Here is a 144,179-nt window from a genome sequence, read left to right as displayed (position 1 = left end):
ATGAACAAATGAATTCAAATGAATGAATCCAAATAAATGAACAAATGAATTGAACAAATGAATTGAAAGGAACAAATCAATTCAAAGGAACCAGAGAATTCAAAGGAATGAATGAATTAATTCAAAGGAATGAAAAAATTCAAAGGAATGAATCAATGATTTCATATGAGTGAATTTGAATGAATGAATTCAAATGAATGAACAAATGAATTCAAAGGAACAAATGAATTCAAAGGTATGAATGAATTCAAAGGACTGAATGAATAAATGCAAAGGAATGAATGAATTCAAATGAGCGAATGAATTCAAATGAATGAACAAATGAATTCAGAGGAACAAATGAATTCAAAGGTATGAATGAATTCAAATGACAGAATGAATACATTCAAAGGAATGAATGAATTCCAATGAGTGAATGAATTCAAATGAATGAACAAATGAATTCAAAGGAACGAATGAATGCAAAGGAATGAATTCAAAGGAATGAATGAATGAATTCAAAGGAATGAATGAATTCAAATGATGCAAGTGAGTGAATGAATGAAATCGAATGAATGAAATCGAGTGAATGAAATCGAATGAATGAATGAATTCCAATGAGTTCATTGAAATGAGCAAATGGGCACAGGGCACCTAGAAGACCCATGAGAGGTAAGGAAGATTCATTCGGGGGGGCCCAGGTGTGCAGTTTTGTATCAACAGCAGACTGAGGTGCAATGGAGGCGGCCCTCACTGAGGACCCACTTTCTGGTGGGCAGACACCTGAGCAGCCATCTCCTGTCTTTGTGGGCACCTGGCATTTTCTGTGTGAATTGGGCTCCGCAGTCGTCTGGTCTCCCTCCTGGGAAGACGGAAAGTGTCGCCTCACGGCTCATGCAATCGTCAGCGGATCCTGGAGTCTGCATAGGTGTAGACCAGTTGTTCTGCGTGCCTTCCGTTTGCTTCTCTTCCAGAGCTGCTCTCTGTGGATGGATGGAGTAGCTTTCTGTTCTGTAGTGGCTTCCTCTGCCTCTCCCGGTGGCGCCTCCTGTGAGCACGTGGCATTTGGATGTTATTCTAGTGTTGGTGTTGGCGGCAGCATGGGATGTGGTCTGCTGTGACTCGGTGGCAGGCTGTTGGAGGCTGTTCCCTGCCAGAGAAGGCTGCATGTCCAGGGCGTCCGTCCCATCGCCTCCCTGGACTGGCTCCATCCTTCCCACGGCGCTCCCGAGATTCTAGGAAGTGGGTTGAGAAGCAGTGGTTTTTCAGTTACTCAAATGCTTTTCTCCTCTCTCTCTGTCTCTCTCTCTCTCTCTGTCTGTCTCTCTCTCTCTGTCTCTCTGTAACTCTCTGTCTCTCTGTAACTCTCTGTCTCTCTCTCCTCCTTCTCCCCCTGTCTCTCTGTCATTCTCTCTTTCTACCTCTTCACTGTCTGGGTTTTCCTCTCCCTTTTGCTTTTTCTCTCTGTCTCTCTCCTCAACCCACCCCTGTACCCTCTTCTATTTTGCTCTTGATCTCTCTTCTCCCTCCCTCTCTCTCTCCCCTTCTCTCTCCTCTCTCTCCCTTTATCCCTCTCTCTCTCCCTCCCTCTCTCACTTCTTCTCTCTCCTCTTTCTTCTCTCTCTCCCTCCCTTTCTCCCTCTTTCTCCCCTCTCCTTTTCTCCCTCTCTCTCCCTCCCTCTCTCTCCCTCTCTCTGTCCCTCCCTCTCTCCCTCTCTCTCTCCCTCTCTCTGTCCCTCTCCCTCTCTCTCCCTCTCTCTCCCTCTCTCTCTCCCTCCCTCTCTCCCTCTCTCTCTCCCTCTCTCTGTCCCTCCCTCTCTCCCTCTTTCTCCCCTCTTCTGTCTCTCTGCCTTTCTTCCTCTCTCCCTCCCTCCTTCTCCCTTCTTCTCTCCCTCCCCTCTTTCTTCTCTCTCTCTCCCTTTCTGTTTCCCTCTCTCACACCCTCCCTCTTCTCCTTCTCTATCTCCTTTCTCTTCCTCTCTCTCCCCCTACTCTCTTTCTCCTTCTTCCCCCATCTCTCCTCTCTCCCTTGCCTTCCTTCTCTCCCTGTCTTTCTCTCTTTCTCTGTCTCTCTCTGTCTCCCCCTCTAGTCCTCCCTCTCCTCCTCTCTCCCTCTCGTTTGCCCTCCCTCTCTCTCCCTGTTCCCTCTCCATCTCTCTTTCTCTGTCTCTCTTCCCTCTCTCCTTCTCACTTCCTCTCTTCTTTGCCCTCCCTCTCTCTCTCCTCTTCTCTCTCTCTCTCTCTCTGACTGCCCTTTCATCCCCACCACTCTCCTTTCTTCTCCAAGCAGAGAACTCTCCCTTCTCCTCCCCTGTTCAGGACACACCTCACCTGCGTTCACTGCTTGAGGCACAACGTGTGATTGTGACCCTGAGCGTCCACTCCTCAGTAAAATGACATTGGGGGCACGGACCAATGAATGATGGTTTCATTGTTCATTTTCCACCTTTCAATTGGCAGATCAATGAACGATAATTGTACAGTTTATTTTCCACCTTTCAATTGGCAGATCAGTGAAAATAATTTTATTGTGTATTTTCCACCTTTGAATTGGCAGATCAATGAGCGATAATTTTATTGTGTATTTTCCACCTTTGAACTGGCAGATCAATCAACGATAATTTTATTGTGTATTTTCCACCTTTGAATTGGCAGATCAATGAACGATAATTTTATTGTGTATTTTCCACCTTTGAATTGGCAGATCAATGAGCGATAATTTTATTGTGTATTTTCCACCTTTGAATTGGCAGATCAATGAGCGATAATTTTATTGTGTATTTTCCACCTTTGAATTGGCAGATCAATGAGCGATAATTTTATTGTGTATTTTCCACCTTTGAATTGGCAGATTAATGAGCGATAATTTTATTGTGTATTTTCCACCTTTGAATTGGCAGATTAATGATCGATAATTTTATTGTGTATTTTCCACTTTTCAATTGGCCGATCAATGAATGATAGTTTTATTGTGTATTCTCCAGCTTTGAATTGGCAGATTAATGAGCGATAATTTTATTGTGTATTTTCCACCTTTCAATTGGCCGATCAATGAATGATAGTTTTATTGTGTATTTTCCACCTTTCAATTGGCCGATCAATGAATGATAGTTTTATTGTGTATTCTCCAGCTTTGAATTGGCAGATCAATGAGCGATAATTTTATTGTGTATTTTCCACTTTTGAATTGGCAGATCAATTAATGATAATTTTATTGTGTATTTGCCACCTTTCAATTGGCCGATCAATGAATGATAGTTTTATTGTGTATTTTCCACCTTTGAATTGGCAGATTAATGAGCGATAATTTTATTGTGTATTTTCCACTTTTGAATTGGCAGATCAATTAATGATAATTTTATTGTGTATTTTCCACCTTTCAATTGGCCGATCAATGAATGATAGTTTTATTGTGTATTTTCCACCTTTCAATTGGCCGATCAATGAATGATAGTTTTATTGTGTATTCTCCAGCTTTGAATTGGCCGATCAATGAATGATAGTTTTATTGTGTATTCTCCAGCTTTCAATTGGCCGATCAATGAATGATAGTTTTATTGTGTATTCTCCACCTTTCAATTGGTGAAGAGACAGATTCTGTGGATGCTCATAATGTGGATGGCACCCGATACACTGATGTGGCCACGGGGTTTTTTTATTCCTAGAAAAATCACAGTGAAACCTCAGTATATTCACTGATGATTAAAGCTTGTGCACCAGAATCTCAGAAGTCACCACAAAAGAATGTATCCATGTAGCCAAAAACCACTGGTTTCAAAAAAAACTGTTGAAATTTTAAGAAACAGGCCAGGCACGGTGGCTCACGCCTGTCATCCCAGCACTTTGGGAGGCCGATGTGGATGGATCACGAGGTCAGGAGTTCGAGACCATCCTGGCCAACGCAGTGAAATCCCATCTCTACTAAAAATACAAAAATTAGCTGGGTGTGGTGGCGGGCACCTGTAATCCCAGCTACTCAGGAGGTTGAGGCAGGAGAATCGCTGGAACCCAGGAGGCGGAGGCTGCAGTGAGCTGAGATGGTGCCACTGCACTCCAGCCTAGCGGCAGAGCGAGACTCTGTATTCAAAAAATAAAATAAAATAATAAAAATTTTAAAAAACAGGCAAATTATTATTTTATTTATTTTATTATTATTTTTTTATTTTTTTGAGACAGAGCCTTGCTCTGTCGTCCAGGCTGGAGTGCAGTGGCACAACCTCTTCTCACTGCAACCTCCGCCTCCCGGAAAAAACAGGCAAATTAAATCTATGGTAATAGAAATTGGAATCATAGTTACCTTAGGGGAATGGGGAATGTGATAATTAATTTTGGGTCAAAAGAAGGTTTATGGGTGCAGATGCGGGAGGCAGTTCCGTGACACGGGAGAGTGCCCACTTTGTATGGTTCCATTGCGATTTCCCTCATGGTCTCTGCACCTTTATGGTTTTTGAGACGGAGTTTCGCTGTTGTCAGCTGGGGTTGGAGTGCAGTGGCATGATCTCGGCTCGCTGCAACCTCTACCTCCCAGGTTCCAGCAATTCTCCTGTCTCAGCCTCCCAAGTAGCTGAGATTACAGGTGCCTGCCACCACGCCCAGCAATTTTTTTTATTTTGTATTTTTAGTAGAGACGGGATTTCACCAAGTTGGCCAGGCTGGTCTGAAACTCTTGACCTCAGGTGATCCGCCTGCCTCGGCCTCCCAGAGTGCTGGGATTACAGGTGTGAGTCACCGTGCCCAGCCCTGTGCACCTTTTTTCTACATTTCTTTGATTTAAAAGAAAAAAATTACTTGACAAAAATAAATAAATAGAATTTTATTGATGCCAAAAAAATATGATGATGGAAAATTTAAAACACATACAAAAGCCTACACGCATTTGAATTTGCCATCGATTGTCTAACAGATACTCAATTCTGCATTTCTGACTTCCGTCTATCCCTCCTCTGCGGCACCATTGTCTCTTCCTGGGCCACGATAATGGCCTCTCCTAACAGGCATCTCAGGCACCCATCCAATCTCTCTACCTGGCACCACTCTGCTTACATAGGAAGAGGAAAATTAATACCTAAAGCCGTTGGCAAAGAACTCAACAACAAAACAATGTGTCCTTCAGCATCTGTCAGGCTTGTGTTCCGTAAATATCAGTGTTTGAGGTGGGTGTGCTGCCTAGAAACGTCTCCAGGACACTGTGGTTTAAAATATGGGTGCGGGGCTGGGCGCGGTGGCTCACACCTGCAATTCCAGCACTTTGGGAGGCCGAGGCAGGCGGATCACTAGGGATCAGGAGTTCGAGACCAGACTGGTCAGCATGACAAAACCCCTTCTCTACTAAAAAAAAAAAAAATTAGCTGGGCTTTGTGGTGCACACCTGTAATCCCAGCTACTTGGGAGGCTGAGGCAGGAGAATCACTTGAACCCAGGAGGCAGAGGTTGCAGTGAGCCAAGATCAACCCATTGCACTCCAGCCTGGGTGACAGATTGAGACTCTGTCTCAAAAAAATGACATAAAAAATAAAATACGGATGCACTGCACTCCAGCCTGGTTGACAGAGCGAGACTCTGTCTCCAAAATAATAATAATAGTCGGGCTGGGTGCAGTGGCTCACACCCGTAGTTCCAGCACTTTGGGAGGCCGAGGCGGGAGGATCACTTGAGGTTAGAAGTTCAAGAGCAGCCTGGCCAACATGGTGAAACCCTGTCTCTACTAAAACTACAAAAGGTAGCTGCACATCAGGGCAGGCACCTGTAATCACAAGTACTTGGCTGTGGCAGGAGAATGACTTGAACCCAGGAGGCGGAGGTTGCAGTGAGCCGAGATCACACCATTGCACTCCAGTCTGGGCGACAGAGCAAGAGTCTACCTCAAAAAAAAAAAAGTAATAGTAATAATAAAATAGAAATAAATGTAATATTACTCTCAGCAGCTCACTAATGATGAATTACCAGCATCCAGGGCCCCTGCGCGTGCCTGGTGCGTTCCCCACGGTGCAGGAATGCGCGCACACAGCTTACCCGCCAGGCGAGCCCCTCGCACGGCTCGGATCCCTCTGGGGCACAGGTCATCACCTGCCTGCACAGCAGCACTGTCCCCTCTGCTCTTGGGAAGGATCCCTTCCCCAGCAATGCTGTTGTCACCAAGAATTTGCTCAGAGCTGCAAGCCATGATCCTCAGAGAACGAGCACAGAAACAGAAAAGCAAACGCTGCATGTTCTGACTTATACCTGGAACGTACACAGCGGGTTCTCATGGACACAAAGATGGGAAGAGCAGAAACTTTTGGCTGCTAGAAAGTAGGGGGAGGGAGGCAGGCAGGGGATGAAAAACCACCTGTTGGGTACCATGGCCGTTTGCTGGGTGACAGGTCCACTCACCGCCTCACCCTCAGGCTCTAATGTGTATTCCTCTATTCCGTATGCCCCTTCCATGCCGGAAGCATACCCAGAGCTTAGCGCCCACTTATCAGGGAGAACGTGTGGTATTTGCTTTTCTGTTCTGGAGCGACTCCACGTAGGATAAGAACCTCCAGTTCTATCCAAGTCACTGTCAAAGACACGATTCCGTTCTTTTTGACGGCTCAGCAGTATTCCATTCCATTTTCTTTATCCAGTACTCCATGGTACTTAGGTTGATTCCGTTTGTTTGCAATTGTGAGTTGTGCCGCAAGAAAGAGACAGGTGCAGGCATGGTTTTTTGTTTTGTTTTGTTTTGTTTGATTGTTTAATTAATTTATTTATTTTTGAGATAGAGTCTCACTCTGTCACCCAGGCTGGAGTGCAGTGGTGCGATCTCGGCTCACTGCAACCTCCGCCTCCCAGGTTCAAGCAATTCTCCTACCTCAACCTTCCAAGCAGCTGGGATTACAGGTACGTGCCACCACACCTGGCTAATTTTTGTATTTTTAGTAGAGATGAGCTTTGCCATGTTGCCCAGACTGGTCTGGAACTCCTGACCTCAGGCGATCCGCCCGCCTCAGCCTCCCAAAGTGCTGGGATAACAGGCGTGAGCCATCATGCCTGGCCTGCAGGCGTCTTTTTGATATAAGGACTTCTTTTCCTTTGGGTAGATGCTCTGGAGTGGGATTGCTGGATCGAGCGAATGATCTGCTTTTAGTTCTTTGAGGAACCTCCATGCTGTTTTCTATACAGCTTGTACTAATTCACTTTTTTGGGGGGCACCGGAATGTGGGCAGCTCTGCCTGGGGGTGTCCTGTGAGGCTGCAGCTGGGGCTGACTTTATCTGAAGGCTTGACCAGGTTGGATGTCCAGGATGGCTTTCTCTGGTGGTAGGAAGCTGGTACAGCCTGTCACCTGGGCTCAGCTGGGAGGGCCAACAAGAACAGGTACCTGTGACCTCTCCAGCGTGTCAGACTGAAGGTGCTCAGGCTTCTTAAACCAAAGCTGGCTCCTCCCAGACTCAGCATTCCCAAGAACCAAGCAGGGGGCACGTGACCTTATTGACCCAACTTTGGAAGTCATACAGTGTTTACACCACTGTGGCAGTCTACGAAAGAATTAACAAGAAAGTTAATGAGCATGACCGAGATTCAAGGGAGGGGGCATACACTCCAGCTCCCAAAGAGACGACTGTCAAAAGAATTTTCAGGCCTGCTTTATAGCCCCCCGAAGCTGCCTTTCAAAATGAGGCATGCATAAGCCAGGTGTTCACGACGAGCTCGTCTCTCCTAAGCTGGGAATTTATGACACTTCAGGCACAGATTGAGCTGTGTGTCTCCAGATCCTTCACATCAAATAAAATATGAGGAAAATGGCATCGTCAAAGATGTTTATAGTTCATCAAAATGCAAAGCTTCCCGTCCACCCACAGCAACCTATTCTGGTGTTTTTGTTTTTTTTGTTGTTGGTTTTTGTTTGTTTGTTTTTGAGACAGAGTCTCATTCGGTCGCCCAGGCTGGAGTGCATTGGTGTGATCTCGGCTCACTGCAACCTCTGCCTCCCAGGTTCAAGTGATTCTCCTGCCTCAGCCTCCCGAGTAGCTGGGATTACAGGCGCCCGCCATCGTGCCCGGCTAGTTTTTTTTTTTTTTTTTTTTTGTATTTTTAGTAGAGACAGGGTTTCACCATGTTGGCCAAGCTGGTCTCGAACTCCTGACCTCAAGTGATCTGCCTGCTTTGCCCTCCGAAAGTGCTGGGAGGATCACAGGCATGACCCACCGGGCCGGGCTTTTTTTCTGGATATCTCCTAAGGTGAGCTCTGACATGCTTCTCAGAGGTGTTTTGTTAGATGGGCTTTGAGGACTCTAGGAGTGTCGAATGTTTAATACCACATGTGTCTTGTGATTGATTGATACCGGACCCCTCCCGGTTGGTTTATACACCTGATGTTTTACAGGCAGAAGCTCAGGGAATAAGTTCTCCACATGCTGGAAGTTGTTTTTTTTTTTTTTTTTTTTTTTTTGAGAGCTAGATATTCACATAGGAGGGGAGAAGCCCTGCGTCTGGCTGGCTGGAAGGTGTGTGCAGGTGAGAAGCAAGGACGGCACCTGAACTGTCTGCTCATTTCTCCGAGAATTTCGGCAGGCCACAGGCCCGGAATGCACGGCGCTCCCCCTCCCCTGCCACCGTGCTCTGTGAAAGCAGGTCCAGAATTTATTCGTCCTCGTGGGCTCTCGGTCTGGCTGACTTCAGGAGTGAGGCCGCAGACCTTCACCGTGAGTGCTGCAGCTCATAAAGGTAGTGCGGACCCAAAGACGGAGCAGCAGCAGGATTTATTGTGAAGAGGGAAAGAACAAAGCTTCCAGGCCGTGGCAGGCGACCTGGGTTGCCGCTGCCGGTTGGGGTGGTCGTCTTGTATTCCCTTATTTGACGCCGCCCGCATCCCGCTGATTGGTCCATTTTACAGAGCGCTGATTGGTCCGTTTTACAGAGCGCTGATTGGTCCATTTTACAGAGCGCTGATTGGTGCATTTACAATCCTTTAGCTGGACAGAAAAGTTCTCCAAGTCCCCACTGGACCCAGGAAGTCCAGCTGGCTTCACCTTCCCAAAGCAGCAATCCACTTCCATCCACGTTTATTTTGTATTTTCCCCTCGCTGTACCCAAAGCGCTATACTTGCACTGTGGAGGCTACAGCCAGAATCAGACGTTGGTTTTTCCTCAAGGACCTCACAGTTGTCCAGCCTCCACTGGGGCCAGGGACGTGTAAAGCCGTGGGACCCCCTCCTGCGTCTGTCGTGGGCCCTCCGTGCCATGGAGCATCCAGTGCGGACCGTGCATCCAAAGTTCTGAAAGGCGGGTTCCAGAGGCTGTAAAACAGGCCTGCAAATTCTTTTCACACTCGTCTCTCTGGGAGCTGGAGTCCCTGCTCCCTCTCTTGAATCTCGGCTGTCCTCATTAACTGTCTTGTAATTCCTAGAATGGGGCAGCGGTGGCAGCTCGGTAGGTCTTCCAAAGTTGGGTGGATAAGGCCACGTGGCTCCTGCTTGGTTCTTGGGAATGCTGAGTCTGGGAGGAGCCAGCTTTGGTTTTAAGTGTTCGTAAAATACAACTGGAAAGATTGTGTGCACAAACACAGGCATGTACACAAATGCACACACATCAGAGAGTTCATAGGGAAATGGGTCCATGTACAGAGGCACAAATTCGTACGGATATTACAATACACACAAAAGCAAGCACATACACAAATGCATATACCTCAAAAAATGCATACACCTGGAGATACACCTCTACATATACAAACACATAGAGAAATACTAGACCTGCATATATGTATAGATAGCTCCATATGAAATACACAAACACAAGCACATATACAAATGTATATGCATAGAAGATGTACACTATGCAGATGTACATATACAAATACTTAGAGAAATACTAGACCTACATATATGTAAAGATAGCACCATGTAAAATACAAACACAAGCACATATACAAATGCCTATGCATAGAAAAATATGTACACATGCAGATGCAAACACATAGATATACAAATAGAGAAACAGATCTACAAATATCAATATAGCTCCATATTGAAATACATCTTTGAACACAAACACGTGTCCGTATGCAAATGGATTTGTGTGTGTGTATATTAATCATACACCTCAAATGCATTTGCAAATGCAAATGTGTTCACAAATGCAAAAACTGGGATTCCACAGATCAATCAACGTGCATGTTTGCAACGTTGCATGTTTGCATCCACGCAATACATGTAGACGTTCCAATGTACAAATAATGACAAACGTGTGTATGTAGGTATATGAGCATATGCAAATATTTGCGATCATACAATTCCAAATAGAAGCATGTAATATATACATACACTATATGCAGATACACATGCAAAGATGTAAATGTGTATGTACCTGTATACACATGGGAATAAATGTGGACACATGCAAGCTCATATGCACATGTGCATACAACGTATGTAAAATAAAATGTGCACAAATTTATAGGCATTTGAAAATTCACATCTGCATGTAAAGACGTGAACACATATATGTATATGCTAACAACTCTATATGTATATATCTTTGAATTGTGCATATATGCAGTTATATACCCAAGTGTATACCTATATAAACACATACACAAATACATATGCATATATATGTATATGAATATATGTGCCTGTATTTGCATGTACAGTTTACGTGTAGATACACACAGAATTCCAGGTACATATATAACATGCCTGTGTATACACATCTACATTATCCATGTACGTATAAATACATATACACATTGGCATTAATACCCAAGCAAGCTGGTCTGCTCTAAGTACAAGATGATATAGTTCGTGTGTGTTTCTGGGACAAGTGACGTTTGAGGTCAGGCCCCCACAGCAAGGACTTGGGAGCAGGCACTCAGCTGGGCTTGGCCTGACAGGGTGGGGGTGTTCTGTGCCTGGGAGATAGAACGTGTCAAGCACAGAACCTGCAGTGATGATGATGTTTATAGAATCGTGACCGACAGGGCTGCCCTGTGGTCTAGGGGTGAGGACAGGCCATGTTTATACTGAGGTCAGCATTTCTCAAAGGACATCTGAGCAATTTGTTTGTGGGACACTCAGTGAAGAGGGGGTGCCATAGCAGCTATTCTTGTCCAGAATTCTTTTGTGGGGGGCCCAGGAAGGGAGACAGGATCTCTGTTGCCCAGGCTGGGGTGCAATGGCACTATCTCAGCTCACTGCAACCTCCGCCTTTTGGCCTCAAGCAGTCCTCCCGCCTCAGCCTCCCCAAGTAGCTGGGACTCCAGGCACGCACCACCACACCCAGCTAATTTTTTTTATTTTTGGTAAAGATAGGGTTTCACTGCGGTGCCCAGGCTGATCTCAAACTCCTGACCTCAAGCGATCTGCCCTACTCACCTACCCAAAGACTGGGATTACATGTACGAGCCACCGCATCCGGTCACCCAGAATAATTAATTGTCCAGGGGACCCCCTTTGGTGACTTGGAAGATTCTCACTCTCTTGTGTATGTTGCTGTGTTATCATTATGGTTATTATTTTTCTTTCTTTTTTTTTTTTTTGAGACAGAGTCTCGCTCTGTCGCCAGGCTAGAGTGCAGTGGCGTGATCTCTGCTCACTGTAACCTCCACCTCCCGGGTTCAAGCCATTCTCCTGCCTCGGCCTCTCAAGTAGCTGGGATTACAGGCACTTGCCACGATGCTTGGCTAATTTTGTATTTTTTTTGGTAGAGACGGGGTTTCACCATGTTGGCCAGGATGGTCTTGAACTCCTGACCTCAGGTGATCCACCCGCCTCGGCCTCCCGAAGTGCTGGGATGACAGGCATGAGCCACCGCACCCCGCTTGTGGTTATTTTTAAAGTCAAGGCACAGAGGTGCAGAGACAGAAGGCAGGAAGGGACGTCAGTGATCTTCTAGAATCTTCCCCACCACACCTAAAGCAGGAGACAGAGACCCAGGAGGAAGACATGGCCGCCAGCTCTACACCCCACCCTCCAATGTCCTGGGCCATTTGCACATCCCAGGAGTCCGTTTGTGAGATTTCTCCACTGTCTTCCCCAATCTAACTCCTTCTGATATTCTCTTTTGTCCAGCTGGGGTGATGATGGTCCCTCAGAGGAAAACCAGAGATGGATTCGAGGAACATTTCGGCCTGAACTACCTGGGGCACTTCCTGCTGACCAACCTTCTCCTGGATACGCTGAGAGAGTCCGGGTCCCCTGGCCACAGTGCGAGGGTGGTCACCGTCTCCTCCGCCACCCATTACGTCGCTGAGCTGAACATGGACGACCTTCAGAGCAGGTGGGTGCACCCTGTGAATAATCATAACAGCATCCCAGGTGGGTTAAAGGTTACTCATCTCCCTCTGTCTGTGGGGCATGGTGCGCCCTGCGCCTGCTGGACACTGGTGCTCTGGGGACAGTGCTCCCTGCGTCTGCTGTGCACTGGTGCTCTGGGAGCGTGGACAGTGCTCCCTGCGTCTGCTGGACACTGGTGCTCTGGGGACAGTGCTCCCTGCGTCTGCTGGACACTGGTGCTCTGGGGACAGTGCGCCCTGCGCCTGCTGGACACTGGTGCTCTGGGGACAGTGCTCCCTGCGTCTGCTGCACACTGGTGCTCTGGGAGCGTGGACAGTGCTCCCTGCGTCTGCTGGACACTGGTGCTCTGGGGACAGTGCTCCCTGCGTCTGCTGGACACTGGTGCTCTGGGGACAGTGCTCCCTGCGTCTGCTGAGCACTGGTGCTCTGGGGACAGTGCTCCCTGCGTCTGCTGGACACTGGTGCTCTGGGGACAGTGCTCCCTGCGTCTGCTGGACACTGGTGCTCTGGGGACAGTGCTCCCTGCGTCTGCTGGACACTGGTGCTCTGGGGACAGTGCTCCCTGCGTCTGCTGAGCACTGGTGCTCTGGGGACAGTGCTCCCTGCGTCTGCTGGACACTGGTGCTCTGGGGACAGTGCTCCCTGCGTCTGCTGGACACTGGTGCTCTGGGGACAGTGCTCCCTGCGTCTGCTGCACACTGGTGCTCTGGGAGCGTGGACAGTGCTCCCTGCGTCTGCTGGACACTGGTGCTCTGGGGACAGTGCTCCCTGCGTCTGCTGGACACTGGTGCTCTGGGGACAGTGCTCCCTGCGTCTGCTGGACACTGGTGCTCTGGGGACAGTGCGCCCTGCGCCTGCTGGACACTGGTGCTCTGGGGACAGTGCTCCCTGCGTCTGCTGCACACTGGTGCTCTGGGAGCGTGGACAGTGCTCCCTGCGTCTGCTGGACACTGGTGCTCTGGGGACAGTGCTCCCTGCGTCTGCTGGACACTGGTGCTCTGGGGACAGTGCTCCCTGCGTCTGCTGAGCACTGGTGCTCTGGGAGCGTGGACAGTGCTCCCTGCGTCTGCTGGACACTGGTGCTCTAGGGACAGTGCTCCCTGCGTCTGCTGCACACTGGTGCTCTGGGGACAGTGCTCCCTGCGTCTGCTGCACACTGGTGCTCTGGGGACAGTGCTCCCTGCGTCTGCTGGACACTGGTGCTCTGGGGACAGTGCTCCCTGCGTCTGCTGAGCACTGGTGCTCTGGGAGCGTGGACAGTGCTCCCTGCGTCTGCTGGACACTGGTGCTCTGGGAGCGTGGACAGTGCTCCCTGCGTCTGCTGTGCACTGGTGCTCTGGGGACAGTGCTCCCTGCGTCTGCTGAGCACTGGTGCTCTGGGGACAGTGCTCCCAGTGCTCAGGGGACAGTGCTCCCTGCGTCCGCTGTGCACTGGGGCTCTGTGCGCAGTGCTCTGGGATACGTACATCCCCAGCCATTTGCTGTCCTTGGTAGACTTAGCAATGTGCCATTGTATTGTTATTTTAGTTTTTAGAAGGGACAAGAAACACAGAGGTCAGACATAGAAAAGGATAACAGATATATTTAAACCTTCCGTTGTGCCCCCCATGGGAATGTCAGGCACTACATCTGCAGGCGGCATTGGTGTGGACTCCTGTTGAGACACGCAGTGTACTGTCTGTCCATCAACAGGTCTCTCTTGTGATTTTCTCCTAACCCCGCCCGAGCGCGGTGGCTCACACCTGTAATCCCAGCAGTTTGGGAGGCCGAGGCGGGTGGATCACCTGAGGTCAGGAGACCAGCCTGGCCGACATGGTAAAACCCTGTTTCTGCTAAAAATACAAAATTAGCCAGGCGTGGTGGCAGGCGCCTGTAATCCCAGCTACTTGGGAGGCTGAGGAAGGAGAATCGCTTGAACTCGGGAGGCGGAGGTTGTGGTGAGCCAAGATTGCGGCACTGCACTCCAGCCTGAGCCACAACAGCAAAACTCCATCTCAAAAAAGAAAAAAAAATTCCATAGTCTGGGTGGCTTATAAACAACACACATTTATGTTTCACGGTTCTGGAGGCTGAAGTCCAAGATCAAAGTGTGCCAGGGTCTGGCGAGAACCCACTTCCTGGTTCACAGGTGGCCCCTTCTCACTGTGTCGTCAGGCAGCGGAAGGGGCGAGGAGCTCTCTGGAGTCCCTTTTATAAGGGCACTGATTCCTTTCTTGAGTCTCCACCATCGTGACCTCATCACCTCCCAAGGGCCTCACCTCCTAACACCATCTCACTGGGGATGAGGATTTCCATGTAGGAATTTGGAGACGGAGACAGTCAGAGCACACAGTAGGACTTGCCTTTGAATTTCTCTGCAGCCCGAAGGTCACAAAGTGTTAATGCCACAGTCGGAAAGACCTGGTTGCTTGGCCATGCCAGCATCAGATTTTGGGGCCAGCCTCTGGAATGTACAGCAGGGTGGGCGCCCTCCCCATCTCCCGGCCCTGGAGTGCCCTCAGGACTGCGAGGAGGTGAGCCCAGGGGCACAGGCCGTGCCGGCTCCTAACGGTTTTCATTTCCCTGCACAGTGAGGGGCAGGATGGAAGGAAGGGAGGGCCGTGGGAGCCTCCTAGGATACCTTGGCCCATCTGTTTTGTCAGATTGAGCTCTTGCGCCTGTGAGCCTCTCTGCTGAAGGGTGTCGGATGAGGGAGACGGCCTCGATGGGATCCTGCATAAAGTGTGAACCCTGCCGGTCGTGGGAGGGAAGAAGCGTGGCTGGCCAGAACTTCGTCCTCTCTGGGCAGCTGAGGAAGGCCCGGGCTCTGCAGGGAAGGGCAGGTGAGAGGGTGGCATGGAGAGCAGGGCCTGTGGCCAGGAGGGGCTGCTTCTCCTTCCTACTGCTCTGAAGAAGCAAGGGCATGTGCGTGTGTCCGTGTGCACAGGTGAGGTGTGCGTGCCAGTGTGCACAGGTGAGGTGTGCATGCCTGTGTGTACAGGTCAGGTGTGTGTACCCCTGTGTACAGGTGAGGTGTGCATGCCAGTGTGCACAGGTGAAGTGTGTGTGCCCGTGTGTACAGGTGAGGTGTGTGTGCCCGTGTGTACAGGTCAGGGTTGTGTACCCCGTGTGTACAGGTGAGGTGTGCATGCCCGTGTGTACAGGTCAGGTGTGTGTACTCCTGTGTACAGGTGAGGAGTGCATGCCTGTGTGTACAGGTGAGGTGTGTGTGCCCGTGTGTACAGATGAGGTGTGTGTGCCCGTGTGTACAGGTGAGGAGTGCATGCCCGTGTGTACAGGTCAGGTGTGTGTACCCCTGTGTACAGGTGAGGTGTGCAAGCCCGTGTGTACAGGTGAGGTGCGCGTGCCCATGTGCACAGATGAGGTGTGTGTACCCCTGTGCACAGGTGAGGTGTGTGTACCAATATGCACAGGTGAGGTGTGTACCAATATGCACAGGTGAGGTGCGTTCATGCCCGTGTGCACAGGTGAGGTGTGTGTGCCCATGTACACAGGTGAGGTGAGTGTGTGCCGGTGTGCACAAGTAAGGTGTGTGTGTGCCCGTGTACACAGGTAAGGTCTGTGTGCACAAGTGAGCTGTGTGCCGGTGTGCACAGGTGAGGTGCATGCCAGTGTGCACAGATAAGGTGCATGAGTGCCCGTGTGCACAGGTGAGTTGTGTGCGTGCCCGTGTGCACAGGTGAGGTGTGTGTGCTGGCTGGGGCGTTTCCTGTGTTCACACCTATGCGTGACAGCACCCAGAGGAAGACATGCGTGTTTCTCAGGCTTCTTCTCAGCTCAGGACTCTCTGTAGGACGGTGTAGCCCTCCCGCCTCGGGCTCCATGCTGAAGGATTGGCCTGGAACCCACTGGCAAGAACAGCCCTGCCGTGACCGGCTGCCCTAACCCCAGGCCTCAGGCTGGGCTGGGCACGTTGGGGGCCAGGCTTCTGTGACGCCCACTCGGGGCTCCACTTGTGTGTGTGGTGCCTGCCGTACAGGAGGGCCTGGCAGCAGGGAGGAGGGAACGAGGAGTCTTGGCACAGCCAGCAGCACTTGCTGCAGACGTGACTCACTGAGCAAGGCAAGGCATGGGATGGAGAACCTGGGAAATGTGACCTCCTTGGCAGGTGTTGCTGCTCACCGAAGACACGCAGGAGCACCCCTTCCTCGCACAGCACTGGCGGAGCCGCCCGTCTGTTACTCTGAGAGCGCGCTTTGGGGTTCATACTGTTTATCAAAGCAATCTCTGTTTTATTTATCCATGTTTTCTTGAGATGGAGCCTCACTCTGTCCCCCAGGCTGGAGTGCAGTGGTGCGATCTCGGCTCACTGCAACCTCCGCCTCCCGGGTTCAAGTGATTGTCCTGCCTCAGCCTCCAAAGTAGTTGGGACTACAGGCGCGCACCACCACGTCCGGTTAATTTTTGTATTTTTAGTAGAGACAGGATTTCACTACGTTGGCCAGGCTGGTCTCGAACTCCTGACCTCAGGAGCCTCCCGTGTCGGCCTCCCAAAGTGCGTGGATTACAGGCGTGAGCCACCATGCCCGGCCGTGATCTCTATTTTAAATAATGAAGATAAGCAGATCACATCCACAACAACCCCACCCAACAGAAATGACAGCTACTTCCTAAACAATTTAGATGCTACAAAGCAGATTCATGCAGAGTTAATAAGAATTGAGCCTCATTATCACCTAAGAAAGCTGAGGAAGCATATATCACCAAGTGCAATTACCAAGAGAGTTTTCATTCCTATAAAAACACCTAGATATTAAAGAAAAACTGTGATGGTATTGCTCCTAGGCCATTCACTCTTATTTTATTTTATTTTTGGAAAGAGACAAGTCTCTCTCTGTTGCCCAGGCTGGAGTGCAGTGGTGCCATCTCGGCTCCCCGCAACCTCTGCCTCCCGGGTTCCAATGATTCTCCCACCTCAGCCTCCCGAGTAGCTGGGATCACAGGCACGCACCACCACACCCAGCTGATTTTTGTGTTTTTAGTAGAAACGGGGCTTCACCATGTTGGCCAGGCTGGAATCAAACTCCTGACCTCAAGTGATCTGCCTGCCTTGGCCTCTCAAATGCTGGGATTATAGGCATGAGCCACTGCACCTGACTGCCATTAACTCTTATCTGAACAGTTATGTCCACATCCTAACTCCACATACTATAACTGGGACCTAATTTAGAAATAGGGTCTTTGTAGATGGAATTAAGTGAACATGAGATCATTAGGATGGACCTTAATCCAAGATGATGGGTGGCCTTACAAGAAGTAGAAAATGGCCGGCCGCGGTGGCTCACGCCTGTCATCCCAGCACTTTGGGAGGCCAAGGTGGGCGCATCACCTGAGGTCAGGAGTTCGAGACCAGCCTGACCAATTTTATGAAACCCCGTCTCTACTAAAAAATACAAAAAATTAGCTGCGCGTGGTGGTGCGCGCCTGTAATCCCAGCTACTCGGGAGGCTGAGGCAGGAGAATTGCTTGAATCCAGAAGGTTGAGGTTGTGGTGACCTGAGACCACACCACTGCACTCCAGGCTGGGCAACAAGAGTGAAACTCTGTCTCAAAAAAAAAAAAAAAAAAGTAAAATTTGGAGGCAGAGATACAGAGAAGGCCACATGGAGATGGAGGCAGAGACTGGAGTGATGCAGTCACAAACCCAGGGATGTCTGGAGCCCCCAGGGGCTGGGAGAGGCAGGAAGGACCGTCCCCTCCACCCTCACAGATACCCTAGAGTAACATTCAATCAAAGATCTAGGCGCCCCATGATCCAGTCAAGTTAACACGTAATGTTAACTATTCCGACCCCATTCTACATATAAGAAGGGCCGTAAATGCAATGGCAGGTGCCCTTGTAAGACATAGAAGAGGAGACACAGACACAGAGGAGAAGGCCCCGTGGAGACAGAGGCAGAGACTGGAGTGATGCGGCCACAAGCCCAGGGACACCTGGAGCCCCCGGGAGCTGGGAGAGGCAGGAAGGATCCCCCCCAGAAGACCAACCAGAGAGAGCACGGCCGTGTCCCCTCCTGAATTTCAGACTTCTGGTCTCCAGAAGCCATCCATTCACTGGAGGAATTTCTGTGACTTTGAACCATCCAGTCTGTGCTCCTGGGCTTGCAGATGTCATCATCGCCCTGTGTCCTCCCTTGGTTGTCCCTCTGTATGTGTCTTGTTTAGACAATGTGCCAGGAAAGTAATACAGATTGCAAAGCAGATCAAGGAACTTCAGAGGCAAAGGCCTTGAGACCCAAGCCAGCTCAGAGCCGGCTCTACCATTTTTTATTTGTTTATTTTCGTTTACTTTAGTTTAGTTTAGTTTTTTGAGACGGAGTCTTGCTCTGTTGCCCAGGCTGGAGTGCAGTGGTGTGATCTCGGCTCACTGCAACCTCCGCCTCCTGGGTTCAAGCGATTCTCCTGCCTCAGCCTCCTGAGTAGCTGGGACTACAGGGACGCGTCGCCACGCCCGGCTAATTTTTGTATTTTTAGTAGAGACGGGGGTTCACCATGTTGGCCAGGATGGTCTCCATCTCCTGAACTCGTGATCCACCCGCCTCGGCCTCCCAAAGTGCTGGGATGACAGGCGTGAGCCACCGCGCCCAGCCAGTTCCCCCTAGTTTTTTTGAGACGTACAATTCAACCCCCACTGCTTTTCTTTTCCTGTTCTCCTCCTTTGCTTCAGCGGTTTGATTATGGAAAATGAATATTGATGACAGGCGTTCACCTGAGCCACGTTTCATTTCTGCTTGATTACTCTGCAGAGGACAGTGACAGTGCTAACAGATGCCGTCTCTGAGCTTTCTGGAAACTTCCTTGTTGATGGCACTGACTCTTTCCAAATATGCCCCTTTTTCATAATTCGTACCTTCGACTGACCTCTTAAAGGAGAGAACATTGCTTTGCCGGGACTGCCGTAATAAAATACCATGGACCCAGTGGCGTAAACAGCAGACATTGATTCTTCCACAGTTCTGGAGGCTGGAGGCCCCAGATCAAGATGTGGGTGGGGCTGACTCCTCCTGAGGCCTCTCTCCTTGGGTCGTGGACACCGTCTTCTCCCTGTGTCCTCACAGGGTCATCCCTCTGTGTGTGTCTGTGTCCTCATCTCCTCTTCTTATGAGGTGTCTTAGTCCATTTCAGGCTGCTGTCACAGAATAGCATAAACTGGGTGACTTATAAACAACAGACTTTGATTCTTCCACAGTCCTGGAGGCTGGACGTCTGAGATGAGTGTATGGGCAGGGCTGGTTCCTCCTGAGGCCTCTCTCCTGGGCTTGTAGATGCCGTCTTCTCCCTGTGTCCTCACAGGCTCAACCCTCTGTGTGTGTCTATGTCCTCATCCCCTCTTCTTATGAGATGTCTCAGTCCATTTCAGGCTGCTGTCACAGAATACCGTAGATTGGGTGGCTTATAAACAACAGACTTGATTCTCCCACAGTCCTGGAGGCCGGAGGTCTGAGATGAAGGTGTGGGCAGGGCTGGTTCCTCCTGAGGCCTCTCTCCTGGGCTTGGAGACGCCGTCTTCTCCCTGTGTCCTCACAGGCTCATCCCTCTGTGTGTGTCTGTGTCCTCATCTCCTCCTCTTATGAGATGTCTTAGTCTATTTCAGGCTGCTATCACAGAATACCAGAGACTGGGTGGCTTAGAAACAACAGACATCGATTCTCCCACAGTCCTGGAGGTTGGAAGTCTGAGATCCAGGTGTGGGCAGGGCTGGTTCCTCCTGAGGCCTCTCTCCTGGGCTTGCAGATGTCATCATCGCCCTGTGTCCTCCATTGGTTGTCCCTCTGTATGTGTCTGTGTCCTCATCTCCTCTTCTTATAAGGACCTCAGTCCTATTGGATCAGGACCCACCCTCTGACCTCATTTTACCTGAGTCACCTCTTTAAAGACTCCATCTCCGGCCAGGTGCAGTGGCTCACGCCTGTAATCCCAGCACTTTGGGAGGCCGAGGTGGGAGGATTACCTGAGGTCAGGAGGTCAAGACCAGCCTGGATAACATGGTGAAACCCTGCCTTCACTTAAGAAAATACAAAATTAGCCAAGTGTCGTAGCAGGCGCCTGTCATCCCAGCTACTCGGGAGGCTGAGGCAGGAGAATCGCATGAACCTGGGAGGCAGAGGTTGCAGTGAGCCAAGATCACGCCACTGCACTCCAGCCTGGTGACAGAGCGAGACTCCGTCTCAAATAAAATAAAGTAAAATACATGGTGGGTGAGGCCACAGTAGAAAGAACAATGATTCTTTCGCGGAAAGATCCATGAGGACGCCCCTGTGATAGAAACCCCGCTACGTGCTGTGAATTTCAAACACTGAAGTCAGTCGTTGCTGGCCATTCAGCGAGACCACGTGACCGAAGCACACTTTATGTTTTGACATGCTTATCAATTGTGCGTAGTGACAAGCTGTCAATAGCTTTGGATAGGTGCATTGAACCGGTCACCTCGCTCATGTCGTAGAAGTTGGTGGCTTCATGTTCAAGAAGTAACACGCCCCAAGTTGAGTTGACGTTTGCCAGGGTACGGGCTGGAGTTACGGAATACAATCAGGTGCCCAGTGCTCAAGAGCCAGTGTGTTTGTGATTGATCCCAGATGTTTGTGATTGATACCAGACATTCAATCTGAACTGTAACTCGTGTCACCCGAAGACCATAGTGGCTGCCACCAGGGTACCACAGGGAACGGCCTGGGTGAGCAAACCCAGACATGATGTTCCGAAGAGTGGCCGTGACTCCTTTGGTGGAATGTGTCCTTCTGGATCTTTCTTCTCAATAGCTTGTGTGTGGGAGGAAATATAGACAGACACTCAGCAAACTAACACAAGAACAGAAAACCAAGCACCGCACATTCTCACTCGTAAGTGGGAGTTGAACAATGAGAACCTGTAGGACACAGGGAGGGGAACGTCACACACCGGGGCCTGTCGGGGGTGGGGAGTAGGGCCCGGAGAGCATTAGGAGAAATGCCTAATGTAGATCATGGGTTGATGGATGCAGCAAACCACCATGGCACGTGTATACCTATAGAATAAACCTGCACATTCTGCACATGTGCCCCAGAACTTAAAGTGTAATAAAAATAAAAAGTGGAAACAACACCACCACACACACACACACAAAACCATAGGAAGCTAACAAAAGTGATCAAGTCAGGAACCAGCAGGTGTGGTCAGATGAATCATAGACTAGAGGCTTGGAAACCATGAGTATGAGATGCCATTTCCTAGCTCTCTCCTAGCTGCATTCTCGGGGCAGAGCTGGGCTCGGTGCCTGAGCAGAGATTGGGTGATGCAGCCATAAGCCAAGGGATGCCTAGAAACACCAGAATCTGCAAGAGGCAGCAAGGATCCTTCCCTGTAGCCTGCAGAGGCAGTGCGACCCTGCAGATGCTTTGGTTTCACCGAGTTCTGTCCGGAACATCGGTGTGGATTCTCTGAGCCACACTAGGACCAGCCACTGTGGATTCTCTGAGTTGTACTAAGGGCAGACACGTGGATTCTCTGAGCCACACTAGGGTCAGCCACATGGGTTCTCTGAGCCACACTGGAACCAGCCACCATGGATTCCCTGAGCCACACTAGAACCAGCCACGTGGATTCTCTGAATCACACTAAGGGCAGCCAGATGGATTCTCTCAGCCACACTAGGGTCAGCCACATGGGTTCTCTGAGCCACACTGGAACCAGCCACGTGGATTCTGAGCCACACTAGAACCAGCCACCATGGATTCCCTGAGCCACACTAGAACCAGCCATGTGGATTCTGAGCCACACTAGAACCAGCCACGTGGATTCTGAGCCACACTAGGGCCAGCCATGTGGATTCTCTGAATCACACTAAGGGCAGCCAGATGGATTCTCTCAGCCACACTAGGGTCAGCCACATGGATTCTCTTAGCCACATGGATTCCCTGAGCCACACTAGAACCAGCCACGTGGATTCTGAGCCACACTAGGACCAGCCACAAGGGTTCTCTGAGTCACACTAGGACCAGGCATATGATTTCTGTGAGTCACACTAGGACTAGCCACGAGAGTTCTCTGAGCCACATTAGGACCAGCCACGTGGTTTCTCTCAGCCACAGTAGGACCAGCGACGAGGGTTCTCTGAGCCACACCAGGACCAGCCACATGCGTTCTCTGAGCCATGCTAGGGCCAGCCATACAGAAGCTTTGGGATTTTGGGACCTCTGCCATGAGTAATGGCGTAAGATCTCTAGGGAGCGAGGGGGTTACTTCACTTCCTTACTTTCATGGGTTTTCTCCCTTTACATCTTAGCACGTAAAATGTGTGCAGGACCGGGCACGCCAAGTCTTTACTACTGTGAATAGTGCCACAGTAAACGTATGTGTACATGTGTCTTTATAGTAGAATGTACAAGCCCATCAAAAAGTGGGCAAATGATATGAACAGAGACTTCTCCAAAGAAGGCATTTATGCAGCCAACAAGCGTATGAAAAAGCCCATCATCACTGGTCATTAGAGAAATGCAAATCAAAACCACAGTGAGATACCATCTCACGCCAGTTAGAATGGCCATCATTAAAAAGTCAGGAAACAGGCTGGGCGCGGCGGCTCACGCCTGGAATCCCAGCACTTTGGGAGGCTGAGGCGGGTGGATCATGAGGTCAGGAGATCAAGACCATCCTGGCTAGCATGGTGAAACCCCGTCTTTACTAAAAATACAAAAAATTAGCCGGGCGAGGTGGTGGGCGCCTGTAGTCTCAGCTACTCGGGAGGCTGAGGCAGGAGAATGGCGTGAACCCAGGAGGCAGAGCTTGCAGTGAGCTGAGATCCCGCCGCTGCACTCCAGCCTGGGCGACACAGCGAGACTCCGTCTCAAAAAAAAAAAAAAGGTCAGGAAACAACAGGTGCTGGAGAGGATGTGGAGAAATAGGAACACTTTTACACTGTTGGTGGGAGTGTAATCTAGTTCGACCATTGTGGAAGACAGTGTAGCACTTCCTCAAGGATCTGGAACTATTCATTGATACTTTGCTATTTTTTTCTTTTAGATAGGAATATGTTGAAAGATAGATAAATATAACCAAGTGTAAAAGTATGCAAAAGAGGATGTATAATGTGTGCATACATACTTCCATATATATTTTTTGAGACGGGGTGTCTGTGATACAATTAAAGGGTTGCTGGCCAGGTGTGGTGGCTCACACCTGTAATCCCAGCACTTTGGGAGGCTGAGGCAGGCTGATCACCTGAGGTGCACAATCCACCCAGTCTGTGGTATTCTGTGACAGCAGCCTGACATGGACTAAGACACCTCATAAGAAGAGGGGACGAGGACAGACACCCATCGCCCAGACTGGAGTTCAGTGGCACCATCTCAGCTCACTGCAACCTCCGCCTCCCGGGTTTAAGTGATTCTCTTGCCTCAGCCACCTGAGTAGCTGGGATAACAGGCGTCCGCTACCACACCTGGCTAATTTTTGTATTTTTAGCAAAGAGATGGAGTTTTGCTGTGTTGCCTAGACTGGTCTTGAACTCCTGACCTCAAATGCTCCACCTACCTCAGCCTCCCAAAGTGCTGGGATTACCAGGTATGAGCCACCGCGCCCAGCCAGAGGCTTTTATTTCCTATAACAAAAATGTTTACAATATCACACAACATCTTGATGGTTACAGAGACAGATAATTGTCATGAAACTAGGAATGATTGTCAGGAAACAATCTCACGCCAAAAGTAGGGATAACTACTTTCTTTCTTTGAGTCTTCTTCTAGGACACCAAATAACAAGCCTTTAACTGTTTTTTGTTTGGTTTTGTTCTTGTTTTTTGTTTTTGTTTTTTTTTTTTTTTTTTTTTTGAGATGGAGTCTTGCTCTGTCACCCAGGCTGGACTGGAGTGCAGTGGCATGATCTTGGCCCACTGCAACGTCCTCCTCCCGGGTTCAAGCAATTCTCCTGCTTCAGCCTCCCAAGTAGCTGAGATGTTAGGCACGTGCCACCATGCCTGGCTAATTTTAGTATTTTGTTGCACAGACTGGAGTGCAGTAGCAGGATCTCAGCTGACTGCAACCTCCACCTCCCGGTTTCAAGCAATTCTCCTGCCTCAGCCTCCCCAGTAGTTGGGATTATAGGTATGCGCCACCACGCCAGGCTAACTTGTTGTTTTGTATTTTCAGTAGAGACGGAGTTTCACCATGTTGGCCAGGCTGGTCTTGAACTCCTGACCTCAAGTGATCCACCTGCCTCAGCCTCCCAAAGTGCTGGGATTACAGCTGTGAGCCACTGTGCCTGGCCAACAAGGCTTCCTTTAATTCTTTTTGTTTAATGTTTACCAAAAGGGATGACACAGTTGAAAAGCGGCTTTTACACAACTCTTTCCTAGACCAGAAAAATCAGTATCAATAGGGATCTTGTTTGAAATGCAGATGCTTGGGCCGGGCACGGTGGCTCACACCTGTCATCCCAGCACTTTGGGAGGCCGAGGCGGGTGAATCACTTGCGGTCGGGAGTTTGAGACCAGCCTGGCCAACACGGTGAAACCCCGTCTCTACTAAAAATACAAAAATTAGCCAGGCGTGGTGGCACACACGTGTAATCCCAGCTACTCAGGAAGCTGAGGCAGGAGAATTGCTTCAACTGGGACTCAAAAGGCAGAGGTTGCAGTGAGCCAAGATCCTGCCACTGCCCTCCAGCCTGGGCTACAAAGCAAGATTCTATCTCAAAGAAAGAAAGAAGAAAAGAAATGCAGATGCTCACATTCTCAGATCATCCTCCAGATCTGCTAAGCCCAAATTTTGGAGAGCAGGGGTTGGCGAGCAGACGGTCTTTGGGGAATTCTGATGTGTGCTAAAATGTGAGAACCACTTGAATTTAAAATACACCGCCTTTTTTTTTTTTTTTTGGTATGAAAGATGTGATTCTTGGCTTTCGCCTGATATAATTATTGCCAGTAATTAGTGTTAATTGCCAAGATTGATTTACTGGCTTGGAAAATTAGTGTTCTTATAAAGGAATAAATCACAGCGTTGTAATGTATTCCAAAAATCCAAGAGAGTTTTTACACATGAGAGAGCCCGTCTGCTCAACTTGGCTGTACCGAATCATCCCCGTGGTGAAATAAATTTCAGTGGAAAGCACTTTGGGACGCCGAGGCGGGTGGATCACCTGAGGTCAGGAGTTCGAGACCAGCCTGGTCAACATGGCAAAACCCCATCTCTACTAAAATTACAAAAATTAGCCAGGCATGGTGGCACATGCCTGTAATCTCAGCTACTTGGGAGGCTGAAGCAGGAGAATTGCTTGAACCAGGGAGGCGGAAGTTGCAGTGAACCAAGATCATGCTATTGCACTCCAGCCTGGGCGACAGAGCAAGACTCCATCGCAAAAAAAAAAAAAAAAAAAGGCAGGCACAATGGTTCACACCTGTAATCCCAGCACTTTGGGAGGCCGAGGGGGGCAGATCACGAAGTCAGGAGATCAAGACAAACCTGGCCAACATGGTGAAACCCCGTCTCTACTAAAAATACAAAAATTAGCTGAGCGTGGTTGTGCACACCTGTAGTCCCAGCCACTCAGGAGACTGAGGCAGGAGAATCACTTGAACCCAGGAGACGGAGCTTGCAGTGAGCTGAGATTGCACCACTGCACTCCAGCCTGGTGACAGAGCGAGGCTCCGTCTGAAAAAGAAAAAAAACTTCTCTTTGTTCACAGTGTTTTCTGAGTTCCTGGTGGGCGGCTTGTTATCAAGGATATTAAATGTAGGTGATAGTTATGAAGACTATTAAATGTAGATATCCTACAAAGAGTGTAATGGAGTTGTTTGTACTGTCAAAGGGAAAATTCAATTTAGACATGAAGGATTGTTATAATACTTACAAGTGTGTTGGATGCCACCCGTTCTTGCTCATTAAAACAGTGATTATCATCAGGTTTAATGAGCAGTGGAAAAATAGCTCCAGTCGACTAGGTTATGAGCAGTTGATTGAGTTTCTGTAATTGCATTGGCCATTTCATTACGCATGGATGTCCTGCAACTGAAATATGTTGCAATACATAGGCAGTCAACATTAAAAAAAAAAACAGAAAACCTCCATCATCTTTGCTTCTGCACAAGTACCTGTGAAAGTGGATAAATAATCAATGCAAAAACTGCCTGTTGATCCGTATAAAAGGACACCGCCTACCGAGACTGGCTGTTGGGGCACCGAGATACGACACGTATGCATCCTACTTATCCATCACAATAACTTACAAAGGTTCCTTTTTTTTTTTTTTTTTTTTTTTTGAGACAGAGTCTTACTCTGTCGCCCAGGCTGGGGTGCAGTGGCACGATCTCGACCCATTGCAATCTTCACCTCCCAGGTTCACGCCTGCCACCACGCCCAGCTAATTTTTTGTATTCTTGATAGAGACAGGGTTTCACCTTGTTACGATCTCCCGACCTTGTGATCCACCCACCTCAGCCTCCCAAAGTGCTGGGATTACAGGCGTGAGCCACCGCGCCCGGTCTTATAAACACTCAAAGTATGTTCAGCCTTCACGATTTTTAATAACAAGAAGAGAGTAATGTTTTATATAATCAGCGAGAAATGGAGAACTCAAATACCCTTTTTTAAGATCCAGATTTAGCAGCAAGTGGTTGTTCTTCAGTTTGTTCTTCAACAAGAAAGCTCATCGAATGATTTTTGTTTTGTTTTGTTGTTTTGGACAGCGTCTCCCTGTCTCGCCCAGGCTGGAGTGCAGTGGCGCCATCTTGGCTGACTGCCGTGTCTGCCTCCCAGGCTCAAATGGTTTTCTCCCACCTCAGCCTTGCAACTAGCTGGGACCACAGGTGTGCTTTACCACACCCAGCTACTGTTTTGTAGTTTTTGTAGAGGTAAGGTCTTACTATACTGCCCAGGCTGGTCTCGAACTCCTGTACTCAAGGGACCTGCCTGCTTCAGTCTCCCTAAGTGCTCAGATTACGTGAGTGAGCCACCACACCCGGCCTAATACCAACGACTTTTGTCCTTAGGGTTTCGTTTACAAGCCTTAATGGGTGTGTTCTGTGTATCTGCTTTCATGATTTTCCATTTCTGGTGTGGATATTTCTTCATCCCTAACCCCCACCCCGGGACTCTCTCCTGAACCTACGTGCCCCTCTTGGATTGATTTCTTCACCTCCCGTAGAGAAATGTATTGACTTTCCCCCGCCCCCACACCGTATTTTTAAACAATCTTCGTTGTCTCTTCTCCACGCACGCTGCTGTGTAAAACCGTAATTACAGAGCCAACCCCTCCATTTACTCTGGAAAAATCTGCCTTTGGATGATGCATTGTCTGCTTTTTCAAGTAACCATGCCTCTGACCCGTCAATCAGATCCCGGAGATCCAGAACCAAATGCTTGTAGGTGATATTTGAAAGACGCTCATGTCAGCAGGAAAGCAAGTCCTTGCTTCTCTGCACTTAATAACTCCCTGTTTCCTGGACCCTCCTCTTCCCCCCGGGGTGAGGAGATTGGAGAACTTTGCCTTAAAAAGGTGTCTGGACAGTAATTGGGGGTTTGCAGTTTATCTTGGATCAAAGAGGGGACTTGAGCTGTGCACTGCGCAATTTCCTTGTCTTAATTCTTCCAGTCTCTTAAATTTCTTTCTATTTATTTTTTATTATTTTTAAAATTTTTTTATTTTTTTGAGACAGAGTTTTCCTCTTGTCACCCAGGCTGGAGTGCAATGGCACGATCTCAGTCAGCTCACTGCAACCTCCACTTCCCGGGTTCAAGTGATTCTCCTGCCTCAGCCTCCAGAGTAGCTGGGACTACAGGCACCCACCCCCACGCCCGGCTAATTTTTGTATTTTCAGTAGAGACGCGGTTTCACCATGTTGGTCATTCTGGTCTCTGTTTGAAATGCTTGTTCCCCGGTGCCATAAATAAATAGCACTTGAACATAAATTTAATTTCCTCAGCAAGGCCATTTTTATACTTTCTGCAGGAAGGGTACACTCGATAGCAGTTTGACCACGAGGGTACAGCGAACAAAGGAGACAGAGAGTACAGCGAACAAAGGCGACAGGGTCATTTATAACCGGACACGTCCACCCTACGCTGTGTCTGGTTTCCATGGGCTGGAACGGGCCCTCACATTCCGTATTTGTCCCGATCAGCCAGCAACTTAGAACTTGTTAAAAGAGGCAAAGGCAGAGGGGAACAAAGGAAGGAGGAAGTCACTTGTGGAATGGTGGGAAAAGTAAAGACAGACCCAAATAAGGAAGGAGGAACACGCTCTGACCTCATGCTTGCTTGGACCAGCATAAGCATGCCAGGGCAGATATTTAGGCTACGTTGTGGGAGCCCGGAACATAAAGTACATGGATTTCTTTATCACGGCTAGCGGATACTTACGAACGTTCGCGCAGGTCTTGGAATACGTTTTGCTTCTCGGAGAAGTTCCTATGTGTTCCTAATTAGATGGGGAGGAAAGCCTTTGAAGAGGAACCTTTATTTTTTCCAGGCCCAATGTCAGATTCTGGCGTGCGGCTTTCTGCTCCCCATGGCTGCGTGACGAGACAGCGGCTGGAGGCGGAACTGGGTCCCTGGAGGGCATAAATGAGGGCGTCACTTCTCCTCATGAAGCAATTCAAATATGCCTTTTGGACAACGGCAAAGGGACATCTCAGAAAATCTCAGCTCAGGTTGCGATTCCCCCCGGGGCGAGCTTCCCGAGCCGTGTGATCCCCTCTGTCTCCGGTTACACGAAGGTGGGAGCATTGCTTGGTTGCCAAGAGCACAGTGTTGGGGCTCAGAAAACGATCCCCTAAATGTTTCAGAGGCATTGGAACCAGAGCAACTCTGCCATGTTGAATCGGGTCTGGGTAAGATGCGGCTGAGACCGGCTGGGCTGCCTTCTCTGGAGGTGGGTGAGGCAATTCCAGGTCACAGGATGACAGAGGACGTCAGCACAAGGCACAGGTCACAGAGACCCTGCTGATAAAGCAGGTTGCGGGAAAGCCGGCAAATTCCGCCAAAACCGAGATGGCGATGAGAGTGACCGCTGGGCATGCTCTCTGGTCATGATACGCTAATTCTAATGCATTAGCTGCTAGGAAACAGTGTGCAGATGCCACGACATGGTCTGAAAGTGGGGATGGACCTTCAGCTGCGGGAATTGGTGACCCCTTTCCTAGAAGACTCATGAGTAATCCACCCCTTGGTTAGCGGATCATCAAGAAATAACCGTAAAAATGGGCAACCAGCAGCTCTCGGGGCTGCTCTGGCTATGGAGTACACATTCTTTATTCCTCTACTCTCCTAATAAACTTGCTTTCACTTTACTCTGTGGACCCCCCCGGAGTTCTTTCCACAAGATCCAAGAACCCTTTCCAACTGCTGAAGGGATGGGGTGATGTGCCCACCTCCGCCTCCCAAGGTGCTGCTGGGATTATAGATGGGACCCACTGCACCCAGCCGGAATAGACTTTTTCACTCAATTTTTAATTTTTTTTTTTTTGAGATGGAGTCTCACTCTGTTGCCCAGGCTAGAGTGCACTGGCGCAATCTCGACTCACTGCAACCTCCACCTCCTGGGTTCCAGCGATTCTCCTGCCTCAGCCTCCCGAGTAGCTGCGGCTACAGGCATGCGCCACCACTCTTGGCTAATTTTTTGTATTTTTAGTAGAGACGCGGTTTCACCGTGTTTGTTAGGATGGTCTCGATCTCCTGACCTCATGATCCGCCCGCCTCGAGCTCCCAAAGCCCTGGGATTACAGATGTGAGCCATCATGCCCAGCCCAAGGTTTAAATTCTTAATATCAGTTTCAAGCAGTGGTTTTAGTAAAAGATATTCATAGGCCAGGTGTGGTGGCTCACGCCTGTGATCCCAGCACTTTGGGAGGTCAAGATGGGCGGTTCACTTGAAGTCGGGAGTTCGAGACTGGCCTGGCCAACACAGTGAAACCCCAGCTGTACTGGAAATACAAAAATTAGCCGGGCGTGGTGTCGGGCACCTGTATTCCCAGCTACTCGGGAGGCTGAGGCAGGAGAATCACTTGAACCCGGGAGGCGGAGGTTGCAGTGAGCCAAGATCGTGCCACCGCACTCCAGCGTGGGCTACAGAGCAAGACTCTTTCTCAAAAAAAAAAAAAAAAAAGACCACACAAAAAGGGCCAGGCATGGTGGCTCACGCCTGTAATCCCAGCACTTTGGGAGGCTGAGGTGGGGGGATCACGAGGTCAGGAGATCGAGACCATCCCGGCTAACACGGTGAAACCCCGTCTCTACTAAAAATAAAAATAAAAACATTAGCCGGGCGTGGTGGCGGGCGCCTGCAGTCCCAGCAACTCAGGAGGCTGAGGCAGGAGAATGGCGTGAACCCGGGAGGTGGAGGTTGCAGTGAGCCAAGATTATGCCACTGCACTCCAGACTGGGCGACAGAACGAGACTCCGTCGCAACAAAAAAACCAAAAAAAAGAGATTTATGATTTTAAAGATTGAGTTACATGTTGTGAAGTTGCCCTCCCAAAAGGTATGTACAAGTGTATGTGCACGCCCTTCTTTTGGGTGTCCGGCCAATTCTCCCCGTGTTCTTCACAGTGGAAATGATGGTTTCTCGGAATGTTGCCAGTGTTACAGGAAAACAGATGGAGGGTCATTCCCTCTGAAGATCTGCTGAAAAATCAACTTGCAAAAGCAGATGAATGGGAGAAAAGGCATACAATGTTTACTCAGTGTATACGTACATGCTTTCATCTTCTTGGTTTTCTTTTATGTGCTTGCCTTGGGAAAAGCATTCTCATTTTTCTTCTCCAGATCTTCTCCAGAGTCTCGCTCCGTCGCCCAGGCTGGAGTGCAGTGGCGTGATCTCAGCTCACTGCAAGCTCCGCCTCCTGGGTTCACGCCATTCTCTTGCCTCAGCCTCCCGAGTAGCTGGGACTACAGGCGCCCGCCACCACGCCCGGCTCACTTTTTGTATTTTTAGTAGAGATGGGGGTTCACCGTATCAGCCAGGATGGTCTCAAACTCATGACCTGGGGATCCGCCCACTTCAGCCTCTCAAAGTGCTAGGATGACAGGTGTGAGCCACCGCACCTGACCCTCAATATTGTATTCTTATTCAGGAACAGCCTTTGTTGGTAAGAGGTATTGGATTTTCACTGATGCGTTTTCTGAAACACATATGATGACAGATGTCTTTCTTTTAATCTTTGGAATGTGTTAAACATTCTTTTAGGCTTTTTGATCTTATTTATTTAACATAATTATCATGCTGATATTCAAAATATATCTGAGATGGCTTTGCGAACCCCGAAAACTTGAGACAGGTGTCAGTTAATTTAGAAAGTCTGTTTTGCCACATTTGAGGACGCGTGCCTGTGACACAGCCTTAGGAAATCCTGACGACATGGGTGCAAGGTCGTTGGGGCACAGCTTTTGTGGTTGTTGTTGTTGTTGTTGTTTTTGAGACAGTGTCACTCTGTTGCCTAGGCTGGAGTGCAAATGGTGCAATCTCAGCTCACTGCAATCTGCGCCTCCCAGGTTCAAGCAATTCTCCTGCCTCAGCCTCCTGAGTAGCTGGGACTACAGGCACATGCTACGTTGCCTGGCTAATTTTTTAATTTTTTTTTTAGTAGAGATGGGGTTTTGCCATGTTGGCCAGCCTGGTCTCGAACTCCTGACCTTGTGATCTGCCCACCTTGGCCTCCCAAAGTGCTGGGATTACAGGCGTGAGCCACTGCGTCTGGCCACAGCTTGGTTTTATACGTTTTAGGGAGACATGAGACATCAATCAATATATGTAAGAACTACGTTGGGGTGGGTGCTGTGGCTCACACCTGTAAACCCAGCACTTTGGGAGGCTGAGGCAGGTGGATCACCTGAGGTCAGGAGATCGAGACCAACCTGGCCAACATGGTGAAACCCCATCTCCACTAAAAATACAAAAAGTTAACTGGACGCGGTGGCAGGCTCCGGTAATCCCAGCTACTCGAGAGGCTGAGGCAGGAGGATGGCTTGAACCCAGGAGGGGGAGGTTGCAGTGAGCCAAGATTGTGCCATTGCACTCCAGCCTGGGTAACAAGAGCAAACTCCATCTCAAATATAAAGAAGTAGGGTCCTTGACAGGTGGGGACAACTGGAAACAGGGAGGGGGCTTCCAGGTCACAGGTGAGACCCAGATGGTTGCGTTCGTTTGGATTTCTGATGAGCCTTCCCAAAGGAGGGGATCAGATATGCGTCTGTCTCAGTGAGCACAGGCATGACTTTGAATAGAATGAAAGGCAGGTTTGCCTTCAGCAGGTTCCAGCTGGACTTTTCCTTTGAGCTTCCTGATTTTGGAGGGCCAAGATATTTTCCTTTCACAGCTTCCATCAGGATACATATACCATGTAGTTAATTCAGAAAATTAGGCCGGGTGCGGTGGCTCACGCCTGTCATCCCAGCACTTTGGGAGACCAAGGCGGGCGGATCACGAGGTCGGGAGATCGAGACCATCCTGGCTAACACGGTGAAACCCCGCCTCTACTAAAAATACAGAAAATTAGCCAGGCGTGGTAGTGGGTGCCTGTAGTCCCAGCTACTCGGGAGGCTGAGGCAGGAGAATGACTTGAACTCGGGAGGCGGAGCTTGCAGTGAGCTGAGATTGTGCCACCGCACTCCAGCCTGGGCGACACAGCAAGTCTATGTCTCAAAAAATAATAATAAAAATAAAAAATAGAATATATATCTAAAAGAAGCAATGAACCTTCATCCACCTTGAAATATTGTTACAATAATTGTGTAGCAAATTGATCGCCTCTGGGCATCTTCGGAGCCCAGAGGAAAGGACATTATTGCTCAAATACTTCTCTTTGTCTTATTTAAAAGAACTATGAGGCCAATTCTAAGGCCAATGATGTATTCCTAACATTAAATTCTAAAAGGAGTCTATAATGGTTGTGTGCCTTCAAGGGACATTATGTAACAACACAAATAACATCTCTTTAAAAAGTGTTTCTAAGGCATCAAGAGAAAAAGTGGAACATATTTACAGGAGCAAAGCTGGAAACATCCAGTTTTCTCTGTGTCTGATGATTGGGGTTACCGGAGAGGGGAGAGGCACGTTTCTCACTTTACCACAGTTATCTGATCGATTTTTATCACTATGTCCTTGATACTAAAACATTTCTCTAAACTGCTTGAACCAAGGTGCAAAGAGTTTAACGCGTGCTTAGTACACTGCAGAGCTTGCAATAGATGTGAGGGAAATTCTTGATAGCTTGGTAAGTTTGCCAAATTGCTCTTATGGATGTCTTTTATGATTTGAGACTCAAGAAGACCACGTGTGGCCAGGCGCGGTGGCTCACGCTTGTCGTCCCAGCACTTTGGGAGGCCAAGGCGGGTGGATCACCCGAGGTCAGGAGTTCAAGACCAGCCTGGCCAACATGGTGAAACCCCATCTCTAGTAAAAATACAAAAAATTAGCCGGGTTTGGTGACGGGAGCCTGTCATCCCAGCTACTCTGGAGGCTGAGGCACGCGATTCGCTTGAACCCGGAAGGCGGAGGTTGTGCCACTGTACTCCAGCCTGGGTGACAGAATGAGAATCTGTCTCAAAAAAACAAAAAAAAAAACAAGACCGCATGGAAAGCCAGGTGCAGTGGCTCCTGCCTGTAATCCCAGCACTTTGGGAGGCTGAAGCAGGTGAATAACTTGAGGTCAGGAGTTTGAGACCAGCGTGGTCAATATGGTAAAACTCCAGTCTTTACTGAAAATCCAGAACATTAGCAGAGTGTGGTGGCAGGTGCCTGTAGTCCCAGCTACTGGAGAGGCTGAGGCAGGAGAAGTGCTTGAACCGGACAGGTGTAGGTTGCAGTGAGCCAAGATTGCACCACTGCACTCCAGCCTGGGCGACAGAGTGAGACTCTGTCTCAAAAAAAGTTAAATAAAAATAAAAAATTAGTAACGTAATTTAACGTGTCTGACCCCAATACAATTAAGGGATGAGTCTGTAATACGAAGGTGAACTAGAACAATCCGCACGCATTGGAAAACTGGCCAAGAGATGGCATGATCACACGTGGGTCCAGGGGAGGTGGCTGCCTATCGATGTGGCCACTGGCACAGATGCTGCGCGGATGAGGCCCTTAGGCAGGAATATACCGTCAGCCTCTGACACCTTCTCCTGCTTGCCCCGCAGTGCCTGCTACTCAGCCCACGCAGCGTACGCCCAGAGCAAGCTGGCCCTCGTCCTGTTCACCTACCACCTCCAGCGGCTGCTGGCGGCTGAGGGAAGCCACGTGACCGCCAACGTGGTGGACCCTGGGGTGGTCCACACGGACCTCTACCAGCACGTGTTCTGGGGCACCCGTCTGGTAATGAAGCTTTTCAGCTGGTTGCTTTTCAAGGTAAGCCCCTTCTGCTTCTCTGATTCATGGCTACACGTGAAGATGCTGCGGGAAAGGGGGTCCCAATCCAGACCCCAAGGGAAGGTTCTTGGATCTCGTGCAAGAAAGAATTCAGGAGGAGTCTGCGGTGCACAGCGAAAGCAAGTTTATTGAGAAAGTAGAGGAATAAAGAATGGCTGCTCCGTAGACAGACCAGCCCTGAGGGTTGCTGGTGGCCCATTTTTATGGTTATTTCTTGATGATACGCTAAACAAGGGATGGATTATTCATGCCTCCCCTTTTTAGACCATACAGGGTAGCTTTCTGATGTTGCCGTGGCATTTGTAAGTGTCATGGTGCTGGTGGGAGTGTAGCAGTGAGGACAACCAGAGGTCACTCTCGTCTCCATTTTGCTTTTTGTGGGTTCTGGCCGACTTCTTTACTGCAACCTGTTGTATCAGCAAGGTCTTTCTGACCTGTACCTTGTACCGACCTCTTATCTCATCCTGCGACTTGGAATGCCTTAACCGTCTGGGAATGCAGCCCAGTAGGTCTCCGCCTCATTTCACCCAGCCCCCATTCAAGATGGAGTCACTGTGGTTCACACACCTCTGACACAGCCACTTCCAGGCCGCGTGTGCGGTGTTGGGGGCTCGCATTTGGTGATGTGTTTGTACATTCTCACCCCAAAGCCTTGGTTGCCTGCGAGCTCGGTGGGTGACGCTGTGTAGCTGTGTAGCGTAGGGAAGGGAAAGGCCAAGGGAAAAACATCCCCCTTTGCATTTTGAAGGTTGGCTGAAAAATCAACGCCCAAAATACAGTTTCCCTTATTGAAAGATGAATAAAGGAAATGACAGGCAAGTGTATTCTCATACATGGAGGAGAATGTCAGAGGAACTGCCCCGTTGCAGAAGGGGGTACACATGCTTTTGTCCTCTTCTCCTTAGGGGAAAGGGAGTGGGGGATTGGGGGGGAATTTAGGGAACAGCAAATGATTTTTAAGGGAAGTCAATGGGTTTGAGCATGTACAGTGGCCCAAAAACAGATCATGTGTTTTGTTGTTGTTGTTTGTTTGCTTGTTTTTTTTTTTTTGAGATGGAGTTTCGTGCTTTGTTGCCCAGACTGGAGTGCGGTGGCACGACCTCTGCCCAGTGCAGCCTCCGCCTCCCGGGTTCAAGCGATTCTCCTGCCTCAGCCTCCGGAGTAGCTGGGATTACAGGCGTGAACCCCCACAGCCGGCTAATTTTGTATTTTTAGTAGAGATGGGGTTTCGCCATGTTGGCCAGGCTGGTCTTGAACTCCTGACCTCATGATCCGCCCGCCTCGGCCTCCCAAAGTGCTGGGATGACAGGCCTGAGCCACCGCGCCCGGCCTCAGATAATGGTTTATGACGAGTCTGTCCAGGGACAGAGGCTGTTGAGCCCGCAGAACAGACAGTGGTTTATGAGAAATCTCTGCAGGGCTGTTGGCAGACGTCAGTCTTTCCTCCCGCGATGTGGGTTCAGAAACTCAGGGAAGGGGCCAGTGGTCATTTTTCTTCTTTGGCGGGTCCGGACTTCAGGGAATTTCAGAGAACAATTTCATCCTGTGCATCGGGAGACACAGAGGACCCAGGACGGGGAGGTCAGAGAGATCTTGAGGCGTCTTCAGTTCCGCAGGATAAAGCCCCGTACTTTGGGGTATTGGTTTTTAAGATCCAGCCACTGAATGGTCCCACGTTTCTGCAATGATCTGTGTTGTTGTGATGCGTTATCTTCTTAAGCACTGCAGGATTTCATGCCCCAGCCATTCCCTTGAGTTTTTTTCTCTGTCTGTTTGTTTGAGATGGAATCTCTCTGTCGCCCAGGCTGGAGTGCCGTGGTATGATCTCGGCTCACAGCAACCTCCGCCTCCTGGGTTCAAGCAATTCTCCTACCTCAGCCTCCTGAGTAGCTGGGACTACAGGTGTGCACCACCACGCCTGGCTAGTTTTTGTATTTTTAGTAAAGACAGGGTTTCACCATGTTGGCCAGGCAGGTCTCGAACTCCTGACCTGCCTCAAGTAATCTGCCCGCCTTGGTCTCCCGAAGTGCTGGGATGACAGAAGTGAGCGACCGTGCCTGTCCCCCTTGAGGTCTTTTGCAGTGATATGTGTCTGGGAGCTATAGATTTACTTTCTTTCCTGTCTATCTCAAGTTGGGATTCTAAAGTTTTAATGATTTGTTTACAAAACAAAGAAAGAACCTCGAGAAGCTTTTCTGTTTTTCCTATTACCTTGCAGAATCGTCTAATTAGCATTTTTTAAAAGCACCTGCTTTTGAAACACTGCCACGATTCGCCTTCAAAACCGCGTGGGTTGAGGAATTTTCAGAAGAGCGATTCTAACTCAGCTTTCAAAATTCCTGGGGCGTCTATTGCTTTGTTGAAGTTTTCCACCTCTTTCTGAGTCAGTTTAGACAGCTTTTCCCTTAGATAATTGTCTGTTTCGTCAAGTTTTGGAATTAATGCTTGGTTACAAATTTCCTTTTCTCCCTCTTGGACTCCTGGCATTGCTCTTCGTTTCATCTGAAAGTCTCTCATGAAATGAGCTGCGCTCCTCCATCGCACACGTTTTCGGGGGATTAATTCCTTCCCTTATTTTGCAGTTTGCTTTCTTATCAATTCTTCTTCGAATCTCTAATTCCTCAAGCAATGGAATTTCTTTTTTTCTTTTTCCTTTTTTTTGTTTTTTGAGACAGAGTCTCGCTGTGTCACCCAGGCTGGCGTGCAGTGGCGTGATCTCGGCTCACTGCAACCTCCGCCTCCCGGGTTCAAGTGATTCTCCTGCCTCAGCCTCCCCAGTAGCTGGGATTACAGGTGCCCGCCACCATGCCTGGCTAAGTGTTGTATTTTTAGTAGGGATGGGGTTGCACCATGTTGCCCAGGCTGGTCTCGAACTCCTGACCTCAGGTGATCCACCCGCCTCGGCCTCCCTACGTGCTGGGATGACAGTCGTGAGCCACTGCGCCCAACTGTACTGCCCTTATTTTGCAGTTTGCTTTCTTATCCATTGTTCTTTGCATCTCTAGTTCCTCAAGCAAAGGAATTTCAAAATATTAGTTACTGTATTAAGCACTAAGTTTTTGCTAGCGAGACACCACAATTTGGATACATTCCATGCTTATAAAACCCCCATGAATCCCTCAGAGTGACTTTGGTATCCAAGGAGAACATTTGCTGTTTTTCTCTTTTTAAATTTTTTTTTTTTTTTTTTTTTTTTTTGAGACGGAGTCTGCCTCTGTGGCCCAGGCTGGAGTGCAGTGGCACGATCTTGGCTCACTGCAAGCTCTGCCTCCCGGGTTCACGCCATTCTCCTGCCTCAGCTTCCCGAGTACCTGGGACCACAGGTGCCCACCACCACGCCTGGCTAATTTTGTGTGTGTGTGTGTGTGTGTGTATTTTTAGTAGAGACAGGGTTTCACCGTGTTAGCCAGGATGGTCTCGATCTGCTGACCTCGTGATCCGCCCTCCTCGGCCTCCCAGAGTGCTGGGATTACAGGCATGCGCCACCGCGCCCGGCCTCTTTTAAATTTTTTAGTGACCAGGTCTTGCTCTGTTACCCTGGCTGCAGTGCATTTTTTTTTTTTTGTAGAGACGGAATGTTGCTATTCACCCAGGGTGGTCTTGTGCACTGGGATTATGATACAATGCCTGGCGGCAGCCTTGAAATCCTGGCCTCAGGTGATTCTCCTACCTCTGCCTCCCAGAGTGCTGGGATGACAGGATGAGCCACCGTGGCTGGCCTTTTTTTTTTTTCCGTAAATATTTAACAAGCAAAGTGGAACTTTAGCCACATGAATCATTCTTTAATCCTTTGATCATCATCTGCACATTTCGATTAAAAATAACCACGGGGCGTTGCTTGAGTCACACTCTGCCTTTGTATAAGAGACAACATGATGGAAACTTTAAAATTCTAGAGTAGAAGAAATATGCATTAGCCTGACAATGAAATTAAAATAATCTAAGAATTTTGAAGAAAAGGCTATCCAGCAGCAGTAGCTTGATGCTGCCTTTATAATGCTAATTCTGTATTGCTGTATATGTATTATTTACTAGTGCGTATGCATGCACGCATTGTATATTTAGACTTGGAAGATCAGCTGGGTGCCGTGTCTCATGCCTGTAATCCCAGCACTTTGGGAGGTCAAGCTGGGCAGATTACTTGAGGTCAAAAGTTCAAGACCAGCCTGGCAAACATAGTGAAACACCATCTCTATTAAAAAATACAAAAAAATGAGCCAAGCGTCGTGGTGCGTGCCTGTCATCCAAGCTACTTGGGAGGCTGAGGCAGGAGAATTGCCTGAACCCAGGAGGCGGAGGTTGCAGTGAGCTGAGATTGCACCACTGCACTCCAGCCTGAAACTCCATCTCAAAAAAAAAAAACAAACCAAGAAAGACAAACGTTGCAGGACCTGCCCAGTGGTCCCTGGAGAGAATCTGTGTGACGTACATATCTCTGTGATGTTTCATATCATCTGAGGGCATAGTTGTGTGTCACTCTGAAGCCGCTGTCCTCTGTGTCATCAGAACACATGGACTCGATTCCAGTTTCACAGCCACTCACCTGGGCGACCAGTTACTACCTGGAGAAAAACCAGGAGGTTGGTTGGTTGGTTTTTGAGACAGGATCTCACCTTGTCCCCCAGGCTGGAGTGCAGTGGCACAATGACAGCTCATGGCAGCCTCGACCTGCTGGACTCAAACAATCATGCCACCTCCACCTCCTGAGTAGCTGGGACTACAGGAATGCACCACCACACCTGGCTAATTTTTTAAACATTTTTCGGTAGAGCCAGGGTCTTGCTACGTTGCTCAGCCTGGTCTCCAGTTCCTGGCCCCCAGCGATCCTTCTGCTGTGGCCTCCCCAAGCACTGGGATTATGGTTTGTGCGTTTATAAAGACGAGGGGTTTGATTTGTCCGGTATACAGATGCACCAGGCCATTCCTCATGCTGAGACATGCGGATGGTCTCAGCCTCGGTAGGAGAGTAGCTTATTAATCTTTCAGAGGGCATGTGTGCTCTTCAGACCTCTAGGAAGCTCCTCACAGCTTCATCAGTGAAACTCAGTAACCCCCTACAATGTAGGCCCCTCCGAGGGAGTCAGTGAACGTGACTGTTACCTCTCTTCCCACCCTCATTGTCTTAAGATCAATGGGTGTTACAAAAAAGAGCTATCGGCCACCGGGTTCCTGTGGTGACTCATGCCTGTAGTCCCAACACTTGGGGAGGCCAAAGCAGGTGGATCGCCTGAGGGCAGGAGTTTGAGACCAGCCTAACCAACATGGAGAAACCCCGTCTCTACTAGAAATACAAAAATTAGCCAGGTGCAGTGGCAGACACCTGTAATCCCAGCTACTTGGGAGGCTGAGACAGGAGAATCGCTTGAACCCAGGGGCGGAGATTGTGGTGAGCCGAGATCATGCCACTGCACTCCAGCCTGGGCAACAAGAGCGAAACTCCACCTCAAAAAAAAAAAAAAAAAAAAAAGCTATTGTAAATGCTGAGTGTATCAGCTCCACCGTACAGGACATCCTGACCACTTTGAAATCGTGTGATCAGGCCTGCCATCAACATGCACAAATTTGCAGTGTAGACTGTGCCCACTTCACCATGAAGCAGACCACTTGTATCATTGCTTGTCTTAAGCATGTGTTTGCATCCACCGTGCAGTCTAATGAAAATGTGTCTTGGGGTTGATTGGAACTTGGATTGACGTGCCGAGAGGGTGACGGGTTAATGAATCAAGTCAAGGATGCAGGTACTGGGAATTGTTTTTTATTTTTTTATTTTTTAAGATGGAGCTTTGCTCTGTTGCCCAGGCTGGAGTGCAGCGGTGCGATCTTGGCTCACTGCAAACTCCGCCTGCTGGGTTCAAGCAATTCTGCCTCAGCCTTCTGAGTAGCTGGGACCTCAGGTGCGTCCCACCATGCCTGGCAATTTTTATATTTTTAGTAGAGACAGGGTTTCAGTAGGTTTCAATGTGACCTCGAACTCACAGTCTCAAGTGAGCCACCTGCCTCAGCCTGCCAAAGTGCTGAGATTACAGGCATGAGACACCATACCCAGCCCCCCAATTTCTTTTTTTTTTTTAAATAAACAAATCTAACCACCCTAGCTGGACCTTCTGTTTCACCTGGGGACTGTCCCTGACTACAGTCTCCACTGCGGCAAATCCCCATATAGTAATCACTCATACAATTCACTTCCAGTCCCCCGTGCTCCACTGAAAATGCCCCAGGTGGCCGGGCGTGGTGGCTCACGCCTGTAATCCCAGTGCTTTGGGAGGCCGAGGCGGGTGGATCACCTGAGATCAGAAGTTGAAGACCAGCCTGGCCAACGTGGTAAAACCCCATCTCTACTAAAAATACAAAAATTAGCCGGGTGTGGTGGCGGGCGTCTGTCATCCCAGCTACTCGGGAGGCTGAGGCAGGAGAATCACTTGAACCCGGGAGCAGGAGGTTGCAGTGAGCCGAGATTGTACCACTGCGCTCCAGCCTGGGTGACAAGAGCGAAACTCCACCTCAGAAAAAAAAAGAAAAAAAAGAGAGGAAAAAAAGAAATTGCTCCAGGTGGAACCACCAGGGACTTCACCCCTTCCCTCCAACGTGCAAGCCTCGGCCCTGGTTGTTTCCTCCTCCACGCGTGCCCTTCCCCCAGGTATCCAGTCCCTCTCCTTCACTTCCTTCAGGCCTGTGCCAAAACCTCCGAACACAGGGCTTCGCCTGGGTGCTTGCTTTTCCCTTCACAAGGCTTTGTTTATCTTCATGGCTCCTCTCACCAACTGGCTGGTGTATTTATTGATTCCCTTATTTATTGTAAACTGAAGGAGTACGGGTACAGGTTTCTTTCTTTCTTTTTTTGAGATGCTCTGTTGCCTAGGCTGGAGTGCAGTGGCACGGTTTTGGCTCACTGCAACCCCTGCCCCCCGGGTTCAAGCGATTCTACTGCCTCAGCCCCCCGAGTAGCTGGGATTACAGGCATGTCCCACTATGCCCAGCTAATTTTCATATTTTTAATAGAGATGGGATTTCACCATGTTGGCCAGGATGGTCTTGATCTCTTGACGTCGTGATCCGCCTGCCTTGGCCTCCCAAAGTGCTGGGATGACAGGCATGAGCCACTGTGCCCTGCCTGGCCTGGCTTGTGTATTTATTGATTTGCTTATTTATTATAAATTCAAGGAATACAGGTGCAGATTTCTTGCATGGAGACATTGCACAGCGGAAGTCCGGGTTTCTGGTGAACCCATCACCCCAGCAGTGAATACTATACCCGCAGGTGATTTTTTTCATGCTCCACCTCCTGCCAGCCTCCCGCCTTTCCAGGTCCTCATTGTCAGTCCATTCTCTGTGTCCGTGTAGACCCCACTGGTGAAGTCTCACTTGAAAGTCAGACAAGTGAGAACATGGCAGGATGGGCATTTGGCTTTCGGTGTCTGAGTAGTTGGTTAGGACAACGGCCTGCTTCTCACACGGAAGCTCTGTTTCCACTAAAATACAGCTTCCAATTTCCCTGCTGTTCCTCACTCCGAGCAGCACCATTCTGCTTTCTGTCCTGATGAGTCTGAGTACTGAAGGGACCTGAGAAAGTGGAAACAGGCCGGGTGTGGTGGCTCACGCCTGTCATCCAGCACTTTGGGAGACGGAGGCAGGTGTATCACCTGAGGTCACGAGTGCAAGACCAGCCTGACCAATATGGTAGAACCCCGTCTCTACTAAAAAATACAAAAATGAGCTCAGCGTGATGGCATACGCCTGTAGTCCTAGCTACTCGAGAGGCTGAGGCAGGAGAATGGCTTGAAGCCAGGAGGTGAAGGCTGCAGTGAGCCGAGATTGTACCACTGCACTCCAGCCTGGGCGACAGAGCGAGACTCTGTCTCAAAAAATAAAAATAAAAAGTAAAATAATAAAATGAAAAGTGGAAACACGCAGTATTTGTCCATGTCACTGCAAAAGACATGATTTCCTTCTTTGATATGACTGCATCATATTCCACGGTGTGAATATACTATACTGTACTGTTTTTTATCTTAGCCCGTCCTCTGCTGGCAGACACTTAGGGGGATTGCATATCTTTGCTGTTCTCAATACTGCTGCAGAAAACCTACAACAGCTGTGTGTGTGGATCAGGGCTCTGTGCCCGGATCAGGGCTGTGTGCGTGGATCAGGGCTCTGTGCCTGGATCAGGGCTGTGTGCGTGGATCAGGGCTCTGTGCGTGGATCAGGGCTCTGTGCCTGGATCAGGACTGTGTGTGTGGATCAGGGTTCTGTGCCTGGATCAGGGCTCTGTGCCTGGATCAGGGCTGTGTGCGTGGATCAGGGCTCTGTGCCTGGATCAGGGCTCTGTGCCTGGATCAGGGCTGTGTGCGTGGATCAGGGCTCTGTGCCTGGATCAGGGCTCTGTGCCTGGATCAGGACTATGTGCCTGGATCAGGACTGTGTGCGTGGATCAGGGCTCTGTGCCTGGATCAGGACTGTGTGCGTGGATCAGGGCTCTGTGCCTGGATCAGGACTGTGTGCGTGGATCAGGGCTCTGTGCCTGGATCAGGACTATGTATGGGGATCAGGGCTCTGTGCCTGGATCAGGACTGTGCGTGGATCAGGACTGTGTGCGTGGATCAGGGCTCTGTGCCTGGATCAGGACTGTGTGCGTGGATCAGGGCTCTGTGCCTGGATCAGGACTATGTATGTGGATCAGGGCTCTGTGCCTGGATCAGGACTGTGCGTGGATCAGGACTGTGTGCGTGGATCAGGGCTCTGTGCCTGGATCAGGACTGTGTGCGTGGATCAGGGCTCTGTGCCTGGATCTGGGCTGTGTACGTGGATCAGGGCTCTGTGCCTGGATCAGGGCTGTGTGCGTGGATCAGGGCTCTGTGCCTGGATCAGGACTGTGTGCGTGGATCAGGGCTCTGTGCCTGGATCAGGACTGTGTGCGTGGATCAGGGCTCTGTGCCTGGATCAGGACTATGTGCGTGGATCAGGGCTCTGTGCCTGGATCAGGACTATGTATGTGGATCAGGGCTCTGTGCCTGGATCAGGACTATGTGCGTGGATCAGGGCTCTGTGCCTGGATCAGGACTATGTGCGTGGATCAGGGCTCTGTGCGTGGATCAGGACTATGTTCATGGATCAGGGCTGTGTGTGTGGATCCCGGCTGTGTGCATGAATGAAGGCAGGGAGGGAGATATTGAATGCATGTGCATGGATCAGGGCTGTGTGCATGGATCATGGTTGTGTGCATGAATCAGGGCTGTGTGTATGGACTAGGGCTCTGTGCCTGGAAGGCAGGGAGGCATTTGTGTGGGTCTAGCTGTGTTCATGGATCAGGGCTGTGTGTGCATGGATCAGGGCTGTGTGCATGGATGAAGGCAGGGAGGGAGGTGCTGAATGCATATGTGTGGGTCCAGCTGTGTGCATGGATCAGGGCTGTGTGCATGCATCATGGTTGTGTGCATGGATCAGGGCTGTGTGCATGGATCAGGGCTGTGTGCATGGATCTGGGCTGTGTGCATGGATCAAGGCTGTGTGCATGGATGAAGGTAGGGAGGCAGATGCTGAATGCATGTGTATGGAGCCAGCTGTGTGCATGGATCAGGGCTGTGTGCATGGGTGAAGGTAGGGACAGAGATGCTGACTGCATGTATGTGGGCCTAGCTGTGTGCATGGATCAGGGCTGTGTGCATGGATCAAGGCTGTGTGCATGGATGAAGGTAGGGCGGCAGATGCTGAATGCATGTGTATGGAGCCAGCTGTGTGCCTGGGTGAAGGCAGGGAGGGACATATTGAATGCACGTGCATGGATCCAGCTGTGTGCATGGATCAGGGCTGTGTGCATGGATCAGGGCTGTGTGCATGGGTGAAGGCAGGGACGGAGATGCTGAATGCACGTGCATGGAGCCAGCTGTGTGCATGGATCAGGGCTCATCATACCAAAGCAGAGAAAGAAGGGAGATGATGAGGGAGGGGTCTCTGGAAGAATCAGCCTGTGGCTATTTCCTGCAACAGCTCCCTTCTCCTCTCCTTCCCTGCTATGCCTCTCATTTTTCTAATTTGTTAATTCTGGATAATAATATCACGTAATATTGTTGTGAACATTGCTGACAGAATATGTGGGAAACCATTTTCTCAACTGTAAAGCGCTGTGTAATTATGTAATTATAAGCCATTCATTCCTCTCTCTGACTATATTGCTTGTGGCTCTATTTAGTACCCTTGAAACTCTATCTTCTCTTCTATTTTGTGTGTGTTTCATCTTTTTTTTTTTTTTTTTTCCTGCACTTGTGCCTCACCCTCCACCCACTGCCCATGCCTATTGGAAGCTCCCAGGCGGCAGGGGTTATTTCTAAAGCTGTCTTCCTTTGCCCCAAGAGCGGGCAAAATATGGGTGAGCATTTACTAAGCATTCATTGGACTGAATGAAGTTGGAGTGGCTTCTGTAGCTTGGAGCTCCAGCAGTCCCCAGGACTGAAGAGGGGCTTTATGCAGATTTTACTATAAATGTTGCTGTGCACCATCTCCCCGGCACCCCCGGCGGACGTCTGGGACTTCAAAGATTCCCTTGTATGTGTTAAAAGGGAACACACTGCGTTCTTGGGTTTGGGTTCACATTTATACATCTTCTGTCCTCTTGCCAGTCTCTAAAGATTGTCATTTTTAAAAAAAAGCTGTAGATAAAACGGGATGTGTTGTTTAAGCCACAGGGAGCATGATTTACAGGACCGTGTTGTGTATTCAGAAGGCAACTTTCATTTCCCTGCACAAGGCGCCACCAAGGAAGGCCACTTCATCATTCTGAGAGTGTGTGGAAGACAGCGCCGGTCAGCCACAGCTGCCCAGGGGCAGATAATTAAATTCTGCCACCAAGCCGCAGTTCCTTGCTCTATACGGGAGGGCGGCCAGATAGGACGTGTTTTAGTCTTTGTCGGCCACCTCTAGTCTCTTTGGCATCTTCCTTCCTTCCCTCCCTCCCTTCCTCCCTCCCTTCCTCCCTCCCTTCCTCCCTCCCTCCCTCCCTTCCTCCCTTCCTCCCTCCCTTCCTCCCTTCCTCCCTCCCTCCCTCCATTCCTCCCTCCCTTCCTCCCTCCCTTCCTCCCTCCCTTCCTCCCTCCCTCCCTCCCTTCCTCCCTTCCTCCCTTCCTCCCTCCCTTCCTCCCTCCCTCCCTCCCTTCCTCCCTTCCTTCCTCCCTTCCTCCCTTCCTCCCTCCCTCCCTCCATTCCTCCCTCCCTTCCTCCCTCCCTTCCTCCCTCCCTTCCTTCCTCCCTCCCTCCCTCCCTCCCTCCCTCCCTCCCTCCCTTCCTCCCTTCCTCCTTTCCTCCCTCCCTCCCTTCCTTCCTCCCTCCCTCCCTCCCTTCCTCCTTTCCTCCCTCCCTCCCTCCCTCCCTCCCTCCCTCCCTTCCTCCCTTCCTCCCTCCCTCCCTTCCTCCCTCCCTCCCTCCCTCCCTTCCTTCCTTCCTTCCTCCCTCCCTCCCTCCCTTCCTCCCTTCCTTCCTCCCCTCCTTCTTTCCCTCCTTCCCTCCCTCCCTCCTTCCCTCCCTCCCTCCCTTCCTCCCTCCCTCCCTTCCTTTCTCCCTCCCTCCCTTCCTCCCTCCCTTCCTCCCTCCCTTCCTCCCTCCCTCCCTTCCTTCCTCCCTTCCTCCCTTCCTCCCTCCCTCCCTCCATTCCTCCCTCCCTTCCTCCCTCCCTTCCTCCCTCCCTCCCTTCCTCCCTCCCTCCCTTCCTTCCTCCCTTCCTCCCTTCCTCCCTTCCTCCCTCCCTTCCTCCCTCCCTTCCTCCCTCCCTTCCTCCCTCCCTTCCTTTCTCCCTTTCTCCCTTCCTCCCTCCCTCCCTTCCTTCCTCCCTCCCTTCCTCCCTCCCTTCCTCCCTTCCTCCCTCCCTTCCTCCCTCCCTTCCTCCCTTCCTTCCTCCCTTCCTCCCTCCCTTCCTCCCTCCCTCCCTCCCTTCCTCCCTCCCTTCCTCCCTTCCTTCCTCCCTCCCTCCCTCCCTCCCTTCCTCCCTCCCTCCCTCCCTCCCTCCCTTCCTCCCTCCCTCCCTCCCTCCCTTTCTTCCTTCCTCCCTGCCTCCCTTCCTCCCTTCCTCCCTGCCTCCCTCCCTCTCTCCCTCTCTCCCTCCCTCCCTCTCTCCCTCTCTCCCTCCCTCCTTCCTCCCTCCCTCCCTTCCTCCCTTCCTCCCTCCCTCCCTCCCTCTCTCCCTCCCTCCTTCCTTCCTCCCTTCCTCCCTCCCTCCCTCCCTCCCTCCCTCCCTCCCTCCCTTCCTTCCTTCCTTCCTTCCTTCCTTCCTTCCTTCCTCTATTCCTTCCCTCCTTCCTTCCCTCCTTCCCTCCCTCCCTCCCTCCTTCCTTCCTTCCTCCCTTCCTTCCTCCCCTTCTTCTTTCCCTCCTTCTTTCCCTCCTTCCTTCCTTCCTTCCTTCCTTCCTTCCTTCCTTCCTCCCTCCCTTCCTCCCTCCCTCCCTTCCTTCCTCCCTTCCTCCCTCCCTTCCTCCCTCCCTCCCTCCCTTCCTCCCTTCCTTCCTTCCTCCCTCCCTCCCTCCCTCCCTCCCTTCCTTTCTCCCTTCCTCCCTTCCTCCCTCCCTTCCTCCCTCCCTCCCTCCTTCCTTCCTTCCTCCCTCCCTCCCTCCCTCCCTCCCTCCCTCCCTCCCTCCCTCCTTCCTTCCTTCCTCCCTCCCTCCCTCCCTCCCTCCTTCCTTCCTTCCTCCCTCCCTCCCTCCTTCCTTCCTTCCTCCCTCCCTCCCTCCTTCCCTCCTTTCCTCCTTTCCTCCTTCCCTCCTTTCCTCCTTCCTTCCTTCCTTCCTTCCCACTTTAGGAATCTAAAACCATTCTTAGGTAGTAGCCTGTACAGAAACAGGTCCAGGCTGAATTTCACCCGTGGTGTAGAGTTTGCAGAGTTGCATAAGCAGCCGGAATGAGTGGGGTTCCCCGCGTGGTCTCTGAGCTCAGCAGCGTCTGGGAGCTGGTTAGAAATGCAGAGTCTTGGGTCAGGCACGGTGGCTCATGCCTGTCATCCCAGCACTTTTGGAGGCAGACGCGGGTGAATCATGAGGTCAGGAGTTCAAAACCAGCCTGGCCGACTTGGTGAAATCCCATCTGTACTAAAAATACAAAAAATTAGCTGGGCGTAGTGGCGGGCGCCTGTAATCCCAGCCACTCGGGAGGTTGAGGCAGGAGAATTGCTTGAACTCGGGAGGCGGAGGTTGCAACGAGCCAAGATCATGCCATTACTCCAGCCCTGGCGACAGAGTGAGACTCCATCTAAAAAAGAAAAAAAAAAATGCAGATTCTTGGGCCTCCTAAGACCCGCCGAGTCAGAAATATCAGGGGTGCACTTGTTTTTACAAGCTCTCGGGCTGATTCTCTTGAGTGCTAAGCGTGAGGACCCCTGACCCCAGGACTGCAGGAGATTGAGCCCCAGCTTTGGGGCTGTGGACAATAGAAGATAGTGCTTGGTAATTCCATCTGAATCCTGAAGGAAGTTCTGTTGCTTTCGTTGTTGTTGTTATTAAAACAAGTGGATAAAAATTCACTCAGGAATCCCCCAGCCTCACACAAGTGAACAAGAGTGAGTTCGATTCAGAGGAAGACTTTGAGAAACAGAAGAGTAGAGTGTGAAAATTATCTAGTTTTTTTTTAGGAAAGCCTGGATTATACTGTAAATGGATAATAGAGGGGGCAGAGAGGGGGAAGAGGAGGAAGGGAAGGGAGAGAGAGAAAAAGGAGGAAGAGGAGGAGGAAAAGGAGAAAAAATAAAAGGAGGAAAATAAGGAGGAGAGGAAGAGAGAGAGGGATAGAAAGAGAAAAAGGAGGAGGAGAAGGAAGAAGTGAAGGAGGAGAAGATGGAGGAGGAAAAAGGAGTAAAGAGAGAAAAGGGAAGAAGGGGAGAAAGAAAAGGAGGAAGAAGAGAAGGAGGAGAGAGAAGAGGAAGGAAGAGAGAGAGAAAGAGGAAAAGAAGATGATACGGGGAAGAAAGAAGAGGAGGAAGAGGAAGTGGAAGAGAAGGAGAAGATGGAGGAGGAAGAAGAGGGAGAAAATGATGAGAAAGAGGAGGAAGAAAGGAAGAGGAAGGGAGAGGGATAGAGAGAAAAGCAGGAGGAGGATAAGGGAGAAAGGAGGAAGAGGTGAGGGGAGGAAGAGAAGATGAAGGAGGAGAAAAAAGAGAAAGAGGAATAGAGAAAAGGCAAGAAGAGGAGAAAAGAGAAAAAAGGAAGAAGAGAAGGCAGAGAAGAGAAAGGGAGAGAGAGAGAGGGGAAAAGGAGGATAAGGGGGAAAAGGAAAAAGTAGAAGATGAAGGAGGAGGAAGAAGAGAGAGAAAAGGAGAAATAAAGGAGGAAGAGGAAGGGAGAGAGAGGGGGATAGAGAGAAAAACAGGAGGAGGATAAGGGGGAAAAGAGGAGGAGGAAGAAGTGAAAGAGGAGGAGGAGAAGATGGAGGAGGAAGAAGAGAGGAATAGAGAGAGAAAAAGAGAGAGAGAAAAAGGAAGAGGAAGCGAAGGAGGAAGAAGAAGGGCATAAGAGAGAGGGAGGGAAAGAGGGAGGTTGAGGTTCTCTGGGGCTCAGAGGTTATGCCACCTGGATCAATTCGACGCACACATGGAACGCCATGGAGGTAACGGAACTGGGAAGGGTCGTTGTGTCCGAGGAGGTGCCATCTCCTTTCCGCAGTATCTGTCTGTGATGGACTCTTCACCCCCCACGCCCTGCTAGCCTCATCCCTAGGAGACATCCTGGGTGATGCCATTCCTACTGCCCTCTGCTCCTGGCAGTGGAGAGTTAGAAAGTTTCCTTGCACACAGCACACGGGACCCACCCCAAGGACAAAGGGAAGCCCTGTGTGTTTCTCTTCTGCAAAGCCCAGCACGTCTAATACAAGTTAAGTGTGGAGTTCAGAGGGAGCAGCTTTCTGAAGCTCTTTGAACAGTCTCAGGCAAATAGCTCTGCGTGCCCTGGATGCTATCTGGAGAACAGGAGCTCTAATAAAAAGCAAATCGTGGCTTGAATGACACGAAAGGGATTTGCTATTTCAAATTCACAATGTCTGCCTTATCTTAGAAATCAGAATTCTCAGAGTCACCCCAGATATTTGGTCAAATGGGGGCAGAACCAGAATTGGTAAATGCAGCAAAGGCTCTGAGGAATAAATTCCTCCCTCCCTTCCTTCCTCTTATCTTTTTTCTTCCAGTCCTTCCTTTTGCCTCCCTTTTTTCCTTCCTTTCTTCCCTCCTTCCTTCCCTCCTTCCTTCCCTCCCTCCCTCTCTCCCTGCCTCCCTCCCTCCCTGCCTCCCTCCCTCCCTCCCTCCCTCCTTCCCTCCTTCCCTGCCTCCCTTCCTCCCTCCCATCCTTCCCTCCCATCCTTCCTTCTTTCTCTTTGGTTCTTTGTTTCTCTTCTTTCTTTTTTTTGCTTTCTCTCTCCTTCCTTCCTTCCTTCTTTCCTTCTTTGCTTCCTTCCTTCCTTCCTGTTTTTTCTTCTTTTCATCCTTCCATTCCTCCCTTCTTCCCTACTTTCTCCCTTTTTTCTTCCTCCCTCCTTTCTTCTCTGCTGCCTTTCTCTCTCCTTCCTTCCTTCCCTCTTTTCTTTCTTGTTCTCTGCTTCCTTCCTTTCTTACTGCCTCCCTCCCTCTCTCTCTCTCTGTGTCCCTCCTTCCTTCCCTCCTTTTTTGCTTCCTTCTTTCCTTCCTTTATTCCTTTCTCATTTCTTCCTTTCTTCTTCCTCTTTTTCTTTCTTTCTCCTTCTCTTTCTTCCTTCCTTTGATATTTTTTTTTCTTTCTCTGTCTTTCTCCTTCCCTTTCACTCAACCCTTCACTGACCTTTGAATACCCAAAACAAAGGTGCTTTGACCCAGGCCATAGCTGATGACACTGAGTTGTTCCCAGCAGGTGCAGGACTCTGTGCAGACAGGTCCGTCCCCTCCCTCCCTGCCTGGTTCTTAGCACTGCCTGGCATGTACAGATGTGGGTGAGTCACAGTTCCACATGGCTGGGGAGTCCTCATAATCATGGCGGAAGGTGAAGGAGGAGCAAAGGCATGTCTTACATGGCGGCAGGCAACAGAGTGTGTGCAGGGGAACTGCCTTTTATGAAACTATCAGATCTCGTGAGACTTATTCACTATCATGAGAACAGCACGAGAAGACCCACTCCCATGATTCAAGTACCTCCCACTGACTCCCTCCCATGGTACGTGGGAATTATGGGAACTACAGTTTAAGATGAAATCTGGGTGGGGACGCAGCCGGACCATATCAGCCTCCAAATCTCCCGGGACACTTTGGGTTTGCAAAACCTCCGGGCACCCCTAGGTGATTTCCAGACTTGGGAAGTTCTCTAGCTCCATCCATTTCTTTTTAGGCAGCAGAAGAGCAGAGACAAGTCAGTGGGAAACAACGTCAGGAGTCTGGCAGCTCTGTCCCCGCACTGGGGTCCGGCCTTCCTCTTCCCCTTGCTGGGCACCCAGAGGATGGGCTGGTGGGCACACTGGATTCTCTACCATGCCTTTCCCCATCACATTGGCTGCTGAAGTCAAGACCGTGAGGCAGTGAACTGGGAGCAGGAGAATTTCTGAAGTGACTGGGTGTCACAGGCCACCCCACAGAGTCTGTCCTTTTCCTTTTGGGAGGGCGTGTGCCTGAACTCTCACCAGTGCTAGGGTTTGCCATGTGGCCCACGCTTGTCTCGAACTCCTGGACTCAAGCAATCCTCCTTCCTTGGTCTCCCAAGGCACTGGGATTACAGGCATGAGCCACCGCAGTGCTAGGGGCACTGGTGAGAGGTGAGATCAGTTTGGGCGAATGGATCATCACTCCCAGAAAACTAGAGGGGACATGACAAAGGCAGTATCTGGTCTTTATTCCTGGTTCTGTAACAAGGAGGAACTTGTAAAACTCTTGCAATTTCACAAATGCTAGCAACGCCCTGGTTGTACAATGAGGTGACTGTTGGTGCTTCCTAAATGGCTTCAAGATGGGGCTAGCCACCAGAAACACCAACCGTGTCATTAGGGGGTTGGAATTTGGGGCCAGCCTGACCTCTGGGGAAGAAAGAGGGACTGGCGGTTGAATTTGATCATGTGACCAATGACTGAATCAATCATACCTATGCAATGAAACCCCAGTAAAAACTCTGGACATCAAATGTCTCAGTCTGTTTGTGTTGCTGTCACAAAACACCATAGCCCGGGCAGCCTGTAAACAACAGACACTTGTTGCTCACAGTTCTGGAGGCTGGAAGTTCAAGATCAATGCATGGCAGATTCTGTGTCTGGCAGGGACCTACTTCCTGGTTCATAGACCGTGCCCCCACATGGTGGATACGTTCACCAGATTCCCAGAAGCTTCTTATGAGAGATGACCTCCTGAAACATCTTCATTGTGACAGTCAGATGTTAAGAAGGACTGTGTTGGTTCCTGGATTATTGCATCCTAGCTCTGAAGGTTCTCAGGTCCCACAACTTCTAATTCCTCTGAGAATCCTCCGTTTCTTCCATCCCGCTGACCATGACCAAAGGCCAACTCCCACTGTAGAAAACCAGGGTGTGCTGTGTTTCAAGACTATCACCTTCCACTAGGGTAAAATCCCCAGTCTTTGAAAAACCTTTTTCTGCATCTCACGTTCCTTTTTGAACTGTCTTGTTTCCATGAAGCATATGATCACAGCCCATAAATGCCCCAAATCTCCGATGTAGCATGCCTTGCTGAATTGAAACCAACAATCTTTTTGATGTTCTGATGTTTCATCTAATTGCTTAATATTGTTTGTTAAATACAGAGGCCAAGCACTCACTCATCTGCTTCTAGTCAGTGAATAAGCATTTCGGTCCCATAAAGAGTGTGTGAATTAAATACGTACATCAGGGATTTTAATATGCATCTGCCTAGTGAGATGGATTAACCTACCATTGAAATGCAACCCACTTGGGTGCATTATTGTCAGTGCCTGTTATAAAGAAACCCAGCGGCAGAGAAGCTGTGGTTCCGACTGATCACCCAACCTCGCTTTCCGCATACATTTCTCAGTGCAGCTGATGAATATATTCCACCTTTCCCTGCAGCATCCACGTGAGTGCGGAGAATGCTGCTTCCTGCTCAGAAATTTGTCTCATCGTAGCCTTCTTTTCTTCTTCCACCAGACCCCTGATGAAGGAGCGTGGACTTCCATCTACGCAGCGGTCACCCCAGAGCTGGAAGGAGTTGGTGGCCGTTACCTGTACAACGAGAAAGAGGCCAAGTCCCTCCACGTCACCTACAACCAGAAACTGCAGCAGCAGCTCTGGTCTAAGAGTTGTGACATGACTGGGGTCCTTGATGTGACCCTGTGATATCCTGTCTCAGCATAGCCGCTGTCCCTAGAAACACATCGCACCTGTCCGTGGCTTGTGGGTCTGTGAAGACTGCAGTGTTTGAGTTTCTCACACCCACCTGCCCACAGGGCTCTGTCCTCTAGTTTTCAGACAGCTGCCTCAACCTCTGCAGAACTTCAAGAAGCCAAAGAAACATTTTGGGGGATAATCACCCCAGGTGGTCCTCAACCATAAACCTTGTGATTCCAAAGTGCCCAATTATCACAGGTGCCATAAATAATTACATTTTCCAACACAAATGTGCCGTTTTCCTTGCCGCGTTAAGTACAACTGAGTACAAAAGTTCCAAGAGAGATGACCTCCTTTCAGGGGCCGCAATATCCTCTCTGAGACGTAGTGGTGGATGAGGTCTCCTGTTTGATTTTGTTCCTGCACTCACTCATTTTTCCAGAGACCCAGCTGTGATTCATGGATGTCAGACATGGGGAGGTGTGAGCCTTTGCTTGCCACAGCCTGTAGGATCAGTTTCACGTGGGATCAGTTTCGCGTGGCCAGCAGCAGCATCTGGTCAACCTCATTCCAGAGCGGCACGGTCACAAGTGAGGGATGCCACTGTCAAATCCGAGAATGTCAACCACTGAACAGCTATGGATCAAATGGTAGCCCTCAAAAGATATGTTCACGCTCTAACCCTCAGAACGTATACATATTACTTTATTTGGAAAAGAATCTTTGCAGAAAGAATTAAGAGTTTTGAGATGGGTCATTATGGATCATCCCAGTGAACTGAATGCCATCACGAGGGTTCTTATCAGAGACGGGTGGAGGGAGATTTGAGTACAGAAGACAAGTGGTTCATGTGATGATGCAGGCAGAGGCTGGAGTGATGCGGCCACAAGCCAAGCAATGCCTGGAGCCACCAGGAGCTGGGAGAGGCAGGAAGTATTCTCCCTTACACCCCTCAGAGCAATCTTGGCCCTTCTGACACCTTGACTTTAGACTTCTCGTCCCCAGAACAGAGAGAGAATAAATCCTTCTTGTTTTAAGGCTCCAACAAATTGGTAGTTACTTGTTACCACAACCACAGGAAATGTGTACAGCTTCTGATACTTCTGAAAGCCTCACACAGCCAAAGGGTACATCCTTGGTATAGAGGATACACCACCTGGATAATCCAGATGATCTCATTTCAAGACCCTTTACTCAATGACACCTGCCAAGACCCTTTCTGTGAATCAGATCCCATTCACGGATCTTGGTATAGAGGCTCACTCTTACTCACCAGACAGGCAAGGAAGGTTCAATCCTTTGGTGTTAGAGAGATAGGGGTTGGGTTCTCAAATTTCAACATGGAGAAAGGAGTCATTTGCAATGCTTTTGAGAAAGTACTGTGTAGACCCTATGAGCCTGCACTCATTATGTGTGAGACTGATGACCACTGGTTGGCTTATTATCCATTCCCCTAAGTGACAAAATCCCACTGACTATTGAAACCCAACATCAGCTCCTGGCACGCTGGTACCTCTGAATCACAACCAGCTGCAATTCCAGGATGGAGTTCAAACTAATTGCGGGGACATGTGCTTCTGACATGACTGCTAGATCATTCCCAGATGGGTAAGGTTGTCCTGATAAGCAACTTAAATGAAAATAACAAATGTATTGTTTGGCCTCTTTAAAAAAAATCAGTCATCCTCCGGGAATGGGTTTGTCACCACAGATGGTGATTTTCCTTGGTAGATAACCAGGATGCCTGGATTTCTGTTGTTCCTTTACAGAAAACCATGAATTCTATGTCATGGACCCACTAGACAAGGGACCTTCCTTGGTACCAAAGGATAAGAAATGTGGATTTGTTCCCTGGGATATTCATGTTAGATGCTCACTACATCATCGGTGTAAGGTCAGCCGAGAGAAAGGATGAGGAGACCTACAAATCAGGCAAGCAAACTTTACTGAGCTGCTTGGTTGGTCCACCACGGTTAGAGGAGGCAGCCCCCCTTACAGACTACAGCAGGGTTTTATAGGGCCGGAACCAGGTCGGGGTGGGGGAGCTGAGCCGAGGCTGCAGGAGGACTGGGCTGGGGTCGGGAAGCTGAGTAGGGGTTGCAGGTGTCTTGACTGCATCCTGGAGATGTTTTTTGCCAGCTAACTTACGTGACGTTAACAGACATGTTAACCACATCCTGTAACTGTCTGGACAAACAGTTACTGGAAGGGTCAGTGAAGGGGGGCGTTTGTCTTTAGCCCTGGGGGAGGTGTGCGGAGAGTGCAAGGGACTGGATTGTAAGGCCTGTGGGAGGGGAAGGGAACGTCCGGTCTGGGTGACCCTAACAGTTGGTATGTTTCTGTTTCGGGCAGAGCTCAGACCTCAACACACAGGACTCTCGATGCGGAGAGAATGAGCTCAAGCCCCTTCTGCAGACAGACGTGGTCTCTGTGCAGGATGTCCACTTAGATCTTAAGACCCTTCATAGGAAAACCGTGAATGATACAACCAGACTAACAGGCCAGGAAACAGCCTCCAGGAAGGACAGCCTGCCAGAGGTTACAAGGACAATGAAACTTGCAGGATACATGCATGATGTTGACCTCCCTAGCGTAGCTGGACTCATGGTGCTGCAGGGAGACCTGAAGCCCACACGGTGAGAACTGCAACAAGATTTATGGTGCGGGGGTGTGTCCCGCAGACCCTGAGCCAGCCACGGATGAATGAAGTACACTGACACACAGCTATTCTGCTTTGCCAGTTTGGCTGAGTGTCCGAGCCACTTAGTAGCAGCCTTGGCCTGGATCAGTCTGCGAGACTTGCATTTATTCAGTCAAGATTGATTGACAAAGGTCGTAAGTTAACACCGCTAGAGGGAAATTGACATTGCGGACTTCCCTAAGTAGAAAGCAGTTAAGCTCCTGCAATAGATCAAAGGTTAGTCTTAGGACCACATGAGTAAACAAGTTAAACTCCCCACATTCCTTTGTTTCTACTCTAATTTATTAAACTAAAGGTAAGGGGACTAGGCTGCCTTCAGCCAGGTTTGTTACCGAAGTTATGCAAACTCGCAGGCCTTCCCAGAGGGTCTGTGGCTATTATAACTAAAATTTTTCCCACCAGCCTGACTGAACCCCCACATCTGGATCTGTGAGGCCCCGGCATCATATCTGCCAAGCTCCCCGTGGGGCTCAGGTCTCTGTGTGAAGATGATGTAGATGGTCCCATGAGATGACTGTGTGTTCAAACATCTCATTGCAGGTTATGCCACTGATCAGTTTTCCAGGCCTGCTGTAACAAGTGACCATAGCTGGGGGCCTGAAGATAAACGGAACTATTTCTTCTCTTCCAGCTCTGGGACCAGAAGATTAAGATCAAGGTGTCTCAGGGCTCTGCTTCATCTGGAGGCTCTAGGCAAGGATCAATTCCTGCCTCTCTTAGCTGCTGGGGGCTCCAGGCATCCCTTTGGCATGTGGTTGCCTCACTTCAGTGTCACAAGCCTATAATTCCAGCTACTCAGGAGGCTGACACAGGAGAATTGCTTGAATCCAGGAGGTGGAGATTGCGGTGAGCCGAGATCACGCCATTGCAACCCAGCCTGGGTAACGAGCAAAACTCCATCTCAAAAAAAAAAAAAAAAAAAATCCTCATTTCCAAATAAAGTCTCATTCCCAGGCTCTGGGTATTATGATATAGACAGATCTTTTTGGGAGACCACAGTTCAGTCCACTACAATTGTGTCCAGTTCCATCCAAAGGCTCTAGGAGAGGATCCTTCCTGCCTCTCCCAGCTCCTGGGGGCTCTAGGCGTCCCTGGGCTTGTGGCCGCATCACTGCAGTCTCTGCCTCTGTCTCCAGGTGGCCTTCTCCTCTGTGTCTGTGTGTCTTCTTCTGTCTCTTAGAAGGACACCTGTCATTGGATTTAGGGCCTACCTTATTCCAGTATGATCTCATCTCAAGATCTTTAATTCATTGCATCTTCAAAGATTCTTATTTCCAAGTAAGTTCTCATTCCTAGCCTCTGGATATTAGGATATAGACAGATCTTTTTGGGAGACCACAGTTCAGTCCACTACAGTTGTGTCCGGTTCCATCAGAGGATCCTTCCTGCCTCTCCCAGCTCCTGGGGGCTCCAGGCATCCCTTGGGCTTGTGGCCGCATCACGGCAGTCTCTGCCTCCATCTCCACGTGGCCTCCCTGTATCTGTGTCTCTACCTGTTTCTAATAAGGACACTTGATACTGGATTTCCGGCCCACCTGGATAATCCAGATGATCTCATTTCAAGACCCTTTACTCAATGACACCTGCCAAGACCCTTTCTGTGAATCAGATCCCATTCACGGATACCAGGGATTAGGCTTTGCTCCTATCTTTCCGGGAGACACTATTCAATCTACTATTGGCCACAGGAACCAGATGCTATGAGAGTGCGGAAAATATTCTTTCCATTTCTAGAGACCCGGAAAACCACGGAGGTGGATAGCTTCTGTTATCTACACGCCAAGTTTCATGAGTCTGCACTCTGTGGAACTCACACGGGGTGGCCACGCACAGAAGGGCGCCATACTGGTTTAACTCTTTGCTGCCGCCACCTGGAAATTGTTCATTACGTTGGAACAAGGAGTGCGTCTTCTCGTTTTGCACTGGGCTTGCAATTGGTATAGCCATCTCGGTTCATGCCTCTTCCCCTCTTCAAGGACAGGGAGCGGCTCTGAAACGGGACATCCCCAATCCCCAGTGAGCCTTGTGAGCTCATTGACCATCGGTGAGCTCAGGCCTCTCACTCTCTGTGACGGTCTCCCCAAATATCCAGGAAAGCTAGTGGGCATTTGATGCTCACTGGACCAACCTCTGAAAATGACTCATGGTCGGCCCCATCCCCAAGAAACTTCTGCAGTTAATTCTTCTGGGCATCAGCATTTATTTCGAATTCCTCAAGTTTTTTGCTTTCTTTTCTTTCTCTCTCTCTCTTTCTCCTTCTTTCTTTCTCTTTCCCTCTTTCTTCTTTCTCTTTTTCTTTTGCTTTCTTCCTTTCTCTTCTTCCTTATTTCATTCTCTCTCTTTTCCTTCCTCGTCATTTCTTCTCTTTCTCCCTTTCCCTTCCTTCCTTCTTTCCTTCTTCCCTTCCTTCCTTCTTTCCTTCTTCCCTTCCTTCCTGTCCTTCCCTTCCTTCTTTCCTTCCTTTATCTCTCCCTCCCTCCCTTCCTTCTCTCCTGCCTTTATCCCTCCCTCCCTCTCTTTCTCTCTCTTTTCTTTTTTCTCCTTCCTTCCTTCCTTCTTTCTTTCTTTTTTTCTCTTTCTTTCTTTCTTTCTTTCTTTCTTTCTTTCTTTCTTTCTTTCTTTCTTTCTCTCTCTCTCTCTCTCTTTCTTTCCTTCCTTCTTTCTTTTTTTTTCTTTTTCTTTCTTTCCTTTTTTTCTTTCTTTTTTTTCTCTTTCGACAGTGAGACCCTTTTTTTTTTTTTGAGACGGAGTCTTGCTCTGTCGCCCAGGCTGGAGTGCAGTGGCCGGATCTCCGCTCACTGCAAGATCCGCCTCCCGGGTTCACGCCATTCTCCTGCCTCGGCCTCCCGAGTAGCTGGGACTACAGGCGCCCACCACCTCGCCTGGCTAATATTTTGTATTTTTTAGTAGAGACGGGGTTTCACCGTGTTAGCCAGGATGGTCTCCATCTCCTGACCTGTGATCCGCCTGTCTTGGCCTCCCAAAGTGCTGGGATTACAGGCTTGAGCCACCGCGCCCAGCCAAGACCCTTTCAACAGGGTCTCACTCTGTTACCCAGGATGGAGTGCAGTGATGCAATTTCTGCTCACTGCAGCGTTGACCGCCTAGGCTCAAGCAGCTCTCCCGCCTCAGCCTCCCAAGTAGCTGGCACCAGAGGTGTGCACCACCACGGCTGACTATCTGTATTTTTTTTATAGAGACACAATTTCACCATGTTGCCCAGGCTGGTCTTGAACTCCTGAGCTCAAAGCAATCCACCTGCCTTGGCTTCCCAAAGTGCTGGGATGACAGGCATGAGCCACTGCACCCGGCCCCAAGTCATGTTTTGTTGTTGTTGTTCAGCCAAGTTTGAGATTCCCTGAGCCAGGCAAATGTCAGCTGCCGTTTCCAGCCCTCAGCACCAGCGCCTCTGGCATCTTCCGTACAGGAGCATTGCAGACACCTTGCACTCCCCAGAGGTTCTGCTAAGCCGTGGAGCCCAGACGGATGTGTTGCTGAATGGGAATGACTTCCCCGTGAAACCAGGATCCCGCCATGTCGTCGTCTGAAAAGTGTTTCCAAACAGCCAGGACGATGCAGCGAATCTTCAGTTCTAACAATATGTCTACCTCTGTACATGTGCACATCACCCAAGAGCCTTTGGCAGCTTGAAGCCCTTGCAAGAAGTGCCAGCTGCTCTTTTTTTTTTCTTTTTTTTAGACGGATTCTCACTGTTTCACCCAGGCTGGAGTGCAGTGGCACGATCTCGGCTCACTGCAACCTTCGCCTCCCGGGTTCAAGTGATTATGTCGCCTGAGCCTCCCCAGTAGCTGGGATTACAGGAGCCCACCCCCACGCCCAGATAATTTTTTTTTCTTTTTTCATATTTTTAGTAGAGACCGAGTTTCACCATGTTAGCCAGGCTGGTCTCGAACTCCTGGCCTCAAGTGATCACCCGTCTCTGCCTCTCAAAGTGCTGGGATTACAGGCGTGAGCCACTACGCCCAGCCACAGCTGCTATTAATTATCCTCATAAAGGTAGTTCCAAATACAGGCTCTGGATGGAGTGATAGGATGTCTCCTATCTCCTAAAGCTGACAATTTTTGTGTGGCTGATTGAACAAGCACTCTGGAAAACGACAGACACCGCTGTCCCCAGGCTGAGCAGATGAGCTCTGAGATCAATTTGAATCTTGTACAACTCCGGCCTCACCCTTCCTCTGTTTCATGGTAACCCTTATGTGACCATTCCTCCGAGGGAAACCAAGAGCGTGATTCTGAAGTTCGCCTGTGCTCCTTGATACCTGATTGTGCAATTTCCTGCAGCCTGGAGACACCTCCCAGCAGGCGGAGAAACTGCGTGGATTGCTGGGTGAGTAGAGCTGAGTCCACCGTGTGGCCAGAGCTCTTGGGATCCTGGGTTTGAGCTTGAAGCAGATGTCATGTGTGCCATTAGGGCTCTGTACGAACCAGGAGGAATGAGTTTCTTTTCTTTGGCAAACCTTGATTCAATAGTTGGACGTAGGGTGCGTGGATTTCCCAGTGAAGCTGCTCTTTTATGCCCTTCCAGTAGCATGAATAGGTTTCATTCAGGTCCAGCGATGGATGGGGCCATCTCATCCATCCATCCATCCATCCATCCATCCATCCATCCATCCATCCATCCAGTCATGTTTTCAGTAAGTAAGTATTAAGTGTTTTGCCTAAATACTGGGACTCAAAGTCGCATAAAGCAGAGCTTGTGTCCTAAAGGAGCTGGAGGCTGTGGTCAGCAGAGGACGTCCCCAAAGATAGCAGGTCCTAACGGCCTGGAAACTGGCAGTGCTGTCTCATGTAGTCACAGGAACTTTTAGTAGGAACGTGTGCGGTCAGCAAAGGCTGGTGTGGGACTTTTAGCAGGAACGCGTGCAGTCAGCAAAGGCTGGTGTGGGACTTTTAGCAGGAACGTGTGCGGTCAGCAAAGGCTGGTGTGGGACTTTTAGCAGGAACGTGTGCGGTCAGCAAAGGTTGGTGTGGGACTTTTAGCAGGAACGTGTGCGGTCAGCAAAGGCTGGTGTGGGACTTTTAGCAGGAATGTGTGCGGTCAGCAAAGGTTGGTGTGTGTCTGGACGCCACCGTGATTTAAAAAATGTCTTTATCATGACCATGTGGTATCTTTCATGTTGGCTGTTAGGACAAACTGTCATTGAAGGGACACCCCACGTTTTCAAAGGCAGGACAGGTTGCAGGGCTGGACCGCAGATGTCTGCACTGATCCCCAGATCATAGAAGGTGCATCTTACCCATTTCTCCATTTGGGCTGGAACTGGGGAGGTATCAAGTCTTGCATCTGGTGCCATAGTTAAGCCATTGCGTCTCTATCTTTCCGACTCCTCATCTCTGCAACGACCAGGCGAACAGCCCTCCCTCTGCACCCAGTTTTGCTGAGAGCAAAGCAAGACTGATGCATTCTGTCACACAATGCTCAGAACTGAACAAATGCCAGCCATGGCTTGGTGGTGGCTCTGGTGTCATTTGTCACTGAAGCAGCAAACTCAGTTGAGGGGTTATGTTTTCTGCAGTTTGGGGGCCCTTAATCCAGGCATGGGGAGAAGATCTGTACGTAGAAGAAAGCTTTGGAATTCTGGCCTCTGAAGCGGTCTTTGGGAAGCACTGTCTGGGGTTCAGGAATAGACATTTTACTAATCATTGTGTTCATCGCTTACTTACCATTTTTAGTGATTTCTCTTTTACCCCCTTATAATTATTTGCCTTCATTCTGGAATATGTTGTCTGATGTCTTTTGCCTTGACACATGCCATCTTTTGTTTATTTGTTTGTTTTCTTCCTTCTAATCATAACAGATTTATTGTGAACTCATTTTTGTCCTGACCCCTTAGGCTGCATTTCATAGACTTAGAATAAAGTCGTTGTTTTCATTTTCCTGATCTGACCAATGGATGAAGAGGGTATTTTAATATTTTTCCAAAGGTGTAGAATTCAAATGAGTGATTTTTTTTTTTTGCTTTTTTTTTTTTTTTTTTTTTTTGAGGCAGAGTCTTGCTCTGTCCCTAAGGCTAGAGTGCAGTGGCACGATCTCAGCTCACTGCAACCTCCATCTCCTGGGTTCAAACGATTCCCCTGCCTCAGCCTCCTGAGTAGCTGGATTACAGGCATGCGCCATCATGCCCGGCTAATTTTTGTATTTTTAGTAGAGATGGGGTTTCACATATTGGTCAGACTGGTCTCGAACTCCTGACCTCGTGATGTTTCTGATTTCGTCATATGGTAACTTCAGAAGAGGGCTTTCACTGTGACTTTGCACACAGTTGATTTAAGAAAATGCATCCTCTAGTCCTAGCATACCAGGTTTTATAGACTTATGTTTCTATAAATTGAAATTTTAATCACATTCTGAAATATTATGTATTTATCCTGTCTTTTTTCGAGAGGGTTTTGGACATCTCTGTCACTGTCTGCTTTAGATATTTCAGGGCTGGAATACTAGATACCTACAGGTTCATGATTATACTGTCTTCTTGGTGTAAGGCTTCTTTTATTAGTTTGTAATATTATTATTATTATTGTAAAAGATTTAGCATTCCAGCTACTTGGGAGGCTGAGGCAGGAGAATCACTTGAACCTGGGAGGCAGAGGTTGCGGTGGGCCGAGATCGCACCGCTGCACTCCAGCCTGGGTGGCAAGAGCAAAACTCTGTCTCAAAAAAAAAAAAAAAAAAAAAAGATTTAGCTTTGGTTCTTTAATATTCTATCCTTAACAATCTTTTATCTGATATTTACCATCACATAGTTCACAGATCCACTGACAATTAAATATTCATCATCTCTTATTTTTAATTGACTACTGCTATCAATTGAACATTGCTTCCAAATTCCTTTGTAGAAATTGTCACCCCCAAGGGGATGGTGTTAGGAGGCGGGGTCTTTGGGAGGTGATGATGTCATGGGATGGAGCCTCGTGAGGGGTGGAGCCTCAAGCATGGGATTCCTGCCCTTATGAAAGGATGATGAACTCAGAGCGAGCTCACTCTCCCACTGCCATATGAGCACACAAGAAAAAGGTGGCCAATTGTTCACAATAGCAAAGACTTGGAACCAACCCAAATGCCCATCAGTGACAGACTGGATAAAGAAAATGTGGCACATAGACACATGGAATACTACGCAACAATAAAAAAGGACGAGTTCGTGTCCTTTACAGGGACATGGGTGAAGTTGGAAATGATCATTCTCAGCCAACTAACACAAGACAGAAAACCAAACACCGCATGTTCTCACTCATAAGTGGGAGTTGAACAATGAGAACACATGGACACAGGGAGGGGAACATCACACACCAGGGCCTGTTTGGGGGGGGGGGGCCTAGGGGAGGGAGAGCATTAGGACAAATACCTAATGTAGATGACGGGTTGATGGGTGCAGCAAACCACCATGGCACGTGTATACCTGTGTAACAAACCTGCACGTTCTGCACATGTATCCCAGAACTTACAGTATAATTTTTAAAAAGTGAAAAAAAAAAGAAAAAGGTGGCCAAGAAGAGAGCTCTCACCAGCCTCCGTAATTGGGCAACAGGAATGTTTAATGGCTTAAGCTACCAAGTCTATGGTATTTTATCCCAGCAGTCCGAACTAACACAGAAATTGTATGCAAAGAGTTCTAAACGTACATGCACTTGTAGGAGGTAGCACAGAGAAATCCCATGTACCCTTTACCAAGCTTCCTCCAATTAGAACATCTTGCAGAACTGCAGTAAATCGCTCAACCAGATATGGACATTGATACAATCTGACCTGCTTTTTCAGATTTTTTTTTTTTTTTTGAGATAGAGTCTCGCTCTGTTGCCAGGCTGGAGTGTGGTGGCGAGATCTCGGCTCACTGCAACCTCCACCTCCTGGGTTCAAGGGATTCTTCTGCTTCAGCCTCCTGAGTAGCTGGGATTACAGGTGCGTGAGCCACCATGCCCGGCTATTTTTTGTATTTTTAGTAGAGACGGGGTTTTATCATGTTGGTTAGGCTGGTCTTGATCTCCCAACCTCAGGTGATCCACCCACCTCGGCCTCCCAAACTGCTGGGATTATGTTTTTGTTCCATTGGTTCAGTTTCTCTTCCTGATTGTTCTTTCGTCTACTTCCCTTTCCACTGGTTCCCTTTAATTTACTGCCAAACAAACTTCCCCCATCACGATAACCAACGTCAACACCCTCCTTCCCCACAAGAAAGGACCTGGCTTCTGCCACTCCCACACCCCATCATTTTGTTGTCTGCACTTTCAGCTCTGGAGTATTTGGGAGGAGGTGGCTGACAGAGTGCAGCAACAATCTTAATGGGGTCTGTATTCTCTTCTTTTTTTTTTTTTTTTAGGAGTCTCACCGTGTCTCCCAGGCTAGAGTGCAGTGGCGTGATCTGGGCTCACTACAAGCTCCACCTCCCGGGTTCAAGCGATTCTTCTGCCTCAGTCTCCCGAGTAGCTGAGATGACAGGCACCCACCACCACGCCTGGCTAATTTTTGCATTTTTAGTAGAGAGGTGGTTTCCCCATGTTGGCCAGGCTGGTCTCAAACTCCTGACCTCAGGTGATCCACCCACCTTTGGCCTCCGAAAGTCCTGGGATGACAGGCGTGAGCCACCGCGCCCAGCCCTTGGGGTCTGTATTCCGTTTTGCTGTTTCCTTACTGTGATGGTTACTATTGAGTGTCAACTTCACAGAATTGAAGCATGCCAAGTATTGATCGTAGGTGTTTCTGTGAGGTTGTTGACAAAGGAGATGAACACTTGAGTCACTGGACTGGGACAGGCAGACCTACCCTCAATCTGGACAGGCACCATTTGATCAGCTGCCAGCACAGCTAGGATAGAAGCAGGCAGAGGGCCGAGCGCGGTGGCTCACGCCTGTCATCCCAGCACTTTAGGAGGCCGAGGCAGGTGGATCACCTGAGGTCGGGAGTTTGAGACCAGCCTGAGCAACATGGTGAAACCCCGTCTCTAGTAAAAATACAAAAGGTAGCCAGGTGTGATGGTGCGCGCCTGTCATCCCAGCTACTCGGGAGGCTGAGAAATCAGAAGAGGGCGGCATAGTCTCCTTTGAGGCATCGAATTTTCTCTCAGCGAATCTGTCTCCACCCTCACTGCTACCGTGGCCAAGTGGAGAATTGCTTTAACCCGGGAGGCAGAGGTTGCAGTAAACCCAGATCGCACCACTGCACTGCAGCCTGGGCAACAGAGCGAGACTCCGTCTCAAAACAAAACAAAACAAAACACAAAAGCAGGCAGAGGAACGTGGAAGGACTACACTGGCCGAGTCTTCTGGCCTCTGTCTTTCTCCCACGCTGGGTCCTCCCTGCCCTCAAACACTAGACCCCAATTCTTCAGCCGTTAGACTCGTGGACTGACATTATATCAACATTTCTTACCACAGTTAAGGTCTATGTTGATGTGGATGCAGCTCGCCTTTTCCTGAATTCCACAGAGGATGAGGGTATTAGGAGACGGCTGTGACCCACACTTCCATCATGGCCTGAACTAGTTGTTTCTTTTTTTGTTGGTTGGTTGGTTGGTTGGTTTGAGACAGAGTCTCGCTCTGTCACCCAGGCTGGAGTGCAGTGACACCATCTCGGCTCACTGCAACTTCTGCTCCTGGGTTCAGGTGATTCTCCTGCCTCAGCCTCCCGAGTAGCTGAGATTACAGGTGCACACCACCACACCCAGTAATTTTTTTGTATTTTTAGTAGACACGAGGTTTCACCCTGTTGGCCAGGTTGGTCTTGAACTCCTGACCTCAGGATCCACCTGCCTCGGCCTCCCAAAGTGCTGGGATTACAGGTGTGCGCTACCACCCCCGGCCCCTGAACTAGTGTTTCAGCTTAACTTTGGAATGCCATTGACCAAGAGGAGGGGCCCATTCAGATGGCTGGGGGCTTAGAATTTTGTTTCTGGTTTACACTGGAATTCGGTTTGTAGTCTAAGGGCAACAGGCAGTACCATATAGCCTAGGTGTGTGGTAGGCTGTACCACCTAGGTTTGTGTGAGTGTGCACTACAATTTTTGCACAGCGATGAAATCCCCTGATCACACATTTCCCAGAATGTATCCCCATCATTAAGCAACACATGGCCAGGCGTGGTGGCTCACACCTGTAATCCCAGCACTTTGGGAGGCCAAGGCAGGCAGATCAACTGAGTTCAGGTGTTCGAGACCAGCCTGGCCAACAGAGCAAAACCCTGTCTCTACTTAAAATACAAAAAATTAGCTGGGCGTGGTAGTGGATGCCTGTAATGCCAGGTACTCAGGAGGCTGAGGCAGGAGAATTGCTTGAACCTGGGAGCTGGAGGTTGCAGTGAGCCAAGATTGTGCCGTTGCACTGCAGGCTGGGCGACAAGAGCAAAACTGTCAAAAGATGAAAGAAAGAGAGAGAGAGAGAGAAGAGGAGGGGAGGGGAGGGGAGGGAAGGGAAAGAAAGGAAGGAAAGGAAGGAAGAAAAAAAAGAAAAAAGAGAAAAGCAAAGAAAACCAAGACACATGATTGTATTTTCATCCGGAATGTTCCAATACTGGGTACCTCAGATAGGGCTTTTGCGACATGCTCCACAGAATCACATCTTGACCTTCAGAGATTAAGCTGTGGGAGACTCCTGTCAAATAGTTAATTTTCATGTCGAGTCAATGCCCCAGACAGAAAAACATAGCCAGAGGCCAGGTGCGGGGGCTCATGCATCTTATCCCAACCCTTTGGGAGGTTGAGGTAGGTGGATCACGAGGTCGGGAGTTCAAGACCAGCCTGGCAAGAGGGTGAAACCCTGTCTCTACTGAAAATACAGAAATTAGCCGGGCATGGTGGTGGGTGCCTGTAATCCCAGCTACTCGGGAGGTTGAGGCAGGAGAATCACTTGAACCCGGGAGGTGGAGGTTGTGGTGAGCCAAGATTGCACCACTGCGCTCCAGCCTGGGTGACAGAGCAAGACTCTGTATCAAAAAGAGAGAGAGAGAGAGAGAAGGAGAGAAGGAGGGAAGGGAGGAAGGAAAACAGCTACCTCTTCAAGGTCTTAGCCTGTCTTCCTACGATGCTGGTGTTTACCCTTCTTAGTGTATAAACATGTAACATCTAGGCAATGTAATTGCACAATTTTGCCTGGCTGAGAGCCAAGCCTCCTTCCCCCATCTCCTGGGTTGTCCTTAAAGTAACCCAGGCCATATATTGGAATATAAATGACTTCCATGTGGCTTCACTTTCTTCTTTGACCTTCAGGTATCCTGACCCAGGCAAGCAGATTTTAAAGCTCATTTCTAGCCAAAAGTCCTGCCTCACTGAAAGCTCCAGCACCCTCTTTGTAAAGGATGAGGGAGAAGGAGTTGGCGACGTGTACCCAGCAACCTTCAAAATGGAAATGAATTGATCCAATTCAGTGTGTTCATTTTCTGCAAGTCTTTGAAATTCTAGCCATGGAAATTTTTATAAGTACCAAAGCAGAGTAAAACTCCAGCGATCGATGTTTGAGAATTCAGGGCCTCCAAGGAGGCGGCATAAATTGTGCTGTGCCCTTCCTGTGGCTGGAGGAAGTCGTAAAAGTGTCCTGGATGATTCACAGAACTCAGGCAGCTGCCAAAGGTACCAGGATTGCTTACAGAATATGCCTGAGGTATTAGGACAGACGGCTCACAGTTAAGTTATATACGCAGAATAATTCCCCTGCAAAAGTGACAGCGTGTCACCAGGCAGGACTAACGGCAGCTTTCCGCTTGGAAAATGGTGAATGAAGCATTAATATACCAAACAAAGGAATGGATGCATATCAGAGAGCGTATAAACGACCCGCTGGAGGCCAGGACGGAGCAGTAAACAGCAGCAAGTGGCCAGGCACCTAGACCTCGGCTTTTTCACAAATGTTTCATGAATATGTACAAATGCATAACGTTTATGGGATGACATGATTGGCTACTCAAAGTATCTGCCATCTGGGGAGTGTTGGTGTTTGGGACCAGATGGTTATCTGTGGTGGGGCCGTCCTGTGCACTAGAGGGCACTGAGCAGCAACCTGGGGGCCTCTACCCAGGAGATGCCACAAGCACACCCTCCACCCCAGAGTCAGGATGACCAAAACTGTCTCCAGACATCAGCAAGTGTCCTCTGGGAAGTAACATTGTGCCTGGTTGCAAACCACTGCCATAGATGATGGATTAGAGAGAGAGAGAGAGATGATTGATTGATTGATTGATTGATAGATAGATAGATAGATAGAAGGATGGGTAGATAGGTAGATAGATGGTAGATGGATTACAGATACATAGATGGTAGATAGACAGATAGATAGATAGATAGATAGATAGATAGATAGATAGATAGATGGATAATAGAGAAATGGATGGGTAGATAGGTAGACAATAGATGGATGGATAGGTAGATACATAGATGATAGAGAAATGGATGGATGGATGGGTACATAGCTGGATAAATAGATATAGATAGGGAGATAGATAGATAGATGACAGCTAGCTAGATAAATAAATACAGAGTAGATAGACGGATAGACAGATTACATGGATGGATGGATGGAGGGATGGATGGATATGTGAATGGATGAATGGATAGATACACAGATACCTAGGTAATAGATAGAAGACAGAGGTTTCCCAGCCTGTCTTCTCTACTGTTGAGTGCCAAGGGGCAGGAAGCTGGGCATCTCTCTTGGTCTGGGATGCAGAGGCACAGATGGGGACATGATAGATAGATGGATAGATAGATGATGGATAGATAGACTAGATACATAGATGGTAGAAAGATGGAGAGATGAATGGATTGATAGATAATAGATGATGGATGGATAGATACATGATGGATGCATGGATGGATGGACTAGACAGATGGTAGATGGATGGGTAGAGAGATTGATGAGAGAGAGAGGTTAAGGGAGAGAGAGCTATAGATTGATACACAGAGAGATGGGTGAAGGAAGGAAGGAGGAGAAAAGGGAGAAGAGAGAAGGAGCAATGTGAGAGTCACTCATGCTAAGCGACTTTTTCGGCCTCAGCGCTGCGGATATTTGGGGGTGCATGACTCTGTGGCGGGGCCGTCCGTCCTGTGCACTGTCCGGTGTTGACCAGCGCCCCTGGGCTCCACCCACCAGGGGCCAGGAGCACCTACCTCCTCCACCTCCCTGGTGACAACGGAAAATGTCTGCAGACATTTCCAAATATGCCGTGGGAGGTCCGAAGCACTCCCTTTGAAGAACCAACCTTGACAAACATTTAAAACTATATGCGCAAGATTTTAGAATTGCATAACTGGAGAACACATTAAAATTCCGAGTGAATTATCACTGTCTTCCAGACCAAAACAAGACAAGAAAGAGAAAATGCCCCGAGATCCACAGCAGCCCCAGAGCGCCACTGCTTAATCTTCAGAGGAGAGGCTTCTCCGTTTCCAAGTGCGGAGGGGCAGGAATCTGGGCGTCTCCCAGGGTCTGGGATGCAGAGGCGTGTAGGAGAAGCTGCTGGCTATAAACATCGCACCGGCCTCCACCTGCTAGCACCCATGCTGGCCGGGACCCGCCAGCCCTCTCTAAGAAGCACTTCTCACATCTGCAGACAGCCGATTCCATACCTACTCCGGGGACAGTGATGTGGGGAGGGAAGACGTCAGGGCTGGCCTTTGTCAAGCACCTGGTGACAATTACAGGCTTGGCCTTTCTCCAGCCAAAACTTCTCAGCAGCAGTTTCAGCTCAGTTCTGGAGCTAGATTCTGCTGGATGCAGCTAGATTCTCGGCTAGATTCTGGGCCAGTCGGTGAGAGTTAGGTGGGGGGTGCTGCTGCACCTGCGGGCTCCCGGGTTAGGTACACACCTTTGTCAGCAAAGCATTCTAGCCTGTACCCCAGCGCACGTCTTCAGGTGTACACACATTCTACGTACCCATTATGGATGCCCCTGATGCTGCACCACACAGACATAAACCTCTTAAAGCGATGACATATAAAGCAATGCAGACAGCACTTCCAATATTGAGTTCCTAACCCTAAGGGTGATTGTATGCTCTCTCTGAAGTTTTGCACTTAGGTGTCTTTTTTAATTAAAAAATGAATTATGATAAAATATGCATAACATGAAATTTACCATTTTAACTTTTTTTTTTTTTTTTTTTTTGACAGAGTCTTGCTCTGTCACCCAGGCTCGAGTGCAGTGGCACGATCTCAGCTCATTACAACCTCTGCCTCCCAGGTTCAAGCAATTCTCCTGCCTCCGCCTCCACAGTAGCTGGGATTACAGGTACCATTTTTAGTACAGACAAGGTTTCACCACGTTGGCCAGGGTGGTCTCGAACTCCTGACCTCAGGCAGTCGACCCGCCTCAGCCTCCCAAAGTGCTGGGATTCCAGGCGTGAGCCACCGCACCTGACCCATTCTACTTCCTCTCTGTTGATCCCAATGTGATGACTCTGAGAACCTCGTTCAAGTGGTGTCAGAGTATTTTTCCTTTTTATGACTGGTTTCCTGTACTCAGCGTAATGTCCTCACGGTTTGTCAACGCTTGACCAGAGTGTCTGTCCTTTTTAAAGGCTGAATAGTATTCCACCATATAGACAGACCACATTTTGCTGACGTATTCATCTGCCAGTGACCACCTGGTCCCCACTTGGGGGGCCTTCCACACTGGGGCTATTGTGAGTAACACTCCTGTGACCACGTGCGCAAATGTTGCTTCAGGTCCCAATTTGAGGGCGGGGGTGTGTAGACCCAGCAGGGCAATGGCTGGCTCCTGTGGGAATCCCATCTTCAACCTTGTAAGACGGATGTGGTTACTCTGTGGAAACGCCAAGGACACCCTTCCCGGGCATGGCAGAGGGTAGGTCGTTGCAAACCCTTGTCTTGTAGTACACAACAAGCCTGCGCTCTTTCTCGGTTGCCATTCTTTCTTGGTCGGTGCGCCGTGATAAGTTTTAATCCATGGATGCATTCCGGTACCCAAGACCCTATCAGGATTCAGAACAAGTCCGTGACCTCAGTGAATTCCCTCACCTTGCCCATCCGCCGTCAGCCCCAATCCTCTGCCCTAACCTCTGGCAACCACGGGTCTGTTTTTCGCCTCAATATTGGCCGAGTCCACAAAGTCATATACGTGCCTTCATGCAGTAAGTACCTCTTGGAAACTGCTTTCTTTCACTTGGTAATATGCATTCGAGGTGCAGTTAAGTTTTGGGGTTGTTTTCTTTTTTTACGTCAAGTTCTGGGATGCATGTGCAGAACGTGGAAGTTTGTTCCATAGGTGTACATGCGCCGCGCTGGTTTGCTGCACCTGTCAACCCGTCATCTAGGTTTTAAACCCTGCATGAATTAGGCATTTGTCCTAATGCTCTCCCTCCCCTTGCCCCCCAACCCCCTGACAGCCCTGGTGTGTGATGTTCCCCTCCCTGTGTCCGTGTGTTCTCATTGTTCAACTCCCACTTATGAGTGAGAACATGCGGTGTTTGGTTTTCTGTTTCTGTGTGAGTTTGCTGAGAATGATGGCTTCCAGCTTCATCCATGTCCCTGCAGAGGACATGAACTCGTTCTTTTTTATGGCTGCATAGTATTCCATGGTGTCTATGTGCCACATGTTCTTTATCCAGTCTATCACTAATGGGCATTTGGGTTGGTTCCAAGTCTTTGCTATTGTGAATAGTTCTGCAGTAAACATATGTGTGCATGCGTTTTTATAGTAAAATGATTTATAATCCTTTGGGTACATACACAGTAATAGCATTGCTGTGTCAAATACTATTTCTGGTTCTAGATACTTGAGGAATCGCCACACTGTCTTCTACAATGGTTGAACTAATTGTCACTCCCACCAACAGTGTCAAAGCGTTCCTATTTCTCCACATCCTCTCCAGCATCTGTTGTTTCCTGACTTTTTAATACCTGCCATTCTAACGGGCCTGAGATGGCATCTCATTGTGGTTTTGATTTGCATTTCTCTAATAACCAGTGATGATGAGCTTTTTTTCATATGTTTGTGGGCCGCACAGGCAACCTACAGAATGTGAGAAAATTTTTACAATCTATCCATCTGACAAAGGTCTAATATCCAGAATCTACAAGGAATTTAAACAAATTTACAACAACAACACAAAAACAACCCCACCAAAGTGTGGGCAAAGGATATGAACAGACATTTCTCCAAAGGTGCAGCCAAGTTTTTACATGAAACAATGGTCCACCCCTTTTTCTGGCCTTCCCGTGGATTGGAAGATACTCCTTTTGGAAAGAAGGAGATGGTGTCTGGACCCAAGGGCGCTTATAAAAATTGCACACTGCTTTTACGGTGGGACATGGACTCCAACTCCAGGGAAGTCACTCTCCTTTCCTTACCCCTGCCTCGGGTCACTGGCTGCTTTTTCATTGTTTTCCCATCTAAGATTCTTGCCTAGTGTTTTATGTGGACTTGCTTGGAAAGACAGAGAAGAAAATGTATCTAGGGTGTGTCCACAGACATAGCACCTAGAAGACAGAAGGGAGTTGCAATTACCTACCCTCTGCAATTCCCAGAAAGGTTGTTCTTAGCGTTTCAACAGAGTAACCACATCAACCTATTCATACTCTGCCATTCCTCTGTCTATAACCAAATGGGACACTGGATGCTCAAAACCATTATTAATAAAAATTACTTCGCATGCGGTGCCTTATGCCCGTAATCCCAGACTTTGGGAGGCCAAGGCAGGCGTATCACAAGGTCAGGAGTTCGAGAGCAGCCTGGCCAAGATGGTGAAACCCCATCTCTACTAAAAATACAAAAATTAGCCGGGTGTGGTGGCGCGTGCTTGTAGTCCCAGCTATTTGGGAGGCTGAGGCAGGAGAATCGCTTGAACCCCGGAGACGGAGGTTGCAGTGAGCCGAGATTGCACCACTGCACTCCAGCCTGGGGGACGGAGCGAGACTCCATCTCAAAAAGAAAAAGAAGAATGCATTCCATAGAAGACAGAAATGGTCAGAAAATGGGTTCTCCCTTAGAGTTACCAGAAGGAACCAGCCATGCCAACACCTGGATTTTACCCTGGGGAGACCCATTTCGGAGTTCTGACCTCTAGGACTGCGAGACCATCTATTGGTTTTGCTTGAAGTCACCTAAAGCAGCTTAATGCTGTGGGCACTGGACATGCACCTCCCCCCCAAATCTCACCCTGTCCACGTGGCCGTGATGCACGTTTAAGAGGCTCTGTATTGTAGAGATGGGGTCTCGCTACATTGCCCAGGCTGGTCTCAAACGCCTGGGCTCAGGCAGTCCTCCAAATGGGCTCATCCAGTTTAGAAGAAATTGCCCCACACGCTGGACATTTCTTACTATGGCCTGAGTTTCTCCTTGGCCTTAATATGGTCCAGCACTGAAATCTATCAGGACACAAACATGCAAGGTCTCCTTGCACGGAAGGAGAGCTCGCAAAACTGTGTGTTGGTGAAAATCAACTGCGCCCCCCACCCCTGCATTTTCCTGCTCCTCTCTTTCCCTCGCTTGCTGTGAGGATTCCTCTCTTCTCCTCCTTCCCCGCTCCCTTCCTCCTTCCCCGCTCCCCTCCTCCTTCCCCGCACCCCTCCTCCTTCCCCGCACCCCTCCTCCTTCCCCGCACCCCTCCTCCTTCCCCGCACCCCTCCTCCTTCCCCGCACCCCTCCTCCTTCCCCGTGGCTCTCCTTCTTGGATTTCCATTTCAAATTTCTACCAATTTCCTATCAGCTGCCCCGCAGTGTTTGCTGGTCCCTCGGAAATTAATTTAGCGACTTTCACACGGACACATCATTTCTAACTTCAAAGTCCCGGACGCGGGGGTTGAGCCTCTGTCCAAGGGCACAGACACAGAGCCTGCAGTCAGAGCCCTGCCCCTCCGGGTGTTTGCTGCAAACCACATTAGTCACTGACGCCCTGACCTGCCGGTTTTAGCGCTGTCCTCTGAAAATTCCACAGGTCACTGTGGATCTCAGGATCTGTCAGTATGAATGATAAGCTAGAGAGAAAAACAAAATAAACAAAAAACAAAAGCAAAGGAAAAAGAAGGGCCTTCAAATTAAATAAAACCTTACAATTTAGATGCAATAGCTCGAAGCAAAGGCGTGCACCTGTGGATCTATAATACCTTATCCAAACTCAGCATAGGATCTCCTTTATAAGGGAAAGCTGGGTGGGGTAGAGGGGGCTTCAGCGGTCACTTTCAGCCCTTCCTCCCCCAAAGCTTGGGAGAGGAGACTCCTTCCATCCCGAAGCCCTCCACACAATACATTTTGAAGTGGTGGATTTTTGAAAAAGATCAGGGTTCTGCAGGAAGTACTGCTGGATAAGCGTCACGCGCGTCCGTGTGAAAAGACCACCAAACGGCTTTGTGTGAGCAATAAAGCTGTTTATTCGCTTGGGTGCCAGTGGGCTGAGCCGGAAAAGAGAGTCAGCAAAGGGAGATGGGGAAGGGGTGGCTTTACAGGAGTTGGGTAGGTAGTGGAAAATTACAACCAAAGGTAGTTATCTCTTGTTAGCAGAGGAGGGGGTTGTAAGGTGCACGGTGGACAGATCATAAGACTCGTTGTCCAGAAAAAGAACATGACAGAGCTGATTGATCAGCTAAGGTAGGGCAGGGACAAGTCCCAATAGTAAAATATTGTAATTTTAGTTAAGGCAGGGACTGGCTGTTTTACTTCTTTGTAGGTTTTTTTTCTTTGCTGCAGACTTCCTGGCTCCTGCAGGCCAACTGGATGTATTTGTGCAGGTCACAGGGGGTTATAAGGGCTGAGCTTTGACTCAGAGGCCTGACAGATACGATCCCACAGTGGGGTCCCATTTGCTGGGAATGGTACCTTCCACCCAAGGCGGTGACCCCCCCTTTGCCCAGGAACGGTACCTTCCACCCAAGGCGTTGACCCCCCCTTGCCCAGGAACGGTACCTTCCACCCAAGGCGGTGACCCCCCCTTGCCCAGGAATGGTACCTTCCACCCAAGGCGGTGACCCCCTTGCCCAGGAATGGTGACTTGCCGGGGAATGTACCTTCCCCCCAAGACGGTGACTTGCCGGGGACTGTACCTTCCACCCAAGGCGGTGACCCCCTTGCCCGGAAGTGGTACCTTCCAGCGAAGGCAGTGACCCACTTGCCCGGAAATGGCACCTTCCACCCAAGGCGGTGACCCACTTGCCCGGAAATGGCACCTTCCACCCAAGGCGGTGACCCACTTGCCCGGAAATGGTACCTTCCCCCCAAGACGGTGACGCATTTGCCCGGGAATGGTACCTTCCACCCAAGGCGGTGACCCCCCTTGCCCGGAAGTGGTACCTTCCAGCGAAGGCAGTGACCCACTTTCCCGGGAATGGTACCTTCCACCCACGGTGGTGACCCACTTGCCCGGAAATGGTACCTTCCAGCCAAGGCGGTGACCCACTTGCCCGGAAATGGTACCTTCCATCCACCGTGGTGACCCACTTGCCTGGGAATGGTACCTTCCACCCAAGACGGTGACCCACTTGCCCGGAAATGGTACCTTTCACTCAAGACGGTAACCCACTTGCCCGGAAATGGTACCTTCTAGCGAAGGCGGTGACCCACTTGCCCGGAAATGGTACCTTCTAGCGAAGGCGGTGACCCACTTGCCCGGAAATGGTACCTTCCACCCACGGTGGTGACCCACTTGCCCGGAAATGGTACCTTCCACCCAAGGCGGTGACCCACTTGCCCGGAAATGGTACCTTCCACCCAGGGCGGTGACCCACTTGCCCAGAAATGGTACCTTCCATCGAAGGCGGTGACTCCAAGGTCATGGGGATTGTAAGTTGAGCTTTTGAGACACAGAGGCTGCTTCGGTGACAGTTTTGTGCTGAAACTTCCACTTTCGGGGGCGGGGCGGGGAGGTATCACCAAGTTTGCTGGTTTTGCATCAAAAATTGAGTGTCTTAAGATGCTTTTATTTTCTAAAACAACGTTTCTCAGCCTCAGCACTGCTGGCATGTGTGGGCCGGAGGATTCTCTGGGGAGGGGCTGTCCTGTTCGCTGTAGGGAGTTGCGCGGCGCCCCTGGGCTCCACCCACCAGATACCGGGAGCACCCCCACAGTTGTGACAAACGAAGCTGTCCTCAGGTATTCCCCAGTGACCCCAAGGGAGAAAAATCACCTCCAGTTGAAAACCACTGTCATAGACAGATAAATGATAGCGATAGCTGGATAGATATAGATAGATGATACACGGATAAAGATTATTGATAAAGAGATACAGAGATGATAAATGATAGGTAAATAGATGCTAGATAGATGATAGAGAGAGACACAGATGATAAACAGGATAGATAGCTGCATAGATAGGATATGATAGATTGAAAGAAGGACAGATGATTGATGCATTGATAGACGATTGATAATTAAATAGACAGACAGATAGAATCTCTTATGCCCAGGCATTACCTTGATGTCAGAGTTTCTCAACTTCAGCATCACTCACTGACATTTCAGACTGGAGGACTCTCTGTGGTTGGGCCATCCTGGGCATTGTAAGGTGTTGAGCAGCGTCCCTGGGATCCATACAGCAGAGGCCAGGATCTCCTCCATCAGGTGGTGACAACTAAAGATGCCCTCAGATGTTATGCAGTATGTCTTGAAGGGCAGAATTTTCCTTGGTTGCAAACCACTGCCACAGATAGATAGATGGGTGGGTGGATAGATAGATGATAGATAGATAGATGGATGGGTGGGTGGCTGGCTGGCTGGATAAATAGATAAATACATACATACATACATGATAGGTAGGTGCATGGATAGATAGGTGGATGGGTAGATGGATATATAGATAGTAGGTGGATGGATGGATAGATAGATACATTATGGGTGAGTGGATGGATAGATAGGTGGATGGGTAGATGGATGCATAGATAGATGTTAGGTGGATGGATGGATAGATACATGATAGGTGAGTGGATGGATAGATAGGTGGGTGGGCAGATGGATGGATAGATAGGTGGGTGGATGGATGGATAGGTAAGTGATAGGTGAATAGATAGATGATGGTGATAATATAGTTAGACACATGATGGTGATGATAGATGATGGTTAGATAGGTAGATGATAGATAATGATAGAAGGATGGATGGATGGATGGATGGATGGATAGATAGATAGATAGATAGATAGATAGATAGATAGATGATAGATGAACAGACAAGAAAATTGATAGGTAGATACAGATGGATGCTAGGTGATGGCCACATGAGACATAAACAGATAGAGCCTCTCATGCTAAACCAGAGTTTCTTGACCGCAACACTATTGCCTTGTGGGGATGGATAATTAAGGGGCTGTGCTGTACAGCATCCTGGGTCTCCACCCACTAGATGCCCATAGCATCCCTACCTTGTTATGACGGCCAAAAATGTCCCTAGATATTGCCAAGTGTCCCGGGGTGTGTGTGTGTGGAGGGGGGGGGGTAGGGAACAGAACCACTCCCAGATAAGAATCGCTACTATAGAACGAGGTTTTCTTTGCATGTAAAAAATATCAGAACGACTCCCCTGAGCATAACATAGCAGACACACGTGCGCGTGCGCACACACCCACGCCTGTCTACACCATGGTGCGGACCCCTAGCCCTGCATGAGGTGCAGAGCACCTGCATGCATTCTGGTCACGTTCCAACAGGCGCTGAGTGTGTCCTTCCCGCCTGCAGGACCGGAGGTGCCGCTCCTAGGGATTTAAATGTGTCAGTGTGAATCATCGCAGAGACACCAAAGCCGCAGCATCGGGCAGCATTCAGGGATGAGGCACGGTCATGCACATAGATACAGGACATGATCCCAGAGGATCTGGGGATGTCCAGTGCCCGGTATTGAGAATAGAGGCTGCCACCGTGATGCCTTCCGTGGAGCATAGAGCTGCAGGTCTATGCAGTAGATACATAATACATAATGCAAGTCCATGCAACCTCTCTGCAATAGATACATAATATATAATGCAAGTCCGTGCTACCTCCATGCAATAGGTACATAATACATAATGCCAGTCCGTGCAACATCGATGCAATAGATATATAATACAAGTGCACGCTACGTCTGTGCAATAGGTACATAATACAAGTCCATGCAACGTCTATGCAATAGGTACGTAATACATAATGCCAGTCTGTGCAACATCTATGCAATAGATACGTAATACAAGTGCATGCTATGTCTGTGCAATAGGTACATAATACAAGTCCATGCAACGTCTACGCAATAGGTACATAACATATAACGCAAGTCCATGCTACGTCTATGCAATAGATACATAATATATAATGCAAGTCCATGCTATGGCTATGCAATAGATACATAATATATAATGCAAGTCCCTGCTACTGCTACACAATAGATACATAATATATAACGCAAGTCCATGCCACATCTGTGCAATAGATACATGATACATAATGCAAGCCCATGCTATGTCAGTGCAATAGATACATAATATATAAAGCAAGTCCATGCTACGTCTATGCAATAGATACGTAATACACAATGCAGTTCCATGTTATGTCAGTGCAATAGATACATAATATATAAGGCAACTCCATGCTACGTCTATGCAATAGATACGTAATACACAATGCAGTTCCATGTTATGTCAGTGCAATAGATACATAATATATAACGCAACTCCATGCTACGTCTATGCAATAGATACGTAATACACAATGCAGTTCCATGTTATGTCAGTGCAATAGATACATAATATATAAGGCAACTCCATGCTACGTCTATGCAATAGATACGTAATACACAATGCAGTTCCATGTTATGTCAGTGCAATAGATACATAATATATAAGGCAACTCCATGCTACGTCTATGCAATAGATACATAATACACAATGCAGGTCCATTCTAAGTCTGTGCAATAGATACATCATACACAATGCAAGTCCATGCTACCTTTATGCAATAGATACATAATAGGTAATGCAAGTCCATGCTACGTCTATGCAATAGGTAAATAATGCATAATGCGAGCCCATGCTACCTCTATGAAAGAGGTTCATTTGGCTTTGTTAATCCCACGTCTTTATTGTTCAGGCAACGTGAACTTAAAGGAGGGCATTTTGGGAACCAAGGCTTGCACGTAGAGAATGTTAAGTGTTTCTTTTACTCCTGGGTGTGACTTCAGCCAACCCCTGAATTCCAGACATTCCTCATTTTAACAGCGGAGCACAACTTCCTTGTCCTAGAGAAGGAAGAATTTGGCATTTGCCTAACAGATAAGGCGGATAATACAGAGACTGTTTCACCAAGACGTCCTGCGGTGAACAGCGGGTTCTGAGAAGCTTTAGGACAAAACCCTGTGAGGGAATCATGCAGAAAGGCCACTAAGCTCTTATTTTTATTTTCCAACTTCCGCCTTTTCTTTGTTGGAGGAGATCTGGAGACAATCTGCTGCCCAAAGACAGAACTCAAAGAAAAGAAAAAGACAGGATGTTGTGGCTCCTTACTCAGACGGAGGAATGAAGTTGGATAAAAATCACTGTACTTGGCCGGGCACAGTGACTCACACCTGTAATCCCAGCACTTTGGGAGGCTGAGGCAGCCGGATCACGAGGTCAGAAGTTCAAGACCAGCCTGGCCAACATGGCGAAGCCCCGTCTCCGCTAAAAATACAAAAATTAGCTGGGCGTGGTGGCATACGCTTGTAGTCCCAGCTACTTGGGAGGCTGAGGCAGGAGAATTGCTTGAACCCGGGAGGCAGAGGTTGCAGTGAGCCGAGATTGTGCCACTGCACCATAGCTTGGGCGACAGAGCGAGACTCCGTTTCAAAAAAAAACAACAAAAACCTATAGTTCACGGTGCTTACAGTGTTAGCCCAGGGCTGATGCTTTAAACCCTAAAGTCAGCCTAGGACAGTGACCCACCCTACCTACCGCCTCTGCTTCCCATTAAATTCTCCTTCTCTAAGCCTCGTGTCTCCTGTTTTCTCATGAGAAATACTCAGAATTAATTGAGAAGATCCATGAATTTACTTAACGATGAATTTCTTCTTCCAACAAATATGTCAACGATGAGCCAGATACTGGTTTTTCACCTGAAATAGATTGAGGATTAAAAGGGAGAGGCAATGGGAAAGGAAATACAGATACAGATAGGAAACAGGAAAGGAAATACAGATACAGATAGGAAACAGGAAAGGAAATACAGATACAGATAGGAAACAGGAAAGGAAATACAGATACAGATAGGAAACAGGAAAGGAAATACAGATACAGATAGGAAACAGGAAAGGAAATACAGATACAGATAGGAAACAGGAAAGGAAATACAGATACAGATAGGAAACAGGAATGGAAATGGACCTAGGTACAGATAAAGCTATCGGCGTAGCTGTACAGATACAGATAGACAGAGGCATAGAAATGAATTGGAAAGAGGCAGAAAATAGATAGGGTCATAGATTCAGATACAGAATCTGTAGGAAGAGACACAGACATGGCTATGGATACAGAATTGGGTCTGGATACAGATGTACATAGATACATCGGTCCATAAGATAGATGTATAGATTTGATGATTGATAGATGATAGCTAGATGATATAGATAGTAGCTAAACTAGATAACTGATGGACAACAGAGAAATAACAGGTAATAGATGATTGATAGTCATAGATAAGAGATAGATTAGCTGGGTGCAGTGGCTCACGCCTGTCTTCGCAGCATTTTGGGAGGCAGAGGCAGATCATGAGTTCAGGAGTTCAAGACCAGCCTGGCCAAGATGGTGCAATCCTGTCTCTACTAAAGATACAAAAAATTAACTGGGCGTGGTGGCGCGCACCCGTAACCCCAGCTACTCGGGAAGCTGGGGCAGGAGAATCGCTTGAACCAGGGAGGCGGAGGTTGCAGTGAGCCAAGATCGCACCATTGTACTCCAACCTGGGTGACAGAGCAAGACTCCGTCTCAAAAAAAAAAAAAAAAAAATAGATTGGATGATTGATGGATAATAGATAACAAGTAGTTAGATATGCATAGATTAGGTAGATAGGCAATAGATGACAGATGGATATAAATAGTAGACAAATTGATTTGATGACAATAGATAAGTATATTAGATGATAAACACAATAGATAGATTCATTGATATTAGATAGATTAGATAGATAATTTAGAAATAGAGACAGATAATGAGATACATAGATGATAAATAGATGATGGATAGATATATAGATAGATGACGATGGATGGATGGATGGATAGATAGATAGATAGATAGATAGATAGATAGATAGATAGATAGATAGATACAGATAGATGGCAGACAGATGGATGATGGATAGATAGATATGTAGCAGGTCGAACCGCAGACAAAACCTCTCAGACACCGGGTTGTAGAAGGAAGGGCTTTATTCAGCTGGGAGTATCGGCAAGCTACTGCCTTAAAATCCGAACTCCCTGAGTGCACAATTTCTGTCTCTGTTAGGGGCTCACAACACTAAAGATTTCACATGAAAGGGCCGTAATTGATTTGAGTAGGCAGGTGGTACGTGACAGGGGCTGCCTGCACCGGTGGTCAGAGAGAAACAGAACGGAACAGGGAGCTTCACAGTGTTCTTCTATACCATGTCTGGACTCTATGGATAACATCGGTTTCTAAGTTAGGAGTTGATTTTTAACTACTGGGTTTAGGCCAGGCAGGCCCAGGCCTGGTTTCGGGCCTGGCGCTGGGCTGCCTGTCTTTCGTTTTACTTCCTTGTTTTTTTCTTAAAACAGGTACCGAGTATAAAACAATATAAAACAATGTGAGAGGGTCTCTCTCTTTCCTCAGATAGATAGATAGATATAGATAGGCAGACAGATGATAGATAGATAGATAGATAGATAGATAGATAGATAGATAGATAGATAGATAGATAGACGGACAGACAGAGATAGGCAGACAGATGATAGATGAGCTACATAGATGATGGATAGACAGATAATGGAGATATGATGCATAGATAGATATAGGTAGATACATAGATGACAATAGGTAGGTACGTAAGTAGGTAGATAGATAGATAGAGATAGGCAGACAGATAAAGGATACATGGGCTACATAGATGACAGATAATGGATAGATGATGCACAGATGGATACATGATGGAGAGACACATAGATGATAATAGCAGATAGATGATAGATCGATAGATACATACATAGATGACGCATAGAGAGATCATGTATAGATAGCTGTGTAGATAGATGATAGAGAAATGGATGGATAGATAATGCATAGATAGGCAGGCAGATGCGTAGGTAAATAGATAAATGGATAGATAGGTGGATGGCTAGATACAGGTGTAAATGCAGGTAGATGTGAGTGTGGATGTGGGATGAGACACAGGCATAGTCGCAGACATGAATATCGCCAGAGAACGTTGAGAGCCAAGAAGAAAGCTGAAGGAAGGTACTGGAGAGAAGCTTCTAGAGAGTGGTGACAGAGGGTGAAGGAAGGGTTGGCCTTGAAGCCAAAGACCCTCTTGATGAGAAGGTGAGAGCCACACGGATATGCGGGGTGAGAGGAGAGGACTCCAATCAGAGGGAACAGCACACACAAAGACCCCAAGGCAAGAATTGACGTCGCGATTCCAGGAGCAAGAGAGGTCACTGTGGTCAAATCCAAGAGTCTTCCCTGCACGTCAGGGCCCTGGGCTGAATTTCATTCCAGGAGCTGGGGGAGCTGAGCAGTGGACTGACATTGCCCAGGCTGGACAGGGCCTCAGAGCATCTAGGCATGGAGGGCAACACGGGGCATCAACAGTGAGGAAGGAAAGGCAAACTTGGGGTGCAGCTGAGAGTAGAGAGACCAGATAAAAAGGAGGGAAGGGCTGGGCGCGGTGGCTCATGCCTGTAATCCCAGCACTTTGGGTGGCCAGAGCGCGCGGATCACGAGGTCAAGAGGTCAAGACCATCCTGGCCAACATGGTGAAACCCTGTCTCCACTAAGAATACAAAAATTAGCCGGATGTGGTGGCAGGCGCCTGTAATGCCAGCTACTTAGAAGGCTGAGGCAGGAGAATCGCTTAAACCCAGGAGGCGGAGGTTGCAGTGAGCCGAGATCTTGCCACTGCCTTCCAGTCTGGGTGACAGAGCGAAAAACAAACAAACAAAAAAGATTGTGGTTGCCACGGTCAAATTCTAGTGGAACCTATTCTCTTTAGTGAGACAGAAGCAACAAAAGAGACTGGCTAAGTTATTTGAGGTCACAGAGCTGGACTTGGGTTAACACGTCCCAAGCCTTTTTGCAAAGTTGAAAGAAGCATTGTTGCCCCAGACGGCACTGTAGGAAATGGAGCTGCTTTGGACCAAAGAGGATGGATTGTATTGTGGTTTTGCTGAATTTTAAGAGGCCAAATGCAACCACCCAGTTTTTATTATGTTATACGCATCTCAGTGTGCCTCAGGTGTCTCTGAATGCATGCATGTGTGTATATGCATACATATGTGTGTGTGTTGTTTGTGTTTGCATGAATTCACACATCCAAATGCACGTGTGCACACATCACTGCATGCCTGCAAATGCATGTGTGAATTTGCGTGCATGAAGGTGTGAATGTGTATGCATGATTGTGTGAATGCCTTGTGCATACACAAATGTGTGTTCAGTGCACACATGCATTTATGTGCACGTGAATTTGTGTACCTGAAGGTTTGATTGTGTGTGCCCGATTGTGAATGCCTTGTGCATATGCAAATGTGTGTTCAATGCACACCTGCATTTATATGCACATGTGCATGTACATACATGCATTGTGCACATGTGTGTGCATGCACTGTGCATGCACTGTGAAAGTGTTCCATGTGTATCCTGCATGTGTGTATTTCTGTGTATGTGTACATGCATGTGTGAATATGTGTGTACCTGAGTCAGTGTTTGTGTGTGCATGTATGAAAGTGTATTCATGGGGATGAGAATGCTTCGTGCATGTGTAAATATGTGTGTGGGCCCTGCATTTATTCATGTATGTGCGTAGGTGTGCATACATGTGTGCGTGTGCTTGATTGTGAAAAACTGCACCTGTGCCTGTGTGCAAATACCTCATGTATGCGCGCTTGTGTACAATGCACATATGCCTTTGGCTGCCTGCATATGTGTGTACGTGAGTGTGAAAACCTGTGCACGTGTGAAATGTATAGATATATGTGTGTGCATCAGTGTGAACACCTGTATGCATGTGTGAATGTGTGTGTGCAATGTACATGTGCCTTTATCTGCATGTCTGTTTCTGTGCACACATTAGTGTGAAAACCTGTGCACATAATGCAGTGTGTATGTATGTGCATGAGTGTACATACGTGTACATACGTGTGTGCAGTGTATGTATATGCACGTGTGTACATGCAGATGTGAGTGTATCTGTACATGCATGTTCATGCCTGGGTTTGAGTGGATATGGGGAAAGCAGGAGGAGAATCACTTAGACGCTGACACACAAGTTCTCATTTTGGTAGATGAGCTGGTTGTGTATGTAAAGAGGAGAACAGAGGACAAAGACAGGTGGGATCAGCATTTAGTGCTGATGACGACAGCTCTGGACTCCTCTTGATGAGGGCTGTGGCACACATTGAGGGAAGCACTGCTGAAAACAACATAGAATGTGGTTTGGACTCAGCGTGCAATCCACAGTGGCCACGCTGCCAACACGGGGAACACGTTGGTTGACACGTTGGTGTTGGAGACGAAGATCTCCAAAGACGCTTTCTTGAAATCACCAAAGGAAAGGATCCATGCAGGAGAAGGAGTGCAGAGAGAAGGGCAGAGACCACAGAGTGCACCTGTGCACGTGTACAAATGCCTCACGCATGTATAAATGCATGCGTGCGCGTGTAAAATGCACATATGCCTTCAGCTGCGTGCATATGTGTGCAAATGAGTGTGAAAAGCTGTGCACATCTGCAGTGTATAGGTACATGTGTATGCATGAGTGTGAATGGCTGTATGCGTGTGTGAATGTGTGCGGATGAGCGTGGAAACCCTGAAGGGAGCCTCTTTGCAGTTTCTGGAACACAGTTTGTAGTTAACCTGGGACCGAAAGTCCATAGATTCCTTTACGGGATGCTGATGAATCAGGCCTGCTACCGGAAAGGAGTGTTGTGCGCGCCAGGGTTTCTCTTTGGCTTAGGCTTTCTTCCACCAAATCTGTCCCAGCCGTGCTGCCCTACCAGCGGCTGTCAATCCGCGTAGGGCTGCATGAAGACCCAAGTTCCTGTTTGGTTGCTTGGTAACCACTGGACGACATTGACTGCGTCCTCAGCGTGCACATTCTAATCCCGGTAATTTTGTTGACTCCGTCAGAGGAGAAACATGGTCTCTTCTCCACTTTCCCAGCTGTAATGCAAACCTTAGCATACAAGAAACAGAAGGAGGCAAGCTAAACACCAGAAGGAGGAGGTTAAGGGAAGGGAGGAAAGAGGAAACCAAAGGATGGCGGTGGGCTCAAACCACAATTTGTGCCACTGGATCGTGTGGTAATATTTCTGCGTGCTTGGGAATTACAAGCCCGCATGGAATAGTATGCAACTGTGGAAAAAGAATGAGATCATGTCTTTTGCAGGAGTATGGATGGAGCTGGAGGCTGTCACCCTTAGCAAAGTAACGCGGGAACAGAAAATCAAATACTTTCTCACTTATAAGTGGGAGCTAGGCCGGGCGCGGTGGCTCATGCCTGTCATCCCAGCACTTTGGGAGGCCGAGTCAGGCAGATCACAAGGTCAGGAGTTCGAGACCAGCCTGGCCAACATGGCAAAACCCCATCTCTACTACAAATACAAAAATTAGCCAGGCACGGTGCAGGCGCCTGTAATCCCAGCTACTCGGGAGGCTGAGGCAGGAGAATGGCTTGAACCCAGGAGGCGGAGGTTGCAGTGAGCTGAGATCGCGCCACTGCACTCCAACCTGGCAATAGAATAAGACTCTGTCTAAAAAAGAAAACAACATGCGTGCATAAGTATCTTTTTCATATAATGACTTCTTTTCCTCTGGGTGAATTCCCAGTACTGGCACTGCTGGATCACATGGTAGTTCTTTAAAAAATCACCACACTGCTTTTCTAGTGACTGTATGAGTTCACCGCATCCACACCCACACCTATTATTTTTTGATGTTTTGGTTATGGCCATTCTTGCGGGAGCGAGATGGGATCACATTGTGGTTTTGTTTTTTTTTTTTTTTTTTTTTGAGACGGAGTCTTGCTCTGTGGCCCAGGCTGGAGTGCAGTGGCCGGATCTCAGCTCACTGCAAGCTCCGCCTCCCAGGTTTACGCCATTCTCTGGCCTCAGCCTCCCGAGTAGCTGGGACTACAGGCGCCCGCCACCTCGCCCGGCTAGTTTTTTGTATTTCTTAGTAGAGACAGGGTTTCACCGTGTTCGCCAGGATGGTCTCGATCTCCTGACTTCGTGATCCGCCCGTCTCGGCCTCCCAAGTGCTGGGATTACAGGCTTGAGCCACCGCGCCCGGCCACACATTGTGGTTTTGACTTGCGTTTGCCTGATCGTTCGTGACGCTGAGCATTTTTTCATACGTTTCTTGGCCGCTTGTCTTGAACAGACAGTTCTCAAAAGCACATGTACAAATGGCCATTATCTGCACATTGCGAATTCGTGAATTCCCCTGCTCACTAAAATTGATTGGTCACCCCAAATCAATACTGAAGGTGCTTCCTGGGTCACTCACAGACATGCACTGGATAGGAAAATATTCGAGTCACCCGACACACACACGCACACACACACACACACACACTCCTAGCTGACATCTAAGAAAGAAAGGTTCTGTCTTGTGACTTCAGCTCTCACACTCTAAAAAACAAATAAACAAAAGTGTTCTTTTTGCTTTCTCTTCAGTGCCACACTTCTTGTCTTCTTAGGCTTTTTCTTTGTGACTTTGCTATTTAAAATGACCCCCAAGCAGGCCAGGCACGGTGGCTCATGCCTGTCATCCCAGAACTTTGGGAGGCCAAGGCGGGCGGATCATCTGAGATCTGGAGTTCCAGACCAGCCTGGCCAACATGATGAAACCCTGTCTGTACTAAAAATAAAAAAAATTAGCTGGAGGTGGTGGCAGGTGCCTGTCATCCCAGCTACTTGGGAGGCTGAGGCAAGAGAATCACTTGAACCCAGGAGGCGGAGGTTGCAGTGAGCTGAGATTGCGCCACTGCACTCCAGCCTGGGCCACAAGAGCAAAACTCCGTCTCAAAAAAAAAAAAAAAGTCCTATTTAGTGTTCCGAAGTGCAAGAAAACTGTGATGTGCCTCGCAGGCAAACTCCATGTGTCAGAGAAGCTTTGCGCAGACCTGAGTGATAGTGCTGTTGACTGTGACTTCAGTGTGAATGCATCTACAATATGTATTCAGTAAGGTGTCTGTAAACAGAAACATACATACAACAAGCTGATGTATGGCTTGGCTGCCAACAATTTTGTGACCAGTTGCTCAGGGGAACCTAACTCTGTATTTCCCCTGGAATCCCTGGCTTCATATTTGCTAATTTAGTATTTGCTATGACTTTATAGACTCTCTCTACCCTAAATAATAAGAAAGTACTGAAATTGTAAAGAAAAAATCTTTTATTTTTATTTATTTATTTATTTATTTTGAGACAGGGTCGTGCTCTGTCACCCAGGCTGGAGTGCAGTGGCATAATTTTGGCTCACGACAGCCTTGACCTCCCAGGCTCAGGAATTCTCCCACCTTAGCCTCCCATGTAGCTAGGACTACAGGTGTGTGCTACCATGCCCGGCTAATTTTATTGTATTTGTACAGATGGGGTTTTGTTGTGTTTCACAGGCTAGTTAAGAATGTAAATGTTAGCACATTCTCCTCCCACAATTTAGAAAGACTTGGAACCAACCCAAATGCCCATCAATAATAGACTGACTAAAGAAAATGTGGCATATATATACACCATGGAATACTATGCAGTCATAAAAAAAAGAATGAGTTCATGTCCTTTGCAGGGACATGGATGAAGCTGGAAACCATCCTTCTCAGCAAACTCACACAGGAACAGAAAACCAAACACCACATGTTCTCACACATAAGTGGGAGTTGAATAATGAGATCCCATGGACACAGGGAGGGGAGCATCACACACCGGGGCCTGTCGGGGCTTGGGAGGCAAAGGGAGGGAGAGCCTTAGGACACATACCTAATGCATGCAGGGCTTCAAACCTAGATGATGGGTTGACCATCATCTAGGTGCGGCAGGAAACCACCACGGCATGTGTATACCTATGGAACAAACCTGCATGTTCCGCACACGTATCCTGGAACTTAAAGGATAATTTTTTTCTAAATGGAATTTTTGTTATGGTTGTTGAGACAGTCTCACTCAGTCCCAGGCTGGAGGGCAGTGGTGCAATCTTGGCTCACCGCAACCTCCACCTCCTGGGTTCAAGTGATTCTCCTGCCTCAGCCTCCTGAGTAGCTGGGATTATAGGCACGCACCACCAGGCCTGGCTAATTTTTTGTATTTTTAGTAGAGACGGGGTTTCACCGTGTTAGCCAGGACGGTCTCGATCTCCTGACCTCGTGATCTGTCCATCTCGGCCTCCCAAAGTGCTGGGATGACAGGCGTGAGCCACCGCCACTGGCCTAAAAATACTTTTTTTAAAGAGAAATTAAGAACAAAGTTATCAGCAGGTTCCAAGTCAATCCAGGGGGCTTTCTGGCATTCCTCATGTGGTTGGAGATACGAAGTGAAATAAATAAGGTCCTTGTTTTTCAGGAGTGACCACCTAGACAGCAAGACAGGTCCACCATAGCGAGACTGGCGTCTGACGAATTTAAGCCGAGCAGGCGCAGGAAGTGCAGGGAAGGTTGCGGCCATGGGGGAAGGTGTAGGTTGGAGATGGGAGGGGCTGTGTTCATCAGGTGGACCAGCAGAACAGGCAGCACAACTAGAAAAGCACACGCCCATCCCAAGAGATACCCCACAGCCAGTTGTGTGGGAGAACACCACCAGCTAAGACGGAGACTCAAAGGGGAAGAGGATGTGGAAGAACATACCTGGGGGAAGACTGAGCCTCTCAGAGCTCCTTGGGATCCATTCCCTGGAGACTTTTAAGCTCTCGGTGACTCCTGCAAATGTTCAGTGTCGAATTCTCACCTTCACCTGCCTCCTGGAAGACAGACTCGAGACAGAGTCCCCAGTGGGAACGAACCACAGCATGAGCCGGAAAGCATCGCTTAAGATCATTTCACCTTGTTCTCTATTCCAAAGGCACGCAGCTGCCCGCTTTTCGTCTGAGGCAGCGGCTGGAAAGCAGGATGTGTCCGGAAACCCTGCCTGTGCACACAGCAGCACACGTCAGCTTGGAGGCTGCTTGCCTTGCGGCCTGGGGCTTCTGTCGTTTTGAGCTCTAATGCCCGTGCTCGTTACAGTGGACCAGCACAGCGTGGGCAGACGCCGTGGAGTGACGGGCATCCGTCCTGCAGCGTTCTGCCTGTCTCTAACAGGTGCTTCCAAAGCTCGTTCCCTGAGGCCCCTAAGTAGCCCTCAGGGGACAGAGACTCTGTGACTAAAGTGGCCAAAGAAACGTGCCCTTCATTCATTGTTGGAGCTCGATGCCAACTTAATTTTGCTTGGAGACCAGCACCCCGCTCTGCAGAGCTGCCAAACACAGACCCAGTGGCATGAGACGTTCCCAGCTGTGCGTCTGAACTCCTCTGTACGGAAAACGGAGGTCCTAAGACCTCCTTCGCTGTGTTGCTTGAAAGATCAAACGCAAAAGATGTGTGAGTCCTTACACAACAGTCTTGGGCAGTGACGCATTTGTAAAGCCTATTGATGTTTTAGGAACCGAAGAAAGCCTTGAGGACGTTCTTTGTGCACAGTGTCTGCCCTACTGCCCAGAAAATACGCATCTGACATTTCATTTTCCACATCTTCCAGCAATCTCATGGTAGAAAGTCATTGGGAGATCATACACCAATATGGCACCCACTGCAAACCAATCACGTAAACGTATATAATACGCTTTGTCTCTTCTCTCTGTTCTGCATGTGGCAGAGCTCTGTCTTACTTAACACTGCAAAATCTGGACAAATCTGGAGATTCCGGAAGAAATACCAAGCCTGAGATGAAAGCTGTTGGTCCCTGGTGCCACCGTCCATGCCTCCTTTATGTCATTCTGACTTAGAACTTGCTAATGAGCTTTTCTCTTCATTTGTCTTTGAAACATTACTTTTCATGGCGGTGAAACAGCACACCACAAAACGTACCATCTTGACCACTTTTTAAAGTGTACAGTGGCGTTGAGTACATTTTATAGAGTGGTGGGACCATCGACACCATCCATCTTCAGAACTCTCTTCCGTTTGCAAAACACAAATTTTGAACTCATTAACAAGTAACCCCTGTTCGCTCCAGTCCCCAACCTACTGGTAACTTTTCTCCTTGACACTCTGATGATCTTATTTTTTTTGAGACGGAGTCTCACGCTGTCACCCAGGCTGGAGTGCAGTGGTATGATCTCGGCTCACTGCGACCTCTGCACCTCAGGTTCCAGCGATTCTTCTGCCTCAGCCTCCTGAGTGTCTTGGACTACAGATGCACATCACCACGCCCAGCTAATTTTTGTATTTTTAGTAGAGACAGGGTTTCACCATCTTGGCCAGGCTGGTCTGGAACTCCCGACCTCGTGATCCTCCCCCCTTGGGCTCCCAAAATGCTGGGATTACAGGCATGAGCCACCGCGCGCGGCCTTCTGATGGTCTTATAAATAGCAACTGTGATGACCTCTTACGGGAGGCTGCCCTGGCCAGAACCAGAACATTTTGCAATTCAGAGGTGTGTGGAGCCATTGAACCAAATCATAGTGTCTACCCGGATCCCCTCGACTTACCGGAAATTCTTCGTAGGGAGCATAGCTCCCCAGGCAAGGTGAAGTTTCTCCAAATGGCCATACGCTGCACCTCCTTGGCTTCCTGCCGTGATCTGACTCCACCTCGAACTCTCACGTTCATCTGAACTCTCAGGAGAGAGAAGGGACTCTCCGGTCAGGGCAGGCCCCCGACGTAGGTCATCACAGTTGCTCTTTATAAGACCATCAGAATTCCCACACGTGGTGGGAGGTGCCTGGTGGGAGGTAATTGAATCATGGGAGCGTCTATTCAAAAAGAAAATGAGCATATGAACAAATGAGCACCTACTTATGTCTGACAGTTACTGCCCAGCAAGGTCTCCCCCTCTGGGCCTCTTTCAATAATACCAGGCATGGTTTCCACACCACTGTTGCGTGCATTGATTTCCTGAGTGCTCCAGTTGTAACACTGAACTGAGCACACTGGATTTTAACCCTTGTCCCCGGTGGGGCAAAGAGCAACTCAACTGCTGTGTGTAGACTGGGCAGTGAGTGTAGATGGTCATATGCCAAGGAAAGGTCTTCAGTCAGAAGGCTGTGGACCCGTAATGTGAGGCGTGAACAAGGAAAAGTGTGAGAAATGGCCACAAGGGACTATGGATTTTTATCTACCCCAAGAGTAGTCCATAGAATTGATAATAGGAATATATAATACGTGTCTTATTGGAAGGCATCGTCATTCATTTTTGCAAATAAGACACAAACGTCATAAATTACGCGTGAAGGAGTAGTAGCTTTTGGGGGCACGGTGCATCTCATCATTGTAAGAACAGTATGATACCCTTCAATCATGGGGGTTGCATGACGTTTTTTGATATCCAAAAGGAGCCCTGCTGTTCGGTATGGTTGAGACTGATTGGTGTGTGTGGCGCTGTTGGTAGCCGATGGTTCCTGAGATAAATCCAGATGTGAAGTGACGCGAGTCGTCTCGGCAGAATAACATCTGCTCCAGGCACAACTTCTTGATGCTGCCGCCAGAAAATCCAGGGCAGGGAATGGTTTTAAAATAGAGGCTTTTTTATGATTCAGGTAGAGGAAGGTCAACAGACCAGGAGACGACTAAGAAGAGGGGGGTGTCATGTCAGGCAGGACCCCATGGGGAGCTCAGGAGACAGAAGGAGCAGGAAGAAAGAAATGGGTGAGAGGCGTTATTGTGGTTTCCGCAGGAAGGAACAGGTGAGGTAGGATGAGTCGTAGGCTTAGGATTGCCTGGTTTGAATAATTTCAGCAAGCTCTGGGGTATATTCCCACTCACTGTGGGAGGCACCTGCTGGGAGCTAATTGAATCATGGGGGCAGGTCTTTCCCATGTTGTTATTGTGGTTTCCACAGGAAGGAACAGGTGAGGTAGGATGAGGAGTAGCATAAATGTTTGTCAAGGTTGGTTCTTCAAAGGGAGTGCTTCGGACCTCCCACGGCATATTTGGAAATGTCTGCAGACATTTTCCGTTGTCACCAGGGAGGTGGAGGAGGTAGGTGCTCCTGGCCCCTGGTGGGTGGAGCCCAGGGGCGCTGGTCAACACCGGACAGTGCACAGGACGGACGGCCTCACCACAGAGTCATGCACCCCCAAATATCCGCAGCGCTGAGGCCGAAAAAGTCGCTTAGCATGAGTGACTCTCTCACATTGCTCCTTCTCTCTTCTCCCTTTTCTCCTCCTTCCTTCCTTCACCCATCTCTCTGTGTATCAATCTATAGCTCTCTCTCCCTTAACCTCTCTCTCTCATCAATCTCTCTACCCATCCATCTACCATCTGTCTAGTCCATCCATCCATGCATCCATCATGTATCTGTCTATCCATCGATCAATCATCTATCACCTATCAATCCATTCATCTCTCCATCTTTCTACCTTCCAAAGTGCTGGGATTACAGGTTTAGGATTGCCTGGTTTGAATAATTTCAGCAAGCTCTGGGGTATAGGTACTGATATGGTGTGGCTGTGTCCCCACCCAAATCTCATCTTGAATTCCCACTCATTGTGGGAGGCACCTGGTGGGAGCTAATTGAATCATAGGGGCTGGTCTTTCCCGTGTTGTTCTTGTGATAGTGAATACGTTTCATAAGATCTGATGGTTTCATAAGGAGGTATTTCCCCGCACAGGCTCTCTCTCTGCCTGCTGCCATCCGTGAAAGACGTGACTTGTTGCTCCTTACCTTCCACCATGATTGTGTGGCTTCCTCAGCCACGTGGAACCGTAAGTCCATTAAGCCTGTCTTTCTTTTGTAAACTGCCCAGCCTGTGGTACGTCTTCATAAGCTGCATGAAAACAGACTAATACCGGGGCTCTCCGTATTCACCTGGCACCTGACCCTGCAGACCTTAGGGCAAGTGGAGAGTGGCCCTGGGATGCGAGACTCCCATACGGAATGTTGTTGGGGTGTGCAATCTAGATTGATTGTTTTTCATGTGAAAGACGTGCTCATAGAGGAGTCGTTCACGTTCTCCAGAAATCGCCTAACCCTGAGATGGTCGTGGGGTGTGCAATCTAGATTGATTGTTTTTCATGTGAAAGACGTGCTCATAGAGGAGTCGTTCACGTTCTCCAGAAATCGCCTAACCCTGAGATGGTCGTGGGGTGTGCAATCTAGATTGGTTGTTTTCATATGAAAGACGTGCTCATAGAGGAGTCGTTCACGTTCTCCAGAAATCGCCTAACCCTGAGATGGTCGTGGGGTGTGCAATCTAGATTGATTGTTTTTCATGTGAAAGACGTGCTCATAGAGGAGTCATTCATGTTCTCCAGAAATCGCCTAACCCTGAGATGGTCGTGGGGTGTGCGATCTAGATTGATTGTTTTTCATGTGAAAGACGTGCTCATAGAGGAGTCGTTCACGTTCTCCAGAAATCGCCTAACCCTGAGATGGTCGTGGGGTGTGCGATCTAGATTGATTGTTTTTCATGTGAAAGACGTGCTCATAGAGGAGTCGTTCACGTTCTCCAGAAATCGCCTAACCCTGAGATGGTCGTGGGGTGTGCAATCTAGATTGATTGTTTTTCATGTGAAAGACGTGCTCATAGAGGAGTCATTCATGTTCTCCAGAAATCGCCTAACCCTGAGATGGTTGTGGGGTGTGCGATCTAGATTGATTGTTTTTCATATGAAAGACGTGCTCACAGAGGAGTCGTTCACGTTCTCCAGAAATCGCCTAACCCTGAGATGGTCAGTTTCTCGAGGAAGCAAGACCCCCCAGTGTCAAAGCATCACATACAGAAATCAGGAAATGCGATAATGATAGGAACGTTCCCCTGCCAAAGGACCCTTACGCAGTCTTTAACTACTTTCAAAGAGATGCTTGGTGGAGGGGAGGGGGTCCTCAGACCTACCGAATTGTGGAATAACGCAGTCTTCCGGAAATGCATGGACTTGTGCTTCTAAAGCGTAGCTCTAATACACAGCGAGTCTTGCTGTATTAGTCCGTTTGGATGCTGCTGATAATGACATCCCTGGGTATGTCTTCCACCTCCGTGAATCTGCCATGACTACAACTCCCTGTGTCTCATTTCCTAGCTATTTTTAAAGAAAACCAGAGCCAGAAAGCACAAAGCAATGGAAACTGGGCTGCTCTCCTTTACTTTCATAAATGCCTATTTCCACTGAGGAGAAAACATACCTGATAAAGATACACTTGGGGGACTGGGTAATTTATACAGAAATAGAGGTTTAATGGACACACGGTGTCACGGGGCTGGGGAGGCCTCACAATCATGGCAGAAAGCAAGGAGAAGCAAGTCACGTCTTACATGGATGACGGCAGGTAAACAGAGAGCTTGTGCAGGGAAACGCCCTCGTATAAAACCATCAGATCTCATGAGACTTACTCAGTTTCATGAGAACAGCATGGGAAAGACCTGCCCCCATGATTCGATGACCTCCCACCAGGTCCCTCTCACAATAACACGTGGGAATTCAAGATGAGATTTGGGTGGGGACACAGCCAAACCCTATCACTTGCTTTTTATCCCTCATTTATGGAAACAGCTCATCATACACATGTGGCTTTCCTCGTGCAGCAGAAATGCCTGATGTTTAATGACTAGATAGTAGGAGAATGACCTACCTCGACCATTGACTGGAGTCCTTCCTAGTTACATCCAGGGAGATTTTCATCTTTCTTGTTTCTTTTTATAACACCCTCAAAATCTGAAATTACTTCGGAAGTCTCCAAATTTCTTTTCTTTCTGTTTTTTTTTTTTTTTTTTTTGATGGAGTTTCACCTTCTTTCCCAGGCTACAGTGCAGTGGCGCGATCTCGGCTCACTGCAGCCTCCGCCTCCCAGGTTCAAGCGATTCTCCTGCCTCAGCCTCCCGAGTAGCTGGGATTACAGGTTCCCAACACCACGCCTGACTAATTTTTGTATTTTTAGTAGAGACAGGGTTTCACCATGTTGGCCAAGCCGGTCTCAAACTCCTAACCACAGGTGATCTCCCCACCTTGGTCTCCCAAAGTGCTTAGATTCCAGGTGTGAGCCGCCGTCCCCGTCCAGAAGGCTCCAAATTTCTCAGTGCTTCCTGAACGACGGTGTCTTCCCTAACGTGCTTCTCTCTTTTAAAGTAGTTTCTTGGAAATATTCCACTTGTGTACATCTGCCATGACTACCACTCCCCATGTCTTGTTCCCTAGCAGTTTTTAAAGAAAACTAGAGCCACAAAACACACAAAGCAATGCATGCCGTGCCGCTCTTTTTTACACTCATACATGCCTCAGGGAGAACACTCAGAGATACCAAATCCCAGTTCAGTGAACCTTTCTGGTTGTTAAAGACGATGTCTGTGATCTAGTCTAGCAATTTCGTTCCACGGAGAGAAAAAACAGAGTTCACGTTTCTGAGCTTCCTGCCTAGGCTGCCTGGCAGGAATGAGTTGGTCAGCTGAGGGTAATTTCCTGTACCAAGTAGAGTGAGCTGAATAATGAGCCCTGAAGATATCAGGGTCTTAATCCTCAGAGCCTACTAATCTGTGACCTCACAGGATAACACACACCTCGCAGGTGTGGTTAAGAATCTTGAGATGGAGGGATTACACCAGATTATCCAGGGGGACTCCATATAATCAAAGTCGTCTTTTTTTTTTTTTTTTTTTTTTTTTTTTTTTTTTTGAGACAGAGTCTCTCTCTGTCTCCCAGGCTGGAGTGCAATGGCATGATCTCGGCTCACTGCAGCCTCCACCTCCTAGATTTAAGCAATTCTTCTGCCTCAGCCTCCCTAGTAGCTGGGATTACAGGCACCCGCCATCATGCCTGGGTAATTGTTGGATTTTTGTAGAGATGGGGTTTTACCATGTTGGCCAGGCTGGTCTCGAACTCCTGACCTCAGAGGATCTGCCAGTCTCAGCCTCCCAAAGTGCTGGGACTGCAGGCATGAGCCACCATGCCTGGTCTCAAGGGGTCTTTATAAGAGGAAAGGAGAAGGAGATTTCACACAGAAGAGAAGATCAATGTGGAGATGGAGGCAGAGACTGGAGTGATGCGGCCACAAGCCCAGGGACACCTGGAGCCCCCAGGAGCTGGGAGAGGCAGGAAGGATCCTCCCCTAGAGCCTCCAGAAGGAACCAAACACAACTGCAGTGGGTTGAATGGTGATCCCTAAAAGATGTGTTCATGTCCTAACCCCTAGAACCTGTGAATAAGACCTCATTTGGAAATGGCATCTTTGCAGATGTAATCAAATTGAGAATCTTGAGATGAGATCACCCTGGAGTAGGTGAGCTCTAAATGGAATGACAGGTGTCCTTCTAGGAGACAGAAGAGGAGACACAGACACAGAGGAGGAGGCCACATGGAGATCAAGACAGAGACTGGAGTGATGTGGCCACAAGTCCAGGGACACCTGGAGCCTCCAGGAGCTGGGAGGGGCAGGAAGGATCCTCCCCTGGAGCCTCTGGAGGGAGCACAGCCCTGCCCATGCCTCGATCTCATGTCTCCAAGACTTGGAGAGAGTAAATTGCTGCTGTTTCAGCCACAGAACTTGTCATCGTTGGTTAAAGGGGACTCAAGAAACAACTGCAGCGGCTTCCCACTGGGGTTGAGCCACCAACAGGCGCAGACGTTGAGCAGCATGAGAGAGTGGTCAAGACAAACCAGAGCCTTGGGGAAGGGAGGGGAGGTGGTGAGTCAGCGTCGCGGGGACGGGCTGTGGACACTGCAGCACACACATGGCCCCTGCCCAGTGTGCCGAGGTGTCCTTACATCCTCCCTCTCCCAGGTGTAGGTTCTTAGATCTAACGCCCATGACTTGAGTGAACTGTTTGGGGCCTCATCTGCTTTCTCTTTTCTTTTCTTTTGTATTCATTTTGTATTTTTTTTATTTTTTTTGAGACAGAGTCTCGCTGTGTTGCCCAGGCTGGAGTGCAGTGGCCAGATCTCAGCTCACTGCCAGCTCCGCCTCCCGGGTTTACGCCATTCTCCTGCCTCAGCCTCCCGAGTAGCTGGGACTACAGGCGCCCGCCACCTCGCCCGGCTAGTTTTCTGTATTTTTTAGTAGAGACGGGGTTTCACCGTGTTAGCCAGGATGGTCTCGATCTCCCGACCTCGTGATCCGCCCACCTCGGCCTCCCAAAGTGCTGGGATTACAGGCTTGAGCCACCGCGCCCGGCCTCTTTTTTATTTTTTGAGATGGAGTCTCACTCTTGTTGCCCAGGCTGGAGTGCAATGGCACCATCTCGGCTCACCACAACCTCCGCCTCCCGGGTTCAAGCGATTCTCCTGCCTCAGCCTCCTGAGTAGCTGGGACTACAGGTGCCCGCCACCACACCCGGCTAATTTTGTAGTTTTAGTCGATACTGGCTTTCTCCATGTTGGTCAGGCTGGTCTCGAACTCCCGACCTCAGGTGATCCGCCTGTCTCGGCCTCCCAAAGTGCTGGGATGACAGGCGTGAGTCATTGCGCCCGGCCTCTTATCTGCTTTTTTCTAAGTTGAGTAGGTAGAAGATGCTCCAATAATTTATAAGAAATATTTTCCTTTCAGGCCAGGCCTGGTGGTTCGTGCCTATAATCCCAGCACTTTGGGAGGCCGAAGTGGGCAGATCACCTGAGGTCAGGAGTTCAAGACCAGCCTGACCAACATAGTGATACCTTATCTCTACTAAAAATACTAAAATTAGCCAAGCATGGTGGTGCGTGCCTGTAATTCTAGCTACTCGGGAGGCTGAGGCAGGAGAATCACTTGAACCCAGGAGGCAGAGGTTGCAGTGAGCTGAGATTGCACCATTGCACTCCAGCCTGGGCGACAGAGCAAGACTTTGAAAAAAAAGAAAAAGAAAGAAAGAGAGAGAGACGGAGGGAAGGAAGGAAGGAAGGGAGGGAGGGAGGGAGGGAGGGAGGGAGGGAAAGATAGAGAAAGAAAAAGAGAGAAAAGAAAAAAGAAAGAGAAAAAAGAAAAGAGAGATGAAAGAAAGACAAAAGGAAGGAGGGAGGGAGGGAGGAAGGGAGGGAAATATTTTCCTTTCAAGGTGACGACCTGAATCAGTAAAATAGAGAAAATATTAGAGAGAAAAGACCATTGTCTGCTAGATGAGTTTTCTAGGCCGCCAAAACAAATAGCCACAAACTGAGGTGTTTAAAACCACAGAGATTTGTCCTCTTCTAGTTCTGGAGACCCAGAGTCTGAGATCAAGGGATCTCACGGCTGTGCTTCCTCAGGAGACTAGGGGAGGATCTTTCTTGCCTCTCTCAGTTTCTAGGGGCTCCAGGTGTCCCTGGGCTTGTGGCTGCCTCCCTCCAGGCTCTGCCTTCATCTCCACATATCTTTCTCCTCTGTTTCTCTGTCTGCTCTTCTGACTCTTAGAACACCTGTCATTGCATTTAGGGCTCTCCCTAATCCAGGATGACCTCATGTTAACAGGATGACCTGCAAAAGCTCTGTTTCCAAATAAGGTTACATTCTGGGGTTCCAGGTGGACATGCATTTATTTTTTCTTTTTCTTTTTTCTTTTTTTTTTTCCTTGAGACAGAGTTGCACTCTTGCTGCCCAGGCTGGAGCGCAGTGGCGTGATCTCAGTTCACCACAACCTCCGCCTCCTGCCTCAGGCCTCCCGAGTAGCTGGGATTACAGGCGCCCGCCACCACACCTGGCTAATTTTTTATATTTTTAGTAGAGACTGGGTTTCATCATGTTGGTCAGGCTGGTCTTGAACTCCCGACCTTGTGATCTGCCCACCTCAGCCTCCCAAAGTGCTGGGATTACAGGCGTGAGCCACCTCGCCCGGCCCAGAATACTTCTTAACAGACGCTCAAAGCAGTGTGTGGAAATCGTACCCACACTGTAATTGTGTAAATTGAAGGGTTTTTTTTTTCATCATCTCTAGCCAGCGAACTGGAGACATGTGAACTCTGTGAGAGGCACACGGTCTATGCACCTTGCTACTTGCAGCGTGTGACTTGGAAGAGAGCCTCAGTCTGCTGAAGACAGCTCTGGCCTAACGATGCATTTGCTGCCTCAGGAGGCGAGGGTTGGTTGGCTTTGCATAAGTGTATCTTAGAGTCCAGGAATTTTGATGAGACCGTCTTCATTCTCCTTTCCTTGGGAACAAGTCTCCTCCAAAAGTTCTGAACCAACAGTGCCAGGAACCATTTCAGCCTCTGTTTCATCGCTGACGTTGAATTGTGGGACTCTTCCACGAAACATTAAGCGGCGTTACTTTGCCAGGTGGATGACCAGTAGGTACAAATCCCAGGTACAGGATGACTCACGCACAGGTGGACCTTGTCTGGCTTAGACAAACAGGGAGAGGTGAGATGGAGGAACAGTTTCAACAACACTCATCTCTTTAGGGTGATATCACCCCCGTAGCTCTCATGCCAAGTGGCTCCATGGCCACCACCAGAATTACTTTTCACCAGCTCCTAAAGCTCTGAACCTGTGCTGTGGCAAAAACGGGGGGCAAGCTTCATGTTCCGGGTGTTGGCTGATTGCATAAGAAGCTAATATCGTCGGCAGTTTATTCTAAGGATCTGCCTTGTGTCTGCCATCTTCTCACAAAGCATTCCGTTGTAAAGGAATCAGAATAGCGTGGAACCACCAGGCAAGCTGAAGCAGAGTAATATCCAAAAGTCCGACACCAGCACACGTGGCATTGCTAGGTTGTTCTCCATCCGGCAAAGCTCCTTCTCTCAGGGACGCAGTCAGAGAGAAAAGGTGGGGACTTTCCATGGTTGGGTAATTGGATTTAGAAAGTCACAAATTTCCGCAGGGTAATAGCAGCAATTCATCACCTGTGAGGTTGGCGTCTCTAAGTCTCCACTTGTCAGCACCCAGACTCGCTGCCAAGTCCGGCTCCTTCACACCTCCTGTTTGACTCCCCCACCTCAACCTCCTCAACAGAACGTGCATTTTCAAGACCAAGAAAGTTTCTGCAGAACAGAACTCACTTCATGGCAGGCATTTCTCCATCTCTGCAGCAAAGGAGGGTTCCACTAGACAACGGTTAGCCTTTCTTTGCAGGCTTGCAATCCTTTCACCGTTACCTATTTATTCAGAGCTGAGAAGCAGAATATAATCGAGGCTCAGGCCATTTTTGGAGACAGTCAGAGGCTCAGGACCGAGGGAAAGAGTGAGTTGAGAATCTCTAAACAGGCAGTTGTTATGCCCCACATAGAAATGAAAAGAAAGGGTCCGACGCAGTGGCTCACGCCCGTAATCCCAGCACTTTGGGAGGTCGAGGCGGGTGAATCAACGCGGTCAACAGTTCAGGACCAACCTGGCCAACATTGTGAAACCCTGTCTCTACTAAAAATACAAAAAATTAGCTGGATGTGGTGGCAGGTGCCCGTAATCCCAGCTACTCAGGAGGCTGAGGCAGGAGAACTGCTTGAACCCGGGAGGCGGAGGTTGCAGTGAGCCGGGATTGCGCCACGGCACTCCAGCCTGGGTGACAGTGTGAGACCCAGTCTCAATAAAAAATAAAAATAAAATAAAATTATAAAATAAAAATAATATAAAAAATATAGTAAAAATATAATTTAAAAAGTAAAGCAATAAAAAAAGAAAAGAAAGACCTGCAAGAACAGGAGAAGAACCCATAAAGTTAATTTCCCCAGTGAGTGAGGAGGAGAGAGTGGTAAACCAGGCAGAAATCAAACCTGAAGGAAACATCAATAAGCATGCCAACTCTTCATTTGGTATCTTAATTTTATCTTGTACTGATTTTTCATGAGCATTTTCTAGGTAGCCTTTTCTTTCCATCTCTCCCTGCTAAACAGTGATATTCTTGGCCTTTCTAATGAATCATTTTGACATGGACACGCTGTCAATACCAGTTAGTGCAGGATTTAACATTTTGGTCGTCCTCCCATCATGAACGTATTCGAAAGTCTTGGACATAATGAAAAACATGAGAATCTTAAAATTTGTTGATGAAGTCTCTCTGTAGCTTTTGGATGCTCAAAATGCCATACTTCTCTCAAAATCCAAGGAGAATTAAAAGGATTGATGGGTTTAAACATCGCTATATTTACTTTTCTCTCCCCTTTCAATTGTACTCTGCCCAAGGTCTGCATTCGGGTGCAGACTCTCATCCCCTGGGAAATGGGACCTTATGATGGAAAAGGGTCTTTGAAGATGCAATTAAGGTAAAGATCACAAGACGAGACCACAGGGTGGGTATGACCTCCAATGACAGGTGTTGTTATAACCGATGGATGAAAAGACACAAAATGAAGGTCGTGTTGGAGAGAAAAGCAGAAATCAGGGTGATATGTCTACAAGCCAAGTGTCTTAGTCTGTTTTCACACTGATGACAAAGACATACCCGAGAGTGGGCAATTTACAAAAGAAAGAGAGGTTTAATGGACTTACAATTCTATGTGGCTGGGGAGGTCTCACAATCATGGCTGAAGGCAAGGAGGAGCAAGTCACATCTTACATGGATGGCAGTAGGCAAAGAGAGAGCTTGTGCAGGGAAACACCCCCTTATGAAACTATCAGATTTCATGAGATTTATTCACTCTCATGAGAACAGCATAAAAAAGAGTTGCCCCCATGATTCAATGACCTCTCAGCGAATCCCTCCCACAACACGTGGAAATTCAAGATGAGATTTGGGTGGGGACACAGCCGAACCATATCACCAAGGAATACCTGGGGCCACTAGAAGCCAGGAGATAGCCATGAGCCAAATTCCTCTCTTGCAACCCTCATAAGGAACCATGCCTCCCAACATCTTGATCGGAGACTTCTGTCTTCCAGAACTATGAGACAACATATGTATATTGTTGTAAACCACCCAGTTTGTATAAATTTGTTATAGCAAGTTCAGGAAAGGAACTCAAGCTCCAACCCAAATTTTGCTCTTTGAAGATCCTCTGAACCCCATATACATCATTCCCCCATCTGAAATACCCCCCTTTTATTGTACTTCTTTTTGTTTTCCAAACTTTTTTTTATGGGTTTATTTGGGGGTTTTTTTGTTTGGTTGGTTGGTTTTATTGAGATGGAGTTTCATTCGTGTTGCCCAAGCTGGAGTGCAGTGGCGCGATCTTGGCTCACTGCAACCTCCGCCTCCAGGTTCAAGAGATTCTCCTGCCTCAGCCTCCTGAGTAGCTGGGATTACAGGTGCCCGCCACCACGCCCAGCTAATTTTTTGTATTTTTAGTAGAAACGGGGTTTCAGCATGTTAGCCAGGCTGGTCTCGAACTCCTGACCTCAGGTGATCCACCTGCCTCGGCCTCCCAAAGTGCTGGGATGACAGATGTGAGCCACTGCACCCAGCTATTGTACTTCTATTCCAGACGTGACATGAGTCCCTCATACTTAGGTGATTTAAGTATTATTCATTCATGAATGTCAATCCCTTGAGAAGGAGAATGTGGTTTTAGTTCTTCTCTCATCACCATGCCTCACGCATGGGAAGGGCTCACCAAATGCCCGTGCCCCGTGCGGAAAATAAACTGGCAGATGCTCAGAGTGCGATGTGTCCTGTGTCATAATGAACCTTTGCCACCAACAGAAATCTAGCAGTCACAAGCAATTAACTTTTTCTGTGAGTCGTCCAAGGCTAATTTTAGCCTCAGTAACAGTCTCCTGCCAGATCTGATAACTTTTGTCCTCTGCTTCTGACTGTCTGGTTCCTGATGGCAGTTGGCTATGTGGAAGCTGGCGTCTTGAGTACATTAACAATTTCCAGAAACTGAACTGCATAGCTGATGAATATGAATGACCTTCTCATGGGGTTATTGGATAAGGCTCATAGAATCTGACACTTTGGAGTTGCCCTGGGCAGTCTCCATTTTACCCAGATGGAAAAGGCTCTGCTTTGCAACATGGTGACAGAGAAGAGAAGAGACACCTAAACACACCGATGAAAATAAGTGGAGAGATGCGTCATGAAACTGCCCCATTTATATTTACAGAAAGCGCTTACTGTGGAGCTCGCTCTCTCAAATGGCTCAGGTTGGAATGTCCGTTTTGAAGAACAGAGAACACTCGAAATTCTCTCTTTCTTGAAAGAGATCTTGTGTGTTGGAAGCAAAAGCAGGTACCGTATCTCCATGGAAATATTCTGTATTTTGCCTGTTAACTGGATGCTGGACAATGGAACATAAAATTCACCAAAGCAGCTTTCCCTCTTGGGTTATTCATATTCATTCACCCATACTTACTTGCCTTAGTGGACATGGAGGTGGTCATTGAGATCCCTCTGCCAGAGTCCATGGAGAGAGAGGTCAGACTGCCTGGGGGAGATTATCTGTTTATGTCAATCACACTCTCCCCAGGTGACCTCAGCAGATAGATCATCATCTGCTTCCTACAATGATGGAGAAATATTGGTTACGATGGATTGTCTATGAGATTTACAGTTTATGAAAACTGGTAAGGTAAAGGTGACACCTACTTGGGGACTCAAGATTTGAAAAGAGCAGTTACAAAGTGATCTAAAAAACATTAAAATATTGGACCTGGCGTGGCAGCTCACTCCTGTAATCCCAGCACTTTGGAAGGCTGAGGAAGATGAGTCACTCGAGGTCAAGCATTCGAGACCAGCCTGGCCAATATCCCATCTCTACTAAAAATACAAAAATTAGCCTGGTGTGGTGGCGGGCGCCTGTCATCCCAGCTACTCGGGAGGCTGAGGCAGGAGAATCGCTTGAACCTGGGAGTCAGAGGTTGCAGTGAGCTGAGATTGCACCACTGCACTCCAGCCTGGGGGACAGAACAAGACTCTATCTCCCGCCAACCAAAAAAAGTAAAAAAAAAAATAAATGACAGGGCACCCTGTCAAGGTAGACAAAATGTGATTCTGATCATACAATGAGGAAGAAAAGTTGGCATATAGTTTGGTCTCTACGGGTCTCTTTGAATATTTTCCAGTTTGAGAATTAGACTGTGGCATCTTCAATACTTTTCCAAAATGATTTTAAACTGTATTGTTAGGGCCATGACTGATGTCAGATATAAAATCACTAGCTGGGATGCCATCTCATACAATTTCAACATCTGAGGGTATCATTTGAGTGTCTGTCCCCTTGATGTTTTGTATCCTCTTCAACTAGGACAGGAATTGGAAATATTCACCGGTTTCAGACACTCACCTCATTGACTTCATTTTTTACTGGATGGATTCTACCTGGGTCTGTTTTTTTTTTTTTTAATGAGCTAAAAAGGAAATAGGAATGGATATCTCATATAGCTTTGCACTCAACTCTCTGTTGTTAAAATTAGACCAACCACGGGCACATGGTACGATTCCTAAGACCCAGTGAGATGTCTACGATCCTGACTGTGCCTGACACAGTTTAGAGACCTAATCCTCTTTTTTTGCAGTTTCTAAGAGCAAGAGTGCATTGCCTGCATTTTCTTCTTCATTGTGAAGGCTATGGTAGCTTAGTTTCCTTGGTACTCATGCCCAGTCAGCTAAGCTCATACTCATGCCCTTTCTCCTTTGAACCATGTGGCTCTATTTCCCTCTACAGCAACCCACTGTGGCTAAGCTCATACTCATGCCCTTTCTCCTTTGAACCACGTGGCTCTGTTTCCCTCTTACCGCAGCCCACCGCACCATTGCAGTCGTTTATTTTGGGATCTGCAGATTTTCCCGAAAGCTAAAATGAGCCTCCGCAAAGCAATGAGAAAACCCATGACGGGTGATTGACAGTGGGCTGTTTGTCAGATTTTTGGCAGCTCGGAGCAAGTTCAGTTTCTGCCACGCGTTTTTGGAAGAAGCTCACACACATCATTCTCATGTGTGGGATTTCTTGTTGAAGTCTATGGCTTTGTTTTAGGGATGCATTCACAACACAGCTGGAAGAAAAGAAATCTTTTAACTGTTTACAAGCAACGCAACACCCAGAGCCATGAAACCTGACACTTCTCTTGGAAATTCGTACTGTGACCTCCTAATGCGGATGAGCCAGAAGTTCTTGCTCAACTCTAAGCTAAAACCATGTCGATAGTTGCAGTTTACTGTCCAGTGAAAACTGCATTTATTTTATTTCATTTTTGAGATGGAGTCTCGCTCTGTCACCCAGACTGGAGTGCAGTGGCGCCATCTCGGGTCACTGCAAGCTCTGCCTCCCGGGTTCATGCCATTCTCCTGCCTCAGCCTCCCAAGTAGCTGGGATTACAAGCGCCCACCACCACGTCCAGCTAATTTTTGTATTTTTGGTAGAAACGGGGTTTTGTCATGTTGGTCAGGCTGGTCGCAAACTCCTGACCTCAGGTGATCCACCCGCCTTGGCCTCCCAAAGTGCTGGGATTACAGGTGTGAGCCACTGTTCCTGGCCTAGAAAAGAAATATTTTAACTGTTTACAAGCAACACAACACCCAGAGAATGAAACCTAACACCTGTCTTGGAAATTCATACTATGACCTCATTCTACTAAAGAGCCAGCAGTTCTTGCTAAGCTCCAAACTAAAACCATGTTGAGAGCTGCGGTTTACTGTCCAGTGAAAATTGCCTTTATTTTGTTTTATTTTTTGACACTCAAACCTGCCTTTCCATGCCACTCAGTTCCAAGTCAATCTCCTGCAACTTGACTTGGACATTCTACTCACAAGGATGCACGACTGAATGCTTCTGTGATACGCTTCCTGCCAACCGCCCACTCCATCTCTCTTGGGCACTCTCTGTTGACTTCCCCATCCTCCTATAGCTCCTAGTCTGGGCTGCCATGACTCTCCTCAGTCTTGGAGCCACTTCTACCTTCTCTGCCTTGTGATCTCTTGGTACCTATGATCTCCATCTCTTCTTCCTCCAAAGGCCAGGATTTCTTCATGCTTGGTACCTATGATCTCCATCTCTTCTTCCTCCAAAGGCCAGGATTTCTTCACGCTTGGTACCTATGATCTCCATCTCTTCTTCCTCCAAAGACCAGGATTCCTTCACACTTGGTACCTATGATGTCCATCTCTTCTTCCTCCAAAGGCCAGGATTCCTTCATGCTTGGTACCTATGATCTCCATCTCTTCTTCCTCCAAAGGCCAGGATTCCTTCATGCTTGGTACCTATGATCTCCATCTCTTCTTCCTCCAAAGGCCAGGATTCCTTCATGCTTGGTACCTATGATCTCCATCTCTTCTTCCTCCAAAGACCAGGATTCCTTCACACTTGGTACCTATGATGTCCATCTCTTCTTCCTCCAAAGGCCAGGATTCCTTCATGCTTGGTACCTATGATCTCCATCTCTTCTTCCTCCAAAGGCCAGGATTTCTTCATGCTTGGTACCATGATCTCCATCTCTTCTTCCTCCAAAGGCCAGGATTTCTTCATACTTGGGTCCTTCTCTCTCTGCTGGGCCACACGAAGAGTGTACATTTTTGCACTTGAGATCCTAGTGTTCAAATTCCAAATTCTCTCCAGGACGTGTCTGTGACCCTGGGCAAGTCACGTTGCCCCGTGGACTGCCTGTCAGGATCTGTAGATTACGACAGTCACAGTATTCAACTCAGACGGTTTTCTTCAAGACAGAGTGAGTGACTTTATGTAACCCACTCACATCTAAGTCTGATACGTGCTAAGGTCTCAGGAACTATGAGCTTTGATATGATGCATTTGACTTCAAATCTTTCACTCTCCAATGTGCAAATAACTGTGGAAACTTTATCTGTCACCATGAACTTTTCCTCCTCTTCTTCTTCTTTTTTTTTTTTTTATTTGAGACGGAGTCTCGCTCTGTCACCCAAGCTGGAGTGCAGTGGCGCGATCTGGGCTCACTGCAAGCTCCGCCTTCTGGGTTCACACCATTCTCCTGCCTCAGCCTCCCGCGTAGCTGGGACTACAGGAGCCCGCCACCTCGCCCGGCTAATTTTTTGTGTTTCTAGTAGAGACGGAGTTTCACTGTTAGCCAGGATGGTCTCGATCTCCTGACCTTGTGATCTGCCCGCCTCGGCCTCCCAAAGTGCTAGGTTTACGGGCGTGAGCCACTGCGCCTGACCCTAGACTTTTCTTAAGACCACAGATCTTTTATTTTTTTTCTTTCCTTTTATTTTTTTGAAACAAGGTCTTGTTCCGTCATCCAGGCTGGAGTGCAGTGGCGTGATCTCGGCTCACTGCAATCTCCATCTCCCAGGCTCAAGCAGTCCTCCCACCTAAGCCTCCCAAATAGCTGGGACTATGGTGCACACCACCATGTCCAGCTAATGTATGTAATTTTCGTAGAGGTGAGGTCTTGCCGTGTTGCCCAGGCTGGCCTTGGACTCCTGGGCTCAAGCAGTCTGCCCTCCTCAGGTTTCCAAAGTGCTGGGATTACAAGCATGAACTATCGCACCCAGCCAATCTTCTCTATAAATACGAACTTGGCTTGAAATTTTCACCACAAAGTCAGTGTGTACCAGTTTTCCACTTATTTATCATCACCATTATAATTTTGCTTTGACCTCCAGTTTCCAGACCTGGTCAGGAATATTCTTCCTCTTTTCTTTTTCTTTTTTTTTTTTGATGGAGTCTTGCTCTGTCACCCAGGCTGGAGTACAGTGGCGTCATCTCAGCTCACTGCAACCTTCGCCTCCTGGGTTCAAGCGATTCTCCTGCCTCAGCCTCTGGAGTAGCTGGGACTACAGGCGCCCGTCACCACACCTGGCTAATTTTTTGTATTTTTAGTAGAGATGGAGTTTCACCGTGTTAGCCAGGAGAGTCTCCATCTCCTGACCTTGTGATCCGCCCGCCTCGGCCTCCCAAAGTGCTGGGATTACAGGCGTGAGCCACCGCGCCTGGCCTCCTGCTCTTATTAGTAAACCTGTTGGATTCAGTCCACCCTGAAATTAAATGTAGCGTCAGTTAGCTCAATCAGAGCTCAGTCAGAAGGAACAATTTAATATCATGAAATCTGCGGTGCTCCCGAGCCATGAAACGGTATTTTTTTTTTTTTTTTTTTTTTACTTAATGGATCATTTTTACCACAAATCGTATGACCAGAAATACAATATTCGTATAAATAGCGATAAATATACAATTGAGTGAGTGCTATATCTGATGAGTATATATAGTTTTACCTCAGTGAGTTTCTGGAGTTTTTGTTGTTGCCGTTTTGTTTCATTTTGATTGTTGTTGTTTTTTTTTTTTAAATTTTTTATTATACTTTAAGTTCTAGGGTACATGTGCACAACGTGCAGGTTTGTTACGTAGGTATACATGTGCCATGTTGGTGTGCTGCACCCACTAAACGGTATTTATGGGCATAAATTCACCAGAAACCAGCAGGTGATCCTCAGTTTTGGAGGCTTACAAGCTCGGATTGAGAAGGATAGTACAGCCACCAGTTGTTGCATTAGCTTACGAGAGACCAACTTCTGACCCACACGTTACTCTCTAATGTGGTGCCATCCAGCCAGGGTGGTCCTATGCTCTCTCAGGAGACACATTTGTCTGAGAAGCTACACATGACCAGAGAAGAAGTCGGTGTCAATAGAGGTTGAGGTGAAATAAATGGCATTGGGTTGGTGCAAAAGTAATTGTGGTTTTTGCCATGGAAAGTAATGGCATAGGCCGGGTGCGGTGGCTCACGCCTGTCACCCCGGCACTTTGGGAGGCCAAGGCAGGCGGATCACGAGGTCAGGAGTTCCAGACCAGCCTGGCTAACACAGTGAAACCCCGTCTCTACTAAAAATATAAAAAATTAGCCAGGAGTTGTGGCAGGCGCCTGTGGTCCCAGCTACTCAGGAGGCTGAGGCAGGAGAATCGCTTGAACCCAGGAGGCGGAGGTTGCAGTGAGCTGAGATCGCGCCACTGTACTCCAGCCTGGACAACAGAGTGAGACTCCATCTCAAATAAAAAAAAAAAAAAAGGAATGGCATATACATACGCCACATCAATAAATGTATACAAGATAAAACAATACAATATTCACTCAGCAGAATATCAATGAATTGTAAAAATAACTCAATATCCTCAAAGGGGCTGGGTGTGGTGGCTCATGCTTGTAATTACAGCGCTTTGGGAGGGTGAGGCAGGCATATCATCTGAAGTCAGGAGATGGAGACCAGCCTGGCCAACATGGTGAAACCCCGTCTCTACTAAAAATACAAAAATTGGCTGGGCGTGGTGGTGGACTCTTGTAATCCCCGCTACTAGGGAGGCTGAGGCAGGAGAATCCCTTGAACCCGGGAGGCAGAGGTTTCAGTGAGCTGAGATTGCACCACTGCACTCCAGCCTGGGTGACAGAGCAAGATTCCATTTCAAAAAAAGAAAAATCCTCTAAGGATCATGTGATTACATACACACACACACACATATTTTTATATATATACACATATATATATAAAAGTGACACATGAACATATGTATATACAGTTTATTCTTGTGATATACTGTAATAAAATATGATATAGTTTGTGCATATATTGATTGCATGCATATATATTTATGTGTATAGATAGGTGATATATAGATAGATACAGAGATACATAGACAGATAATCACATGAGCCTCTGAGGCTATTGAGTTATGTATGTAACTTATTAACATGCATCATATGAATCCTCTTCTAATTAGCACAGCCTCTTGACACACCCAGAAGGATGTAATTAACTGGATTCCCACTCCTGAAATCACAGTCATGCTCCCGCCTACCTCCAGGAGACTGGAGCCAGGTCCCTCAATGGGCGTTTTCGGTTTTCCTCAACTCTTCCGTTAGATAGTTCTAGAAAGTCCTCAACTCTTCCATTAGTTCTAGAAAGTCGCAACTCTTCCCTTAGACAGTTCTAGAAAGTTGTCAACTCTTCCGTTAGATAGTTCTAGAAAGTCCTCAACTCTTCCATTAGACAGTTCTAGAAAGTCGTCAACTCTTCCGTTAGACAGTTCTAGAAAGTCCTCAACTCTTCCGTTAGATAGTTCTAGAAAGTCCTCAACTCTTCCGTTAGACAGTTCTAGAAAGTATCTTGGTCTGCATTCAACATTTAATTGCATGCTTTTGGTGACACAATGTGTGGTGTAGTTCGCAGGCAGGCTTATTTCTCGTACTATCAAGTTCTTTAGGGGAGAATGCTGCACGGATGCACCTACCTGAAGCTTGATCCTGAAAAGACTGTAGAAGTGATTTCTGTCTTCTTTTCCCAGACTGAAAGTCATTTCAGACTCCCTACTCCTCTGTGAGAACCAGCTCAACCTCCTCATCCACGTCCACTTGACCATTTGTAAGCAAAGAAATCTGAGTAGTGTTGGGGGAGAAAAGCTAGAGGAAAGTCAGACATTTTTCCTCTAACTTTTCAACTGTAACACTGTTGTTCAAAGATGGCGGTTGTGATTACACTGTTAATTCAGAGGGCAGGAGATCATGGTGGTTGGCTCCCAACTACTCAAATCTTTCAAGTATCTTTCCCCTCAAGAGAAGTCAGAAACTTGGTTTGCACTTGATATGGTTTGGCTGTGTCCCCACCCAAATCTCATCTTGAATTGTAGCTCCCATAATTCCCATGTGTGATGGAAGGGACCCAATGGGAGGTCATTGAATCATGGGGGCGGTTTCCCCCATACTGTTCTTGTGGTAGTGAATAAGTCTCATCGAGATCTGATGGTTTTATAAGGGAATTCCCCTTTCACTTGGTTCTTATTCTCTCTTGCCTGCCACCATGTAAGACCTGCCTGTTGCCTTCCACCACGATTTTGAGGCCTTCTCAGCCATCTGAAATTGTGAGTCTGTCAAACCCCTTTTTCTTTATAAATTACCCAGTCTCGGGTATGTCTTTATCAGCAGCATGAAAATGGACTAATACACCCTTAGCCTCTGCATGCTAATTTCATAAACTCTGCACAGGTTGCATGACGGCCAATAGCTTTCTCTGCTGGTGGAGTTTGCCTCACCATTTTGGACATTGTATTAGAGAAACATTTTACTCATTCTTTTTGTTTCAGAACTAAATTAAAACTAAGTTTCAAAAAGAGCTGATGGATTTCTGGAGCCAATCACAGGCTTTGTCATAATCCATCCGTTTGGCTGGTAGGGGATGAGTTTCCTGTAGAAATTCAAATTTGTCTTAAACGCATCTTTGTGGATAAATCTTGTGTCCTCACACAATAATTCTCTCTCTCCTCTCTCTGGTTTATACAAAAAAAATTCCTTATAACACAATACCTCCTCCTCTTATCCACATGGGCTGTCAGCTTATGCTGGCTTAGAAGCACATTGATTTCTTCGAAAGAAACAAAGGATAAGAACATATGCACTGCTACCCATGAAGAGGGGAGCAAGTTTAAAACACTTGTGAAAATGACGTGTCTTCTCCCTAAGTTTTCTATTATGTTCAGGAGTACACATGTAAGTTTGTTATGTAGGTAAACTTGGGTCATGAGAGTTTGTTGTGCAGATTATTTCATCATCTAGGTATGAAGCCTGGTACCCATTAGTTATTTTTTTCTAATCCTCTCCCTCCTCCCATTTTCTTCCCTGCAATAGTTAGGACACGCTGTGTCGTTCTGGGTGTGTCAAGTCGCTGTGCTAATTAGAAGATAATTCATATGATAGATGTTAATAAGTTAATAACATGATGGGTGTTTGTGTTAATAAATTAAGTTACATATATAACTCAATATCCTCAGAGGCTCATGTGGTTATCTATCAATCATCTATATCTATCTATCTATTTATCTATCTAATCTATCTATCTATCTATCTATCTGTCTGTCTATCTATCTATTTATCTTTCTATCTGTCTTGAGATAATAGTGTCCAGCTCCATCCATGTTCCTGCAAAGGACATGATCTCTTTCTTTTTATGGCTGCATAGTATTCCATGGTATATGTGTACTACATTTTCTTTATTCAGTCCAGCACTGATGGGAATTTAGGTTGATTTCATGTCTTTCCTAGTGTGAATGGTGCTGCAGTGAACACACACTTGCATGTGTCTTTACGATAACATGATTGATATTCTTTTGGGTGTATGTCCGGTAATGGGATTGCTGGGTTGAATGGTAGTTCACTTTTTAGTTCTTTGAAGAATCGTCACACTGTTTTCCACAATGATGTCTTATCTCACGTGCCTTCTTTCAAAATTTCTCTTACGCCCTCGTTTCTGCATTGTCGCCCGCCTACTATGCGAAGTTCTTTCCAAAGCTCAGTTACAGCAATGGTGTTACAACTGGTTTCCATTCTTTCAGCCTCTCCCACTGGATTCTAGGTTTATCCTTTTTCCAGCTTCTCCCACTGGACCCCCACTGGGCTCTATGCACTAGAGCAATCCTGCATTCCTCCATGCCTTCACTACTCTCTCATTGCCTACAAGCCAAGCCCTTGGCCATCTGTTCATGGCCTTCTAGCCTTCGTTTTGACAGATCACTCATCCACCACGACCTGCCACGTGTCTTGTACCTGCTCTGGAGTCCATATTGCTCCTCAAGCAAGATCTTCATGAATAATAGTTGCCTTGTGTTTCTGGTATACCCTCTGCCTAGGATAGTTTTCTCTTCCCTCCATCAATGCAAATGCTGCCCTCATTCCGGCTTCTACTCAAGTTCAACTTCTCTTCTGCATTTTGTCTTTAACTTTCATCCTTGGATTTCATGTTCTTTCTCTTGGTCCTTACCTTTTCCTGAAGAGTCCTTCACTGCCCCTTCCCAGAATCTCCACCAACAGGGTCATTTTCAGGACTCTTCCTAGATCAATCTGAACTTGAGCTGGGGACCTCTTCAGCTAGCCATGGAGAAAGCCCTTCTTGTACCAGTACTTTTGTGGAGAGGGTAGAATGATGTCCTTGCTCTCATAAGTCTACCTGAGAAGGGGGTGTCTTGGTACTTACCAATGGATGCTAAGTTGAGCTCTGCCTTTTGTGGTCTACTCGTCTTGTTAAGTGAGGAATTGTGTCTGAATTACTAAATGCACGCTCCTCTCTGTTCCCAAGAAGAAAGAAAGAAGTTTCTTTCTTCTTGAAGCTCCAACTGTGGCCTGGAGCTTGGAGTTCTGTTAACTGGACTGTATCTTGATGCCCTGTGTCCCCAAGTACAAGGAAGTTTCTGACACATTATGTATGCATGTTGAATGGAAGGAAGGATGGATAGACAGAGGGACGAGTGGATAGATGGATAAATGGATGGTGGATATGTGCATGAGTGGATGGATAAGTGGATGGATGGATCGGTAGATGGATGGGTTGCTGGCTGGCTGTCTGGATAGATGGGTGGATGAGTGGGTGGGTGCATAGATGGGTGGATGGTAGGTGGATGAATAAAGGGATGGATGGTTGGATGGATGGATGGATGGATATGTGTATAAGTGAATGAATGAGTGAATGGCAGGTAGATGGATGGATGGCTTATCCATATGCCTGAAGTTTTCCTGCCTGGATTTCTGAAGTTTTCTACCCTAACTTTCCCTCACCAGGCTCCATCTACCTTGACAAACACCTTACCACGTCACCTTGGCAGCCTAATGGCATTTATCTGCCTGAACAATTATTTGAGCTTGTGGAGTCTCAGGCTGGCCTTGTTGAGTCACAGCTTCCAGCTGGGCTGTCCTCCCAAATTCATGGAGGCTTGGATTCAAACTCTTACATTGCTGAGAAGACACTGCCAATCCTCACTGATGGCCGAGGACCCAACCGTCCATCATAGAAGCTCAGAAAGACTTGATAGATTTGCCACCTTTGACTTTCTGTTGCTTATCCATGGGGCCCAGGAGTGACATCTGCTGTGGCCATGAGCAGATTTGTATCTTTAGTCCACTCAGACATAGCTGTATCTGATCCAAACAAATGCCATTGTTTTACATTTTCTCATAGAGCCCTTTTTCCTACTGTATCTTCACAGCTTTGTGGGCTTCCGTCTCCTACACACACGTCTAACTTCAATCTCACAGATGCACACTGCACATCTAATTCAAAATCAGTTTATTTCAAAACCAACGGTATTGGCCAAGAGATGGCCATAACCACAGATGGCTCCACTCCCCCTTATTTTCCCAGAAAGGTGAAGTAACAAAAATTAGCATTTCTATGCCTACACTTGTTCTGGACAACAAGTTCTTCCAGTGGGGGGGAAAAATGATACTTTTTGAAGGGAAGTGAAGACAGAAAGAGACAATCTCCAATTCTGTTTTTGTTAATTTATTCCCAAGAAACCAGAGTGACAGCACAACAAATGAGTGTACAGGCACTGAAGCGGCATTTAAAATGATTTAGGACTCTTGAACCAGACCAATTTGTTATAAGGTCACTTAGGTGGTGGTGTCTCTCAAAGAGTCATCACTCTAAGTTGTTTCTAGGTCACAGAAGATGCTTCATAGTCCAAAAGAGAACATCAGTCAAACCACTGCCATTCTGGGATTAAAAAAGAAAGGGAGAAAATCCTTCCAGGGCATATTGTTCTCAGATGTCCCAGTGGCAGCACTGCTGACTCGTCTTGTGGGATTCAGAGTCTTATAGCTGATTATCAACATTGTAGTAATGATGATGACAATGATGATGCTGCTGGTGTTGGTGTGATAATGACAATGGCATGGTAAGATGATGATGGTGATGATGATGGTGATGATGATGATGGGGTGGTGATAGTGGAGATGATGATGATGATGGTGATGATGATGGAAGAGGTAATGAAGATGGTGATGACGATGGTGAGGATGGTGGTAGTGATGACGATGGGAGAGGTAATGAAGATGATGGTGATGATGATGGTGACGATGGTGATGGTGATAATGGAGATGATGGTGATGATAATGATGGTGGTAGTGATGACGATGATGGGAGAGGTGATGGAGATGATGGTGGTGAGGATGATGGTGACGATGATGATGGAAGAGGTAATGGAGATGATGGTGATGATGATGGTGACAATGGTGATGATGGTGGTGGTGGTGATAATGGAGATGATGGTAATGATGATGATGATAATGGTGGTAGTGATGATTGTGATGATGATGATGGGAGAGGTAATAGAGATAATGGTGATGAGGATGATGATGATAATGGTGGTAGTGATGATGATAATGGGAGAGGTAATGGAGATGATGGTGATGATGATGGTGAGGATGATGATGGTAAGGATGGTGATGATGATGGGAGAGGCAATGAAGATGATGGTGATGGTGGTGATAATGGAGATGATGACGGTGATGATGATAATAATGATGGTGGTAGTGATGATGATGATAATGGGAGAGGTAATGGAGATGATGGTGATGAGGATGATGATGGTGAGGATGACGATGATGGTGAGGATGGTGATGATGACAGGAGAGGTAATGAAGATGATGATGTGATGATGGTGGTGGGGGTGATAATGGAGATGATGATGGTAATGATGATGATGATAATGGTGGTAGTGATGATTATGATGATGATGATGATGGGAGAGGTAATGGAGATAATGGTGATGAGGATGATGACGGTGAGGATGATGATGGTGAGGATGGTGATGATGGGAGAGGTAATGAAGATGATGATGGTGATGGTGATAATGATGGTGGTAATGATGATGATAATGGGAGAGGTAATGGAGATAATGGTGATGAGGATGATGACGGTGAGGATGATGATGGTGAGGATGGTGATGGTGGTGATAATGGAGATGATGATGGTGATGATGATGGTGACGATGGTGATGATGGTCGTGGTGATAATGGAGATGATGGTAATGATGATAATGATGGTGGTAGTGATGATGATGATGATGATAGAGGTAACGGAGATAATGGTGATGAGGATGATGATGGTGAGGATGATGATGGTGATGATGATGGGAGAGGTAATGAAGATGATGATGGTGATGCTAATGGAGATGATGATGGTGATGATGATGATGATAATGATGGTGGTAGTGATGATGACAATGGGAGAGGTAATGGAGATGATGGTGTGAGGATGATGATGGTGAGGATGATGATGTTGGTGAGGATGGTGATGGTGGTGATAATGGAGATAATGATGTTGATGATGATGGTGGTGGTAGTGATAATGGAGATGATGGTAATGATGATGATGATAATGATGGTGGTAGTGATGATGATAATGGGAGAGGTAATGGAGATGATGGTGAGGATGATGATGATGGTGAGGATGATGATGTTGGTGAGGATGATGATGTTGGTGAGGATGGTGATGATGACGATGATGATGGTGATAATGATGATACTTTCTGCTAAGCTCTGAGGCCCATTTGACTTGGAAAATAAAATCATGCACACTTTAGTTTTGGACCATTCATACAAGATCTCCTTTGGTCTTATTTTTATTTATTTATTTATTTTGAGGCGGAGTTTTGCTCTTGTTGCCCAGGCTTACGTGCAATGGTGCGATCTCAGCTCACTGCAACCTCCGCCTCCTGGGTTCAGCTGTTTCTGCTACAGGCATATGCCATGACACCCAGCTGATTTTGTATTTTTAGTAGAAACAGGGTTTCTCCATGTTGGTCAGGCGGGTCTTGAACTCCCAACCTCAGGTGATCTGCTCGCCCTGGCCTCCCAAAGTACTGGGATGACAGGTGTGAGCCACCGTGCCTGGCCTGGTTGGTCCTATTAAATAGGGTTTAAAAGCACACACTAGAGTCAGTTTTGGGCACCATGTAAAATGACCAGTGCTTGTCTTCTAGGGAGGATGAAACAAATTGGTTAGTCATTTATCCACTCATTTTTGTTTGACCAATGTTTAGTGTGCATATCTTCAGTGTGAGAAGCTAGGTATATAGAAATAAATGAGCAGGCAAGGTAATGGTCTACCATGCAACTGTGCTTTTTGAATGAATGAAGCCCATGGTCTCTTGAAAAAAGCTGATCCTGATAACACTGTGAGGTCTACATTTTAATCTACGTTATGGCTGTGGTGCTGTCATTCCTACTGGGTTGTTTCCTGGTAACACACATGCCTATGTGCACACACATTGATATCTCATACTAGCTTGGATCAACGATCTATGCTTGAACCAGAGTTGTAAGGACAAGTTAGACTATTCTGAAGGCAGTGTCCCCAAAGCGGAGGTAAAACTTGGCACAACAGTGGACTTCTAGGTATTCGTATGGGATTTCTGCCTTCAAACCCCAGCAGTCACTGGCTTCAGATTGACAGGAGAAGAAGACATTCAATAGACCTCTCTTAAGCTCTTACTCTTGGTCCACAAGCATGCCAGACACCCCTGTCTTCCACGAGTTTGCTCTGATGTTGTGTCCCATTTATATCAGCCTCTTCTCTGCCCAGCTGCTTTCATGAATATACCCCCTGTTTACTTCTAATCCCTTGCTTTATATTTCCTCTTCCTTTTCTTTTTAAGCATTTAATTTAAGTAATAATATTTGTGATGGTTAATTTTATGTGTCTCCTTGTCTGGGTCACCGTGCCCAGATGTGTGGGCCAACATTATTCTGGATGTTTCTGTGAATGTGTTTTTGGATGGGGTTGATATTTAAATCTGTGACTTTGAGTCAAGATGATCCTCTCTCCATAATGTGGGTGGGCCTCACCTAATCAGTTGAAGACATGAAAAGAACAAAATCTGACGTCCACAGAGCAAGAGGAAATTCTGCCAGGAGACAGCCTTCAAATTATTTTTAAAAATAGTTAAACTGGCTGGGCGCGGTGGCTTACGCCTGTAATCCCAGCACTTTGGGAGGCCGAGGTGGGTGGATCACGAGGTCAGGAGATTGAGACCATCCTGGCTAACACAGTGAAACCCCATCTCTACTAAAATACAAAAAAATTAGCCAGGCGTGGTGGCGGGCACTTGTAGTCCCCGCTACTTGGGAGGCTGAGGCAAGGGAATCGCTTGAACCCAGGAGGCAGAGGTTACAGTGAGCTGAGATCCGGCCACTGCACTCCAGCCTGGGCGACAGAGTGAGAGTCCGTCTCACACACACACACATAAAAATAGTTAAACCATGGGCATATCACATAGGAGACAAGACCAATTATGTTGATTACTTCATTCCCATTAATTTTTTAGATAAACTAACCATGGAGTTGGCCAACAAAGGGAATATCTGGGATACGGCATTTACTCACAAGAAGAAGGACTTCCTCCGTCCTTCCTTCCTTCCTTCCTTCCTTCCTTCCTTCCTTCCTTCCTTCCTTCCTTCCTTCCTTCGTTTCTCCTTGCTTCCTTGCTTTCTTCCTTCTTTCTTTCTTTCTTTCTTTCTTTCTTCTTTCTTTCTTCCTTTCTTCCTCCCTCCCTCCCTCCCTCTCTCCCTTCTTCTCTCCCTTCCTCTCTCCCTTCCTTTCTTCCTTCCTTCTTCCTTCCGTCATTCTTCCTTCCGTCATTCTTCCTTCTGTCATCCTTCCTTCCTTCCTTCCTTTCTTTCTCCTTCCTTCCTTTCTCCTTTCTTCCTTCCTTTACCCTCCTCTCTCACTCCTTCCCTCCTTCCCTGTCTCCTTCCTTCCTTCTTCCCCCTCCCTTCCTTCCTTCCTTCCTTCCTTCCTTCCTTCCTTCCTTCCTTCCTTCCTTCCTTCCTTCCTTCCTTCCTTCCTTCCCTCCCTCCCTCCCTCCCTCCCTCCCTCCTTCCTTCCTTTCTTTTCTTTCTTCTCTCTTTTGTTTGTAGATCTTGGTTCTTGTTATGATTGGCACAACCACGTAGGAGCCATCTGAATGGAGATAGCTTTTTGTGGGGCTATTGTATATTCTGTGACACAAGAATATATTGTATATTCTGTGACACAAGCTCTCGACTCCCTGCTTTTCACTGCAAGCGGTGGCTAATTACTGGCTGGGACACATCCTTGGATTAATGTATGCACGCCTCTCTTGCTTGTTTCGGAGAACCGGAACGCCCTGGCTGCAGAAGCCCTGTCATTGGAGCTGTTCTCGTCGTCTCCCCACAGCGAGAAAGCTTTTGCAAGTTTAATCTCATCATTGAGGAAGCTTTCAGAGACTTCAAAGAAAGTATTTGGTGCTGAGCTTTTCCCTTCCACCCAGTGAAGAATGTGCCCGCAGTGCTTGTAACAAAACAGTCTCTGTGGCCGGTGCCATTCAGATCCCAACTTGGTATAAAAGCCGTGCCTCGGAGGAAACGCAACTGAGTTTTAAACATTCCCCTCTTTTTTTTTTTTTTTTTGGTTTTTGGTTTTGTCATTTATTGTGTAGTAAAAGTCTACAACTGTTTAGTGATTTTGTTGTTTGGTAATTATCATATTATTCCATAAGCTTTTTCATAATCAATGAGCTATAAAGATGAAACTGTATCCAATAGAAACTAAGCTTCTTAAAAAAAAAAATCTGACCTACTAGGTTTGTCTCCTAAAGACTGTCCTTTCTTTTATTTTGCTTGTTACTGCTTACTTGGTGATTTCCTTTGGAGAAGGGCTAGCCTTGCTCAGATTGGATTTTAGAAATTGTACCATTTGATACTCCTTCTCCTCTTCCTCCTCCTTTTCCTTCTACTCCCTCTCCTTTTTCATCTTTTCTTGTTCTCCTTCTTCATTTACTTCTATTTCTCCTCCTCCCACTGTCCTTGTCCTCCTCCTCCCTCCCTTCTTCCCTCTCCTCCTCCTCCTTCCCTCTCCTCCTCCTCCTCCTCCTCTTCCCCTTCCCCTCTTCCCCCTCCTCCTCCTTTCCTCTCCTCTTTCACCTCCTCCTCCTCCTCCCTTCTCCTCCTTGTCCTCCCCTCTCCTCCTCCTCCTCTTCCTCTCTCCTCCTCCTTTCCTCTCCTCTTTCACCTCCTCCTCCTCCCTTCTCCTCCTTGTCCTCCCCTCTCCTCCTCTTCCCTTCTCCTCCTTGTCCTCCCCTCTCCTCCTCCTCTCTCCTCCTCCTCCTCCTCTCCTCTTCTTTTCCTCCTCGCCTCTCCTCCTCCTCCTTCTACCCTCTCCTCCCACTTCTCTTTTTACTCCTCCTCCTTCTCCCCTCTCCTTCTTCTCCTCCTCTTTCTTCCTCCCCTCTCCTTCTCCTTCTCCTCCCCTCTCCTCTTCCTTCTTCTCCCCCTCCTTCTCTCCACCTCTCTCCTTTCCCTGCCCAGCCACACACACATACACCATAGCTTCTGGCTGTCTTCCCTTTCCTTCCAGTTCCAGGAACCATCCACTGATTCAAGAGAGAGGCTCAACAAGAACCATTTGTTGGAGCGACTTGGCCAGATGCTGAATTCTTAGTGGCTGATTCCCCTGGGATTTAGGTCCTTCCCCTGCCTTCTGCATCTGTCTTTCCCTGAGAGAACATCATCCCTGCTGGGTGACCAAGGTCTACCCGGCACGGAGCCCTCAGATAATGTCTCTAAACGTCTCCTTGAAGAGTGTGATGTTGGAGGTGAATTCAGCATCTGGGAGGGTGAGGCGCGTGACCCATTAAAATGGAGCCACATGGTGGTGGACCGTGAACCAGGACTGAAATAGCTCCTTGCTCTGCTAACTTTTCTTATCCTTTCCCTGGTGTGTTCCGGCTGGCAGCCCTCACCATATGCCAGCCAGCAGGTCAGTTACACTGATGTCCGAAAACCTGGGTTGTGAGCAATGTACATGCTATGTGTGCATATCTACACACGTAGGTTACAAAGGCGACCAGCCACAGGTGGTCCCCATTGCTGGTTCTCTGGGTGACCCAGGTACATGTCCCTGAGTTTCATCCCCTTCCTTTTGAGAATTTAGTCAGGATGTGACATTCACCAGACTGAACACAGCAGCTGTGGCGTTTTGAAAGGGCAGCTCCAAGTCCAGATGGAACTGCAAAACAGGACCAAAAAATATGATTAAAGAAGGTACCTGTTAGAGTTGGCATAGCATATATATACGTAATATAAAATACAAAATATACCTATTTTATATTCATAATATAAAATATAATATAAAAATATGTATTTGCTCTGTGTATATGTAAATATTACAAATATATATAAAATATGTTTTATATTACGCATATATTAACTAAAATATGTATATTATGTACATATGTATTATATACTTATATTGTATATGTATTGTATACTTATGTATTATATACGTATATTATATTACATATGTATTATATATTACATATGTATTATATATTAAATATATATTTTTTTATGTTATATATTAAATATGTTATATATTAAATATATATTAAATATTTGTATATAGTATATATTAAATATAATATATTTTATATATATTTATATTAAATATAATACATATGTATTACATATATTTATATTATATTGCATATATTATATAATGCTTATATAATATAGATATATTTTATTATAAAAATATATATTTTATACATACACAGACACATAAGAAATATATATATTTATTTCTACAGGTATACATATAGAAAATTACAACTTCTTTTTTAGAGGTTGTTTAACTTTTTTTTTTTTTTGAGACAGAGTCTTGCTCTGTCACCCAGGCTGGAGTGCAGTGGCGCGATCTCAGCTCACTGCAAGCTCCGCTTCCTGTGTTCACGCCATTCTGCTGCCTCAGCCTCCCGAGTACCTGGGACTACAGGCGCCGCCACCTCGCCCGGCTAATTTTTTTAAATTTTTTTAGTAGAGACGGGGTTTCACCGTGTTAGCCAGGATGGTCTTGATCTCCTGACCTCGTGATCCGCCTGCCTTGGCCTCCCAAAGTGCTGTGATTACAGGCGTGAGCCACCACGCCCAGCCGAGATTGTTTAACTTTTAAAAATGATTATATTATAGACATTTTGTATTTTATGTTAAAATTTAATTAATTAATTAATTTTGAGACAAGGTCTTCCTCTGTCACCCAGGCTGGAGTGCAGTGGCGTGATCATAGCTCACTGCAGCCTTCAACTCCTGAGCTCAAGCAATTCTCCTGCCTTGGCGTCCCAAGTAGCTGGGAATACAGGCGTGCACCACCACACCCAGCTAATTTGAAAATATACATATTTTCGCAGCAATGGAGTCTCCCGTATCTTGCTCAGCCTGGTCTCGAGCTCCTGGGCTCAAGTAATCCTCCTGCCTCAGCCTCCTAAAGTCCTGGGATGACAGACGTGAGCCACTGCACCTGACCTATTTTTAAATTTTAGATGAAGGGGGACGTGTGCAGGTGTGTGACACAGGTCTATGGTGTGATGCTGAGGTGTGGGCTTCTAATAATCCCATCACCCAGGTAGTGAGCATAGCACGCAATAAGTCGTTTTTGAACCCTCACCACTCTCCATCCACACTCCTTTTGAAATCCCTACTGTCTCTCTTTCTCACCCTTCTTTTTATTTATTTATTTATGTATGAGATGGAGTCTCGCTTTGTCTCCCAGGCTGGAGTGCAGTGGCGCGATCTTGGCTTATGGCAGCCTCTCTCTCCTGGGTTCAGCGATTCTCCTGCCTCAGCCTCCCAGGTAGCTGAGATTACGGGCATGCACCACCACGCCCAGCTAATTTTTTTTGTAATTTTAGTAGAGACGGGATTTCACTATGTTGGCCAGGCTGGTCTTGAACTCCTGGCCTCAGGTGATCCACTTGTCTTGGCCTCCCAAAGTGCTGGGATTAAAGGTGTGAGCTGCTGCACCTGGCCAGAAATCTTTCTTTCTTTCTTTTTTGAGATGGAGTTTTGCTCTTGTTATCCAGGCTGGAGTGCAGTGGTGCAATCTTGGCTGACTGCAGCCTCTGCTTCCTGGGTTCAAGTGATTCTCCTTCCTCAGACTCCCAGGTAGCTGGGATTACTGGCACGTGCCACCACGCCCAGCTAATTTTTGTATTTTTAGTAGAGACGGGGTTTCACCATGTTAGCCAGACTGGTCTCGAACTCCTGACCTCAGGTGATCCACCCGCCTCAGCCTCCCAAAGTGCTGGGATTACAGGCGTGAGCCACCACGTCCAGCCTTTGCGTTTGTAACTCTGTCTTGCTTTCTGCATTCCAGAACCCCCAAGTAACACAGACCCTCTTCATAGGCTTATTTTGCTACTTAAGCATCTTATTTAGTGACAAGTCCTTTCGATTCTATTTCCTAATTTTTATTGGGTCAGATGCAATCGTCATATGACTTGTAACTATGCTTCCTAAATGTTGGCCACAAGTCCGTTAGGAAATTTATTGTCTTTCCACTAGTTTCTCACATTCTGTGTCTTGTCTTTTCGCTTTCTTCAGAGTATTTCTTTTTTGTGTGGCTTTTCCTCCCTCACTGGAAAACATCAGGCCTATGTAAGCACCTTATAAGCCGTAAAATTGCTTTTTCTGAATTTTGCAATTTAGATTTTGATTTTGACCATGAAAAAAAGACTTGTTGGCCGGGCGCGGTGGCCCACACCTGTCATCCCAACACTTTGGGAGGCCAAGGCGGATGGATCACAAGGTCAGGAGTTCAAGACCAGCCTGGCCAATACGGTGAAACCCCGTCTCTACTAAAAATACAAAAAAAAAAAAAAATTAGCCAGGCGTGGTGGTGGGTGACTGTAGTCCCAGATACTCGGAAGGCTGAGGCAGGAGAATCTCTTGAATCCAGGAGGTGGAGGTTGCAGTGAGCCGAGATCACACTGCTGCACTCCAGCCTGGGCGACAGAGCAAGACTCCATCTCAAAAACAAAAGAAAAGAAAAGAAAAAAAGAGAATCATCATAGTCCCTTGGCCTCCTGTAGAAGATACCATCGTTAAATGCAACTCTTTTTTTTTTTTTTTTTGAGATATAGAAGCCACAGCACGCAATGGTTTTGTATTTTGAGTTAATTTGTATCAAAGCTAGCAGGTTGAGGTTGCGATTCATTTTTTGATGTTGCTCACTGTGTGTCTCCTTGCTCCAGAAATTTCAGTGAAATGGATATTCCTCCTCCATTCAATTACTTTTGCTCCATTGTCAAAAATTAGTCGGACATAATTCTAGGTATTTGTTTCTGGGTTCTCTATGCTGTTCCATTTATTCATGTGTCTTATCTTTGTTCTGTGCCATACTCTCTCCATTTTATCACAGCAATATAATAAGCCCAAAACGTGTGTGATCTCTGTCACTTAATTCTTTCTCAAAATGGTTTCGACTCGCTTTTCCATCGCTTTATACATGTTACGATAATCTTTTCTATGTATATTTTTAAAAATTTTCTAGGTATATTTTTTAAATGCTTGGATTTTTATATGAATTTTGTTTGTTTGTTTCTTGAGACGGATTCTCGCTCTGTCGCCCAGGCTGGAGTTTAGTGGCGCAGTCTTAGCTCACTGCAACCTCCACCTCCTGAGTTCAAGCAATTATTTCTGCCTCAGCCTCCCAAGTAGCTGGAATTACAGGCGCCTTCCACCACACCCAGGTAATTTTTGTATTTTTATTAGAGACGTGGTTTCATCGTGTTGGCCGGGCTGGTCTCAAACTCTTGACCTCAGGTGATCCGCCTGCCTCAGCCTCCCAAAGTGCTGGGATTGCAGGCGTGAGCCACTGCATCCAGCCTGAATTTTGTTAACTCTGTCAATCAGTTTATTGAGAACGGACCTCTTTACTGTAGTGAATGTGCTCCATGAACGTAGTGTGCCTTTCCTTTATTTGGGTCTTCTTCGATGTTTTTCCTGAGAATTTTATAATTTTTATCATACAGAACTACATATGCTTGGAGAGATTTATATATAAGTATCTCATTCTCTTTGGAGCAATTTAATATAGTTTGTTTTTTCTTTGAGACAGAGTCTCGCTCTGTAACCCAGGCTAGAGTACAATGACACGATCTCGGCTCTCTGCAACCTCCACCTCCTGGGTTCAAGTGATTCTCCTGCCTTAGCCTCCCGAGTAGCTGGGACTACAAGCACCTGCCACCTCGCCCAGCTAATTTTTTTGTATTTTCTGTGGAGACCGGGTTTCACCATGTTGGCCAGGCTGGTCTCAAACTGCTGAACTCAGATGATCCACTCGCCTCGGCCTCCCAAAGTGCTGGGATTACAGGCGTGAGCCACCACACCCGGCCTAAAATAGTATCATATTTTGTATTTTGGTTTCCCCTTGTTCATTGTCACTGTATAGAAATACAATGGATTTTTATACATGTATCTTGTATCCTGTGAACGTATTGAGCTCATTTATTAGTTCTAGAAAGTTCTTTTCCAGATTATTTGACATTTTCTATCAAGACAATTGTATCATCTTCAAATAGAGACAATTTTTTTCCTTTTTTTCCATGAGGGTTTGTTTTTACTCTTTGACTATTGTTTGTATATTTCAAATTCTTCATAATGATTTTTTTAAAGCCAAATGATGTTTGGATCCTTCATATACTTCCCTGGACCCCATCCTGGAAAATCCCTCAAGTTATCCTCAGGTCAGAGGTCTTCAAGGAGCAGGTGCTTTAAACGCTGCTCCGTGACCACGTGACTTACCCAACCCTTGAAGATGCTTCCAGAAAATGGCTTTCTTTAGTCTTTTGCTGAAACGTTTAATCAATTCACCAGTTTAAAAGTTTTTATTCATAATGTAAATAAACCAGAGTTTCCCTGGGACTTTTTCCGTTTATAGTCAAAGCTGTACACACTGAGCCCAGTGCCTTTTAATGCTTTCTGCTTTGCCAAAACTACCCTTTTTTTTCTGCCTATTTAAACATCATCGTCAGGGCCGGGCCTGGTGGCTCACACCTGTCATCCCAGCACTTTGGGAGGCTGAAGCAGGCAGATCACGAGGTCAGGAGTTCGAGACCAGCCTGGCCAATATGGTGAAACCCCATCTCTACTAAAAATACAAAAATTAGCTGAGTGTAGTGGCGGGCGCCTCTAGTCCCAGCTACTCAGGAGGCTGAGGCAGGAGAAGCATTTGAACCCGGGAGGCGGAGGTTGCAGTGAACCAAGATCGTGCCATTGCACCCCAGCCTGGGCCACAGCGCGGGACTCCGTCTCAAAACAAGAAACAAAAAACATCATTGTCAGTATTCGTCTTCGGTTTGAGCCTCCGTTTCTTTCTCCTTTAAATGAAATTACTTAAGAGCAGATGTTTTTCAGCACTTTATTCCTCCTTCCCAGTTCTCTTTGTTTCTCCTGCTTGATTAAAAATCTTAAATAATACCCATCATGTTGGCACCAGACTCTCGTTGCCGAAACCTCATTTGGCTAAGCTGGTGCTGTGATCTCCCGGGTCTCCTAATGACCTGCTTCAGCGTGCGCCCCTCGGTGTGTGCGGAGGAAGCTGTGTCCCTCACGTTGATTGGTCAGAAACGAACACAACAGCTCCTCTGCCAGTACGATGCCCCGGGCTGGGCTCTACCTGTCGGCTCCCTGAGGGAAGGTGGCTATGCCATTTCTCATGCTGCCTTCTTGAATAGTACCCAGAGTGCATCCACAAAATAATGCTGTGGCATGCTGAATTACAGCCCCGTCGTATACAGGTCCTTATCCTTAAAACCCATGAATAGCCTGTAATGAGGCTGAGGTGGGTGGATCACCTGAGGTGAGGAGTTCAAGACCAGCCTGGCCCACATGGCGACACCCCATCTCTACTAAAAATATACAAATTGGCCGGGCGTGGTGGCTCACGCCTGTAATCCCAGCACTTTGGGAAGCCGAGGGGGGGTGGATCACAAGGTCAGGAGATCGAGACCATCCTGGCTAACGCAGTGAAACCCCGTCTCTACTAAAAATACAAAAAAAAAAAAAAAAAATTGGCATGATGGCGGGCGCCTGCAGTCCCAGCTACTCAGGAGGCTGAGGCAGGAGAATGGCATGAACCCAGGAGGTGGAGGTTGCAGTGATTCAAGATTGCGCCACTGCACTCCAGCCTGGGCGACAGAGCAAGACTCCATCTCAAAAAAAAAAAAAAAAAGGAAAAAAGAAAATTAGCTCGCTGTGGTGGTGCGAGCCTGTAATCCTGGCCACTCAGGATGCCAAGGCAGGAGAATCGCTTGAACCCGGGAAGTGGAGGTTGCAGTGAGCCGAGATCACGCCATTGCACTCCAGCTTGGGTGACAGAGCCAGACTTCATCTCAAAAACAAACATAAGCAAACAACACCACTAAAACACGAATAGGGTTACATTATATGGTCACAGACTTTAAAGATGCAGTTCAGTTAATGATCTTGAGATGGGAGGATGATATTGGATTATTGACGTGGATCCTCAATGTCATCATAAACAAACACGAATAGGGTTACATTACATGGTAACAGACTTTAAAGATGCAGTTCAGTTAATGATCTTGAGATGGGAGGATGATATTGGATTATTGACGTGGATCCTCAATGTCATCATAAACAAACACGAATAGGGTTACATTACATGGTAACAGACTTTAAAGATGCAGTTCAGTTAATGATCTTGAGATGGGAGGATGATATTGGATTATTGACGTGGATCCTCAATGTCATCATCAGCATCTTTCTAAGAAGGAGGCAGAGGGAGACTGGACTAGCAAGAGAGTACACGATGTCAGGACTAAAACGAGGTACGATGTTGCTGGCTTTGAAGACGGAGGAACGGGCGACAGGCCGAGAAATGAAAGGAACACAGCTCTGAAAGCTGCACAACGCAAAGGAACAGCTCCTCCCCTAGAGCCTCCGGAAGAGACACTGCCTGCTGACACCGTGATTTTAGCCCAGGGAGGCTCATTGTTGTAGTTCTGACCTCTAGAACTGTAGGACCATATACTAGTGTTGTTTCAGCCCGATAAATGATAACTTATTACAGCAGATAGCGCTTCCTGTAGCCAACCTTACTGAGACTTCAGTTGGAGCCTGTTTGGACAATGTGATAATTGGAGTTCTCCCCTTGCCATCAAAGTGACAGCTTTCAGCCTGCTATTGGGGAAGAGATGATGGCTGCCCACGGGGTCTGCCTTCCATCACAGGCTTCTATGCAAAGAGGTTTTGTTTGTGTCTTTGATGATGATGTTTGAGACAGAATCTCGCTCTGTCACCCAGGCTGGAGTGCAGTGTGGTGCGATCTCGGCTCACTGCAACCTCCGCCTCCCGAGTTCAAGGGATTCTCTTGCCTCAGCCTCCTGAGTAGCTGGGACTACAGGCGCCCGCCACCAAGCCTGGCCAATTTTTGCATTTTTAGTACAGACGGGGTTTTACCATATTGGCCAGGCTGGTCTCGAATGCCTGACCTTAGATGATCCACCCACTTCAGCCTTCCAAGGTGCTGGGATGACAGGCGTGAGCCACCACACCCGGCCTATATGCAAGGAGTTTCTAAGAAAGAGCGTGTTCAAGGAAGAGCATCAGGTAACGTGTTTTGAGAACTCACAACCTGCAGAGGCAGCAGTAAACGTGTCTGATGCACTTTCCTGAGAATGTTCAATTGAGTTAGTGTAAGAATCCCACCATTCCGGGTTCCCATGTCCTCTAACGTAGACATACCACCTCTGGCTTTGCAGAAGAAACCATCTGCAATAGAAATGACAGCAATGTCCATATTATCATTCCCTCTTATCATTAGAACAGCTGATGCCTCTGGAACTGCGCGTACCGGATTGAATCCTCACAAAGGGAAAGTCGGAGATTGGAGATCAGCCTCATCTGCAAGGTCAGGCAGGAGTCGTGTACCAGCTAAGCACTGACTCCAACCTGCGTGGATCTCACCGCAAAGCACAGGCTAATGTTAACCCCCAGGCCATTTTCATGTGGATCCAGTCTCTGGGACACATCGCGTGTCATTTACATCAAGACTGAGCTTGCGGGAGGGAGGTTTTATCCTGACAGGACAGACCTTCTGGGTGTTCAGGCTAATCTCCAACCATTACCTCCACTCAGGTGTGTGTGGTAAATCCCAGTTCCTAGGAGCCCCGTGTCACTCTGACCTAATTCACTTGCTCCCTATGTACTCTCTGGCTGCGTCTGTTTTGTGTTGCTGTGAAGGAATCTTTGAGGCTGGATAATTTATAAAGAAAAGAGGTTTATTTGGCTCATGATTCTGCTGGCTGGAAAGTTCAAGATTGGACATGTGCATCTGGTAAGGGCCTCGGGCTGCTTCCACTCAGAGCGAGAGAGTGTATTCCTCTGTTTTCACACTGCTGATAAAGCCACACCCGAGACTGAGGTTGTTTTGGACTTACAGGTCCACATGTCCAGGGAAGCCTCACAATCATGGTGGAAGGCAAGGAGGAGCAAGTCACGTTTTACATGGATGGCAGCAGATCTCGTGAGACCCGTCCGTTATCATGAGAACAACATGAGGAAGACCCGCCCCCATAATTCAGTCATCTCCCATTGGATCCCTCCCACAACCCATGGGAATGATGGGAGCTAGAAGATGCGATTTGGGTGGGGACACAGAGAGGAAGGGGAGCCGGGTGTGCAGGGACCACATGTAGAGACAGGACACAAGAGAGAGCGAGCGAGAGAGAGTGGGGAGCGTCCAGGCTCTTTGGAACAGCCAGCTTTCGTGGGAACTCATAAGAGAGACACTCTCAAGGATGAACACTAATCTGTGCATGAGGAATCCACTCCCGTGACCCAAACACCTCCCATTACTCCCCACTTTCAGCATTGGTGATGAAACTTCAGCACGAGGTATGGAGGGGTACAAACATCCCAACCATAGCATTTCTGAAACCATGCAATGAAACCATCATTGTCATAGCAACTCTCAGAAAAGCAGCTCTGAAGTGGGAACGATGCATTCTCTGCCTCTCACCAGCATCATGATTTTCAGACTCTGGAAATTTTGCTTTTGCCTGTTGTGGGTTTGCTCTGTCTTTTCAATAAATGTATCTCTAGCAACAACAAGTGGCTTCTCCCTTGTGAATGCCTTACGAGAAGTGAGGTAAACACAGTGTAGTGGAAATATCGGGATGCAGCAGGAGCGCCTCAGAAAATGAGATCCTGTCCTCCAATATCTCCTTTCATCATTGGTGCTGGTGCGATTCATCTGTCCTTGCTTTGCAGTAGAGAGGTAAACAAATTTCAAACCCAACGGGCATCCCTGGTTGCTCCCTCCCCTCTGTCCAGTTAGTGACGGTGTGAGCCATCCTCCTTTTTTTTCCGGTCCTAGTGGTCTAGCAGGAGACAGCATGCCTGAGTCTGGAGAAATCCCACTGGAAGAGACCTGCATGGTGAAGAACGTCCTGACTCCTCCCAAGAAAGACAAATGGCAGTCTTCTAAGGTACTGGCCGATGATGGAGCTCCCATTAGTCAGACGCATGTGCCCCAGACTTGGAATCAGGCACAAGAACATGGCTATAGTCTGGATGATGGTGCCTCTGCCAAATTCACGTGTCGGAACTTAACCCCCCAGATAATGGGTATTAGGAAGCGTGGGCCATCAGGAGGTAGGATGACTGCCCTCATGCATGAGCTTGACAGATTCTGCTGGCTCCTTCTGCCCCTCTGCCATGTGAGAACACCAGGAAAGCACCATCTCTGAAGCAGAGATAGAGCAAGCCCTCAGCAGACGCTACGCAGCCCTCAGCAGATGGAGGCTGAGAACTGGGAGAAGGGTCTTTATTGCTTGAGCTTATGGATGGCAGGAGGCATCGGGGTCTAAGGTGAGACTCCTTGTGTTTGAATCTTCCATGTATCCTAAAAAGTCATGAAAGGAACGAGACTCTGTTCACACACTCTTTCAAGTTTCTTTTCTTCTTCTTCTTCTTCCTTCTTCCTTCTTCTTCTTTCTTCTTCTTCTTTCTTCTTCCTCCCCTCCTTCTTCCCCTTCTTCTTCCTTCCCCTTCCCCTCTTTTTTCTTCTTTCTTCTTCTTCTTCTTTTGTTTGAGATGGAGTCTTGCTCTGTCGCCCAGGCTGGAGTGCAGTGGCGTGATCTCGGCTCACTGCAACCTCCGTCTCCCAGGTTCAAGTGATGCTCCTGCCTCAGCTTCCCAAGTATCTGGGACTACAGCGCCTGCCACCACACCCGGCTCATTTTTGTATTTTTATTAGAGATGGGGTTTCACCGTGTCAGCCAGGATGGTCTTGATCTCTTGACCTCGTGATCCACCCGCCTCAGCCTCCCAAAGTACTGGGATGACAGGCGTGAACCACCGCACCTGGCCCCTAGTTCCCTCTTCTATAAAATGCAGGAATGATAATATAGGTTGACCGTTCCTCATCTGGAAGTCCAAAACCTGAAATGCTCCAAAATCTGAAACTATTTGAGCACCAGCGTGGTGCCACAAGTGGAAAATTACAATGATACTAAGGTGGTATGTGTCAGGATGTTCATTGATGAAGGACAAGGAACTCTTGATCTTATGTGCAAAGTCACAGTCAAAATGCAGTCAAAACTTTGTTATATGCACAAAATTGTTAAAATGTATAAAATTACCTTCAGGTCATCTGTATAAGACGCTTATGAGGCCGGGCGTGGTGGCTCATGCTTGTAACTCCAGCACTTTGGGAGGCCGAGGCGGGTGAATCATTTGAGGTCAGGGGTTCGAGACCAGCCGGACCAACATGGTGAAACCCTGTCTCCACTAAAAATTCAAAAAAATTAGCCAGCTGTGGCGGCATGCACCTGTCATCCCAGCTACTGGGAGGCTGAGGTAGGAGAATCCCTAGGAGTGCTACTGCACTCCAGCCTGGGTGCCAGAGCAAGACTCTATCTCAAAAAAAAAAAAAAAAAAGAAAAAGATGCATGTGAAACATAAACAAATTTTGCATTTAGACAAGAGCCCAATCCCAAGATATCTCATTAAATATACAAATATAACAAAATCTGAAAAAAAATGTTTGAAACACTTCCAGTCCCAGGCATTTCAGATAAAAGATCCTCAACCTGTATTAACTTTCTGGTTTTCTGAGAAAATGAAATGAATGGTTTTAAATCAAGAATTGGACACAGGGCTTGGTTCTTAGTAAGTGCTCAGAATGTTCTTGTCATTCTTATTATAGTCCTCAACAATCCTAACGATTATTCAGTATTTCTCCTACTTGTCAAGAGCAGGAACAAATTCAATCTTTTCCATGTATGCACTCCTCTTCGTTTGCTGATTTCTCTATAAAATACCCATGCGCTTTTTTTCCCCCAATAGGTTTTTGGGCCCATCTGCTCTTTGTTTTGCAGAAGGGAATTAGAAGAAATTAGGCTGGCATCACCAAAAGTCTTTTCTCTCTTTGAAAATTATTCTTATTTTCCACCAATCTCTGACAGCATCTTTATCTTCACCGAAAAGAATCCATGTGGAAAATGCCTTCCCTTCCACACAGTTCACTGGAGACATGTGAAAACCTGCAACTGACATTCCTGGCTTTACTCAAGTTTCTGAGGAAAGGGCTCAGCAGAGAAATAATTCCTTCCAGGGACTTTAGGCTATGACCTTGGGAACTGAAATCCGGAGACAAAGGGAACGGGTGTTTGCCTTCACCTCATGAAAGGTGAATGATGTTCTGCGGTTGCAATGGCTTATGTATTTCCTTCCTTTCCTTCCCTCCCTCCCTCCCTCCCTCCCTCCCTCCCTTCCTTCCCTTCTTCCTTCCTTCCCTTCTTCCTTTCTTCCCTCCTTCCTTCCTTCTCTCTCTTTTTCTCTTTTCTTTCTCTTTCTTCTTTCTTTTCTCTTTTCTTTCTTTTTGAGACAGTTTCCTTCCTTCCTTCCTCCTTGTTCCTGTTTCTTTCTTTTTCTTTTTTTTTTTGAAACAGAATCCCTTCCTTCCTTCCTCCCTCCCTCCCTCCCTCCCTCCCTCCCTCCCTCCCTTCCTTCCTCCCTCCCTCCCTCCCTTCCTCCCTCCCTCCCTTCCTTCCTCCCTCCCTCCCTTCCTTCCTTCCTCCCTCCCTTCCTTCCTTCCTCTTCTTTAAGACAGAGTTGGGATGGAGTCTCGCTCTGTTGCCCCGGCTGGAGTACAGTGGCACGATCTCAGCTCACTGCAAGCTCCGCCTCCCAGGTTCATACCATTCTCCTGCCTCAGCCTCCCTAGTACCTGGGACTACAGGTGCCCGCCACCATGCCTGGCTGATTTTTTGTATTTTTAGTAGAGATGGGGTTTCACCGTGTTCGCCAGGATGGTCTCGATCTCCTGACCTCGTGATCCGCCCACCTCGGCCTCCCAAAGTGCTGGGATGACAGGCGTGAGCCACCGCGCCTGGCTGTCACTGGCCATTTTTAATTTTTTGTTTTCTTTTTTCAGATGGAGTCTCACTCTGTCACCCAGGCTGGAGTGCAGTGCTGCAATCTCTGCTCACTGCAACCTCCACCTCCTGGGTTCAAGCGATTCTCTTGCCTCAGCCTCCCAAGTGACTGGGACTACAGGTGCCTGCCACCACGCCCAGCTAATTTTTGTATTTTTAGTAGAGACAGGGTTTCACCATGTTGGCCAGGCTGGTCTCGAACTCCTGACCTCAGGTAATCCGCCCACCTCGGACTCCCAAAGTGTTGGGATTACAGGTGTGAGCCACCACACCCGGCCCATTTTAAATTATTGTAGTATTCTATTTTTAAACTCACATCCCTTAAACGTATTTAGTTCTTATTTTTAGTCACCGCCAACACTAGGACATAAAACCATAATAACTTCAGCAGTTTATAAAACCCTTGACATTTGAACACCTGTAGGAACCAATCATCTGAGATTATTTAAACCACACTTATGTGAAATTAGAGAATGAATTGCAGAATCCCTTTAGAACTGTGGACTTCTTCAGCCCAGAGGTTATCGATTCTTTATCTACTTTATCTACCGTCTTATCAGTCAGTCAGCGGGAAATAAATCCGCATTTGTTGAACAACCTGCTGACCAAATTAATGAATATGCCTTGGTGCTTTCTTGCAATTCTGTGGCTTAATTAAGGATCTTTAAAAATATTAGTTTTTCGGCTGGGCGCAGTGGCTCACGCCTGTCATCCCAGCACTTTGGGAGGCCGAGGCGGGTGGATCACCTGAGGTCGGGAGTTCGAGACCAGCCTGACCAACATGGTGAAACCCCGTCTCTACCAAAAATACAAAATTAGTCAGGCGTGTTGGTGCATGCCTGTAGTCCCAGCTACTTGGGAGGCTGAGGCAGGAGAATCATTGAACCTGGGAGGTGGAGGTTGCGGTGAGCTGAGATTGTGCCATTATACTCTAGCCTGGGCAACAAGACTGAAACTTCATCTCAAAAAAAAAAAAAAAAAGTAGTCTTTCATCCAGTTTTTTAAATAAAAAACTTGATGAAAAAATACTAGTTTTCCATGCCGTTTTTTAAGAAATTGGTGGTCTATATCAAAAGATAGGAGCTGGAGCATATAAATACATAGAATAGCAGGGGGCTTTTCTGTTCTTTATTGATTGTGCTTGTTTGTTTTCGATGCCCTCTGACACAGTAAGTGACCTTTCTCTACCCAGACAATGCTTCACTGTATACCAGCTCATACAACGAGAAGAAGTTCGCACGGGCACGCCAGCACGATCTTCAGAATCCCTGTGGGTAAACACAATGACCCTGCCGGCTTTTGAGACCAGACGCCAAGAACTTATTCTTTCCCTGATACTATTGTTCCTCCTAATGTCTTTGACATTGGAATTCGATTGAGAAAAAACGAGAGAGCGAGGGGGGATGCTGGTGGCGTTTGACAATTTGTTAAGGAGTGAGTATCAAAAACTACTTACTACAGAAGTAGAAATTTCAGAGGGTAGCTCTAAACCCAACTGTTCCAGTAGGATACCCGCTTTACGAGGGGAGGAGGGGGGATCTTAAAAGCCTCACAGTTCAGTTGGGTCTTAAGAGTCTCACAGGTGGGTCAGGTGCAGAGGCTCACGCCTGTAAAACCAGCACTTTGGGAGGCCGAGGAGGGTGGATCACCTGAGGTCAGGAGTTCAAGACCAGCCTGACCAACACGGTGAAACCCCGTCTCTACTAAAAATACAAAAATTAGCCAGGCGTGGTGGCGGGCGCCTGTAGTCCCAGCTACTCAGGAGGCTGAGGCAGAAGAATTGCTTGAACCTGGGAGGCCGAGGTTGCAGTGAGCCAAGATTGCACCATTGCACTCCAGCCTGGGCGACAGAGCAAGACTCCGTCTTTAAAAAAAAAAAGAGTCTCACAGTTCATCAGGGTTCTTGCACGAGACGATGAGGATAAGGGTAGGTGAGCACGCGGAAAGGGTGAGAACAGGTCATTTGTGTTGGAGAAAAGAAGGAAGACAGAAAAGCCGGAAGACCGCCTGGGAAGTCAACCTGCCCCAGCAGATACAAAACTACAGCCAGCAGAAGCCGTCATAGACCCCTGACCTGTGCACAGCTTTTTCCATCCTTTATTTAAATAGAACGCTGCCTTTGAAAAAAAGTTTTAATAAACATGAAAATCATAAATCCTTATTTACGTAAATAATATATCCTGGTCTTATTCTTAGAACCACTGATTTTTCACGGCTCATTAAGAAAGCTGGGCGCAGTGGCTCACACGCCTGTCATCCCAGCACTTAGGTGGGCAGATCACGAGGCCAGGAATTCGAGACCAGCCTGACCAACACGGTGAAACCCCGTCTCTACTAAAATACAAAAAAATTAGCCAGGCGTGGTGGCGGGCACTTGTAGTCCCAGCGACTCGGGAGGCTGAGGCAGGAGAATCGCTTGAACCCGGGAGGTGGAGGTTACGGTGAGCCGAGATCGCGCCACTGCACTCCAGCCTGGGTAACAGAGCAAGACTCCGTCTCAAAATAAATAAACAGAAATAAATACACATAAAGAACTTGGTCCTCAGTCAGTCGGTGGCAGGATAGAATCTCCAGGGGCCCCTCTTTTCTTACCCGGTCATGAAAATTTAGCCATCAGAGAGGGGTCAGAACGGCCGACTTCTCACACGCCTGGAAGGCTGAGAATACCTTTATGCTTGTTTTCCCTCCTCCTCAGCGAGTATGCCCATTGCTACTTTCTAAGTGTCTTGGAGATGTTTATATTACAGTTTTGCATTTTGTGACAAGTTCCGTAGAGTCTGCTTTTGGCCAGGAGCCTGGTAACCTACCTTCCTCACACGACGTCTCAGGCCTGTTCACAGCCACTGAGTCCACACCGTGTTTTAAACACCCGGCATTGAGTAGAAGCTCAGCCGTGGAAAGCAATTCTTTTCCTCACGGCTCTGCCCTCCAGTGACACACAAGGCAGATTTCATGTGCAAGACACATGGATTTCCGCAAGATACAATTAATACTGTGTCACCTTCTGCTCTGAAAGTTGCCTTTGTTGATTGCACTGCAAAATTGAAAGTTGGCAAGGTGAGAAGTAGTTTCCTGTGACAATACATTGTGATTTTTTTTTTTCCTGTAAGAAATTTAAGATGACAGCCAGGCGTGGTGGATCCTGCCTGTCATCCCAGCACTTTGGGAGGCCGAGGCGGGTGGATCACCTGAGGTGGGGAGTTCAAGACCAGCCTGGCCAACATGGTGAAACCCCATCTCTATCAAAAATATAAAGACTTACCTGGGTGTGGTGGCGTCATCCCAGCTACTCGGGAGGCTGAGGCAGGAGAATCGCTGGAACCCGGGAGGCGGAGGTTGCAGTGAGCTGAGATCGCACCACTGCACTCCAGCCTGGGCAACACAGCAAGACTCCACCTAAAAAAAAAAAAAAAATTCAGATGAGATGACGGCTAAAGTTTTAGGAACAAGGAGTGAGACGGCTATGGGGGAAATCCCACTGTTTAAATGTAGGGAAGAGGTGAAGAAAAGGGAGAGGAAGCAAGGAGCCCAGAAACACACAGCAAGCAGACACGCCCAAGTTCAGAAAGAGTCTGAAAAAGTTCACTTGCTTCGTTCCAAGAAAAACCCGAATGTACCTGGATTCAGAGAAGTCGTTTAGTCCATGATTTGATTTTTTTTTTTTTTTTTTTTTTTTTGAGACAGTGTCTTGCTCTGTCTCCCAGGCTGAAGTACAGTGGCGTGATCTCAGCTCACTACAACCTTTGCCTCCTGGGTTCAAGCAATTCTCCTGCCTCAGCCTCCCCAGTAGCTGGGATTACAGGCACCTGCCACCACAGCCGGCTAATTTTTGTATTTTTTGTAGAGATGGGGTTTCACCATGTTGGCCAGGCTGGTCTCGAACTCCTGACCTCAGGTGATCCACCTGCCTTGGTCCCCCAAAGTGCTGGGATTATAGGCATGAGCCACCAACCTGGCTAATTTTTGTATTTTTAGTAGACATGGGGTTTCAGCATGTTGGCCAGGCTGGTGTTGAACTCCTGACCTCAGGCGATCCACCCGCCTCAGCCTCCCAAAGTGCTGGGATGACAGGCGTGAGGCACCGCGCCCGGCCAGAGGCTGTGAGTTTCTGATGTGAATTTTTGTTTTGACTTCATATGCACCACGGACAAATGTATCCCCCTTTGATGACTGTAAATTCCTTCTCTAGTCATTTTCTTCTCAGATCTTAGCAAGCCTTTTTTTTTTTTTTTTTTTTTTTTTTTTTTTTTTTTTTGATGTTAACCCTTGTCTCTTTGAGCCAAATCAAATACATTAATTATTGGAGCCAGGAGAACAGTTATAAAAGGGTCTGGGACAAGGATTAACATTCTCCTTTTCTTGGCTGGTCTCTTTTGTCCTGAAATCTTTCTTTGACTCATTCATAGTAAAATACGTATTTTTCACACTCCTCCCTTCCTTTAGCAAACGCCAGAGGCTTCAATGCATTGAGAGCAGACGCTTCTCATTATTTGTAATTATCCCCTCAGCCGAATGCAAGAAGAGGGTCCCGTGGGTAAAGCAGGCTGTTGATGAAAACGCCAGCGTTTTTATCACCATCGATACCATCTCCGCTCTTTGCTCCACTCCCCCGACGATCCTGGCTTCCCCCAGCAGGATAATTACTGGGTTATTACACTTGAACCCTGGCTGCTCTCCACAAAAAAAATGTCTCCTGTCCTCCTGGCACATGGGCATTCTGATTTTAAACAGCCAGGGACGGCCCTCCTGGCTCATGGTTTCCGCTCTGCAGGATACCATTGTCATTTGCTAGCAGGGGAAATGTGGCCGTGCATCAGAGTCCAGACTCCAGGAACCCCAGATGCTCAGATTTGTGTTGAGGCTGCTCTGGGGACGTGACAGCACATTTTTTGTGTGGTTGTGGTTGACGGTTTTGTGCGTGATTTGCATCTCCCATCCTTTTTCTACCTGTGACTTCTCATCCAGGAGGTCATGGGAACGGACGCTGATGTCAGCATTTCGACTTTTTTTTTTTTTTTTTTAGTAAAAATGCATAGATTGGCCAGGTGTGGTAGCTCACGCCTGTAGTCCCAGCACTTGGGGAGGCTGAGGTGGGTGGATCCCTTGAGGTCAGGAGTTCGAGACCAGCCTGGGCAACATGCGGAAACCCCGTTTCTACTAAAAATACAAAAATTAACCGGTGATGGTGGCACACGCCTGTAATCTCAACACTTTATGAGGGCAAGGCAGGGAGATCACCTCAGGTCAGGAGTTCAAGACCAGCCTGGCCCACATCACAAAACCCCGTCTGCAGTAAAAATACAAAAGTTAGGCGGTGTGATGGTGGGTGTCTGTAACCCCAGGGACTTGGGAGGATGAGGCAGGGGAATCGCTTGAATCCAGGAGGCAGAGGTTGCAGTGAGCCAAGATCACACCACTGCACTCCAGCCTGGGCGACAGAGCGAGACTCTGTCTCAAAAAAGAAGAAATAAGCCAGGCTTGGTGGCTTATGCCTGTAATCCCAGCACTTTGGGAGGTCAAAGTGGATGGGTTACGAGGTCAGGAGTTCGAGACCAGCCTGACCAACATGGCAAAACCCTGTCTCTAGTAAAAATACAAAAATTAGCTGGACATGGTGGCGGGTGCCTGTAACCCCAGCTACTCAGGAGGCTGAGGCAGGAGAATCACTTGGACCCAGGAGGCAGAGGTTGCAGTGAGCCAAGATCATGTCACCATACTCCAGCCTGGGTGACAGAGCAAGACTCCGTCTCAAACTACAAGAAATAGGCCAGGCGCGGTGGCTCATGCCTGTAATCCAGCACTTCGGGAGGTCGAGGTGAGTGGATCATGAGATCAGTAGTTCAAGACCAGCCTGGCCAACGTGGCAAAACCCTGTCTGTAGTAAAAATACAAAAATTAGCCGGACATGGTGGTGGGTGCCTGTAGCCCCAGCTACTCAGGAGGCTGAAGCAGGAGAACCACTTGAACCCAGGAGGTGGAGGTTGCAGTGAGCCAAGATAACGCCACTGCACTCCAGCCTGGGCGACAGAATGAGAGACTCCGTCTCAAAAAAAGAAGAAATAAATACAATAGAAATAAAAAGAAAAATGCATGTGTCTTGATTATAAATGTCTGCATTTCATAGCTCACCTTAGCTGGGCTGTTTGCATTTGGTTGGTTTGTTGGAGATGCAGTTTTGCTCTTGTTGCCCAGGGTGGAGTGCAGTGGTCCGATCTAGGCTCACCGCAAGCCTCCACCTTCCAGGTTCAAGCGATTCTCCTGCCTCAGCCTCCCGAGTAACTGGGATGACAGGTGCCCACCACCACACCTGGCTAATTTTGTATTTTCAGTAGAGACGGGGTTTCTCCCTGTTGGTCAGGCTGGTCTGGAACTCCCGACCTCAGGTGATCCGCCGGTCTCGTCCTCCCACAGTGCTGGGATGACAGGCGTGAGCCACCGTGCCTGGCTGGGCTGTTTGCACTTTGAAGCCAAGGGCAGAGTTGACAGACGATGGAAAAGAACCTGGAGTTGGAAGCAGCCGTCTACAGAGAACATGACACACAAGGGCCCCTGCCATGGTGGCTCAGATGGCTACCGGGATCTCACAGGCCTTCAGGCTCTGCTCCATCCCTCGAAACTCTTCATCTGTCTTCTGCGACAGTCTGAGGACTTCCTGAGTTTTCCGTGGCTCCCCAGGGGACGTAAACCCCTGGGAGTCAAGCTTCCCTGATGGTATTTCTTTTTTGTGTCCTGTTGAGCTGCAAGGGGGTTTCTGTCTCTTCCTCTGTGTCTACAAAACAAGTAAGGAAATGCCTCAAAAACCATGCAGGACAAAGGAACCCAGAGGCCAAGCATCACACTCACAAAGGATGCATCAACACGGCAGGTGCATATCAAAGTGTGGGACACAGGAGCCAGGAACTAATCCTTTTCCAGCATCTCAACTTTTTTTTTTCTTTTTTTTGAGATGGAGTCTCACTCTGTCCCCCAGGCTAGAGTGCAGTGGCGCGATCTCTGCTCAATGCAAACTCCACCTCCTGGATTCACACCCTTCTCTTGCCTCAGCCTCCTGAGTAGCTGGGACTACAGGCGCCCACCATCACGCCCGGCCAATTTTTATTTGTATTTTTAGTAGAGACAGGGTTTCACTGTGTTAGCCAGGATGGTCTTGATCTCCTGACCTTGTGATCCACCTGCCCCTGTCTCCCAAAGTGCTGGGATTACAGGCATGAGCCACTGTGCCCGGCCTTTTTTTTTTTTTTTTTGAGACGGAGTCTCACTGTGTCACCCAGGCTGGAGTGCAGTGGCACAATCTCGGCTCATCGCAATTTCCACCTCCCAGGTTCAAGCGATTCTCCTGCCTCAGCCTCCCAAGTAGCTGAGATTACAGGCCTTCCACCACCACACCCGACTGATTTTATATTTTTAGTAAAGACGGGGTTTCTCCATGTTGGTCAGGTTGGTCTCAAACTCCTGGTCTCATGTGATCTGCCCCCGTTGGCCTCCAAAACTGCAGGAATTACAGGCATGAGCCATCGTACCAGGCCTGATTTCAACATTTTTAAATAATGTGTATGTTGGCCAGGAGCGGTGGATCACTCCCGTGATCCCAGCACTTTGGGAGACCAATGTGGGTGAATTGCCTGAGGTCAGTAGTTCAAGACCAACCTGGCCAACATGATGAAACCCCATCTCCACTAAAAATACAAAAATTAACCGGGAGTGGTGGCACATGCCTGTAATCTCAGCACTTTGGGAGGCCGAGGTGGTCACTTTAGGATCGCCTGAGGTCAGGTGTTGGAGATCAGTCTGGCCTACATGATGAAACTCCGTCTCTACTAAAAATACAAAAATTAGCCGGCTGTAGTGGCACGCACCTGTAATCCCAGCTACTCGGGAGGCTGAGGCAAGAGAATCGCTTGAACCTGGGAGGTGGAGGTTGCAGTGAGCCGAGATTGTGCCATTTCACTCCAGCCTGGGCAACAAGAGTGAAACTCAGTCTAAAAAAAAAATAATGCTTCTAATGGAAAATGGTTTTGTGGTTCCTCAAAAAGAAAGCATCCATATGACCCAGCAACTTCACTCCTAGGTACAGACCCCAAAGAATTAAAAACAGGAGCTCAAACAGGTACATGGTCCCACCAGCATTATTCACAATAGTCAAAAGGCAGAGATAGCCCAAGGGTCCATCCGTGCATGAATGGATAAACAGAATGTGGCCCATGCACACAGTGGAATATTATGCAGCCAGGAAAAAGAATGGAGCACTGGCAGGTGCTATGGTGTGGATGAGCCTTTGAAAAACTTCATGTTCAGGGAAAGATGCCAGATACACAAGCACACACGTTGTCTGCCTCAATATACATGATATGTCCAGAATAGGTAAATCCATAGACTCAAAGTGGCGTCATGGTTACCAGAGGATGAAAGAACGGGGAATGACGAGTAATTGCTCATGAGAATTGATCTCTCTTTGAGATAATGAAAATATTCTCAACCTAGACAGAGGTAGTGGTTGTACAACACTGTGAATGGACTAATTGCCCCCGAATTGTCCACTTCGAAACAGTTGATTTTAGGCTGTATGAATTTCACCTCAATAAAAGATATTTATTTTGTTTTGTTTTTTTTAATTATACTTTTAAGTTCTGGGGTACATGTGCAGAATGTGCAAGTTGGTTACATAGGTATACATGTGCTATAGTGGTTTGCTGCACCCATCAACGCGTCATTTGCATTAGGTATTTCTCCTAATGCTATCCCTTCCCCTGCCCCGCACCCCCTGACAGACCCCGGTGTGTGATGTTCCCCTTCCTGTGTCCATGTGTTCTCATTGTTCAACTCCCACTTACGAGTGAGAACATGTGGTGTTTGGTTTTCTGTTCTTGTGTTAGTTTGCTAAGAATGATGGTTTCCAGCTTCATCCATGTCCCTGCAAAGGACATGAACTCATCCTTTTTTATGGCCGCATAGTATTCCATGGTGTATACTCGTGGAATATACATCATCCCTGGTCATTAGAGAATTGCAAATCAAAACCACAATGAGATATACCATCTCATGCCCATTAGAATGGCGATCATTAAAAAGTCAGGAAACAACAAATGTTGAGAGGATGTGGAGAAATAGGAACGCTTTTACACTATTAGTGGGAGTGTAAATTGGTTCAACGATTGTGGAAGACAGTGTGGCGATTCCTCAAGGACCTAGAAGCAGAAATACCATTTGACCCAGCAGTCCCATTTGACCCAGTAATCCCATGACTGGGTATATACCCAAAGGATTATAAATCATTCTACTATAAAGACACATGCACACGTGTGTTTATTGCAGCACTGTTCACAATAGCAAAGACTTGGAACCAACCCAAATGCCCATCAATGATGGACTGGATAAAGAATAATTTTTTAAAAATAGTCTTTGAAAATGGAAAGAGAAGAGAGCAGAGGGTAGATACCAGGATGCCATCCACAGCAGAGCTCTGCCTGTGCAGATGCTGAGAAGAGACAGAACCTCAAACCCTGGGGCTCCTGGGTGTCCACAAAGCATTGGCTCTTGGTTTGTAACAAAACTAAGCATTCAGAAACATTTGCCATGATTTTCCTAAATTATGTTGACTCTGCTGGTACTTACTGAAAGGTATTTGAGGTCTGTGGGCTACGATCATCATAATAACAAATCGAGCTTGTGTGTTGCGTATCTTTACTCCGATTTTTCAGTGATTCAATTTCACTATGTTTACAAAAGAATTCATCTTCAATATATTGGAGGAAAAACGACAAAAACGAACACTGACAGTGGAAGAAGGCTTGGTTTCCATCACCTGTGTCTCAGGTCCCCCCGGAGAAAATTTTAAGTGCATGGATGGGAACTTTCTCTGTTTGGGGTTCCTGTAACTCTTTCCAAGCCTGAAATTATCATCATCACCATCATCACCGTCACCATCACTAGCATCTTTGCCATGGTCATCATCACCATCACCATCATTGCCATCAGCATCATCTTCACCATCATCATCCTCATCACCATCACCATCACCATCATCATTATCACCATCATAACCATTACCATCATCAGCATCACTAGCCTCTTTGCCACTACCATCATCACCATCACCGTTATTATTACCATCATCACTATCACCATCATTTTCACCATCATCACCGTCACCATCACTAGCATCTTTGCCATGGTCATCATCACCATCACCATCATTGCCATCAGCATCATCTTCACCATCATCATCCTCATCACCATCACCATCATCATTATCACCATCATAACCATTACCATCATCAGCATCACTAGCCTCTTTGCCACTACCATCATCACTATCACCATCATTTTCACCATCATCACCATCATCACCGTCACCATCACTAGCATCTTTGCCATGGTCATCATCACCATCACCATCATTGCCATCAGCATCATCTTCACCATCATCATCCTCATCACCATCACCATCACCATCATCACCATCATCATTATCACTGTCATAACCATCTTTATCACCATCATAACCATTACCATCATCACCATCACTAGCCTCTTTGCCACTACCATCATCACCATCACCGTTACTATTACCATCATCACCATCACCATCATCAACACCATCATCATTGCCATCACCATCACCATCACTAACTTCTTTGCCACTACCATCATCACCATCACCATCATCTTCACCATCGTCGTCCTCATCATCATCATCACCATCACCACCATCACCACCATCATCATTATCACCATGATTATCACCATCATCACCATCATTGCCATCAGCATCATCTTCACCATCATCATCCTCATCATCACCATCACCATCATCACCATCATCATTATCACCATCATAACCATTACCATCATCAGCATCACTAGCCTCTTTGCCACTACCATCATCACCATCACTATTACCATCATCACTATCACCATCATTATCTCATCGTCATCCTCATCATCGCCATCACCATCAGCACCATCGTCATTATCACCATCACCACCATCACCATCACTAACTTCTTTGCCACTACCATCATCACCATCATCCAAACCCTCTGTGTAAAAATGAATGAGAAAAATCATGACTCCCCCATGACACCCGTTGGCAGAGAAACCCACACAGAATCAGACTCAAACACGCTGTTTCTCCCTGTCTCTCTTTCTCTCTGATCCTCTCTCCCTACCTCCTTCTCTCTGTCTCTTTTCTCTCTTTCTCTCCCAGTCTCTCTCCCTTTCTGTCTGAGTCTCTTTCTCTCCTTCTGTCTCTCTTTGTCCCTGTTTCCCTCCCTCCTTCCCTCCATCTCTCTCTCCCTCACTGTCTCTCTCTCTCTCTCCCATTCTGTGTCTCTGAGACTCTTTCTCTCCCTCTTTTTCTCCTTTGCTTTCTGTCTCTCTTTCTGTGTCTCCTTCTCTCCATCTCTCCGTCTCTCGCTGTCCCTGTCTCTACCTCCCTTCTTTCCATTTCTCTCCCTGTCTCTCTGCATCCCTGTCTCTGCCTCCCTCCTTCTCTCCATCTCTCTCTCTGCCTGTCTCTCTCTCCCTCCTTCTCTCCATCTGTCTCCCCCTCTCTGTCTCTGTGTCCCTGTCTCTCCCTCCCTCTTTCTCTCCGCTCTCTCCCTCTCTG

The 144,179-nt window shown here is 47.7% G+C and overlaps 1 protein-coding gene and 2 long non-coding RNA genes across 3 annotated transcripts in view; all 3 read left to right on the top strand.

Annotated features, from left to right (window-relative positions):
* Positions 1–53,121, top strand: part of LOC106996625 (polyprenol dehydrogenase) — a 328,740-nt gene extending 275,619 nt beyond the window's left edge. Inside the window, exons 5-7 of the mRNA XM_028842026.2 lie at positions 12,014–12,221; positions 34,333–34,540; positions 52,652–53,121. Coding sequence (XP_028697859.1) covers positions 12,014–12,221; positions 34,333–34,540; positions 52,652–52,840 — 605 coding nt within the window. The 3' untranslated portion in view covers positions 52,841–53,121. The remainder of the gene's footprint in view (positions 1–12,013; positions 12,222–34,332; positions 34,541–52,651) is intronic.
* Positions 53,122–65,204: 12,083 nt separating this feature from the next.
* On the top strand, positions 65,205–134,726 carry LOC144338474 (uncharacterized). The gene is made up of 5 exons (XR_013412682.1): positions 65,205–69,288; positions 69,650–69,767; positions 121,370–123,856; positions 127,954–130,001; positions 133,764–134,726. It is a non-coding gene; the product is annotated as an uncharacterized LOC144338474 (long non-coding RNA).
* On the top strand, positions 91,443–104,774 carry LOC144338476 (uncharacterized). Its single transcript, XR_013412684.1, has 2 exons — positions 91,443–97,323; positions 98,826–104,774. It is a non-coding gene; the product is annotated as an uncharacterized LOC144338476 (long non-coding RNA).
* Positions 134,727–144,179: the final 9,453 nt, after the last annotated feature.

This window comes from Macaca mulatta, chromosome X (assembly GCF_049350105.2).
Source record: "Macaca mulatta isolate MMU2019108-1 chromosome X, T2T-MMU8v2.0, whole genome shotgun sequence".
Lineage (NCBI taxonomy): Eukaryota > Metazoa > Chordata > Mammalia > Primates > Cercopithecidae > Macaca > Macaca mulatta.
This window is presented reverse-complemented; position numbering and strand designations above follow the sequence as displayed.